Source organism: Netta rufina, assembly GCF_964035555.1.
Source record: "Netta rufina genome assembly, chromosome: 13".
Taxonomy (NCBI): domain Eukaryota; kingdom Metazoa; phylum Chordata; class Aves; order Anseriformes; family Anatidae; genus Netta; species Netta rufina.
Genome location: NC_140136.1, coordinates 16,289,604 through 16,433,782, shown reverse-complemented (window position 1 = coordinate 16,433,782; position 144,179 = coordinate 16,289,604). Strand labels below are relative to the sequence as shown.

The 144,179-nt window shown below is 38.5% G+C and overlaps 1 protein-coding gene across 1 annotated transcript; it reads right to left on the bottom strand.

The window, feature by feature from the left end:
* Positions 1-36,407: 36,407 nt before the first annotated feature.
* On the bottom strand, positions 36,408-113,825 carry TOX3 (TOX high mobility group box family member 3; the record flags this gene model as incomplete). The annotated part of the gene is made up of 7 exons (XM_084294402.1): positions 36,408-37,148; positions 39,377-39,457; positions 40,727-40,954; positions 42,263-42,532; positions 58,171-58,425; positions 62,374-62,439; positions 113,724-113,825. 7 exons carry the CDS (start codon positions 113,823-113,825, stop codon positions 36,408-36,410), a joined length of 1,743 nt encoding a protein of 580 aa, XP_084150528.1.
* Between the last annotated feature and the right edge of the window lie 30,354 nt (positions 113,826-144,179).

Genomic DNA, 144,179 nt, shown 5'->3' with positions numbered 1-144,179 from the left:
ATTTAAAATGAAACAATGTTCATGAACCTTAGATTATTTATATTTGCTAACATTTTAATTAACTTTGTTTTATTTATGTTACTTCTTTGCTGCTGGTGGTCATACATAGCTACTTAACTTGTGCAATCTAATTTATCATACTTCATATTACCCAGGAAATCAGACAATGCTGTTTTGGCTACTTTTGGTACAAGATACACATAAAAAGCAGAGCTAATGACTGATGGGAAAACCCCTCGAAGCTCACTCACAGGCAAAAACTCCAGCCTTGCTTTTTTAAATTACATCCATCTAGCCAAGATGCCAGCCATAACTCAAAGAAAACTCTCTGCTTACCCTGAAATGATTCCGTTTGACAATATGTCCTTGATTCGATATTGCGAGTGTTCTTTCTTAAAGTGATTTGGGAAGAAGAAAGTACTTCAAGGACTCCATGTTTATTATAGCTCAATAATGAGCAGATAATGGGCTGCATGGAAGTATTAAGGTCATAGTACAGCCTGAAAATTTCCTTTGCCTGGTTCAAGTGTATCAGAAGAAGAGAAACTGCTGAAGTTTTAAATCTCTGGATGAGTTTCAAATCCCTCCAACTTCCAGCTAGAAAGTGGGAAAACAAGCTTAACAGTGAAGCCCTTGCTGCTGCTTTATGATGAACTTCTTTATAACTTTCCATCACTCAAGCTCAGCTGAAGTCAAAGTAAGACTCAGCTGATTTCCACTGCCTTTGCCAGCACCTCCCCAGGCAGCAGAGGGGCAGCCCCACTCTGAGCAGCACAGGCTCTGCTCAGCTGTAACCCTGATGGCCTAGCAGAGGGCGGTTATACCAGAGTTTGCCTTAGGACAGAGGTTTATGTACAGCTGGTGATGTGGATAAGGCACAAAGGCATTCCCACACAGCTGCTTTTAAAACTCATGCTAAATTCTGCTATTAAACACTTGCTTCTCCTTACATGGATTCTCTTTGTCCCACACATCTGGGAGAAAATCTGTGTAATGTTGTCTTTGGTTTAAACACTAAACCAGGATTAACACCATCATTGTGTTTTGCATAATTAATTTTTATATATATAAATTTTATAACTAAAATGCAATAAGTATCTTTAATATCAATAAATATCTTTTAAAACAAATGTCTTTAAATTTAAATAAATAACAAATGTTCTACTGTAGTCCTCCCTCTAAGGCCAGAGTTGCCTTAGTAACTGCAAGTCAGAGGAACTAAAAAGAACCAACTATACAGGCCTTAGAGAGGAATGAAATACTAATAAAATTTTAATATTAAATAGAAAGCTTAAATTAAGTTTTATAAAGGATTTACACTCTGTGATCCTTATCTTTATTATGCTACAGCATCATATATTCTGAAAAATGAGGAAGCTCAGTATGTCCCATCTTCCACTGGTTACCACACCAGGACCCAATCCTGCAAAATTTCATTCCCCAAAGGGCTGAAGATTACTTGAAATCAGCAGAAGCAGTCCAATGCAGTGAGTGCTCTGCAAGAAGTCGCCGGTGTCTTCCCTAATGCAGCTTGGGGCAAAGCTGGGGTTTAGGATTCTGGTCTAGCCCTGTCCTATCTGAAACAAAATAAATTGACATGCAGGTCACTCTTTCCCTTCTGTTAGAGTAACAGAACAAAGTATAGGTTGTTTTGAAGTCTCTCCTTGGCACAGAGGAGTTGGACTTCGTGGACAATTCCCCAGAATCTCAGTTCCCCAGCTATAATGTAGCTGTCTAACTAACCATTTGCCTGAGATATGATACTGCTGCTTTAGAAAATTATTTATTTATTTTTACTCTGAGCCCCCAAAAAAGGATTACACCTTTTTAATAGATGTCTTAATTCCAAAAAAGTGCCCCCCTAATGGTGGCACTTTCCTACTTTACACATCCCAAACCAAAACTGTCTCCAACTTTATCTAGGACAACCTACATTTGTGTCCTTAAGTCATATATACCACACTGAACAGCAGTCCCACAAATGTCAAAAAAATATCCTTATTAATTGTTAACTGCCCCTTTTTCAAAACCTTATCAGTAATCCCATCTAAGAGCAGTTGAAACTCTTCAGTGAGATCACATGTTAATTTCTGATAATCATCACTAAAACTGTCTAATTATTCCAACTCATTATTCATTATGACTACTGAAACCTCCTTTATCAGCTGTTTTGACCTCTACAGTTTTATTATTCTTTAAATCATTTACAGCATGTCTCTTGCCATAGCTGAAATTGTAATTAACCTTAGCGATATCATCAAACATTTTATCAAGTTCTTCACCCAAAACTTTAGAAAAGGTCAAGAATAGTAGGCAGAACTAAAAATAGAGCTTGACCACATAAAATAACCTTAGTGGTAGACTGTATTCATTCAAGATACAGGACGTGATGGAAAATAATAAATAAATAAATAAGTTAAATTAAAGTTATATACAAATGAAAAAGTTACAATAATCATTCTTCCTTTAAAAATATATTGTCTTAGTTCCTGCATTAAAACAGTATTTTTAATTATGTCCAATTGAACTCAATAAAACAATTAACATTAACTCTCAGGGTAACTACATCTCCCAGCTTGACAAAGATCATACTTCAACCAACATGCTAGCAAAGCTTGGAGACTAAATAAATGTGTGGCATACCTTGTAAGGTCATCTCCCTGATGTTATCATCACTGACAAAGCAGTGAGCACTGCAGGAGCAGAGCAAGATGGCAAATGAACACACTTGTCTGATCACGCTTGTGCCCAATTTTCTTGATAGTCAAGAAACATCTCCTGGCAAAGCTTAGCAGAACTCTACACCATTCTATCCCCTCTTAACAAAAATGGAGGAGAAAAGCAATCTAGCCATGCAGAAATTAAGATAGGAAGTGCCAAGATAATGCAATTTTACTTTGTATATGCTGGAAAGGCTGGCAGAGCAGAAACAAAAGCCATCCGTGCGTGTTGTACCTGGGGAGATGCTGCAACTCTGATGCTCTTGTTTCTGCTTTGGAAACGGTGAGTTACAGAAATCTTGGGGCAGATTTCCCTCTATTCCAGCAATTTTACTCCTGTGCAAATGTCTTAGGAAGGGTAAAGGACCTATCAAAATCTTTTTTCACTCAAAAAAATGTTCTAAAGTTTATAATATCATATTCAAATGTCTCAGAACATGCTTGAAGACTAAGCAATTGATGATATCACTCAATCTAGTTACAATTTCAAACAAAAGCATTTTGTTTAGATTTGATTAGCTTGGGTTCTGTAGAATCAGTCTCCTACTAATCCAAATATGTAAAATTTTATTAGGAAAGGACAAAAAGAAAACATGATGTTATTCTGATCCATTTTTTCTGGTGGACAAAACCCCACAAGAATGATATACCACACCAAATTATAATGCCTCCTACTGATGTTAACAGAAGTCTCAAAGTGCAAAACTGGAACAAGGTGCTATGATTTTATTATTGTGATGTGTAAAATTTATTTCTGATTCAAGTATTTATCCACAATTTAGTTAGATTTTTCTTAATTACTTCACTTTTCCCCACTATCTTCATTAGTTCACATCAAGAAAACCTTAGGAAAAGAATTTGAGAAGACATCATACTATTTCTGCTGTGACACATTTAATATTGTTCCAGATTTGACAGTTTGAAAAAAAAAATTAAATCCACTATTACCAGCATAAATCTTTCCATTGTACCTTAAGTACAGGACTTGAGTAAGGATTTTAAAAGTTATATTTGAACTTCTATTGTGAGAGCTTCCTGTTTGGGAAAATAGAGAGATGAAGCAGTGCTCATGCTTGTGAACCCCTGAACATCTAGGGCTAAATCTTGCTCTGCAATAAGGCAAGCACTGCTTTTAAAGGTTCATCATCTCCCTGACTTCGGTGAGCATTTTCCCAGGCAGGGCCACATCTGGCTGCATTTGAGAAGGAAAGGGGAATAACTGCACCTAAGCTTGGTGCAATTGGGTCTCCTGCCCTTCCCCTTGGTGGCAACTGGTACAAATAATGACAAGGAGATGCTGATCATCTCAGTTGGTGGTATAACTTGCAGGTTCTTTCAGACCAGACCAGGTAGTTCCAGGGTGCAGTGCCCTTATTTGACATAGGGGAGCCACGTCTGGGTGTCTGGGACCTCTGCGAACATCCTCTTCACTTTCACAGCCCATACCTGTGGTGTTCCACAGATGGTGTGTATATCATCTTAATAACACACCAATTTAATCAGGTCTGCCACAGTACCTTGTCAATCATTTAATTGACTGTGGCTTATATCATGTGTATTTAATAGTTGTATGATTTATCCACTTAACCAAAAAAAGACAAATATTAATAAATATTAAACAGTAAACTCAAATAAGATAGTTTTATTCCTCTGGATTTTTTATTGTACAAAATAAAGCTCACAAGATACATTTGTAGAGGAAAAATATGTTCCTAATTATACCTTTCCAGTCTCTTACAAGGAAATTGAAGCATCATTGCTGATACAGCTAAAAAAGATCTCATTACATCTTTAGGACCAGGTCTTTTCCTAGTAGTAGGCGATCTTTTGATCTCCCCCTCTTTCTTCCAGGTTGGCTGCATACAGCATTTGTCCGAAAGGCTGCAACATGTCTCATGACATTTCATAAGCTTTATAAATTCCATTTTTCCCTTTAGCTGTTTCCTCTAGTAGTTTTAAATCAGTTTCTCTCTCCCACAGTGCAGAGGTCCTGACCTGACATGGACCTTTGACCGTCACAGCGCTAACACAAGAGCTCACTTATCAGATCCGAGTGCCTTGGAAACCCAAAGACAGCTGGCACTTACAGAGAACGGGAGGTTAGTAAAATGAATGATGTTGTACTGAAATGCACAAGGTAAATATTTTGATATGTTAGAAGAGCATATATACCCTTAAACCTCATCCATATGGACACCGCACACACATGGGGCTTGATCCAGAAAAGGAGCTGAAAAGTGGCTGATCCCCATCCAAAAAAGTTGGGTTTTTCCCTCCCACATTTCTATTTCCTATAATTGAGTTTCAAAATGAAAGGGAGGTTACTCTGCTCATCCTTAGGCATCCTGGAAAATTATTGGAAGTCAGAGATGTGTGACCTCTTTCAGACACCCTATGAGGGGGCAACCAGGTACAATTCTTAACTCAATTTTCCATCTAACACTTATAACAAACATCTGAAATAAAATATTTTGGGGATATCTGTAATAATATTTTGATATTAAATGGTTAGCATAGGTAGATGTTATTTTACCAACAATATCAATTTGATCATTTTCAGGAAAATTAGCCTTCTTTTTTTTTGCCTAGAAAAAGATCTTCAGTAATTTGGGATTTACTGAAGGTCTTACAAAAAGAAAGAATACAGAGCATGAATGATGTTTCCTTCAGAAATTCACTCAGCTTTCACCACTGGTGAAAAATATAGAATATCTATGGAACAACCCCTATTTAAATTGTAGCCCTGTATGGGTTCAAGGTTGCTATTGCTGCCATGTTCTTTTGCTAAAATGTTTTTTTGACTATCCAAAGGAAACTCCTGAATAATTATGTGATCTATGCTATCAGAAATAGAATAGGGAGAATTCACTGCCTCCAAAATTAGACCACTCTCAGGAAACATCTGGAATGACAAAAGATAATTAATTTGGAGTTTAATGGAGTAAGTTTAAAGGCATAAGTTAGGTAATCAGCCTTCTTTACTGCATTAGTTTCACTTGATATTTCATGTTCCTGACTTCCTTCACCATCTCTAGGTCTATGCTGAGCCCAAGACAAAAAATCACCAGTTCAGGTTTGGATTTAGAGCAGAGGAAGTAAAACTGTTGTCCCACTCTGCACAGCCTCATCCCAGCACAGATATACCAAAAAAACAGAATACCCATTATCAAGATGGAAAAGGGACCTCGGGCATAAGAGTCGCATTCCTTTTCATGTTCTTTGGGATTCCTCATATATATATATATATATATATATATATATATATATACACATATATCTGAAGAGTGACACAGCTATCTGGATAACAAGCAAACTACTTCCTAAAAGCTGTGAAACAGCTATAGCTAAGGTTTCCAAACTCATTTTTGTAATTGTGAGCAGAACAGAGACCACCAAATCTCACCCAGTAATTCACAGTTTGCATCTATACTTGGAGATATGCTGTGATTTAAAGACATTAAAGAATGGACAGATTACTGCATCTTGTTAATCATTTCTGCTCTTTAATTATCCTTATTATATCCTGCTGAGATGTGGCATCTCAGCTGGGTTTAAATTCCACTCACTCCAAGAAGGAAAATTAGCCTCTTAAGAGTAATATGCAATGGCTCTCCCTGCTAATGTTTTTGTGGACAGATTCAAAAACATCTGTTGGGAAAGAAAAAAATAAACCCTTGGCCTTATGTGTCTGCCCTTATAACTGGACCAGGTGACCACTTCAGGGATCTTTCCACTATAAACTTGTGTCATGCTTCATTTTAAATTTTGGTGTTCAGCTGTTGCTGGATGTCTTGGTTTGGTTTGCTGGTTGTGTGAGCCTTATAGTGTCAGGTCTCTGCTGATATACTGACACCTATATTACGTTTTAAACTTTCAAAAATCATACAGTTACAGCATTCCTTACCTTAGTGTACTCTTACCAAAAACACTCCTCACTTTCATGAACAGCCCTAGCAGTATCAATGGGAGAGTTTCCACAAGATTATGCAAACTGGTTCTTTGCTCTTAAACCCTGATTATTCTAATGAAAACTAACTTAGCAGATATTAAAAGTAGTACTATAAACATGTTAATAGGAATATTAGTATTACTAACACTAATAAAAACAATGTTTTCTCCACCAAAAGGAAATAACTGCCTGCCATTTACAACAAGTTGTGTATGTACTTGTATATATTCCTTTTCTCTAAGCACGGAAAAAAAAAAATAATCAGGCCCTGATGTTAATAGCTAATGCCCTGGCTTTACTAAAGACACTGTTAGTTTTGCAATGGGCTTCAGCAAAAAATAATCACAATTCCAGTCCAGTCCTTACACGTCCATTCTGATTTTCCTTCTTGCTTTTGTAATTAAGCATGTTATAGCTTGTTCAATACTGTTGATATTATTTTACTAAGCAATCTTTCAGTAGCACTATTCTAGAGAAACGGACTACACTTGATTTAGAATATATTTATGCTCCCATAATTTAAGAGAGCTTCTCTTTTCCTCCCTTGTTCCATCTTCAAGTTTGACTTTGATTGGAATGGGATTGCCAGTAGTGTTGGATAGTTTACAAGCTGTCCCCAAAATCCTGAATGATGTGTTTCTTGCTGAGTCTATGCCCCACAGGATCTGCCAAGCAGCCATCACACTAATCCAGTATTGAACTAGTCAAGCATGTGGGAGTTTGAGCTGTCAAGAACTGTAAGAATCATACGTAAAAACCTCCACTTTTTTCCTTTTCTTGCCCAGTTCATATATGTAACTACATTTATCAATATGTTATGTGTTCATCTCGCCTATTTTGATTTCTTGCTTTGAAGAAGCTGCTATAATCAATCTAAACCAATCTAAACAATTCAGTGTCTCATATGTTCACTTCAGAAAGAGCTTCTGTGAAGAAACAGTTTTCAAAATTCAAACAAAACATGAATGCAGGGGTAGATTTGCCTAGTTCCAGTTACCTAAGTGGTTATAGACTTTCCCTGAATCCTGAACAGTTCTTCAGAATAACCATCTGAGCATCTTTTCTCCCCCTTATCAGCAAACATTTCCAATGTGGTCTCCGAAATCAGTAGATAGTTTGAAAATAAATCTATGCAAAACATTGGCAATCACAGATTTCACCCATACTTAAAGACAGAGGGGAAGAAACAGGCTCATCCATCATAGTGGGATTTCTTGGCTGAGAGCAGCACTCCTGTTCAGGCTCACACCCATACTGAATGTATGAAACAGCATGATTTGCTTTAAATACAGGGTTTAGTTTGGCTTCAAGGGTATGATATACATTCTGAGCACCTCTTCAGAAATGCCTTGACACAGATTTGTTCCTAGTTTACACAGCTTAATTGACCTTATGTTTCCAAGTACTTCAAGAAGGAAGAAAAAACTAAAAAATTTGATTCAGTCTGGGGATCCACTGTTGCAAACAACTCAAAAAAGAGTGAGGAAAACAGATGAAGAAAGCAAGCACTCCTCAGAGTTACATGACCTCATGAATGGAAAAGATCCCAGCTTGAGTTCTCTGTAGCAGAGTGGGCGATATCTATTTCAAGAAAATGTTTTTATCATTTATTATGTCATAAGCAAAAGAGTAAAATAAACTGTTTATTATCATGTATAAAATGCTTTTGACCAGTCAACTGAAAAACTAATTTCATTTTCTCATTACACTGCCTCAGGCATCTTTTAACGTCAATTTTTATTACAGACAAAGAAGGAAAATTAAAATGATCCGTTACAGTGGAAGAAAAAACAAATGTTTCAGAATTTTAAGATGACTAATAAGCACTGAACCTGCTAATCATTCTTGGTAATTACTATTAATTTTGCAAGAAACAGAAGATAGGTCCTAGGGATCTGTATTTTTGTGTCCCAGAAGGAATTCTCCTGAGTGGAAGCATTAAGGTTTCTAAGAAAACTTGGAACAGTAAAACCATGAGTCTCTGCAGAGACTTCTGGGTCTCATTGCTCTGAAATAGGAAAGTTAGTTATAGAGATGCTCCCTAAAGGAGAATTAGAGGCATTTTTCTTGCTTCTAGGTGGAATTGATTGTTCTCCTCTGGGTACGATTAAACCAACTTCACCAGTACAGTCATATGTCTTAACATCTTTTATATGTCTAAAGTGCATCAGATTGCAACAGCTTTATGGACTTACACTTGTGGGCATTCTCTTGTTTTGTTTGGTATGGGGGGGGGGGGGGGGGGGGGCTGTCACTCAGAGCCCCCCCACCCCTCCCCCTCCCCCAGGTCATCTCAGCACTTTTGCTCCATAAAGGAATCATGCTAGAGCTGTGCCAGGCTGGAAGCGTGCCCCATGGTGATCCCAAAAAATTTAAAAAAAATCTTAAATGGGCCAGTAACTCATTGTGTAGTACAGCATTTCACCAAGTGTAAAGTTCTTCTGGAGATGTGGCCAGGAATTCAATAAGCTATCAAAGGCAGCAAGGCTGAAACAGTTGATGTAAGGTTAAGTATTTACTATTTTGTGGTATTTTTTTCCTATGCCTTGAAAAATTCTAAGAGAGCTATCAAGCTCATCACCATTTGCCTGGCAGAACCTGTAGCAAAATACTTAGTCATTTGGGTTCCTGCAAGACTTTCCAAGTACTCCAGCTGCTGGGGGATCAGCAGGAGGGACAAATTTAATGGATCTAACATCCGCTATCTGCACAATGGTAGCAAAGGCAAAGGGCTCCTTTGCATGAGTTTCTGCCATAAACTACACCAAAGCAGCATGTTCCAATGAGTCAACAGTACAGTGAAAAGTTTCATAGGGAAAGAATTTCATGTAATTTGTGCAACACTTCTGTAGGCATGTCCAATCCTTTTCCCAGGTTACTCACAGGTGTACAAAATCAGACTCTTCATTTTCCTGGGACAGCTTTAGGAGCCATCTTGTTTTCTTCCCTTCTTTCTTCTCTTCCTTTCCCATCATTTTCCTTCTCTTCACAGAACACCCTGGACTTGAACGTGGAGGACAGGTTTCAAATGATGACAAAACACTTCATTAAATGACCATTGCTGTCTTCCACAGGAAAGACTCCAGGGAAGTATATTTATAAATAAATGAAGTTTCAATTCAACTACATACTGAAAAATCACCTAAAGATAATGGAGTTAGTGATGAACAAAGGGCAAAAGTGGAAGTGTCCGCTATGATTGCGGTCAGCTTGGTCATTTTCTGGAGCCAAACTATAGGGAATTGATCCTTTCCTATCCACAAAAGTCAAGTTAAAGCCCTTTAAACTCTGCTAACATGTTAATTCTGAGGTCAAGTTTACTTTCTGTACATCCTCCAGTACAGCCCTGCCTGGGAACCATGTGAGATAGATTGCTACAGTCAGCTAGTTCAGGCCTGATTCTCACATATTGTGCTTTGGGGGAGTTGCTCTAATTTCTTCAGTAATTAGGCCAGTTGATATCAGTTCAGAATATAGCTTGTACATGCCTGTTTCCCGTGATATATGCTGTGTCAGACACAAGACAAAAATTTACACATTTAGATGTGAGCCCTAGACAGGTGTTTGTCTCATGTCCCAAAAATTGTTTAAATATTTCAGGCAGGTGCTTGAATGATTGCCATTAAAAGCTAACTTACCATTTATCTCCTTTCTAAATGACATGTTGATTTAGTACTGCATGCACATTAGTGACATGACTGAGCCTGTCTTAATTATTCTTTTATTTAAGTTTACAAATTATCATTAGTTGTTTCTCTGTCAGGTTAACACAGATTGTGGCAAGTATCCTTCAGTTTAAAGTTCTGGATTTTATCAAGCAAAAACAATGTTATTATTGAGTTGCTGAATCTTAACATAATTCCTCTTAAAAAGAAACAGCAGCAAACAATTAATACATAGGTATGATGAGCAACGCTTGCTCTTAATAAGCTCCCAGAAACCTACCACCAGCTAATAGCATGCAAAGCAGTTTGCTTGGTTCTGTAAAACAATCCACATTTTCATGGCATAAAAGTAATAGAATATTGGATTAAGGATGCAAGGGGTGCTAGAATAATATTTGCAGAAAGCAGGAAAGACAGTTAGAAGAAAGTTAAAACAGAATGCAATCATTATACTGAAGTAAATACAGTATTTTGAGAATACCTTTATTATTCTTGTGAATATTCTCAGGGGCATAACAAGGCTTTATATCACAGATAATTAAATGCAGTCTCTTTACTATTATATCTGTTGTATTCCAGAGAGCAGTAGGTTATAGGGCAATAGACTGAAATTAGATTTTAGCAGAACATGTGTCCTGACCTTTCTTTAAAGCAGATCTATTTACTTTATAATGCAGTTCATCTTGTAGGAACTGATGTACTCATAGCCAATGTAAAGGTTAAAACATATGTGACTCTTAAACCTCCTTGCTTCTAACTCTAACACAATTCTTTGTTTATATTGTGCAAAGAGATATTTTAAATAGCTAGTATTGAAAATAATCTTCTTTGTGGCAATGTTAATTTCAGCTATCCTAACGTTTATACATGCAGCAGAGCAAATGCATTTCTAAATTGCAAATCTAATGGGCCTGATCTTCTCAGCGTAAATCAGAATAGCTCCAGTGAATCAAACACTGAAGCCAATGAAATTTCACTGATTTATATCTAGGTACCTAACTCAGAGCTTAAATGGATTAAAGCCAGATTTACATGATTGTAAGTGATAAGATCTTGGCCTCACGTATTTTGATACATTATGGGCCAGATTGGGAAACCCTTATGTCAGTGGCACAACTTGCATGACTAAGTGCTCACTGATGTGACTGTGGGCTGCACAATCTGGCTCTGTATTACACAGATGTAAACAAGTAACCAAGAGAAAGTTATTAAGTGGCTTTGATGATCTCATAAATAAACACGTCATGACACTTAAGTAGCTTTAATAGTATCAGAAGCACAAGAAATATGTACAGCCTTATATTACAGATGCCCTGTGCTGTGGTCTTTAAACATAATGGATGAGAGATGGTTCAACTATATCACGCCATGATTCTAGATAACATTTGATTTGCAGAGAAAAAAAGTCACATAAAATAGGACAATGATGCACTATGCAATGCAAATAGGAGGTTTTGCACATTCCTTACTGCTCTTACCATTGTTGTCTATTGATCACCAAGATCTTTTTCCCTTGCCCCATGATCTGTTTTCCTCCTCCTTTCCCCCTTGTTTTTATTTTCTCTTCCTTTGTGTATTCTGTTTTTCTAGCAAGACCTTCACATTTAAAGCACTATGTTTTTTTTCCCACCAGGTAAATTTGTGCATTAATACCACTTGTAATTTAATGCTAATGCACATAATAGACATTTTGTATGTGCATGCATACACATTTCAGATGCTAATATAGGTATATGTATTAATAAGTGGAGATTCTATGTACATCACATAGGCTAATTTGCAAGGAAATCATAAATTTGTGTTGACAGCATCCAAACTCTCAAGGCAGTTCCTACGTAGCCCATCTCCTGAAACACATGTCCACTTATACAGATAGATACAGACATGTACCAGCAGAGCAACACATCATGGAATGACATGGTAAAGGACCTGGATGAACAAATTCTCGTAACATCTCAGATGGCAAGAGATTATTGAATTAGCTCATTGACAATACCTAGCTGTAGTAAAAGAGTTTCCCATAAAGTTGAAGTAATCTGAACAAACAAAATACAAGGATACAAGTGTAAAATCTATTGTCTATCTATATAACACCAAGTTCTGCCTTAATCTTCTTAAGAAATATAGATATGATTTTATGCCTTAGAGAGATTTTTTTTTTATTATTTTCCACATGTTAGTTACTTTTATAATCCCTGCTTTTGTCATTCCTTGCATTTGACATGTGGAATTCACATGAATTACAAATTCCAGTCTTATAAACCACAGTAAAAAGTGCAATAAGTAGTAAAAAAACCAATAAATAAATAAATAAAGAGATTTCAAGGGAAAAAAAACTGGGCCAATAGCTCTGTTCAGCCATGATATGATAAATATTGATTCACCTGGCTGTTAGGCCTTTCTACAGGATTATCCCGAGCCTGTTTTTATTACTGTGCACACAAGCAGGTAGCAAGCAGCAGGTTGAACACAGGGACAGCCTGGGCTCCCAGGGCAGGGGTTGCAGCTGGGGCAGCAGCACAATCAGGGGCCCTATGAGCCTGCTCCCTGCAGCTCTGCTGGGCTTTGACACTGGAGGCTTAAGACCAGAAAATTCTTCTAGAAGATGCAAGCTCAAATACACAGACCCTGCAATCATACCATTGGCTAGCATCGAGTCATCTCTGTCAGGGTATAGAGATAAAAGAAGGGCAAGGGGAAGGTGCTGGACAGAATTCCTCAGTGGACTTTTTCCTCTGAGCACCAGGGAGCACAAAAGGTCATTCTAAGGGTTCTCAGCTGCATGGGCAATGGGGGAGAGCAAGCACCTCAGTGCCTGTGGTACCCCCTCTGTCCTGCACCCAGCCTTCCCCTGTTCTCTGGCTTCCCAAGTGAAGGAGTGCATCTTGCTAACAGCACTCAAAGAATAAAAAAGAAACCCTTATATATTTTGATATAGCAGCACTTGTTACCAGCAACAGCACCATGAAAAAACAAAAGAGGTTTCAATGGCTAATAAATACAGCTGCATCCTGACCACTATCACAGCTGCTCCAGAACTGGGAGTTTGGAGGGCCGCAGTCACTAACACTACTCATAGGAACAGGAGGAGCTGAAGAAGGGGCCTCACAGCAATGCAGCAGTATAGGGGGACCTCTGCAGCATCGTCTGGGGGTGCCTGGAGACTTCAGGGCCCCGAGCATAACCATAAACCTTTCTCCTGCTATGGGTATCAAAACAGTAAAGAGAAGCTTTCCTTTATCTTCAAAGCATAGCCCTCCTGTGAGAGGGATGGTTTGTCTTACAGCGCACAAACTGCTTGGAAATGAGGGAGCTGGTACAATGGCTGCTACACACAGTCCTCTTACAAAGCAGGAGGGAGCTGAGAGGCTGCAGCAGCCCATGCAGCATGCTCAGCACCTCGAAGTGCTCCCTGCAACTCCAACACGCACACAGCTCCCTGGGCATAGGCACTTGCAGCCCTGGCAAGAGCACCTTGCCCCTTCTTCTCTCTGTTTCTTCACCTTTGTGACATTTCCTTCAAGTTTCTAAACTCACATTCCTGCTCCTCTCTTAGATGAGCACATGCAAGGGCACCAGTATGCACAGAGGGTTGAGGGAAACGGCGAATCACGAAAAAGAGCAATTAATGTGAAAATGTTACATGCAGTACTTTTTTTTTTTTTTAAGCACATTACATGAATTCAGTGTCTTATAGGGATTATTTTTTTCCCCTCAAACAAGAGACCAAGCTATCTCTCATAACTAAAATAAAAGTAAACTATGAAACAGCACAGGCTTGGTGACCACCCTCGGTAATGCAATTTAAAGCCCCACAAAAATATACTTACACTGGCATAAATCTCAAAGCCTGAGGAACAATTACTGCCAGAATAATAAGGGATATCAACACTGATTTTAACATGAACAAAATGGCTTTTTCAGTGTTCTTAGAGGAAAAGTAGAAATATTATGGGAAAGGCCTTACATAATAACCTTTTTGTAAAGCTTGGATGGCAAGATGATTCTGTAAGACACTGAAGTCACATGTCATTAATCAGAAATGACAGTCTTTATTCATGTATATTTGACTGAAACTGCATAATTTTAGCCTCCAATAGCCCTGGATAAATGACCCTAAGTATAGTACTTTTTCAAATTGACAATGATTGATGATGGAGAAGAAATTATGAACACAGAAGAAGTAAACATGAAAAATAGACAAACCCTTTAGTATCAAACAGATTTCTTGTTTTCACTTCTCCAACTCCTTCCATCTCATTTTTTATCTCTATAACCTTGCTCATCATGTTTTAATCATTTTTATGCTACTGCATTTTTTACATTTTGCCTGCGGTGCCCCCACACTAAATCCAGAGCTTGCTGAAAGATTCATTCAGATAAATGGAATTGATTTCATATTTTCCCGTTCATGAAAAGAGTCTTTAAAGTTGGAAACTCTTTATGCAGAACAAAACTAAGGAAACTGATTACTTCTAGGAAGCATTTATCTACATCTCTTGACAAAACTGCATAGCACGTCCTCACGTGAGCAGCATTACTTACATGACACATGGTGAACCAGCCGCACTGCTCTATAGAAGCAGTCCTACAGCTTTCAAGTCCCTTTTATAAACACAAGCCACCTGGCTGACCATGGGATAAATAATGTTCTTAAGTGATTAAAACCCCACCCTATTGATTGTTTTACAAACCAGTATGTGCTTGCACTAATTGATGAAACAGTGAAGAGAAACCAGCACCTAATTAAATTTGTTGGGATTTAACAAGTCCTCCTCCACAGCAATACCTACTGCTGGAATTAATGACTGCAGCAGTTGGGTTTTAAAAAGAAAATAAAAGAAAATAAAAAGCAAACCCTGCCTTGGCACCAGCTGATGGTCTGTGCATGGGCAGAATGTGGGTTGGAGCCTCAAATACTGTTCATTGTATGCCTTCCTCAAGGTGTCTGCTTGTACATGAGCTTGAATTTATGGCAGGATATCAGAACGGGGGGAAGCACACAGTGGTAGAGGGTTCAGCTCCCTGCTGGCAGGGCTGGATCCCTTGCTGTGACCCACTGGGATGGGGCCAGTGGTGAGACATAGGCAGGCAGGGAGCTGCCCCACACACAGTCCCTCTACTCCAGCAACCCACTGTCTGTCCAGGCGAGGCTTCCCATTTCATCTGGGATCGTGTGGTGCAGCCTACAGAACAAGTTTTATACCACAAGCAAAGCAATCAAGCAAGAGGAAAGCCAGTAGCTCGCAAAATGTACAAATGTTTGGGCTTATTTCATAATATATCTCCGTATAAAAAGCTTTAAGATCTGAAGATGAAATCAGAAATAGGTGGCAGCCCATTTTTCTATTCAGATTGAAGACTGGCTGAGCCCACAAAGCCCCACAGCCCTGATCCCTGGTTTGTCAGCAAGGCCCATGGCCTTCATGTTCATCCCCTGTACTCCAAAGCTTTGAACTGACTCTGTGAGAACAGAATTCTGCATCCCGTCACTAAGGGCACACAAGTGAACATAGCCTGTACAAAATAAAAGACTTTTATTGGCACTTTCCTCTGTCATAAGAGCGACTCTCATATTGGATTAATAAGGCTAATATTGCCCCTGTGTTACCACTTTATGAAAATTTGCTAATGGGATTTAGACTTGCTTAATGGAAATTTCCTGGTTCTTCCAAACACCCATGCTGCTGCTCGCCATCCAAAAGCTGACCTGTGCCGCCACAGTGGGAACCGGCAGCAAGTGGTTGATGCCAGGAGAGGCCAAGTTGGCTTTTCTCACACAGTGCATCATGTAACATCATCCCACATCAAGTTACACCACATTAGGGCTCCATGCAGCATAGTAGGAGGCGACATCCAAAGGAATAAGCTCAAAGAAGCCCACCACTTCACTAAGGTGCTTGTGCAGCAGAAGTGGGTGCTGCCACAACCAATAATCCTGGTCTGCCGAGCCCTGCACCCTGATTTGGGAAGGGACAGCATGGACCCAGCACCAGTCTCCAAAACAAGGTGGCCAGAATACACTGCAAACACTTTCCCAGCAGTCCTGGGCACGGGGACTGGAGGGAGCACCATGGGCACATGCCCTGTCACGGTCTGGCTGGCAATTCTCATATTTCAAAATAATAATTTAATAGCATCAACAGAAGTTATTCCCTGCTGTTTGCTTTGAATAAATTCTGCCTGTTGGGTTGGTGCTTTACCAGACATGTAGTTTTAAGTTTAGCTTGTCCCATTTGTTTTCACTTGCACCGACAAGGCATAGCGATGGTCTGGACTTCTGCAGGAAGGCACGGCAACTGTTGATTTGCAAGTGGGAAGATGCTGGAGGCATTTACAGAGAGCCCCAGGGAGCACTTCTAGGCTAGGAGAACAATCACTATAGATAGGCTGACCAAGTCAATGGCTTTGCTATAGATCCATTAAGAGCACCAGTTCTCACTTCTTACAACAATTGTAGAAGGGCCATCTGACTAGTCCAGAAAGCAATAAAGCTCCATTCTTCCTCACTTACAGCTGTCACAATTTTCTGCTGGGCCATGAAGACAACAAGGAGGAAAGCTGGAAAAGTCTCGGTCATAATTCTGCATTCCCTGGCACATTTCTCAGCTGCGGAATTATGCAACAGAGGAATCTGTCCTCGGGTGTCTGCTTTTCTCCTGCCATAAGTCATGGCTTGTAACGTTGCATTCAATACCCAACGAAACAAAAAGAGCCCCTCTCTGTAGGAGGCATTTGGGTCAACTTTAACAGTGTGAAGGGCTCCATGCAGGGAGCAGTGTGCTGTGCTCCAGGAAGCGATGAATGCCAGTGTTTATCCAGCAGGAATCTGGAGCATCTGAAGTTCTCTTTTGTGTTTTGTTTTGTTTTTTTCCTCCTTTACTATCTTTTCATCCAAGTGAAAGGCTTATGGGGAAGAGCCACTACACAGTTTAAAAACAGATTAGTGAGCAGATGTTCTTCTAAACCAAGTACCCACCATGATTTTTGTTTATTATTACACCATGTTTACACCACGAAGCTGTGATGAGAGTGTGCACACTTGTGCTGCTCATCAGGGCCATCCTGCTGCAGGGTCTAGTGCAGAAAACCCAACCTTGGCAACACAGCCACGATGCCATTAAAAGGTAGTCGCTGGATCAAGCTGTTCTACCTTCACAGCAAGCTCCTGGTGCCCCAGCTGAGAGTCACTAGCACTACAGAGTCATATATTTCACTACTGTCACTAAGAAGTGTGGTTTCCATCACACAAGGGCCAGATTACTGTTACATAAGCCTTACTATGTACTGCAGCCTTGACTGGACTGGACAGACTTTTCTAGGCACTGGGAACAACCTCCCAGCACATGGTCCTCTGATGCTGACCGATGTCCAGCTGTGGGTCATTAGAACTCATTTCCAAGCTTATAGTCCTTACCAGTTTACTCTATGACTTCTTTTCACTCCTCAGGTGGGTCCTATATCATATAACACCTGAGAAACGTGTATACCCTGATTTTAGCCAAATGCAGGTGGATTGGCTTATGTCAGTAATTAGTCAATCCTCAGCACAAAAGGCATAAGCAAAGTGAATTGATGTTAATAAAATATTAAAACAAGGACTCCCAAACAGTCTACATGTATTGATCATACAAGGAAAACCACAGAAATGAGCAGAACCCCAGCCCCTGAGCCAGCTTCCACCCTGGCAATCCAGGGCCATGGAGCTCCTCATTCTCATTCACACAAAGGTTACCGAGGCATCACTCTGGCAACATAAAGATACCTCAAAGGGGATATAAATATTCAAACCTCAAGGTCCATTTATATAGCTAGAAAGAGGTAAAACAGCCTCAGGGTAAATGAGAATTAAGATAATAGATTTTAAGGCCAGAAGGGATCACTGTGATTATCTAGTCTGATCATAGTTTTACTCAATAATTCATTTATCAAGCTGATGCCTTCTCTTCACAGGAGTGCATCTCTGTGCCACAGGTATTTACTGCACAGTGAGCCCAAAGAATACTTTGCAATGCATATGTCAAGGCTACACAAGTAGTGAAGCAGTTTTGTGGTATTCAGGTGTCCTGTTTTAAGTTCTGGGTTCCTTGGGTTTGGAATGGGTCACAACAGGTTGGGAACCCTCAGGCTCATAGCTTTGCTTCAGCATTTCAGATGGGGTGCAGCAGCACAGACAGTGGTGAGGAGAGTTATTCTGGAAAAGAAAAGAAAAAAAAAAAAAAAAAAAAAAAAAGAGTTGTTAAGAGGAAACTTCTGGTTAAGACAAATGCCAGAAACCACAGATCATACTTATATTAATCCCATGTCCCATCATAGTCATGGTCATTGGCGGAAAGAAACGCTTCTGAGAAACAGCTTTGGCAAAAATGAGGAGGTGGGAAGACTTCAGACTTCAGCTCTAAGGGGGATGCAATAGTCTCAGCCTGAAACATGGAAAATGCAACCACTGACCTCTGGGCTCATCTCCTATCCTCCTAGGGACAGAAGTTCATATGCACTGTGCTTGAGCAAACTCTTTGTGCTCTAGATGACCTACTTGCAAAAAAAAAAAAAAAAAAAAAAAAAGGAGGGGGGTCAAAAGTAGGCCCTTGCAGAAAAACAGATGCTGAAAGTGAGCTGAACAATCTTGGGTAATTAAATTGTAATAAAAAAAATCGCTTCATTCATTAACTATGGTAATTGACCAAAAAAAACAGTACGACACCTGCTATTTTCATTATAACTGCCCCAAAATAATTCAGGGTGCAATCTCTATGTGGAACAGGTCATTTAGGTTTAACATGGCTTCAGATTATCATATTAAACAGCTCATAAATGTCCTCACCTTTTATTTCCAATGACTGATTCCAACAGAGTTTGACCAAAGAAGAATACTTAGCTCAGGATTTATAACAAAGTGTTTCACCATGTTACTAGAAGATTCATCTCCTTTTGTATTTGTTTCTTTGCTTCCAATTCCTTTAGGTCCTATTTAGTATGAAATGCAGTCTTTATAGATCTCTCAAAGTTTCATGGATTTTTCTTCCTATTTTCTTTTTTTACTATTTAAATGTGATAACATACAATCCTATTGTCATTTTTATGTATTATTTGTGTTGTGTCAATGTATGGAAATGTGTTCCCTGCAAAGTACAGTCAGACAGATGTACTGGAGGTGAAAAAAAAAAAAAAAAGAAAAAAAAAAAAGACTTTATTTTTCAGTAGAGCTTTCTTTCTTGTTCCTTTTTTTTTTTTTTTCCTTTTATTTATTTACATCTTGCACAATAAAGATTTATTGTCTAACTGCACAGATGTCAATACTGGGCTGATTCCATGTCTCACTCAAACAAGGTTCTTACTACAATAATGTACTTACCAAGATTACAACCACTGTGGAAATCGGTTGCAAGCATCCAACAAAACATATTTCTCCCAGTTTTAATTTAAGTAGTGGAAAGCAAAAAGGAAAAGAAAGAAGATGAATTCATATAAAGTAACAACTTCAGTTTGTTTTTGTCCTGTCAAAACTACCCCAAAGCTTTTAACTCATGTCTAGAGAATTTTAGCCAAGCTTCTTCTTGGCTGTGTGTTGTAAGGGCTCTGCTTATTTTCAGTTTCAGCTGTACAACTTGTACAGCACATTGAATGATTTAACCAAGCAGATTTAGAGTTCAGTAGACAGTGTTCTTTGTTAGATTTTAGTCACATACCAAATTCAATAGACTCTCTGCTGCAGGCGTACGTCAAAATGCCAGGAAGGCATGAGACATTGTTGAATATGTTGGAGTTTATTGTTTAGAAAAAAATTAAACTTGGTCTCTCATTCAATCTTTAATTAAATAGTCATACTCTAAAGCTCAAGGGACAAAGGAGAAGAGAGAATAAAGACAGTTGTTCTGTAAAACACAACAGATATTTCTTTATAGCTGTATTGAACAAGTCAGTATATGTCATCCTCTCTGAAAATAAATATAAGTATGTTGGGTAAATGTGTTCCAAGCAATAAATTACCATCACTACTGCTAGCTATTACCTACATAAGATCATTAACGAACAGACAGCTTTTCTGCATAAATAGAGCTGTGTTTGTTTCCTAATAAGAACTGCCATCATATTCTCAGCTGGTGAGTTTTGGAAAACAAGTCTTAGATCTCTGTGCAAAGACCTCACACAAAAACTGAACAGCCATATGTGATAGCTAGCTAAAAAACAAGTCATTTCACTGCTCCCTGTCTGCACATTTGTCCTTAAATATGAACACAGAGCAGACTGCACGTTAGATCCTGGGCATCAGGCGTCAGGCTTGCATTGCCTAAGACCGAAGAACAGCCAGCAGTCTGCCAAGCCCCTGATTTCAAGGAACCCATTCAAAGGCCACTGTTAGTGGTCTGACCACAAATCCGCCCAAATTGATTCAGAGTGGGAATGCTTGAGAAGTGCTCAAAGTGTGGAGAACCACACCACAGAAACCCAGGAGCCATTAATTATGTCAGCCCCACCATGCTGCAAGTATTTGCCTTCCCCGGGGTTGTGGTGGGAAGCATCCAGAAGATTTCTTCTTTAATTTCCGTATATCATTTAAGGGAGTTTTCGTTTCATATATCCATCACATACCCATCCACGGGATGTGGTTCTTACAACTGTATGCCATGTATATGACAATATACATGTCCAGACAATAAAGCATGCCATTAACCTACATTAAATAAAAATAAAAATAAAAATAAAAATAAAAATAAAAATAAAAATAAAAATAAAAATAAAAATAAAAATAAAAATAAAAATAAAAATAAAAATAAAAAAGCTTTGGCTGCTTTCTGTCTTTGATTGTATGATCATCAAAATATCATCAACTGAAAAAATAAGTCTTTTACCCTAGTAATTGTTAAAGAATGTGTGACAGAAGTCCTTTATTCCCGCTAATGTAATGAGAATGGGAAACGGTACAAATTCTAACCCATTTAATTATAATGTTTAAATTGTAAGCTTGTTTTCCTCCTTGCAAGCTTATTCACAGTAACTTGCAACAAATCCATCGGCAGCACATTAAACTTGTTTTCTTAATATTCATATTCCTAATTATCTATTTAATGTGGATAGCAGAAGTCAATTATTCCTGTTCTTGGAATAATTGACTCCAAATATTTTAAAATACAACTAAAATTTTACAGGGTTATGACCAAAATTGTCTTACTCTGATGTGTGAAGGTCACTAAAATCATCCAATTTGAGGTGACTAGCTGCTGGTCAGTGCTTGGCAACTGGACTTATTGTTCAGAAGAGACTAATGTAATTCAGATGAGTACATTTTCACATCTTCTTCAACTCCCATTTTCACAGATTTTGCCTATAGAATTTGTTCATGTTGTGGTTTCAGCAGCATGTTGTTATTGCTATGTCTCCTGACTGCACTTCTGATTTTGTTTAAGGTTAAACAACTACTTAGGAATGCCATCCAGAGATCTGTCCTGAGGCAGGATAGTTACGAGTGGCAGGGAGTGTGGAAGGATATGGGCAGGCATACAGAGCTGTGGGCACCTTCAGTGCTTTGAAAATTCACCCCTGAACAACCGCAAAAAAAAAAAAAACTAAAAAAAAAAAAAAAAAAAAAAAAAAACTGTTAGAATGCTTGAAAAAGGTGTATCATCAACCTGGCAATACCAGAGAGACACTGCAATGTGCCAGGGACTGGCCTATGCCTATCGAGCTGCAATCGATGGCACTATAACCCTAGTGACAGACCCTGCACGTACTACAAGTCCTGTGATAGGCCCAATGGCCACTCCAACCCCTACCATGGACCCTGCGGTCACTCCAGTCCCTGTGACGGTCCCAGTGGCTGTTCCGACCACTGTAACGGTCCCAGTGGTCATTCCAACCCCTGTGACAGGCCCTGTGCCTGTTCCAACTCCTGTATTGGGCCCTGTGGCTATTCCAACCCCCTGTGACAGGCCCTGCGGCTATTACAACCCCTGTATTGGGCCCTGTGGCTGTTCCAAACCCTGTGTTGGGCTCTACAGCTGTTCCGACCCCTGTGACGGTCCCAGTGGCTGTTCCAACCCCTGTGACAGGCCCTGTGCCTGTTCCAAACTCTGTGACAGGCCCTGAGGCTGTTACAACCCCTGTATTGGGCCCTGTAGCTGTTCTATGCCATGATGGGCCCTGCAGCTGTTCCAACCCCTGTGACAGGCCCTACAGCTGTTCCAACCTCTGTGACATACTCAATGGTCATTCCAACCCCTGTGACAGGGCCTGTGGCTGTTGCAACCCCTGTGAGAGGCCCAGTAGCCCTTCCAACCCGTGACAGGCCCTGTGGCTGTTCTAACCCCTTTGTTGGGCACTTTGGCTCTGCCAACACCTGTGTCTGGCCCTGTGTCTGTTCCAACCCCGTGACAGGACCTGTGGCTGTTGCAACCCCAGTGACAGGCCCTGCAGCTGGGTCAGGGAAACAGACTGTAGCAGTGCAAGCTGTCTCTGTAACCAAGACGAAACAACGGATGAGAAAGTCAGGTTGTTTAGAATGCAGAGGAACTCCTACTCAGATGGGGGAGGAAGATGATGACATGATAGCTACTCCACAGTGGCTGGGCCATCGTACAAACAGGAAGATGAAGAGGAAGATATCATAAAAGTATCAATAACTACCCAAGGCCTAGCCCTGCGTGAGCTACGAGATACGCAAAAGGATTTTGGTCATTGTCATTTCAATTGTTGTGCTTCAGTTCATTTAAATTTTGCAGTGGTTTTAAATTGAGTCCTCCAAACTTCAGGTCTACAAATAGTCATGGTAAAGGTTTACCTGGCCCATTCTCCAGTGTCCAAAACAGGCTGCGACAGCGTGGGAAGCAGAAGACAATCACAACATGACATTTTACCAGATTGCCTTCCAGAACGCAACAAATCTCTTCTAGAGGCTTCCCAAGCCAGAAATTTCATCTTTGTATTGAATGAGGAAACAATTATTTTCCTTGAGAAGTCTGACCAGTACACCCTTTGAACCCACATACACTTCCAGCATCGTGCAGGAGGAGTCCAGCAGTTTAAGAACATATTCTGCAAAGCACAATGGGATGGCAGTCAGAGGTGCTTTACAGACAAGTAGTGCAGGATTTGACCTTGCTCATAAATATGTCATTACAGGTCTTCAGTTGAGAGTACAAGTAGCTATTTGGAAGTTTTCTTCTCTTTCTTGCCTTTTTTTTTTTTTTTTTTTTTTTGAGCAGAAGTTAACTTTTTTTTTTAGTTCAACAGGCTTGAGGCAAATTCTGCCAACTTCCATCTTCAAACTACAATGGCCAATAATCACTTACAATAATCACTTACAACCCAGGTGCCAGGGAGGTGTGCAAGAACCTTTTTAAATGTAAAGTAACACGATTCTGTGACGAATAGAAGGCAAATCATTCTCAATCTAAAAGCAGTTGGAAAATTCATGATGTGTACTCATTAAAAGTGCCTTCAAGATACCAAGATAGGCTCTCTCTATAAATGCAAGTTGAATAAAAATGGTAAGCAGCAGCTATGATGTACAAAACACTTCAATGAACACAGTTGTTTTTGTTTCATGCTGCTGGTGGTTTTAGTTTTTTGTTTTGTTTTGTTTTTAAGCAAACCTGTATTGCTTTAGAGAGCTGAATGTGGACTAAAAGTAAGAACAGGAGTAGGGAAAGCTGAATGCCACAGCAATGTGAAGAGGCACAGGAAGGGCTCTACAGCACTAGGTGTGCTGGGGCAATGTCACCAGGAGGAAGAGAGGGGTTCACTGGACAAAAACATAGCAAGATTGATTTGGCTTTGTGACCAAATACCGGGACAGTGTCCTTTTTGTAATGAATAGCTGCTTAACTGCCTCAGAACATGAGGCACCACGCATACCAAGATGTGAATCAAACCATGCTTCTGGAGGAAACAATGTTGAGACATCAGCTCTTTCAGCACCAACCACATCCCCACATTTTCTCCATGTCCAACATTGCTAACTACCATCCAGGCAGGGCTGCAAGGCTAAGCAGAGCTGCAAAGGTGCAGGGCTGCAGTGCTGCACGCAGTGGGTGCAGAGCAGGGCAGGAGCACCCAAGCCCTCCTAACACATCCCCAGACAGCATCAGGCTCCCAGCCAGAGGAGCCTGAGCCTTACTGAGGCACAGCTCCAAGTTAGGGTAATTCTTCTATTTCATAAAGATAGCAGAGCCCCTCTGTCAGGATTTGGTCCGGTAGCACCAGAGCCACCAAGGGCTTTACACTGAATATCAGGAGGTGAGGGCTAAAATGCCACTGGTGCTAAACTATAAGACAGAAATGCTCTATGTGACACCATAACGAGTTAATGAATCTTTATTCACTTGCTGTTTAACTCCCAGAGGAATCATCTATCAATGTTTCACATTAGCAGAACTGCTTCAAGGACTGAGTTCCTCTCCATACCTGACCAGCAAATCTCACTCCCAGCTATACCTGCCCAAGCTGCAGGGGATTCACCATTCACCCTCTGCTTTTCCCCACATGAAACCCAGGAGGGCATTTTTAAAGAAACAGGTGGAGTTATCAGCACATAAACACCCCAAACTCTAATTAATCACCAAGAATAACAGCAACCTGGTTCAGCTGTTCATGAAGTCACCTGTTTAATCTGCTGCTTCAGTTTTAACAAAAAAATAAAAAATAAAAAAATTTAAAAAATCAACAAACTTGCCTTCACACTTCACTTTCATGGAGCAAAATCTTTAGCAGTATCAAAAACCTAAATAAAACATAAATCCTTTGGGAATTCTCATTATTTCTGTTCCCAAGGCCTGAAGGAAGATGTGATGGATTATGAGCAGTTACAGGCTTCTCTACTGTTCCCAAATCTTAATTATCTTTCCTGTTCAGGAACATACTTTATAAGCAGCTTAACTTTAAGCACGTACTTAAGAATCATTGAATCCAAGAAGCAGAAGGTATGGTCAGGATGCAGGACACCAGAAATGGTCTCTTAGTGAGCTACAGACAGCATTCACTTCTCTCCAGGTTGAAAAAGCACCTGAGGCCACTCGTGCCCGTGAAATATTTAGATAACTTAGATGAGGTGTGGGCTTTTATTAATGTCTGCAGTTTTTCTTCAATAAAGTCTATGAAATTCAAGCAGACTTGTACTCATAAACTCGTGTCAAATCAATATCAATAGGCCTGAACATATGCTTTTGCACTGTACAAAAAGGGCTCAGATGTAATTACGCCAGCCTGCAGAGGTTAGCGTCCCATCCTCAACCCCAATCCCCACTTCCGTCACAAAATCAGCCAGCAGAACGTGCCTGTTAGCTACACCCTTCTTCTCACTGATCCAAATACACCACCAGGGAAGTTGGCTGTGATCTGTTGCCTTTTTCTAGACATTTCCAATCAATTACACTCAGTAGCTGCCTTTTTCCACATTTGTTTCCCTTTATTTTTTCAGTAACATCCAAAGGCCCCAGGACAGATCTGTGCCACACCACAGGACACACCATCTCCAGAAAAGACTGCCCATGACCCAAAGACACTGCAATTCAAACAGCTAACAATCTGCAACAGAAATAGAAAAAACATCAACCAGCCCACGTTTTCAAGAATGCAGGATTCCAGGCTAAACAGCACACCTCTCCTGTCCCTTCCTTCTCCTCCCAAGGCTTTTAATCCTGCAGAAGACAAAAAATATTTTTTTGCATGTGCATTGAACTAGTCCTTTCCAATAAATTCATAGATCTGGATCCTCCAGTGGACGTGTCTGAAGGCAAAAAACAGCCAGCCACCACCTGGTTTTCTGCTTGCCCAAGGATGCTGCCATGCAGCTTACATGCTTTGTGGTGCTTTGCTGCCTTGGGTTGGGCTCACAGCCACAGCCAGCTCCCCTCCTCAAATGACGGTCCCCAGAGGCTGCAAACACTGCAAGCAGCAGCTCAACACACAGCGTTCCAACTCAGGACAGCTCTTCTTTTTTTTTTCCTTTTTTCTTCTTTTCCCTATGTTACCCTGCTCACATGACACTTCCAAGCAGATGGACAGGAACCTTTAAATGAGCTCCCAAGCTGAAGTGCTCAGTGGAGACCTGCAAAGCAGGTGCAGCTCCCAGCTCCTTCCTACTTTTACACACCTGACTCAGCCAGCAGCCAACATGCCACCAGGACTGACCCAGAGCAAGGCCAGCATGCAGCCTACCCTCCCTGTTTCACAGGTGAGGGTTGTTTGTGTCTCAGGGACTTCCTGGGATGATCTTGAAAATCACTTTGCCATCCACATTGCCTGGTTGGGACCGTCTGCTTGCTGAGAACAGGCATCAGAGACTGATGATATGGCCTCAAGTCTGCATAAAGAATGAGAGCACTGAACCAACAGGAATAACCACAAAGTAACATTTGCCCCCAAGAACGTAGCTTGGATAGTGCCTACATGTGCGTTGCACCCTGCAGGGACTCCTTGAGTCTGTCATGTTTATTCTGAGTTTTATGAGCACCAAACACAATTCTGGAGGAATTCTTGCTGCACATAAAAGCTCATAATTTTGAGAGCAAAAGGAAAGTTTGGGTTTCTGGTATTTTCAAGGAACCTGAAAGCTACTTCTCTATATGGTTTCTTGGCTTATTCAACTTTTATTTGCCTGAGTGCTCAGCTGAGATGCTGCCATGTGAAATGCTTCTGGTTTGCTAAACCAGACGATGCTGCCACAGCGTGCTACCCTTATATTTCCTTGGCTACTGAACCCTAGCTGGTGATTTGTGTAATTAAAGCCAGGCATGCCCCTACAAATGCTTATTTGCAGTCTCTGCTCTGGGTAGGGCAGGAACTGTTCCTTGTTAGGGTCCCTTAAGGGTGCAATCTATCCCAGAAAATATACTGTACATAGTCTATCCCAAGACATGTAGAGGAGGCAATACACACTTGGTTCTTTCTCCTGGGCTCACTCCCGTGCTGTGCCCTCACCAGCAGGGGTAAGGGCTGGTGTCGTCCCCTCCCCATGATGCCCTCGAGCCCCATGCAGGCAGTGCCCAGAGCAACCCCTGTCATGGGAAGGCTGGACCAAGGGCTGTGTAACTTCCAAGAGGTGACCTTCCTCTGCTGCCTGGGTCTGTGTTATCGCAGCCCATCTGTTTGTGCTGTCCTCTTGTGCTCCTGGCTCCCCTGGAATGGCCCTGGAGAGCTAGGAGCTACTGCTGGAGATAAAGCAGATAAGGCCAGCAGTCTTGCCAAGTGGGATGGAAAGGACTTGAAATCCACCTTTACTACAGATATATGTTAGATGAAACTCACGTTCAGTTAGAACACTGCATGCATCTTGCATTTTTTACAAAAGAGGCACCTCATATTGTTAACAACTGTTACCAAGGATAATTGCACTGTAATTCTATAAAATAAAATGTAATATAGTACTTGCACTTTCCAATTACACAATAGAAATTGTGAATAATTAAACAAAAACCTCAGGCTTTTTTATGGCTCGTTCTAACACTGAGTTTGCATTCACTGTATAAGCACCATCTGTAGGAAATGTAAGGCACAGCTATGTAAAACTGTATCACCAACTTTCCAGTGAGCACCCAGTTAAAGTTATTGGTTGCATCTTCCTCTAGACTACCTTCATTCAACAACTTACCCTTTTCTATTCAAGGTCCTGCTTCTTTGCATTCATGCTTACTCACCTGAAGGACTTCTGCTCGCTGCACAATGCTCCGTGCAGATACCTCGTGTCTGTGACCCTGCTTCCACGGGGTCTTCCCTTGGCTCCATTCTGTGCCTGCCCCACCATGCTCTGCCCGCACCCTCAGTGCACAGTTACAATAGTGCACCTGAGGTAGGTACAGGGTGATAGTTTCCAAATTCTTGCAGTGCTTTTGAGGTGTTTCAGCAGAAGGCTGCTCGCAGTGAATACCAAAGCAGGGTCTTTTCCCTCTGCAGAGGCCCCATCTTAAGTATAAAGTGCAAACAATGAAAATGAAAAGCAATAAAAAAAGAGATCCGGGCTTTCAATGCTTCTTAGGGTCAAGCACTAAAACCTCTTTTGACAGCTACACTTGTTCTCCTCAAGAGAATTTGACCTCGAGTAAGGCATTGAACAAAGTGCATATTTTGTCTACACAGGATGAATATGTTGTTCTAAAGCAACAAACAAACCTCAGATAAAACATACAGATAATGTCAGGAAATAAAAAAGACCCTCCCAGAAGTGAAACCCCCATTGTAAGTGATGCAAACTTAAAAAAAAAAAGAAAAAGTATTTCTGATTTCATTGACTTTGTGTTGTATGGCAGAAGGTTAATCAAACTAAAGTGTTACATTTCTCCTCTGTTATTGATTAACCAAAGTCAAATAACATTATCATTTTTCTTAATGCATTTAAATCATGACTGGTCTCCCAGATGCTCTGCACAGTCACTTTGCAGATTTCAGTGGAAGTTGTTTACATGCTGAAGCACTGAGCGTGGATAGAAACACTTTGCTGTGATAGCAACACATACCCAACAGTTTTCATTTTCTCAATTCAGAAGGAAAATTGCTGTCCCTCCCTCTCCTTAGAATTATCTCTCTTTGTAAAAGACTCATTCCAACATCATTGGAGAAAATAATAAGCCTGCTTGTGATAGCTGCATTTCTGTGCCCATCTTCAGCTAAGCCCTGACCCAAAGTCCCCTCAAATCACCGGGATTATTTCTCCTGACTTCATGACCTCTTATTTATCCCCAAGGTTGCTACAAAGCTGGTTCTAATTTTTAATAGGATATTAAAAATTGCTCAGTGGAGTCACTTATGCAGAGAATTTGGCCTAATAGCATAGAAGTGAAATCCTGTCCCACTGAAGTGACTGCAGCCATGCCACCAACTGTGACAGGGCCAAGGAGATAGAGTAGTCCAAGACTGGCTGCTCTTTCTCCCTTTGGAATTGTCAGGGGAAAAATCTTGCTTTGGTTTTTAACACTAAACAGAGGCGAGTTGAGAATGGAGCCTGTGCTGATGGGGCTGCACTCACCACCTGCAGCATCTCACAGCCATCCAGTGGACGCTGCTCCTGGCACAGGTTCCCAGAGGGTATCTGTGAGTGCAGCTGGACTGCCAGAGATGCACAATCATGGATCAATTAATTTTTGCTGATCAGCAGCTTTGAAAATGGAATGAATTTATCTGAACAAATTCAGCCTGGATTTAAAGCCAAGTACAGCTTCAGCAGACTTAAACAGAACTGAACATGATTTTGACTAGATTTTCACTACTATTTTTGTTCAAAGACGTTTAATTTGTCCAAAGCTGCTAGCAAGCCCTGTCTGTTTTCTGCAGTGAAGGATAAGGATTTTATTTGCATTAGGATAAAACAAAACAAAACAAAAAAGCGCACACACACACACACACACACACACACACACACACACAAAAAAAAAACAAAAAAAAAAAAAAAAAAAAACACCAAACAAACAACAACAAAAAAAAAAACCTGCTGATTCCTTATAGAAGCACAAGTATCTGTAAATTGACGCTCAGAATTACATGGATTTCACCTGAAGCTCAAGAGCTTCCTTAATACACTATCTGCTGTAAAAGGCCCAAACACTTAGATTTATCTGCCACAACACTGTAAAGGAGAAAGCTATGTTTATAAAATTATATTTGTCATCATCTATATTCTGCCAATGCCTCAGTGTGCTAAGTAGTAACCAAATCCTACAGTAGCCCTTGCTACAAAGCACCTAGAAAATTACCCCCAAGATCCCTAAATGTATGCCTAATTTTTACATGTGTTATGTACATATCTGGACATCTCTCCATTTAAACACCTATCACATTTGGGCTGCCTATTATTCATTTTCTCGTGACTATGAGGAACAGGAGGGACAAGAAGGGGTGAGGAAGAGGAGAAGCTCTTCAGGAGGAGATTCCACCACTGGCTGCTCCTGTGATTAGCAGAGCAGAGAGGAATGTGGCAAGGGACAATAAGAGAGACGAGGCTGGGGGGATACAATTTGGTAGTAGCCACAGTGCAGCTCCACAGATGTTTGGTCCCATATCACTGAAGTCAATAGCACAATACTTGTTAGTAATGGAACACACATTTAGGCCTGGAACACATCCATGGATTGCTTGCATATCCAACTTACATATGCACACATACATATGGTGCAGCAGTGAGAATCACCTGGTCAACAGCTGATGAGGCAGAATTTTCAAAAGGAACCTCTGATTTTCAGATGCTGAATATTTAGTATTCCCAGAAATCGGGAGTAAGAAAGAAATTAAGCAATGTTACTTATCAATTTTAAATATCCATGTTGTGTGGTCATCATGATGCATAGAACAGCAATTCCAAAATTAAGTACCTATAACCACCAGTAAGAGAAGTACAACACATGGGATTTATTATTTATTTGCTTTGTGTTAATGCAATGTGTACGTTTGTTATCAGTACACTCTGGGATCTAGCATTAAAAATAAACCAGTCTCAAGTAACTATACCCTTTAGGTTTCACAAATATTGCCAATAGGTATAATGCTGCTTTGTTTGCCTGCATTTACTTCTCTGTTTTGTAAATACAAATATTTGGTCAAGGCATCTGCTTAGTCAAGAACTGTGACTGCTGATCCAGGTGCACATTTTCAGACCTGTGCACAGTAGAAACACATCTAAACGACTGAGTATGCAAATTACCAATCAGGTGGTTAATTCTTTACACATCTATGATGATGTGCAGTCAGTGAACCAGCACAAAGGTTAGATACCTGTACTTGAAAATCAGGCCTGTGGTTTGTTCAGAGTAGAATTTAATAAACGGCAATGCAGAAAATGTAAGTTTGGTTATGTTAGTTTTAGGTTGTCATTACTGCTGTTTGGAATTGCTTGGAAAACAAATACAACATTTTTGCAATTAGACCCCTGATCTATGAAAGCACTTGAGCAACTGTACAACTGTAAGCATACGAGTAGTCACTTTAATGAAATTACTACTTATATACATGAATTATCCACTCATTTTAAGTGATTTGCTGGATCAAAGCCTTTCTTTTTCAATTAGAGCAGCAGAGTTAAAGTAATGTAACATATCCAGTTTGGAGAAAATAACAGACCAAAGGTATCTGTATCAATATAGATATTCCAGAAGGGAAGGAGAATATATGAGACCTGTATTAAGCACCCATATAACTACTCTACATCAAATACTATTATCAGTTCAACTTTTTTTCCCTAAAAGATTAAACTGCATTTCGTTTCAAACCTTGTAACAAAACTCCGCACTACTTCAGTTTGTGTAGAAGCTGAAGAAGTTAACACTGCAGGAACTTGGATAAAACCATGATTTAAAATACCACTTCTACTTTTTAACAGTGGTAAACAGAGTACATTATAAATCTCCAGCGTAGCCTATTGAAGTGTCAGAACAGCTCATTCAAAGTCATACATTCTCTTCTGAAAGATTTTAGTATTATAATCGAAAATTCTCTCCCTCAGATGCACCTGAGAAGCATTAGTTTCTTGGTGACTTTAAGAACCAAATCCTTTAATACAAACCTAGCTTTTCCCACAGGCACTTGAAAATATTTAGCATTTTTTCAGTTGAATGCAATTTTCATAATAAAGTAGCTCACTTGGCTACCTGACACCACAGACAAAGACACCAAGCAAGCAGCTACTGCCAACTTCGGCAGAGCGCAATCTCCCCCCAGTCACATACGTAGGTCAGCTTTTAAACCTCCAATTGCTGCAACAATTCAAGCAATTTATGTGTACAAGTGCCCATGTCCTTTATCCCAAAACATCCAAACACAGCTCTTGCGCACCGGATGTCTTTCAATCAACCTTAATGGCAGGTACAACAGATCTTACATTTTTGTAGCATTTAAATTCTACTTCAATGGCCAGTTCTAGGACACCAAAAAAGCCCTTTGCTACTCTAAAGCTGATTTGGATGCCTCATTTTATTTTCTGTGTTTTAGGGGATGGTAATCAGAATTGGCTTAACATAATGTCTATTCTGCCCTGAAATAGATTCCTCCACATAAACACACAGTCCTTCCTGAGCTGCACAGGCTCATCTTTAATGATGCTATCCTTTTAGTGAACTGTTCATTTAAATTTCCCTGGCAAACCTCTTAGAAAAGTATGGGAATGAGGTATCCTTTTTTTTTCTGTGCCAGAATACCCAGTCCGCCCTATCAAATCAGAAACGTTTGTATCTCACTGCATCTCCAACAGTTTTAAGGACATTGTTTTAGGATTCTGGTACTTTTTTTAAATCAAACGGCACAATGATCCTGTTTTACTTCCATCCACTTAGCCTATTAATGCAGGCTAATACTGCATGTTCTCATGGCAGCAAAAACTAAAGTGTACCCAGAGACTACAGTGATAGATTACATGTACATGCTGTGTCATATCCAATTAACTCAAATTGACTGTGTACTGCATTATGCTGTTAGTGCATGGAAGATCAATAAATATGGAGAAAATCCAACAAGGCTCTCTCCATTCCCATCCAATTCTAGTAGGTCTGAGACAGATCATGCTCCTATGATGTGTATGCTGCTGCTGAAGAGGGCAGGTGGTGCATAGACACCATTCAAACTTGGCCTATTCAATCTAAACTCCTCTAACTCTCCATTCATGCATAGCAAAACACCATCTGGTCCTATTTTGCCTCCAGCAATCACAGCTGACCAAAAACGATAATAACAGCTGTTGCAAAACAAAAGCCAAACAAAGGGGGGAGGGAAAGGTTAGAATGAAGTCCAGTGCTGCAAAATACTCCATGAAGTGAGAAATGGAAAAGGAGCCATTCAAACGTCCAATCCCCATTGAAAAGAGTCAGTGCAAGACTTCTGGTTAAACTTGAGATATTTAATCCATCTGTCCTGCAAACCACAATGGTCAGGTGATAATATAAAATTGAGATTATGTTGCATAGTGGTATTTAAAGCCTTTGTTCTCCAAGTTAGAAACTAATGACCCTGTGTCAGCTAAAAATTAAACCTCCTTATGTTCTTTCATCATGTGTCAACCTGGGTTAATGTGAAAGTAGAATGTGGTTAACCGGGGTGATAAAGCATCTGAAACCTTGGGAAAAGAAGGGAGCAGTTAAGTACTTGTAAATGATATGAAGGAAAACGTTCTCTAAAATGTGTATGACACTGAAATCATATGGATACTGCATTTTCCCTGTATAAATTGCATATTAAGTGATTTAAATTAACAGTTTTATTTATGACCTCTGATAGCAAAGTTATTCACTTAGACGTAGAGAATATGAACACCAACTTGCACAGTTTGAAACACAAGATGTTCTGCAATATGCTATTGTGGGTAATATAAAATATAATTTTGTAGCAAGGAGGGGGATGCTGCAGTTTTTCATGATTCAGATTTCGATATATAAAATGTAGTCCTGCTCGATGATTAATTTTTTTTTAGCTGGAGTAATTAAAACTATTTTTCCTGGAATTGACCATCAGTAGTTCAGCAGCTCTTAATCAAACGTGATAAAACTCAGGATTTATTAAATCATTAAATGAGTGTAATAACACCTGCTTCTCGCTGCAAATAGTTGAAAACAGACTTCAGTTGTAATTAACTCTTATCATTAGTGACATTTTTCCAACGATACTTCATAGGTCTTCAAAATGACAATTACAGAACTAATACACAATTACTGTCACATGCAGTTTAGCAATTATTTCTGAAGACAGTTGTCTAAAGGTTTCAAAAAGACTATAAAATGGTTCCTTTTGTTATGTAACATTGCTTAAAACTGACACACAAAACCATCCCTCACAGCCAGCCTCTGCTGTGCCATTTCTAATGCACGCAGGCTTCCTCGCTCCTGGAATAAACACCCTCCACCCCAGACATGATTAGATATCATACTAAGGCTATTATGAGCATGGGTAGCTGTCAACTAACACCTATTATGAAAAGCTTCAATTTATACACGTTTTTTTCTGCTCCAAGAAATCTATACATTTCTAATTAGAATCTCTCGCTGTTCAATATTTGTACATAATAAACAGTACCTGAGGATTATGAAATATTGAAAGCTGAATTCATTATTAATAAACTCACACTGTATAGTACCTCCACCCACGAGTCTGGCTGCAACTTTTGGGGAATCTATATTCCATTATTTTTTGGTTGTGGCCCGAGCATGGTAGCCATGGACACGGCCTGAAACAGGATTAGGATTCTGCTCAGGTTTGACACTTGCTGTTTTTAATTTTCATTTTATCATAAGCAGTTTAAGATTGTTGCCAGTGGTAATTTGCAATTTTTATCAAGACCTCTTCATTATAGCTTCTGACAGGACAGATGCTGTAATTAATCATGCAAGACAACTGGGGATAGTGGTCAGACTGCACCCACAGCACAGCTATTGCAGGCAAAGAAGAAAAAGGATTTCTCCCCTCTGTCAAGAGTAAAAATGTACAAACAGCACTAACATCTTGACAACATGCTGGATGCAAATGTTACCAAATCTTTCCCATGAAATATCTCCCTCTCCATCACTTCCTACCTCCACAATAAAATACAAATCAGATAGCCTGGACCAGCCAGAGCCAGGGGTTCAGAGGCAGGAGGCCCAGGGCAATGGCTACGTTTGCAACTGAAAAGCAATTTGAAGAAAACCACAATTTGTGTTTATTTTCATCTGTGACCACCACAGCTCAAACAGGTTCCCTATCCTGTTCCTGCTGACATATGTAGCACAGGGCAGGATGACTGCTTTATAACTCCACCACCCATTTTCTCTCTCTGAAGTCACAGAAACCTCAAAGAAGTTGTGTGGGACTCTTCAGCCTTGTGCATTTATGGACACAGGAGCTGATTGCAACCCTGATCCAGATCAGTACCCATCTACACACAGTGGCTGAGAAAATAAAAATCCAAAAAGTTAACTAAAGTTTCTAAGAATGTGTTTTTATAAGGAAATATTGATGGTTTTATTTTTTCTATCAAAGACTTGTGGCCCATCAGTTTTACTGAAATGTGTTTATTCTATAGCAAGATAAAAGCATTTATTTTAGATAAGCAAAATACAAACAACTTAATTGCTGCTATCGTAACTCATAAAAAAGTATAAAACAGCATAAAAACACAATAAGCAATGTAGCAATTAATAATTCATGTTACCAGTGTTTACATTAAAGCCTCATTTATGAAAACTTTACAACACATGATATGAAAACTTACAACTTTTAAAGAAAATATTTACATTGATTATTCAGCTGTGGAGTTTCTTTTAAATATTCTACCGGTTTTACAGCATATTAAAAACTCTTGCATTTTTCATCTTAGCTTTTTGTAATAACAGTTTTATTTAAGTGCATTTCCCTTTTAAAAATACAGTGTATTAAATCTGAAACTCATCACTTCGACACAGAATATAATATTCACATTTGTTCTGTAATTGGAATTAACGTAATAGGGTAACTGTCAATATATATTTTTTGTTACAAACTATGGTACGTTTATTTGGAGAAATGTAGTGAAAGGATGGATCAAACATTTAAGTTCAGTTACTTGCATTTGTTTTTCTGAAGATATTTAGGACAGAAAATTAAGAGCTTTGGCAAAAAATCTGTGATTTACTCTATTTCTTTTCATGACAAAAAATGCCATCACCTAACTCATGTCATACAAGTATGATTGTATGAAAACCAATCATCATCATTTTACAGGTAGTTACAACTGTGCTTTAAGGGCTTCATGAGTTCGTACTGCCTTGAAGTGCATTATTCACTTTTAGAGAAAGAAGGGTTGTATCATATAACTCTGAAAGGCCATTTTGCAGTCATAAGGTCCAGGTATGTATCAGGCCATTTGATTCACATATTGTAGGTAAAGCTTAAATAAATTAAAAAGGCATCACATGAAAAAGAGCACAGCTTTTTTTTTTTTTTTTTTAAACAAAATGATTTATAGTCAGCTAAAAGATGATACACAGCTACATTGTAGTTCTTTATTGCCTATCTAATAGACACTTTAGAGGATCATTTGATCTGTTATGCATCCCTGCATAACTACCATCAACAATTTACAGTTTTCAGCCAAACGTGGTTTACCCCTACCCCCTCCATCAACACAAAGCGATGCTGCAAGATCATTTATCTTCAGAAAATACTGACCTGTGATAATACTTGAGTCTGTGTCTGGGATTGTATTTGTGACTGGTGCTGCTGAGGTGCTGGCTGAGGGCTCCCAATGGCAGGGATTGGAGATGTGATCTGAGAGGCTACTGGAGAGTGCTGCTGAGGAGAAGGCTGTGACTGGTGTTGCATATGCTGCATTTGCTGCTGCTGCATTTGCTGAAGCTGTATGTGCTGAAGCTGCTGTTGCATTTGCTGTTGATTAATTTGCTGCTGAAGATGCTGCTGCTGCTGCTGCAAATGTTGTTGCATGTGGTGCTGGAAATGCTGCTGTTGCATTTGTTGTTGTATTTGCTGATGCATTTGATGCTGATGTAGCTGCTGTTGCTGCATCTGCTGCATCTGTTGCTGCTGGAGCTGCTGTATCTGGTGCTGCTGGCTTTGCATTGAGGGACTTACTTGAGATGAAGATGGTGTTGCCACCATATTTGTTCCCATAGAGCTTATCAATGGAGCTGCAATGTTTGTTGGCATGTTTGGTGCAATGGTAACAGATGCTACAATCTGATTCATTGGCAGTCTCATGGTTAGAGGTTTTGGAGCAATTGCTCTGGGAAGGGACTGTTGAAGACTTTGAGGAGATGCCGATACTGTTGCATGTTGAGAGAGGGAAGTATTCAGAATAAGGGAGGAAGACAAATTTGTGGATGCCAACGTTTGCTGGACAGAACGAATTGTCTGGGCCTCAGCAGACTCTGCAGCAGCCTGTGTTTGGAAAAGGAATTCAAAAACTTGTATTGGTAAAAACAGACATCATCCCCTATAAAACTTAAAAAAATTATCAAAATCCCCTCCTGCTCTCTCTTCCTTCAATGTACGTAATTCAGTGGGAAGGGGGAAGACTTTGCCCTCGAGAGTTTATCCAATTATTGTAATGGTTCATTTAGGAAACACAGTTCAGAACATCCTCTGAGTTGCCCACTTTATTCACCCATTACAAGCTTTTACCACCTTGTTTCTTGCTTGTCCTCTTTCAATACTTAAATCTATCTGCTTGCACTTAAGGTATTCAGAAAGGTACAGATCCTGGCTCAGTATGACCTGATCAGTTTAAGTTATCCTGCCTTTTTAAAGAGAAAACTTTGTTTCTGTTTACAGAAAGTAAACAGTTACAGGGAAAGAAAAGCTACAGCTACTCAGGGAGACTTTCATCTTCAGTTTTCTATCAGGAAGCATTAATCAGCAGTCTGAGAAAGGCCACTGATCCACTGATCCATTACATCACACCTTCGTCTGTCTCTGTACACAGTACCTCCAGTTCTTACCTGAATGCCAATTCTTTATTGGACAAAAACAAACAAACAAACAAAAAAAACCATGCATGTACACCCTGGTTCAACACTAGAAATTCACAGTAGATCTTTGGGCTGAAAGAGCCCAACACTCTCTATATGCTTAAAAACAACAACAACAAAACAACGCTGTTCTTTGGGAGACAAATCCAAACAGAAGCATACCCCTATGCACCAATTATCATGGTATAAGAACAGTGTACAAACACCCAACTTCTCAAAATACTGCTTACAGACTAAAGCTCCAACAAGTAGGATTCATCTTGCACAGTTTTATACATCTGCATTGTACACAGCATGTAACCTAGTTGCCTAGAATCCCTTTAAAGACAATGGAGAGAAAAACTCTCTTCCAGTACAATTAATTGATCTATTTTAGACATTTACCTTAGAATGTGTCAAAACTTGCCTCAGAAATGCCTGTACTATCCCTACTCTCAACAAGAACCTTCAGTAGCAAAGCTATAGCAAGGATGTCATAAGTAAGGACAGATGAATTCTGGACTTTCCACCCTATCTTCCTATCTTCTTGCAAGTCACTCAGCAACCCAGGTTTCACAGATTTAAGGAGAAAATACGATTTCGGATGTTTTTTAAAAGCGACTTTAGGACTGACAAGATAAATTCCCTTAAAGGTATTTAGAATTCCAGCTGCCATTTCACTTAGCATTGCATTATTAAAAACTTTGTGGATATTATCTAAGTCCTAGAGACAACAGAAAAACACAGCTATGTATGCCTAATTTCTGTTGTTGTATTTCTAAGCATTAATTAAAATACACAGAAACTTTCTATACAATTTACTAATGCTCTGCAGTTGTGTATTCAAATAAGTATTCTTCATTCTCAGGAGGTGGATCTCATCAGTTTAGTTTATTGCTTTCTAGTGATCAAGGATATTTTTGTAGTTGATCTTTACAAAGTATTACATGAGAAATAGCCATCTTGATTTCCATACATATATCAGATGGACATAAACATACTTCTATTTACAATACTCAGAAGCAACAGATATACAATCAACCTAGTGCTGGCAGCTAAAAAGGTAAATTGTCAAATAAGACAACAGAGCTTTGTTTTCTTCACATGAGTTTTATATTAACTAGGGATCCGCTGCAATATTTAGTGTGGCTCACTGCCAGCTAGTCCATTTGTAAGTACTCTCCAAATTCAGAGCCACAAGACTTATTATTTTTCCCCCTCACCTGCAAGAAATACTTAAGCTTTGTCATACAGTAACTGCTCTCCAAGTCCATGCCAAACAAGTTTGTCTTTGGAGAAGTAGCACTTGAGGAAAGGAAAAAAAACTTCTGTGAATACCCTGTAAATCTTAATGTCAAAAGGTCGCTGTATTTTTCATGACTAAATTTTACTTCTATTGTGAAGTGCATTATTTTGCTTCCAAAGATAATGGATGATGTACATTTGCAAACTTATTGTTTGGTAATCATTATTGTGCCATTAGAGAGATTAAATTTCTGTTGCAGGGTTCAAGCAGCAGCACAATGAGTTTCAGAACCGTATTACAGAAATCCTAGGATTCTACTTTTGTTCTGCATAACAGCACACCCCTGCCTCCATATTTAAAACAAGATTGCCAAAAGCTAACTTGCATTATATTGAAGACATTATTAGGCTTACCTTGGAAACAAGGCTTGCTCTATAGGCTGCGAGTGCCTTTAGGTATTCTTTTTTGGCAGCTTCAGTTTTTCTTTTATAAACCTATTAAAAGAGACCACAATTTCACCAACTTCAGTTATTAAGAAATTTTTGCCAGAATGTTCCCAGAATCACTTGCAAAGAAACAAACAGCTCAGATTAAAAAACAGAAAATGCTCCATGGGAAGAAAAAGCCCATGTAATATTAAATATTTTTGCAGGTGGCCACAGACTTCCAGGTCTATTTGCTGGACTTTCACCACAATTTATGTCAATTTATCATGAAGGAAAAAACCTGCTCAAGCAGCCGACTGTTTGACAAGACCAGCTATGCACACTTCACCTCCCTAGGAAATGATATTTTACTGACACTGAGTGTTTCAGATGCTGAAAAGTATCTGCAGTAGTATAAAGTAGAAAAAAAAAGGGGGCACCTAAGCAGTAATTTTGTTTGAAAAGTATTCAAACTGCACTTTAAAAAATCATACATTTAGAAAACGTGGTTCACAGAGTTTTGACAATTCAGTTTCCCCAAAGTCAGTATTAGAGAATCCCACAGAGCTTAAGAAAAACAGTTAAGCAAAAATTGAATAAATCTATATCTCTGATCATCAGAAAATTTAAAGTTCATCCTTAAATCATGATCATCATCTGTTAAATGATCATCATCTGTCAGACTATTAAGTATGACTAGGAGCTGCATATCAACAGGCAAAGAGCCCCAAAGGATTTTTTTTCCAATCCATGTGTAGGAGTTATATGTGTATAGTAAGAAGAATAACCCTCAAGGAAGAACAAAACTCATCATTCTGTACCAAGTTTGAGTTGGAGATAACATTTCACACACGACATTGTAATGAGGCACAGAGGATTGGCTTCAAAGGTTTGAAATCAACACGCTTTGTAACAAATTCATAAGGCAGATCAAAGGAAAAGGTAAATGTGCTGTACCTTCCCCTTTCCTATTCTAACGTCTGATTAATAGGAAACAAGAGCTTTGAAATAGGAATCATCAAAAGATTGTCTTAACAGGACTCCAGGACAGTATCACCTGAGCTTTTTACAAACTGCCTTTTAAAATTTAAAGACAAATGCATCCATTCGATATTACCTACTGGCTCTTATAACAAAATGCTTTTTAGATGCCAGATCTTCAGCAGGTTCAAAAAAATCAATGCAGCTCTATAGAGTAAGAGGTCTACATCAGCAAGCAGTCTTTCCCTCAGAGCAGAGGTAGGAGGATTCTTTACAAGGATTACTATATTACTTCTTGTAAGACATCCCTGCACCTGTTTTTTTTTTTTGTTTTTTTTTTTTTTTGTTTGTTTTTACCTGTTTTTGTTCTTCTCCTAAACTGTCCCACATTGATGCCACTATTTTTGAAACCTCTCCAAACGTAGCATTCGGGTTCTGCCCTTTAATTGCAGCTTGCGTATCTCTGAAGAAAAGGGCATATGCTGACACTGGCTTTTGTGGCTCGTTGGGATCTTTCTTTTTCTTCTTCTTTGGAGTCTTGGGCTTCTTGCCAGAATCTGGGGCAGCTCTTTTTTCTCCAGTAGCCTGAGAAACAGCAGTAACAATAACAGTCTATATATGCATGAAATATAAGAATACTGAAAAATTATTGATGGTCTGGCTTAATAGTATATGGATAAAACTACTGTGTAGGCAACGTTTTGGAGAATCCTGTTGTGCAAGCCTTTCTCCTACCAAATAGCATTACTCTCAGTTATTCTCATCAGATGTACTGGAACTAAATGCCTAAAGAGCTACCACCTATCGTAAGCATGGCTCAGAATCAATTGTACAAGCTTGACCTGAAAAAGTACACCCTGACATCCTGAATTTCTATTAAAAAAAAAAAAAAAAAAAATCTATAGTGTGTTTTGAATAGGCGATCTATGTTTTTCCAATAAGATGCAATTCCTGCAGCACAGACTCAAAAGACAAGAGCTTGGAGGCATTTCCTGGCTTCCAGACCTATGGCTGCCAGCTTTGACACAGGTCAAGGGTTAAAAAAACCTTACCCTTGAGGCAAGAAGCAGCAGCAGCAGCTTTGCACTTTCTCTCCACCTGCAGCGAACACGCCCTGCGCCCACCACCTACCCCCAGCAGGGGGGTCCCCCACACCTAACACCTCCTCCTGCCCACACAGGACCTGGAGTAGCCCACACAGAACACAGGAACCTGGAGTAGCACCCCAAGGATGGGGGTACCTCCAGTCCTCGTTGCACCTCATGTCCCATACCCAATTCTGGTGAATGACTTATGGCAGCAAATGGATAATGTGGCTCTAAATATACCTCTCACAGTCCTTTTACTTTGATATTTTCAGGATCCTGTACAATATTCTTTCCATTAACTTAATGAGAAAACCTATCACAGAACAGTCTAAGTTAACCATTTAAATATACTGCTATAATAAGATTTTTGCTCTATTTTGTTGATATTTTTTTTCCATTTCTAATAAGTTAAACTGTAAATTAACTACACTTTCAGATAGAAGAAAGCTTATTTTATTTCCTTCTGAACACTCCATATTTTAAATGACTCCAGTGAACATGACAATATGACAAAACTGTCCAAAGCTGATGAGCAAAGAGATTCACCAGATCTATAAATCTAAAATGGATTATTAATGTATTCAGCTGAAAATAGATAGATAAGCATATTCCGACCTCTGCTATCTTGGAGGTGTCATGGAAACTTCCTAAGAAGCTAAACAGCAAATGGGTCACATATCCCACAATACAGTAAAGTGTGTGTTTTATATGACCACACTGCAGCAGGGATGACATCGCCACATTCATGAAAACACAGAATACAGACATGTAAAGCTTACTCACTACAAAGCAGAGAATAACTTACTCTATTTGATTCATCTGCATCTTCTTCATTTATAGAGCTGGATGGGGAAGGAGTGGCTGATTTACTTGCAGGAGGGGAGGGAGAAGTGTGTGGCAAGTTAGTGCCTCCTAAATTTAGCCCCAGCTGTGCGCTTAGCTGAGACTGGTTAATGGTGGTAAGCTGAGAGGGAGGCATAATTCCTGAATGAGCAGCATCAGTCATGTGGACAATGGATCTCATAATCAAAGAATGGTCTTGGCGGTACTGAGAAACTTGTGTGTGACTCTGATCCTGAAAGAGATTGAAACAGTAGTCATTAACAGTGACCATTATAGCATTAGCAAGTAAAGTTATTTTTACAGGCTCACACAACTGAAACTGTCTGCTTGTGTTTTTTTTTTTTTTTTTTTTTAACAAATTATATATATTTTTAATAAATGAAACACAGCAACAGTTACCACACTTGCTTCAGACTTTGCTTCTCCCCCAGTCATTTTTTGGGGGTAATAAAAATTGTATTTCCCCATTTTTAAACAGTTTTTCTCTTGATGCCATGTGAAATACCCACATAAACAACTGGCTGACTGATGACACAGGGAAAACATTGCAACTGAGTAGACAAACTGCTGTCAAATGCAGAAAGCAAACAAAACAGAGAGGGAGTGTGGAGAGAAAAGCATCTTCCTATACTGACATTCAATTATTCATAGCTGTTACCAGTAACAGCAGTAGGTATAAAACAACCCTGTTTAAAATAACTTTTAAATCCCCTTCAGACAAAGAACATCGCCCTGCCACATCTTGAGTGCAGACACAGCAGCACTCTAGAAGACTGTTCAAGTAATCCTAATCACTCCTAAAAATCCTTTTTTTGCCAACAACATACAAAATGATACGTTTTTATCTTTAATCCAACAATCAAACACATGTGGAAGTAGCAAGCTATGCACCAATCACCAGTTTATTTTTCTTGTACTTCATGTCTTGGAAACTCAAGTGCTTGCATGTTTTTGTCTCTACTGTTTTTTGAGGGCAAAAACTAAGTTGCCTTCTTCATCTACACAACACTTATCACAGTTGTAAATAAAAGGAAGTCAGACCCCAAAGGTAAAAGTCAACTGGAATCTGACTATGAACAACTCAGTTTTGTTATTTTTTTAACCATACACAGACCAATACACAATAAGGGAACATTTAAATAGAAGATTTTAAAACCAATTAGTAAGTGAAGAAAAATAGCTCACAAATTGATTTAGCAACTTGATCAATCTATAGCCATTGTTCAAACAGACACAACCATGACAAGTACACTAGATTTTGAAAACTCCCTCATTATTAATAACCCACGTTATTAATAACCTAATTAGTAGCAGGTACAGTGATCTTTAATGAAATGCCACTAAGCAAAACTGCAATGCTTGAGAGCCCAGCATAGAGCCCACCTGACTTCCACAGCAGATTTCGACTTTTCCAGTGCTCTCTTATTAAGTTTGTATAAGCTCAGATAGGTGTTCAAAAATCTGCATCAACACTGAGGTTTATCCCAAGTGACTTTGCTCTTACTCTTTCCCAGTGGAGGCAGTGGGCTCTGTTCTTCTGGAAACCTCTTATCTGGGACAAGTGCAGTAGTGCAAAGAAGCAATGCACTTCTTAAAGAAGAAGCTTCCCCTTGCCTCATCCATCTTATGTATAAGTGCTGCAGCACACCACTTCCTTATAGCAATAACTTATTAATTCTGAATTTGGCATGCCTGTGTCTTTCTGCTGAAACCCAGATATAGAAAAGAAAGACTTTGTAGCATAAAAGCACGCGTATTGTGTTGCACCTGGACCCAGTATAGATGAAGTTAACTCCACATGCTCATGATCCAGGTCCTATCTACTAGGTCTCATCTTCATTTTCTCCCTACTTGCCAAGCCATTGCCCCTCGGTTCATCATCCATACTGGACCATGCTGCTTTTCCTACCTCTTGGGGTCTTTTAATATTTTCAGTAAAGGAGCATAGTTCCTTAGAGATGAATGCATGTGCCACAAGTGAAGCACTGATACAGAAAGATCAAAACATCAGACTTACTGACTGAAATACCCATTTGCTTCAGGGCACCTTTCTGTGAAAATTTACGACCGTTAACTAGAGGGTCATTTTGATTCAGAATTGTATTGGCAGCGGCATCTGGAAGTCGTATGAAGTCTTTTTAAAAGGATATCACTTTCTGCATATTACTCCATTCTTTTCTAGTTTACAGACATTGCTTTATTGCATTAAGAAGAAAAAATGTGTTGTTAAAGCAAAGGTGGATATCTTCAGAATTACCTTCTCTCATAAAAAGCAACTTTCTTCATTATATTGCAGGCAGTACTTTCGTAGGGCTGTTCTATGGCCTAAAAGGCTAGCCTTTGCTCTCTCTCTATTGTTACACAAAACAGGCCTTTTGGGCCTTTACACCAAGGCAACGAAATATGATGACATGGGTTACAAACGATTTACTCTAAGTCTTGTCATTTCAGTTGCATGTACGATTTTATTGAGACTAAATTCTCTTGACTTGCATTGACCCAGAATCTAATTTTATACAAAAGCCCATGAATTCTTAACTGTCACTTCTTCTGAGACTACTTCTGAGGCTATTTGATGCTTCTGTGTTTTTTCATCAACTTATTTAATTCCTGTTTTTCTCTTCTATACCTCTTCCCAATTTTTAATCTTTAAAAACTTCACTAGAAGCTAAAATTAGGAACAACATCATCTTGTAATTGGCTCTCCAGCACCAAGCAGGTAAGACTTACTATATAAAAGAAGATATTTCATAACATTTCCAATCATTTCTCATTACATCCTATGTGCATATGATAACCAGGAATTCATCTGTTTTCTGCCCTTAGAATTAAAGTTATGTGACTAATTAATAAAAAAAAAATGGAATGGGAATCTCATTTTTATTTTGCGGTTTGGTGTTGTGGGCCTCAATAGTCTCTGGTATCTGCAGAGGAGCTTTCAGACAAGGAAGCATAAGCCATTGTTTATGGCTATACAGTGGTTTGGTATGTAGCAAGAAAGCAGGGTGGTCAATAGTAACAACGAGGTTCGCAGCATTTGTATATAAATTCTGAGTAAACAAAATCTATCTAAGGAGGAGTATATACTCAAGAAAGCAAGTTTTCCATCAGTTATCTCACCTCTTATTTTTTTCCCATATTTTATGAAGACCAGTATTGAAACAAAAGGATCAGCATTTCATTATGCATGAAATGTTAAACAAAGAAATGTTTAACAACAACAAAAAACATCTTATATCAAGAGAATGCATGGAAGTACTATTACAGTAAAACATCCACAAGACACCCTAATTATATTACTACATAAAAATTGAAAAGGCAAAGCTTGTGCATTTAAAATAATCCACTGAGAATACTGTGAAAATTTTAGAGAGTAACACATGCTCATTTCTTATATAAACTTAACTAGAAGTAGAAGCAGTGTGTAAGCATTATGAATTTCACAGAATTTCACAGAATTTCTAGGTTGGAAGAGACCTCAAGATCATCGAGTCCAACCTCTGACCTAACGCTAGCAGTCCCCACTAAACCATATCCCTAAGCTCTACATCTAAACGTCTTTTGAAGACTTCCAGGGATGGTGACTCCACCACTTCCCTGGGCAGCCTGTTCCAATGCCTCACAACCCTTTCAGTAAAGAAGTTCTTCCTAACATCTAACCTAAAACTCCCCTGGCTCAACTTAAGCCCATTCCCCCTCGTCCTGTCACCAGGCACGTGGGAGAACAGACCAACCCCCACCTTGCTACAGCCTCCCTTGAGGTACCTATAGAGAGCAATAAGGTCGCCCCTGAGCCTCCTCTTCTACAGGCTGAACAAGCCCAGCTCCCTCAGCCGCTCCTCGTAGGACTTGTTCTCCAGGCCCCTCACCAGCTTCGTCGCCCTTCTCTGCACCCGCTCAAGCACCTCGATGTCCTTCTTGTAGCGAGGGGCCCAAAACTGAACACAGTACTCGAGGTGCGGCCTCACCAGAGCTGAGTACAGGGGGACGATCACCTCCCTAGCCCTGCTGGTCACACTGTTCCTGATACAAGCCAGGATGCTGTTGGCCTTCTTGGCCACCTGAGCACACTGCTGGCTCATATTCAGCCGACTATCCACCATCACTCCCAGGTCCTTCTCTGCCTGGCAGCTCTCCAACCATTCCTCTCCTAGCCTGTAGCTCTGCTTGGGGTTATTGCGCCCCAGCTGCAGGACCCGGCACTTGGCCTTGTTGAACTTCATGCAGTTGACCTCAGCCCATCGGTGCAGCCTATCCAGATCCTCCTGCAGAGCTTTCCTACCCTCAAGCAGATCGACACACGCACATAACTTGGTGTCATCTGCAAACTTACTGAGGGTGCACTCAATGCCCTCGTCCAGATCATCAATGAAGATATTAAAGAGAACTGGCCCCAGCACCGAGCCCTGGGGGATGCCACTAGTGACTGGCCTCCAACTGGACTTGGCTCCATTCACCACGACTCTTTGGGCCCGGCTATCCAGCCAGTTTCTAACCCAACGAAGCGTGCGCCAGTCCAAGCCAAGAGCAGCCAGTTTCTTGAGGAGAATGCTGTGGGAGACGGTGTCAAAAGCCTTGCTGAAGTCAAGGTAGACCACATCCGCAGCCTTTCCCTCATCCACCCAGCGCATCACTTTGTCATAGAAGGAGATCAGGTTCGTCAGGCAGGATCTGCCTTTCATAAACCCATGCTGACTGGGCCTGATCGCCTGCTTGCCCTGCAAGTGCTGCGTGATGACTCTCAGGAGGATCTGCTCCATGAGCTTCCCTGGCACTGAGGTCAAACTGACAGGCCTGTAGTTTCCCGGGTCTGCCCTCTGGCCCTTCTTGTAGATGGGCGTCACATTTGCTAGCCGCCAGTCAACTGGGACCTCCCCCGATCGCCAGGACTGCTTATGAACATCATAAGCATTCAGGATTTTCATCACATAATGCAGAAATGACAGATTAGTTCTGAAAAAAAAAATAATAATAATCATGGACTCCTCAAGTGAACAGAAGGAAGTGTTGAGTGAACCTGATATGCTGTACTGTTTTGGACTGAAGTTATGCAAAACTTTACTCAGTTTAACAATCAAAAAAGGACTTAATGGATGAAATGGAAAACCAAAGAGAAATGACTTGTGTGATTCCCCTACAGACTGAAGTGACTATCTCAGGTCTCTATCATAATCCTACATAGCACTGCAAAAAAATATGGTTTAGATAAATTTATTAAATAAAAGCAAAATATGGTCCAAAACTGAAAATTAATGGTCCCTCTGAAAATTAATTGGCTTTCTGTCATCACTCCTGAATAGCTCCAATAGCACCCATTATGAAGAGTTTTATCATTTGATGTGTTGAAGACATCAAAGGCATCGTGAGGTTACCTATCCAACAAATTATCCTACTTTCAACTATTCTAATCTATTTAGAGTCACGTCAAAGAAGTCCTATTTAGTCATATTTAGAAGTCATGCCAAAGGACATCTCACAGCATATGCAAAATATGTAGATTATTTTAGTTTGATCTGCAGAAGTATTAGGTTCTCAAAATTTGATAAAAATCAATTCCTCTACAGCCAAGAAAGCAAACAGAGTAATGAGACTTTAAATTAAGGTGTGAACTCTAGTACTTTAATTTATACAGTGTATACAGTTAAAGGTGTTTTTCAATAAATTCTGTACCTCATCCAGCCAAAGTGAAGCATACCCCTGAGAATAAAGGGAAAAACTATGGTAATAAAGGATAGTTACTTGTTCTGATACCAAGTCATTAGGCATCCAGTAGATAATAGAGCCACTAACAGAGCTAGTATTTATTTTGATAGATAAATGGTACAGAGGTCCAGCCATGACTTCTAGAGATGACATAATTTCCACTTTTCCTGCATTTTGAGAATTGTTTGCAGATAATTTCTACACCAACAAAATTTTGAACTCCACAAACATTCAACAGGATATATGAAATATAACTAGGAAAATGTTTTTTAGACCACTTTGTGTAATAATGGTGTCTCAATTAAAATCAATGTCTACAATATTCAATCGTGCAAATAGGCAACACCTCCACCAAGATGTAGGGCTGCGATTTGACCCTATACTAGATGAGCCAGGTTTTTAAGAAAAGTGGTCAAGTCTGTGGTAAATCTGCCAGTAAAAATAACTACACAAAAGCTAACATTTATGTTCATGCTCACTGTGCCCTGGTTTTGGAAGTTGACTTAAAACATTATATATTCTTTTGCCTTAGGAATTTGTCACTGTCAATGTAACATAAGCTGATGTAATGCTTTGAAGTATTCGAGTTGAAGCAAATGCACTTCAATGTACAGAGTGGAATCCTCAGTTGTGCTTGTCTGTAAATTACTCCCTTTAGTTTTGGGCAAGTCAGCATATCTCCAGAAGAAATCCTCAATACTCTTTTTCTCCACGAGCAAAATAGAGATAAAAGAATCCATTAATCTAAATTTTTACAAGATTGGAATTCACTGCCAGTCAAAACAAATCAAACTAACAGGATGCTTTTCTCTGTCAGAGATTAAATCCTTACTTAATAGAGTATAAAACAGTTGCACTTGGTAATGCCACCACTGCAGAAGTGTCCTTCCTCTCCCCCCTTCAGATACTGTGATCAGTGATGATTTGTCAAACTACAGTTATCAGGAGATCCACTACAAGCAGCAGCTTCTTTTTTTCTAGCAATGAGAACACTACTAGGTTTTCCTTTGTGTCTCTGTAGTAAAGTAAACCTTACCTAATTTAATTCCCAAATAAAGGCTACAACAACACACAGTACATGTCAGAGAAAAAAAAATGATATCTGCAGATGGATTTGAAAGATTGGTTGGTGACAGGAGGCTTACGCACATTCTGCTGCTTGAAAGACATGAAGAGCATGCAATCTCCTGGTCTGTGCGCTCCCCCAGTCCCAATACATCAGAAATTACTGTGTTCTGTACACACAGAAAGAGCACATAACCCAGAGAAGGGGCACGAAAGAGAAAAAAAAATAATAACATTTGGGCCCACTGAATCATTCCTCAAAACTGAGCATCTCCTTTTTTTCTGCGAGTCTCAGATGTCTGTAGAAATTCCTCTGTCTAGAAATAAATTTTTCCTATATGATTTTCTTCTATAGCTACCACCTCCAAGCTAATTTACCATGTTTTCTTTGAATCTTTCTCATCTGCTGTCCCTTGATTTTCTTCCCCCCCCTCCCCCCTCCCCCCCCACTTGTTTTTCTTTCAGGTCAGTGACCTCTCCTGTGGCTGGTGTTTGTTCTACCCCTGGGCACTGCAGAACTTCTTTCTCAGCAGACAGCCTGACCCGTGGTGTCGGGTGGTTACAATGCTGAGAGACCACCAAAAGACAAGTTAAAATGATTCCTTCTATGGAATGATGTTCAGGGAGCAGGCAGGAGGAGCACACCTATGCCAGGTGGTGCAGCACCACCTCAGAGATGCAGCTGGAGCCAAGAGATGGAGCCAAGCAGCCTGGGCGCCTGCCACACCGACATGGCCCTGAGCCCCAGCTCTGGCTCCCCCTGCCCTGCTGCTCTGTGCCCCCACCAGTACCAGCTTGTTCACAACAGCCTCAAGTATCTCTAACGTTACCTGCATTACCTGGTGAGGAATCACTAAACGCTCACAGCTGGGCAAAATCACACAACCAAAGCAAGCGATAAAAAACTTTCCTCATAATGCTCATAATGCTTAAGCAGGTCACCCAGCCAGCCTGGCACAGAGCTCTTGCGGTTTGGGAGACTTGTTCTCACCCATCTACTTTCCTGTCGAACCACATCTGTCTGAAAATGACCTGAAATGTTCCTCTTACAGTCCCCAAAGTGGGCTGAAGGGGACCAATTCTTCTTGGTTGTGTCAGCTGCATGTTGAGCCTTTCTGTTCTGAAAGGGCCTCTGCTCTTGCAGATGGCTGACACTCGGGCTTGCTATAGCCCTGAATCCACCCACAGCGGCCACCACTGACTGATGCTTTAGCATCACCTCATTCACAACTTACTCATAGTTCAAGTTTTACACCACTTTGCAGACACTTTTAAAAGCAGGTACCCTGCTGCTTCCCCCATATCCCCTCCCCCCCAGCTGCCTACCATTCTTTAAGCCATTCTGAATCACACTCCTTTTGGACATGGGATCCAACAGCATGATCACAAGGCGCATGTGACTCAGATCACAGATCTGGGCTCTGATCTGATCAGTCTGTTGGCACGAGGAGCTTCTATCCAAATTAGCAGTACAAGCTTAGGTCTGCTGTATGCAAACAGTGAAGGCACATTGCAAACAAACACTGGAGAGTTGAAATGAAGTCCTGCAATGTCAGATAAGTGCTGTAGCAGTTTTGTTACAACCCCTGCAACTCCAGGTGCTTCAGCTACCAAATCAAAGGCAGACTTCAAAGGTCCTTATTATGCAGAAAGCATCATCGGGAGAGACTGCAAGGAAGCATGACAACCAACAAACATTACCAAAGCATTACCAAAGGTAACATAAATTGTGCGAGAAATGTGGGGTGGGGAGGGGGGCAGGGAGGGACAAATGACACACTCAGGTGTTGGGTGACATTTGTTTAACACTGCTGCAAGTGCTGGTACTGATGTGTTGTGCTTTTGTCTTTGGGATTTTTTTTTTCTTCTGTTTGTTGTTTGTTTTTTTTTAAGCAAATCATAAAAGTAGGTCTCATTATTTTCCATATTATCAGAACCAAGCTTTTTTTTTTCTTTTCTTTTTTTTTTTCCTTTTTTTTTTTTTTTCCAGCTACCTGGCAACACAGAATACAACCTAAAACTCTACAAAGACTCCATATTTCTTTATGGCTTGAGAACTGGAGGTGAAAGCTGAGGATTGGGTAAGCCGTCCATGAGAAAACGTGGCTGGTAACAATAGAGAACAGGAGGAATTGCAAAGGCAGTTTTCAACTGACCCAAGAATGAAGGCAGCTGGACCCAATGCAGCCTTTGTCCAGGTACAACACATGCAGCAGAGCAGCACCAGCACCTGCCTCATCTGGTTGACTTCAGGAAGCAGCAGGTCAGGGTTTGCTCACACCTGACTTGAAACACGGGAGGCAGAAGAGTTCAAAGCCATGGCCCAGGCTTAAAACACAGCTGTTGCCCACAGTCAGGTATGTCCACACTCCTTCTGAGCTCACTTCTTAGGCATATCGCCAGTTCCTGACAGCTTCCTAGTGGATGCAGCACTTTCCATGCCTTCATTTGGCACCTCCCAGTATCTTGTTGAGTTAATGGATCCTGATGTAGGTATTATGAATATCACGCAGGCATAGTCTTTTTTCCCCAGACTCTTCTGCCAATATTTGTGTATTTTTCTATTTCCACGTGGAAGTCCCTCTTAGCTGGGTAGGTTAATAACCTGCTTCCATTACTTTTCCCCCCAGCATCCGTAGCACCTGCTATTCAGACAGGTATCTTTGGGAATGGCTGCCGCTGTTTCCTACGGACAGGTCCTTTCTCGTGGTTACTCGGACAGGAAATAGTTTACACAGACCAACAGACGACGAATAAAGATTCGGTTAAGGATTTTGTTCTGCTTTGAATTACCAACTTTTGAAAAGAACGCGAGAATCCGTTTCCTTCTCCAACCATAGCAGCTCATTAACAGATGGCCTATTGTCTCCGTATCGATGAGATAGGAGGAAAGAGCACGTCTCACAGAAAAGTGACTATATTATCTACTCTAAGCATTACAATGTCACCAAGGACACAAGAATCTACACACTATTAAAAACTCTATTATTCAATATATCATTAGGCTGTGCTGTCTTCATATCCCATGGAAGTTGTAGCAGTTTCTGTACAGAAACAACTGCTGCCTACGGCCTCCGGGGCTGCAGCCCATTGTCCACCTCCCCCGGGGCCCTGTGAAGTGGGCATACATGCTCTCTGAACAGTGACTAAAAATGCACAGCTATGTCATTAGACGCAAAATATTTAACCACATACAAATTTTAATAAATAAATAAATAAATAAATAAATAAAAATCTCTGTAAAGACTTGAAAGCTCATCAGTGATGCCCATAGCCCAGATCTGCAGGCAGAAGACAGAGGGACACACTTCCTGCCTGGTAACAGGCACCGGAGTTACAAAATCCCAAATGAGCCCAAACAACCTAATTTCATGAAGCATGAGCCACCATTTGAAAGATTCTGTATATGACCAAATGTCACCTATCTGAGCCAAGAGAACATCATTTAATTTATGACTACCTAGTCTTGAGATTATTTTTTCCTGGTACCACAAATTATTAAACAGCCACAAAGTCCAATGCAAACCAGATTTATGATGTTAATCTGGAATTTAAGTTCAGTAGCCCACTTTTCTCAAAGGACAAACACAGATGAGAAAACTGAAGATAATTCCTAGTAAGAATAGCTGCTATTCCTATAAATGAATAATTTTAACCTCCCAGAATCAGTTGTATGTTTTGGATTAGGGATGACAATAAACACGTTCATAACAATAACAAGCGCTTGTTTTAAAAGACTGTTCCAGGCCTTAAACACATTAATGACCCATGAAACAACTGCTTCATCTGCAACACATTAAACAATGTTGTTATAATGTTGTATTAATTGAAAACCAACTGCATTCTCTCTAAATATAAGATTACAGACTGGATATTAGAAGAGAGATTTACAAACTAGTTTATTTGTAATAGGAAAATTAAACATATAAATTAAAGCCATGAAGGTGAGTAGTGAAATAATTATCTGGAAAGCAATTTTTAATCTTCTGTTAATCTGTTCCTTGAAAAGTTAAATTAATAATCTGGGAATAAACTCTGTAAGATTTTGACCTTTACATAAAAGGTACCACTATTTTGAAACATTAATAATATTTCTGTTTTATGCAGCCTTTAATAAGCTGAAATTTGCAACTTGGATCTTTAAAGCCACATCATTGTGCTGTTTACTTAAAAAGTCTTCTTGAAATAAAAGCAATACCCACCATCATGCCTTTAGTTTGAGCACAGCGCCACTCTTAAGTAGTAATGTAATTAAAGATGAGCTTATTCCACTATGAATTAGCCTTATCTGTGCAGAATCCTGAATGCCCTGAAAGCATTGCAACAATTATAAAATATAAACAGGCTCAAATCTTCATCAAATAGGAAACACATTTTCTACAGCAGCATAAGGAATATAGGGAGCAATACATGTAAAATTATCAGTCTGTTTTTGTAACATCTGTACTTTTTTGAATAAAAGAGAAAAATCTGACTGAAAAGAGACAATTATTTTACTGTCTTTTTTTTTACTGTTTCTTAGATACCAGAAAGAGAATTTTGAAATTCATCAAAGCTAACCTTCTGTTATGTACAACAGGCTAAGCTGAAAAGAATGTTAACAAGTTCAATTTTCATTCAATCAGCACTACTGCTCTCTGAAATGTTTCATTGCAGGAAAGAAATAAAAATAATCTATATGGTAATTATGAGGATGAATCCCCCAGTAACTTTCAGCTACATGAAAGGTCAGTTCTATTCAAGATATTTTATCAGTCCCCTGCACATACTCCTGTCCTGTCATTTTAAATCTGAACAGCATTTTATTTTCCCATTTACAGCTACCTGCAGAATTAAGTACTTAAGCCAAATAAGAAAAAAAAAAAAAAAAAAAAAAAAAAATGTTGAATGCTGGCAAAGGCTATAATAGCATGGAGATAAATCGTTCAGCTGCTCTCTCTCAAGCCTCTGGGGCTGCAGATTTTTCTTCTCCTGGTGCACTGTGGGTATTCAAAACTTGTTCAACATGATTTCATTTCATTTCAGGCACTGCCTGAGAAAACTAAATTACAGAATCAATCATACAGAAGGTCAGAGTGAGACTTCATTACAAGTATTGCATGCTTGCATGAATATCTTTCATTTATGACTGACCCAATATGTCACAATAGCTGTCTAGTAAAAATAATCCACTTTCTGAAATTGATGTACTACTGATGTCAATGCTACTCAGCAGGCTGGGCAGATTATAGAGAGGTGTTAAAAAAAAAAAGGAACCCTCAGGAGCACAAGTTGTAGTTATATAGAATTGCCACAGTTTGCAGATTAAAATAATTTTTCTATGGTCAGCTCAACAGAAAACAGAGCATTAATATAAAATACTGGGGGTTGATTTTTAATGAGGATATTCCTGTTGATTTCTATTTACTTATATTCAAGCATTTACAAGAATATTATTTGCATCATTTAAATCCGTATGTTCTTTGGAGTCAAACGTACATCAGCACTTCACTTTTCAGCGATTTTTTTTGAATATAAGGATTTTTTTGTATGTTATTAAAATATGAAAACGAATCTACCTTCCTCCATTTTCCACCTTTCTTTTTCTTGCCGTTGTCTGTTTTTAAACGTAAAAAAAATGATGTTAAGTAAGATAAATGTGTTGTGTTTGTTGCCAATAATAATGAAGTTAATCAGCATTGTGACAAATTGACACTCCTTCCACAGTATAATTCAGCATGCCTGGATCCAGCTTCTCTGTGTCCAGAACTGCCTTATTCTTAACAGTATGAGCAATTGTTAATTCATCAATACAAGCTTTTAATAATTGCTAGGACACATTTTTATGCAGTGAATAAATATCTTCCTTGCACTGTGAATGAATTTTTCAATATAACAATGCACAAAGAATATGTTAAAAAAGAATTATATTTTTTTTTTGTCTGTCTTCCTGTGGGAAATATGTGAGATACTTGCAGAAGTATTATGAAGTAGCTAGCCAACTCCATACCCTAAGGGAGACATAGGAAAACCTTGACATAACCTATTTTTAACCATGCCTCTGGTGATTCTGCATTCAAGTTTATAGGTGAACATGTCAGGTAGTACATAGCAAAAAGCCAAAGACACACAGTATTAATCATAATTCTGTCCGAGCCCATTTTATTTTTTCAACATTTGTGATTTAAAATCTCATGACATTTCTTCAAGGTGAAATTCTTCTACTGGACTTTTCAACAGGGTAGGACTACATTTATCTAAATTAAATATGGCTTACAGTAAAGCTCTCTAATGCTTCACAAGATAACCAATAAACTCAATGCAGTTCATATTAAAAAAAAAAAAAAATAAGTTTGTATTCAGCTAAAGAAGCTTTAGTGATTAGCAATACATTATTAATACAGTCTTTAAATAAGACTATCCTAGTATCGCTGGATAAGAACATTGTTCTATAAGTGTATACGAACATCATAATTATTTTACAGCCTCATCTTTAGTTCTTTCTGATATAGTAAATTCAATTGACCATGAAATGAAATTTCATAGTCAAAATGCCTCCTTTACATTTTTTTTATTGCTGCAATAAAGTTTTTATAGCTCCAAGGCAAGGTAATTCATGAAATGTCTAATTTAAAGATGAATTCTAATATTATTAATAAATATTTACCAGTCTAATAAAGTGCACATTTTTCACCTAAAATATGTACTGTTTTCATTTTCTATTTTTAAAATACAGATTAATGGCTGGAAAATTTGAGAACTAAGGAGCATTATATGAGTTCAGGGGAAACCTATGCATGGACCCTCTGTTAGTATTTTTAAAGTTCCTGATGTCACCCAGCATTTATGAGCAGAGGAGAAAAAGATCACTGACTAAAATGCAGTGGTAGGGGTCACTCCATCTCACAGTACAAAACAAATCTAGCAGTTGTCAGGAAGTGTCTGACACATGAACCTCCCCGCGTGGCTCCTCTGTATCAAATCCCCCCATTCCTCATCAATTCTCTTTGACAAAACTGCTCACAAGTCCCAAACCCACAGCTTTGAATTGGCAGTCACCCTCGAAAATATCATTGGATTATTGGGATATGAAGGCTGGAGCTTCTCTACATCTTCCCTTTGACCGCTATGGGAAGAAATTCTTACCATTGCAGTTAATGTAAACCTTGATTTAATGGAAGAATGGCATTCAGTGAAAATATGCAAAATGACAAGGCAACTCAAGGTCAGGTTACAAACCACTTGGTAACACTGGGGGGACTCTCTCATGTAACACAAGACTGATCCAGCTTATGGTATTTATTACATATTTCTGAACAAGTTCCTTTGCATTCAGCACACATGCACTCCACTGCTTTAGTTTTCAGGCAATACATTCCCGACTCTAAAGTTTTATTATTTTTTTTCTGTGTTTGGCACTCAGTACGTCACCCAACATGGCCAGGGCATACAAAAGCCCATGCATAATGAGATCTGAAAAGAAGTATCATATCCTTCAAGGCTTGTTTCAGGCAGTCCCTGCTTTGTGCCTGTGGAATTACTGAACTCTGTACCTCCTAAAGAGTGAGCAGTTTGTGTTTATTTCTGTATTAGGGCTAGCTACTCTGCATTACCTCAAAGGAAATATTAAACATTGCGATGGAGCCAGAAGCCTGGAAAAATCCTGAGAAATTTGCCGTGTGTTGATTTGTAATTCTTTAATTAATTGTCACTCGCCAGAATAATAAAAAGGAAGAAAAAAAAAAAAAGTACATGAAATTATAATAACATAGTGGGCTTTATTATAGTCCAGCAGTAAATTTGTATTTTCATTTCAACAAGTTTAGCAAAAGGTCTATGAAACAGAATAACTTAACTGTTGAAGCTAAACATCCACCCTGGCTTTAATATGCAATACAGAAACTAATTCTAATGGCAACCATTGAGTTTAAAATGCTAAGTATGATAAACTGACTCACAGCTATGTCTCATGCCTGGGAGTAGGAATGTTACTGCACGAACCTTAGAGAAACTCACAAAAGAAGACTCTCCAAAGGTGGGGAGACCCTCCAAAGCTGAAAGGGTAATGCACCAAGAAAGTGGAAACTGCCCCCATATACTCTCCCACCACAATTGCAGCCACACAGTGTGAACAGATTCTGGAGATGACTTAATACAGCCTTGGTTTTTAGTGCTCTAATTGCCAGGAACTATCACTGAAATTGGCCTAGTAGCCCCATCCCTCATCTCTTCCCCACAGTCAGATCATTCCTCCCCTTTCTGGGGGGCTCCAAAATGTCGCAGGAACACAGAAGTGAGGCCACAGTCTCGGGTCAACAGGAGCACTGGACAAGTCTTTTTATGGCCCTGTATTTCTGAGTATATGTCCAGTTAATTAATCCCCACCACTCTGTTAGTAGTTAAAAAATAATAATAATTATAAAGATCTAGCCCATGAAGTATAAAGAAAACAGAAATATATATGTATACTACTGCTGGTATAAGGTGTCTGGATCCCTTTCTGAACTACTTTCAATAATGTGCTTTCAGAATATCCTGCAGGCCGTCAAGTGTGGGTCCTATACGTGAAATGTGGTCAAACAATTCCTTCTAAATGCCATAGTTCACCCTGGCCAACACCATGGTGCTTCAACTCATGCTGCCCATTATCAACTGTACAACAATTTCTTGAAATCTAACACCAGTCAGGATTCACGTGATGCCAATGACATGGGCTTCCAACTCTGTTCCCAAAATTAAAATTCTATGTTTATAAAGCCTGACTGCTTTTTTACAAGAGATCTGTTTACACACAGTATAGCATTGCACTGTACATTAACAACCATGTTTATCTTCCTGAATCCACCAATATTAAACCCTTAAACATTTGCCAACTGCCTTAGGGAACTAAATAATAACATATCATTGTTCGCTGTGCAACACTGACAACATGTGTCATCACTCAAACAGAATATGGCTGCACATAATGCAGAACATTGGCAAATGCTTGGTCGGACCATAACACCAAGAAATGGCACACATCTTTGGAGAAGTCAATTAAAACTGATACACGACACAAATCTACGTTACTATGCTTTGACAAACGATATTTTGCAACCAAAACACAAAAAGAACTGCACCTACCATATGCAATCCATTGTTGTGGATGATGCCATCTTGCTCCACAAGATTTCGGGATATCGTAATAGAGGGAAGATCCAAACTCTGTGGGGGAAACTGAGGCGTAAATTCATTTCCTTGTGCAGGCAGCTGGTCGCCAAGGCCCTGAAAGGGCAGCAGTATATCTGCCATCCCTAGTGCAGGGTCTGATTCCGGTGGGGGCGTAATGGGTGGGATTTCAAACTCCTCATCCCCAAGGCTCGGTGTGTGGAACGTCTGCTAAAAAAGGACAGGACAACATGCACCATGTTAGGGCACACTGTTCTCCAAAGTCATCTTTGGACCTGCCATCCAAATCTTGCTTTGTTCTCAAATGCAAACTCTATATATTAATAAATAAAAAAAAAAGTTTCATATACTAAAGGAGTTTGTATACTGATACATACTGATTAAAGATTTAAGTCTCATTATCATATGGCTTTAATGGAGTATCAGTATTAACAGTTTTTTAATGCGTACTTAATTAGCAACATCTGTCTTTGTTGTTAGTCTGAATATCAGCTACATTGGATTTGGCTGTATAACAAATTACCACTTTATTGATATGTTAGTAAAATAGCACAAACAGCTTATATTACTCTCATGCTTCATAAAATACTAACAATTTTGTAGCACACACACAACATTAATTCAGCACTGACCATTTCACATCTTTTGTTTCCATTTTATCCACTAATAAACATGAAATACTATAATTCTGGTCTTTATTTCTTTTCTTTTCCATCCCCAAAGTACAATGCATCCTTCTATATAGGCGTTATAATTTGGAGAAGAGAAATGTACAAAGGAGTGTGGGTGATTACAGCAGCTTCCAGTGCTTTTTAAAGCCAGCCAGCTTTGTTTGAACAGTAGGTTTGTTACGAACTAAACACCTGTTAAGATGCCTTGAGCAAAACGTTTACTGCCAGTTATCTTCAGGGTCTGTGCGTGTTTGTACGTGTGCATGTGTCTGTCAGAGATCTTTATTCAAGTAGAGTCTGTATCTGGCTTCAACACTGCCGATATTTATTTGGGAAACAAATGAGCTGTGCTGATTCAAATTTCTTGTGAGTCAAATTAACTTTCATATATTATTTCGGCTCCACTGCTACTTAATAATAGAAATCCAGTGCTTGAAATTAGGCCATTTTAAATGTACCCAAATCAGGACAGTCTTGATCAAGTCAGGCAGTTGGCAATCCCAAAATAGGCACTCTGTCTTGTTCTGGACATGCAACACTGCTCTGGGATTTGTTTGTTTGCATTAGTTCAGGATCCTAGTTGAGAGCAGGGGAAATTGTTTTATGTATTATTTACATTATTTGAAAGAGTGACTTAATGCCAGTTAATTTAAAAATGATATGTTCAGTGAAAGATCTCATTAACTGCTGCAAATTGTCATCCTTCAAACTGTTAATGATGATACAAATTAATAACCGCTTGAGAAAAGATGGAAACTGAAACACAAGTAAAACCTTTGCTTGCATATAGAACCTGTCAGCTGTCATTATTGGTCTCACACCAGAAATGATGAGGTCCCAGACTGCTGCAGTCTGCACTACTGTCAGTCTGCCGAGACACGAGGTGCAATACTGTAACTTAATTCTGGACCTGAAAGCTGGGCCAGTGACAGGGAGCCATTTGACTTCCCCTCTGCTATATCACAAAAGGTGTAAATTTTGATTCCTGTGTATCCCTTAGTTCACAAACACAAAGGATGGATTGGCCACGAGAAGTGGTTGGCTAATGAACATAACCCTATGGCTGCATTTGCAGTTATTTTGGCACTAATGTGGTCTAGTAACAGATGCAACTGTAATTTGTGACTCATTTGCTACCCCATTACTGCTTAATGAAATCTAACATATCACATTAACAATACGGATAAACACTCATTCTTGATATGTGGCATTTGGCTGTTTTCATTACCACTGTAATTAACACTTGAAATATTATTTCAATAAATATTTAAGGTGCTTTAAAATGGGTCGTGGTAATCATGACATAGAGACAGAAAACATAAAGCAAATGTGTGGCTTCTTAGCCTGAATGTGCTCTAGGATTACTCTCTTAAGGCATTATTTACAGGAACAAAATGGGCTTCTAGCTCAGCAGTGATCATGCCCAAAATCCTAGCAGGAAAGCTACATTCGTGTTAATGTAAAAACACTATAATTAAATACATTGTAATGCAGTAATTGCAAAGTTAGGTTCATGCTTTAATGCAAGCAGTAACACTTAATGATATTTCTATTCCTTGTTCAAGCAAAGGGGGTCAGTGAAATCAGTATATCAGTGCGCTTCAACCTCTCTTTACTTGTGTTTATAAGATAGTAGTAATTAAAAGAATTGGATCTTCTTTCCTCATCTAACAATAAATCTAGGGCATCTGTATAAATATATAACACAGTTGCACGATAATACAATATTTTATTTAGAGAAGGCCCACTCATCTTAATAGTCATGGCTTACTACAAATGGAAGAGCAAATTGATGTATAACATAACATTTTTTAAATGTAGATTTAATTCTTACAATATAACTTTTCCAAGTGTGTATATATCTTTTTTAAAAACATATCAAGGGCCTAAGAACGAAGATGAAATAGATGTAATCTAAGAAAAAAGAAAGCCCCTTAGTGAAGTAGTCTTAAATCCAAATCACTGAGCTATTCAGCCTGCAGAAATGGTCTGAATAGTATGCAATTTGGGATTGCAGAAAGGTGCTGTTATGACCAAGAGATGGTCTAACATTTGTGGGATTTATCTTACCAATCATATATATTTTTTTTAAGTTATTAACTTTTCAAATATTTATATCTTACATGTTTAAAAAAAAAAAAAAAACAAAAAAAACTGTGTGCACAGTTAAATGCCATCTGTACTGAAATGTTCAAAACATTTGTTCCTTTTGATAAAAATGCAAATCTGGAGAACTGTTGTATCAACATATAACAGCCAATGTCTGACACGGTGAATTATCACAGCTGGAATTAAATTGTCTCTGAACAGCTGCTGGCAGCAGAGCTTTCATCAATGTTTGATTCAAATGTAGGAAAGAAATTCTACAGAAAGAAACATCATGTTGTCATTACAGATGGGGTTTGTGTTCATTATCACAAATAACACTGGAGCTAGTGCCAAACAATATTCCCTTATCTAAGCAGTCTTGCTGGGTAAAAAGAGATGGTGACCATTGTATAAATGATTCATAAAATATGACTCCTAATTCTAACCTTCGTATTTATTGTTACACCTTTCTACTTATTTTCTCCAAGATCATTTTTTTAAAAGTGCATAAGAATACCTCTGGCTGAATCACCGCTTACAATATGTAAAGTCAAAGCTGCCCAGGTTTTAACCTTTTCTTATGTCTGGAAGATCATTTATGGCATACACCTGATATAAATATTGAGTTCTTTTTCTTTATATTGCCACACACACTGCTAGGCAGTGCATCATGCATTTTCCATCCTTCCCACTCCCTTTGGAATAAAAGCTGTTGATTTTTAGTGACAAGCAAAAGGTGTTTCTAACTGGAGCTGGGGTCAATATTAGCATGTTGATAGTCTATTAACTGGCTGGAAGGAGGCACCACTGTAACAACAAATACACAGACTGCAGCTGCCGTACCTTTATCCTGTTTCCCTTTGAAAAGCCAGTGCTCAAATCCATCACCTCTGCAGCCCAGCCAGCCTCCACCAGCCCAACGCCCAGGTTTGCTCTTAATCCTGATCAGACATTTCCCTCACCCAGCACACTTTAGGCAACAAAGTTGGCTTTGCTTTTCTAACTTATATGAGCATTAAGAACCCAAATCAAAATATTTGTATCTATAATAGAAATTAGCACATTAGCTGCTATTGACTAGTACTAAGCTTGTTTTGAAAATGTACACCTACTGTGCCTTTGTTTCCTTCTGTTTATGACTTTTTTTTCATACGTAAAGCAGATTTGTTTCTATTGACATGCTATGTAAGTAACAGCCTTATGGACAGCTAAATTGACTAGTAATGGAGAGCTGTCAGGTTATTTTCTTTCTCATTAAAGTCTTTATTTTGTGCTCCATAAAACACACAGAAATTCAGCACTTCACTCTTCATCCATTCCAAGTCTGTTAAATTATCAAAGCAAACAGCAGAATATGAGCATAGATAAAAAAAAAAAAAAAAAAAAGAAAAACATCTACCTCATTTGCAGCAAGAAATGCATTATTTGCCTCTGCCATGTTCATGTAGTTGTTATTGTTTCCAAACTGAAAGAAAAATAAATATTCAGATTTTAATGCATGCCACAATAAACTTTTCTTTACCCCATCATCAGCATAGAAAAGTTTAAGAAAAGCAAAATAGATAAGATGTGATTTTGCAGGTGTTCTTTGAAGTTAGAACATTATTATTTAACATTATTATTATTATATCTTCTGCATCCCCAGGTCTGTACGTGGACGATCTCCAAGCATACCTTTTCAACTTTCTGTGTCACAAAGCCATCCCACAGGCCTAGGGATGTCTGGAAATTAAGTGCCCATTACAAATAGACTATTTCCCAGAAAAGGCATTTCAAATCTGCTACACTTCTCCTGACACACATAATTATATTTCTGCAGATGATCTTGATCTTGGGGACAGCTGTAGCTAGAAGTAGCTTTTGTATTACTGTTCCAAGCAGAGCTGGCTTAAAAGAGATGAAGGTAAGAAGGAGAAGAAAGAGCATCTGCAGCATTGCTTTTAAAATCCCATTCTTTCCATAAAATTAAAAAGCCAAACAATCCCCCTTTGTCTATCCTTCATTCCAGTTGAGCTCCCACCCCCACTGATCTTTAAGGCCAGAAGACTTTGCTGAGGATTTTTCACATCAGAGGAATGGCATCACATGGAGACTCCAAGATCTACCCGGGCTGGGTGACCGCTTGCTCCTGCTGGGGTACAACTCCTCTCCCAAATGAGTGATCAGAAAGGATCCTCACAGATGCCATTAAGTCATTTCCTCCAAACGCCCAAGTATGAACATTTGTGGATGTGGATAAGTACTTTTTCTTCTACAGACTGAGCACAGAAAGGAAGAGATTATCAGCATTTGGTTAATTGGTAGTTAGCGTGCCTTATTCCCTTAAATGGCACTTCCAAAGGCAAGCAGGTGCCTCAAGTCCTTGCTTCAAGGAACAGACACCATGCATGTCATGCAGCTACCATATAAGACACTAAATTAAATTTTTTGCATTTTCAAATTTCTAGTGTCAGGCACATTGCAAGAGCATCAAATGAGAACAAAGTGCTGCTGCTACAGTGCCCTACCGTGTTTTACTGCTGCTGAACCACACTAAGCATTCTTCCCTAAGCTCTCATTTTTTACTTCTGTAAAGCAAACTTTTTCGGAGGTTTTTATCTTGCCAGCCCTTGCCAGAGAAAACAATACCAATCACAAAAAATCACAACTCCCCCCACCCAAACCAAACAAAGGACAACAACGAAGTACAACAGCAAAGAGTACCAGCAGCAGCAGAAGCTCTGCAACAAGTACTTGATGATTGGTAACCATACACTTGCAGAGATTGTTTTTCTTTCCAAGCAAGAAACCCTGTTGTGCTCCCAGAGCAGGTGAACCCGTCCTGAAAGGAAAACCACTTTGCTCCAGCTCAATTTGCTCTTGTAGTGCTTGATGCCTGACTGTTTTTAGCAGGGAAATGTTTCAGACCGTGACTCTCTCCAGTTCCTGCAGCATCCTGGAGCAGTGGGGGGCCAGAGAGTGATCCTTTCAAGAGAGGTTCTTTCCCTGAAAACTCCAAAATCCATTTCACAAAATAAGACTAAAAGCCAAATGAATGAAAAAAGAGAAGTTGAGGAAACTGTAATGACAGAGGATGAAAAAAGGAACGTGGACACAAAGAACTGGAGCCTCACGTCCCTTGCGAATATACTGTCTTTGAGTCCTGATCAACAAAACCAAAGAGATCAAGTTCTATCAAATTCCATACTTAATATATGCTTAAAATGCTGATTCTTTCAACCTGTATCACGCATTAAAGCAACAGAGGCCTTAAAATGATAAGTAGGCTGCCTCATAATTATTTAAACTGTTATCCTCAGCTACTGAAATAATGTCATCCACCTTTAAAAGCCCAGATGTCACCCATTTTGGGGAGAATTAAAAAAAAAAAAAAAAAGAAATTGCATATTGAAGTTACTGTCTTGGCATGGAAGGATGCGTGTGTGTGGATTTGGGGCACAAAGATATACTACGTCAGCTCAACACAGAGGTTGACAGGATAGATTTTTTCATGTCAGACAGTGGCAAACTAAGAAGGCACATCAATGGTTCCAGTAGAGCTGTTCTTTCTACAGTAACAAGAAATATATATTATTTTTTTCAAATAATACCCAAATGCAAAGGCATAACCTGCACTAGCTCTAATACTGGATAAATAAATTGGAACAAACCCAATCCTATTTTCATGAGCTTAGAGTCTTAGGGACTCCAGAACCTCAAAATGGGAATGCAGCTGATTTTTATTTATTTTTTATTTTTTACCTCAGAGGGTAAACTTCTATAATGTTTTGATCTACATGTGTTCCTCACATCACAACTGCTGCTGGTTTGAATGCCAACCATTTTTAACTTATGACAGCATACTTTTCCATTTTATTAAGGCTGTGGAGGCAAATTATATAATGAGGAATGTCATAGCTAGAAGTTGCAACTATATGCCCTTAAATTCACTCTGTTATTGGAGTACAATATTTAGGACTCTATTGTATATGACTCAGGCACTGATGTCAGAGCCTGGCACATTTAAGCTTTTGTTAGTGTGGGTCCCAACTAATATCGCTGAAATTTATTTTTTCTCTCTGAACTAGAAATCCATTTAAGGCACACAACAATTATCAGTGAGTATTGCTAAGATTAAACTTCCTTATTATCTAATGGTACCTATAACAACAAAAGAAAATAAAATGGTTATTATCTTAAGGACCTAAACAATTCAAAAAACAAATTAAGCTTAGAGTGAAATAAGAACTGGGTTAGAAATCCTCTTCTGAACAGTTAGTCTGCGAATGTAATTACTGAAGAAACTACAGCTAATCAGCTGTGAATTGTATCCATTAATTAGTATTTGCCCTGGAGAAATGAGAAAAATCAGTAACAATGTTAACACTGCAATGCACTGATGAGTACTGAAACACAGGGCCCTCAGCATTTAGTCAAGCAGGTGGCTCCAATGGTCCAAGTAATTTAAAAAGCTCTCACCTGAAGTGCGGAGCTGGAATTACAAAGCACCCCTTGCATATCTTTGTATCTATATAAGGCTATAATTAATGGCTTTTAATTTAGAAACACTTTGTGATCAGCTGGGAACAGTTATAAATCATTCTAAATAGAACAAAGGGTTCTTGTCTATTTTAGTAAAATAATTTGGGAAAGATGTTTTCTGTGAAATGACTCTTGTTACAATCAACACTTTTCTCCATTTATTTTCTGAAGGATCACTTGCCCAGACCCCTCATAAACATGACGGAGCATTCCGACACTTGACAGCGGACATCCAAATTAAAGGCTAGATCCCCCAATTAGGTCTGCCCAGGTACAGTCCTGTGGGGTTCCATCTCTTGTGTTTCCTTGGGACAGAACAAGATTAAGATGCAGTACGTAGTCCAGCTATCTTTTAATTTCATGCTGGCTTTGTGATGTTTTGCAAATGAGTTAGTTAAATGAGTTATGAGCAAGGTTTTGCATAAACTTTTGTATCTAAAGATCCTAGAGCACCCCAGGTCTGTAACTACAAAAGCAGACTTTTTTTTTTTCCGTCTTCCTCTGGCAACATATACCATCAACCCATTTATACAAAAGTAGCTTTGGCCTTTCAAGTAATATCTGCAACATCAACAAAAATGAGGCGCTAAGAAACTACTCGTTTCCTTTGTTTCTAGGAATTCAACAGACTCCATCTTAAGTTTCAATAAACATACTAAACCTGAGTACCATAACTTTCTGCTGCAGCAAATCAATGCGAACCATACACACATGCTGATTGCACAAAATAGACTGCAAACAAATGAATACTCTTCTGAACTTGTTCTGATATACAGCTTTTGCTGTTCATGAAAATTGTTGCACTAAAAGTATGACAGTTCAGTCCTATACTCTTTGAAAGGCCCTTGAACTGTCTCTGCTGAAATCTGTAAGCACTAACAAGAAGGCTGTTATGAGAGACCAAGTGTTTGCTTACTAACACCTTGTATAAATAATGTCAAGAAAGCTGATTGATTCTAAAATCACTTGTTGAAGCTCTTCTGTTAGCTTTGACTACCCAAACCAAAGTCCAACATCTAGACCTCTTTTGTAGGAAGGGTCTGTATTTGTAATGCCAAAAGAGAATTCATGCCCTCTATTCTATCACATGCCCAAATGAAGACCAAAACAACTTCTGGCCAAGCTTTAAAAAGCACATCACTGCCCCACTTCAGCAAACTGCACATTTTCTTTGGCCAAACATAGGCCAGACATTATGACTTCCTGTTTGTGAATCAAGGAATTAAGCATGTTTAATCAAAGTTGAATGCTACTTGGGTTTCCAAGCTACCCTCTGTAGCTACTAGAACATAAAAATTGTTTGGTTATGAAAGCTCTGAGACTAATGAATTCACATGAATCAAGGAACCAATGTTTTAAGAAAGAAACCTGATGGTGGGCTTCATTAAAAAAAAGCCTTGGCAGCTGGAGATACAGATCAGGAACTCAGACTCTGTGGACATTTAATGACTGCCAAAAAATATCTTCAGACAAATCCCAAAAGGTTAAATAGGAGCTACTATCTGAGTTCTTGTCCTTTTGCAACTTTGATGAGTCAAAAGCCACAGCAAGAAATAGGCAACAGAAGTTTACATCACAAAGCCACAATAAACAGAAGTATAAAGACTAAAGCTAATAACTAATTCTGAAGATGTTATGGACACACAGAATAACATTATGAACCTATAAAAGTTAATGGGAATTTTGCCACTAATTTTAATGGAGGGATTATTTTACTTGCAATATTTAATCAGTATTGTTTATTTAAGCTTTGTACATTTCTGCCTTTAAGTCAACCCAATTGTGATGCTACTCTAATTTGAAAAACATTAGAGCCCCGCTACTCATTACCAAAACAAGGCAAATAGAGAAATACCTATGGAACTTAAAACATACAGGAGCCCAGAGCATCTCAATGGAACAAACAAGAATTTTTATAGAACTGCTATTTTATGCTTCACATTAAAATTAGATTCATTGGGCAACTACAAAACATTCTCTAAATAACTCCTTTCATAATAATGCTAGTTATTTTAATAATGCAATCAAAAAGAAACCATTGGATGGGTTATTGTTCCAGCACAGAATAAGAGCAAAACCATAGAATGTGAATAAATGTTCCAAATGAACAAAAGAAAAAAAATCAACCAAAATATTTACAGAACACACAAATGAAACACATTTTGTCTTCTCAGAACATACCAGGAGATTTATAAAATATTGAGATTAAATTCCTTACTCAATATTGAGATTGTAATTCCTTACTCAAAGATTACAAATCATAAATCTGAGAATAAGTAAAAGATTCATTATAAATGATTACAGATTTCCCCTCCTCCCCCTGTAGTTTTTGGGTTTGTTATTTTGTTTTGTTTTTTAAATAAAGCCTTATCCCAACCCTTACTTCAAAACAGAACTCGGACCTGGCTACCATGACTCTAAGAATCCTTACATAATTATTAGTTAATGTTTAGTCAAAACAAATATTTTAAAGTTTCTCAGGATAGTATCTTCCAACAAAAATTTTCAGTGGCTTGATGTTCAACTCCTGCTTGAAGAACTAGTGCTAAATTAGTTATGTCACAGCACTACATATTCACTTGGATATGTATTTTAGATAGTTGCACACCTGAATTCTATCATTTTTAATGTCAATTTATTGCTTAAGGAAAACAGGAGCCTCAACTGATCACATTTCCAGCAGTTCTGCAATAATATTAAGAGACATATTTTTTGTTTTTTAAATACAGCCATTAATACGAATCATTCTTTTATGGTGTGAACATATAAAATATATAGAATAATATCTACTTGCACAAATATATATTATGGCAAGAATCTCAGTTCTATCTTCAGATTTGGTAAATTAATTCCTCAGAGGTTACACTATCCTTATGAGTGAAAAGAAAGATAACGATCCCAAAAGATGTAATTACAGACCAAAACTAAATTACTTTGCAGGTCTAAGTACTGTATCTTAATAATTTCACCAGAGAACATCCTCACCGCATTTGGGCAGATTTGATTTTGCTGCCTGACCAATAATTACAGCTCTGGCAAATACAATGCCTGATAAGGACATCAATTAAGAATGAGCATTGTGTTATTTAAAAAAAAAAAAAAAATCATCATGTTCACAGCCCGTCTGATTGAATGAAATGCCAAATTAAATTAATGGAGATTGCTAAGTCTAGCTGACTGGTGGGGAACCATGCAGAAAGTGGGACAGCATAGACAATAAACTGTCTGTAATTAAAAGATGAGAAGCTGGACTAATGCTACTTCAGCCTGATTACTCCAAACAAAACAATATACACTAAAATTATTCTGGCAACAGAAGTAGATGGAGTGGGAGGAAGCTTTTTTTTTTTTTTTTTTTTTGGGGGGAGGGGGAAGGGGTTAAATCATCAGCTATCAGCATCTACAAACAAGTGTTTCATCAGATGCATTACATTAAATACTGGTTTTTGTCCTCAGGAAACACAATTTATTTTCTTAGTGAAAGTAAAAATAACATTTCTATTCTGGATAGATTTCCAGTTAATCTCTGTAAAGGCTTTACTTTTAACTGTGATGTGTTCATAGCAGGAGCAGAGTGTTCTTTTTTGGAAGAGCAAGTCCTTCGCGACAGTTTCAATACTTCAGAAACAGTAGGTGGCATTCATATTATTTTATAAAATACAAGTACTCTATTTTATTTTTGCTACTAGTAACTATAAGGCTGGTTCACAAATGTAACATCACTAAATCTACTAGGGATTTATACTCATAAATGAATGAAGCATCTCTTAAAACATGAAATTTAAAACCTTGTAAATAGATGAGAACTAATTTTACCTCAGAAGGGATACAAAACGGTATACTCAATTTTGATGCTACATAGCTATGCTTAGAAATATCTGAACTTCTCTGGCACAACTCTAATGTTTTTGAACACCACTTTCTGCCAATTACAAAATGTATTATTTACCACAGACAACAAGTAGCTACTGGAGTTGTAGGCATTGGAGGTTGTGCTGATTCACTGAGTTGAAAAGAGACGGCCAGTTTGACCAGATGCAGGCAAAAGGCCTTGCATTTGGGTCAGCGTTTGACCAAATGCCTAAGTAGATGAGGTACCACAACTACATTAAAGAACAAGTCACTAGGTGTGTGTGCATAGGGTATTTATATATGCACAGACACAATACATAAAAGCTACACTTTCAGATGAATATCATGATGTAGTGGGCCACTTGTTAATATGCCACATTCATACTTGAGCCTTTGCACTCATATTCTTACAGCAAAATTATGATCAGTGATTACTGTAAAATGGCACAATAAAAATCAGCTTACTACATTCTGCTTATTTCCAGACTTTTTCAGAAGATTTCCAGAAGTACCTTCTGGAAGTAGGCTCAATTCCTGCTACATTCTGCTATAAATTTTCTAGGAAAGATCCTAGTGCATGTGTGAAAAACTACCTGGGAAGTGCTAGGTTTAGTGACTTCACCCACCAGAACTTACTACACTACAGATATTTCTATTATTTTCCAACTCCTAAAGATTCCCTAAAACACCACATCAGATTCCTAACCTTTAATCAACTGCTTAATACTTACGAGGAAACGCAGGTCCCACTGAAAACAAAAGGAGTTCCTACAGTGTTTCTAGAAGCTTCGTTTGCTTACGAACACATTGCTGATGAGCAACCAACAACAAACAGGAACACAAAATATTAGAATGAATATTTTTAGTACCCAGTTTTGAAATCACATCTCCAATGTTGAATTTTGGGCAAATGAATAATCTCATTAGTGGTTCGTTAATTATTGAATCTCTATATAAGTGTTTGTACCATCATATATTTGACAGTCTTTTGATATTTAATTCTTAAAAACCTTTAATTCAGGCAACCATTCAAATTTGATTTGAGTCTTAAACACCTGCCACACTAATTTTCATATATGTGTGTTTTTACACATAAACATATGAATGTATGTATACACACACTTGTACTGTTTGCTTACCACCAGAAAAAAAATATATATATTTAAAAAAAAATCAGTGGGATGAAATACTTGAGCAAGATCCTAAAGAAAACAGACATTTATATTTTATTCATATATCCTCAAATCTCCATCACACACACTGTTTGCAAATATTACAGATTTAAAAGTTTTAGGAAAGCAATTAGAATGAAAATATTTGAAATTACTTTAAAAGCTTTCAGCCAACAAATAAAAACTTCAACAATAACAATAAAAAGCACTGACTTAATCTCTCTAATTCCAGCCAAACTCTTTAATATGAATTCCTTCAGTGAATTCCATGGCCAAAAGCAGTAACTGAATGATATTTTGCCAAGTGTGATACTGTGCAATCTTAGGAACAGTAATGAAAGGAATATTTAATGGTCTCATGTTAGACATTTTCAGATCTCTTAAGAAGGATACAGTCTATAAAAGTTTTTATATGCAAGAAATAACTTTGTATGAATATACACGATATTATTATTCTGTTGACTGACAGTCAGGGTAATTCAATTTATTCCAGACTCTTAATGCTACTTATTCCATATTTAAATGCATAAATATTAAAAGGTGGTCTAAAGTGCAGTACTGGCCCTAATATTCATACAAGATTAAGGTGTTATAAAATTAGTTTGAATCTTGACATTTCTCTCCAAGACAAACATACCAAATGCTTTGCTGTCACATGTTCAGAGCTCCAATTTACCATGTTAGCAAGTTGCAGACAAGGATGTATTTTCCATTCCACCCACCTTGGTTCAAAGAAAGTAAAACTGAGAATTATACGTGGATTCTGGGTATCTCTCTGTATCCACCTACATATATTCAGACTATTTTTCCTCTGTAGAAGGCTAATAAAAATATCAAGTTTAGACCAATCCACTAATTTCCATGAAAAAAAAAAGAGCTCCACAAGATCTACAGATGTTACTTCAAAGAGTTCTGATGTGCAATCACTATCACCGTACCCTGTTGTTGCCTGAAGGTTAAAAATACAAGAGACCGAATGTTAAGATAACTACAACCATTAACAAAGGCAAGGAGAGGCAAATGTAATTTTAAGTATTTGCTAAAAACTATATTATTTTTTTTCTTTGCTTTTTAACCTAGAGTTGTTTGTGGTGGTAAGCTATGAAATTATTTTCATGATCGCATACATGTTGCTGAATTAAACCAGATCAGATGCAAATACCATGGAAGGAATATATTGCTAAAATGCAAAAAGAACTTACTTATAGAGATATGTCTCTTGCTTCTACATATATATGTGTATTTTTTGTTTAATTTTTACTACTTTGTAGCAATTTCGATTTCAAATGAAAAAGGTCTCATCAAACATGCAGTTTCAAAGCATCTATTCAATGTATGTATTTTATGAGTTACAATTATCTAAACAGCTCACATTATACATAAGATCTCATTTCTGATAACATCAGAGGCTAGAAGGAAGATGAATTACATTTTTTTCCACAACTGCTCTAAAGAACCACAGCAAGATTAAAGCATAATTGCTCCCTTTCCACGGCCCTGTGAGACAGTTGAAATGTCTCTATATTCCATGACATTTACCAAACGGGAGGAGATCAACAGCCTCTCAGAATGGCCTCAAACGTGGACAAAATAGCTTGCCAGGAAGACCCAAATGAAATCTGTGAACCAAATTTTGGGACTTTCCCGCCAGACTACCTTCCCACATGCCCCAAGACTGCAATAGCAGCACTGGTGCTGGCTCCTGGTTCATGGATAGAGGCCCATACCTTGCGTCCTTCTAAGGGACAGGAGCCCGCTGGCACACTGGGGACTGAAGGGAGAGCAGCCACATCCTCCTCCTGTCCCAAAACACAACATTAAGGGTCCTTCTTTAACTCCCCCCAGCAGGGATATGAAAACATGCTACACCAGAGTCCCTTTCTCTACCCAACAGCTTGAGTTTAACTGCTGTAAGGAATACTTTTATAGGGGGAGAGGGGATGGAGAATTCACAAATACAAAACTGGTTTTGCCATATGAACATTTCTGTTTCACCTTCTTCTTTCAGGCATTGAGTTCATACAGCCAATGTGTTAATCATGTCTACCCCCATATTTATTTCATATAAGCTGTCTAAGCATTTAATCTAAGCATTTCTTAACATAATGACAACATTTTATTCTTAGAATCCTAAGAAATAGTTTAATATCACTATATTCAAGATTACTGTAACATTTTCTCACACGAAATTTAAAGTGATGTGATTATACTGCAATTGGGCTATAAGTAGCTTTTCTTTGAATCTTATATCAAATTTCACTCACTCCAGCAAAAATCATAAATTCCATTCTAGACTGTGATTCAGCTCTACTACACTAGCAAATTATATCAGGTTTTAAATATAAAATTGATAGAGAAAGGGTGAAGCAGATGCAGACATTTTATAATAATCATAATGGAGGATTATTCAAGACACTTTCAGGATAAAGTCAGTACATGCATGAATTCATAAGTATCTCAACTTGCAGCCATGTTGATACCCCTGGTTCAAGCATTTTTTTCTGAGACTAAACACTTTCCACTTTAGAAAATATAACTAAAATCAAACAGCACACATACACACAAAAAGCATTTTAAAGAGTATTAATTCTACTCATTATATGCAAGGCTGTACAAAGCAATACCATCTATTGCAAAGACAGCCTGAAAAATGCAACATTGCTCTCACTCTCTGAATGAGAACTGGAGAAAAGCCACCCAGAAATACACCAGTGGTTCCAACCAATTGTTCCAGTGGTTGTTACCCTCAGCCAAGATGGGGTTGGTGGCAGCAAGGGAATTTTACACTTGGTTTCTTTGTCCCTTCATAAGCTTCCTAAGGGAGATTTCTCACTTGATTATTTATTACTGATTTCCAAAGCATTCTTTACATGACAAATGTTTTCTAAGCTCTGAAAAAGTGATGATCCCTGTTTTGTAGGCCTCATAAATTAAGAATCATCTCACAAGCAGATACAGGAAAAAGAAGAAGAAACAACAGCAAAAAAAAGTATATATAATAAAATAATAATAAGTACATAAAGCCTGTTCCGTTTACCAGGCAGACCTGGGAAACACCAGGTTGTCATCTCTCGTGAAGCTCTGCTCGGTGATAACTCGGCTGCTTGCAGTACCCAGGCCAAGCTGTGTTAAAACTAGGGGGAGTGTCACCCCTCTAAGCTGCAGTATGTAATAACAGTGCCGCTCTATGTGGAACAAACAGGAAAGCACAGATGAGGCCCAGGGATTTCCTGTGATAATCTCATAAGAGAAAGCATGAAGTGGCTGTACAAGAAACTGAATGCCAGTCAAAAGATTCAGGAATTTTGCTGAGGTAAAGAGGTTTTCCAGTTTTGCAAAAATTATGTGTCGATATAGTATCAATATAGGTGCATGTTTGAAACAGGAATATAACATCACTTGCTCCTGTTTCTTCATCTTACATCAACCTTAAACCTGGTAGATCTCTCCACTGCTTTTAGTTGGGGCTGGATTACAAATCCCACAGCAGGGAGGCCTCTGGAGAGTCTTCAGCAACAACTAACTTTATTTAAACATGCAAGATTGAATTGGATGCAATGCTCTGCAATAACAGTAGAGGAGAATTAAATTTAAGAGTGGAATAATCCCTCATGCTAGCTTGTATTCTTAATTTATGCCACTGAGACTAATCAGGCTTAATTTATCTATCTTTAGCTTCCCACTGTTCCATTCCATCCTAAAGGCAATGTTTTGGGCAGCACAAACTTATTTTGTAGGTGAGTAACCTACTTTAATTGCATTTTCATCCACTACTAAAAGTCTAGCATTTTCTTCACTTAATTGGGTCACTATTTCTTCTTATAAGTGGGCACAGAAATTACTTCTGATATTGATTGCAGCCCCTGAGGTTCTGCTGAGAGATGAGGACACACGAAGGGTACACTGCGAACTCCATTTATGACTTGTGAAAAGATTCCAGTTTCCCTCAAAGCCTCCACTTCCGGTAATAATAAACAAACAACCAAACCAACGAAAAGAACATGAAAATTCCTAACATTGAAATATTAACAGTATATATTATACAGGTCAATGCCAGTTAGGAAAATTCAGGTGATTCTGTTTATAATCTTATCTAAAATGCATCCTGACTGATGGCCTCACCCGCACAGGCTGGGAGTGTGCTGCACCACACAAAAGCTAGGCCTTGCGAGTTTTCAGGTGATACTCAGCTCCAGTGTTTCAGAATGCTAACCACTAATTAGCATTAAAGAGCATATTAAGTAGCACACCAGGCATCTGAGTAATGTAATTTGGCCTCATAATTCTCAGATGCCAGAGAAAAAACATTGGTTGCTATATAAGACCAAAAATGGTAATAAAAGCTCTCTTGAACAGTCAAGTGCTTCTCTTAATGTCTTGATATAAGTAAATCTGAACTTCGATACATGTACATTTTTGAGTTTCTTTTCTTGAAGTATAAGAGACACCAGATCACAGTGGCATTTCCTCTGCAGAGTTGTTCCACAGCTCACAACTCATGCTCTGAAAATATTCTAGTTTAGCGGACTGAGACATTTCAGTGTCTTATGCTATTCACACTAAAGATGTGAAAAAAGTTGAATATTTCTTAGTTGAATTTAAAATCATCAGATTTAATTTTAGTATGAATTCAAACTGTATCTACAAAATTAGCTGAAATCTTGCCATGAGATTTATATGAACCTGCCTTGTCTGAATGTTGAAGTTATGACAAATATTCCTAGGAATACCTGTTAAATACATGTCAGGTCAAATAACTGGAGGTCAAATGGGAGAACTCCCAAGCTTATACTCACGTAGCACTCCTCGCTGTTCCTCATTACCTGATGGTGATCTGAACTCTACAGAAACATTTGTTATGGTGTCTCCAAGACAGTATCTTCTTCACATTCTGATGAGAACAGAAAAATACCTTGGGCCATAACAGCATGCTTCTGGCAGACAGTAGTCTGCTACAACTAGCTAAAAAAGACCAGGAGTTCTCTCACATTTCTCTTCCATTTTGATCCCACTTTCAATTGCCCAGACATCAGAAAATTTTGTAAAGGAAAAGGAGACTTGCTCTGAGTGCACTCCTGGAAAAGTCCTACATACAACTTTTTTCTTTTTTTTTTTCCCCATGGCAAAAACTGTCTCATTACCTTATTATATTTTGCCTCATATAATAACTTTAACCCCCACCCCCTTTTTTTTTTTTTTTTTTTTTTTGCCAGTCAGATTATGTTTCCCTGATATCAAACTCTTACCTTGCATAAGAGTTGAGAACTACTATTCCAACGTCCAGTTCTGGTGAGCAAGTGAAATAATGCTAAACAATGCAAGGGAGCATGAAACATAAACACTGCTTAATGAGTTCACAGTAAGAACAAATCACAGTAAATCCACAAAGGTTGGTTGCTTCCTTGTCTGCAAAATGGGAGATTTTGCACTACCCAGTTTTTGTTGTTATTTGTTTGTTTGGTTTTGACCTGACTTGAAAGACACTGTACAGCATCAGTATGAATGCAAAGGAAAAGGCAGAAGCAGAGGAATAGAATATGATGCTCTGGTAGTTCTCTCACCACTACAAGAAGAAAACACCAACCAAGCAACACCTATCTGGTCACAGTGAAAAACGAGTATTATTATAAATAATTATTTTCTCTTATTTTGTACAAGCATCTACAATCATTTCTGGTAATATCATTGTCCAGTGATCTTAAAACTTAAAACACCACCACCACACACACACACACACAAAATGTCTTATAAAATAATTAAAAAAAACCAACATCCTCAAGCTAATTGCTTTGCCTGATCTGTCCTGGAATCATCAGTACAGTTCCCCAGTAAGACATTTCCTTTGCTGATCAAAACAAGATTTCTCAGTGGTTCTTCCAGAATTTGTTAAGAATAACATAAAATATATACATATTTTTAATGGGAGAACTGAGTTGTGAAATATTATATATATATATATATATATATATACATATATACACATATAGCCTGCTTTTGAGAGGAATGTTACAGCACTGCTATAAGATGCTGTACAAGTGCTGAAAGCAGACAAAGGTTGGAAGAGAGGTACAGTGAGACAATGGTTATCAAAACAGGTTAATAAAAATTAGCTTAGCAGGAAGATAAGAAAAGAAACTTGAAAATAGTAAGAACAAAGGAATGAAAAACTTTGAGGAAATTAATTCACAGCAAAGGACAGTTCAGCATTCAAAATTAAAAGAAAAACAGCAGTTCGTGATATGTTGTAAAAGAAATGATTTTGAAAGCATTTAGAAGCAATTCAAAGCATTCATACACTTTCATATGAATGTTGTGGGTTTTTTTTATAATTTGAAAGAATGTACAGCTTGTAACAGTGAATAGAAACCTAAACTAATCTGCTAATTCCAGACAACTAGAACTTGTAAAGAAAAATGTGTTTTTCTTTCATCTCCAGTACATATATCTTATTTATACATATACCCGTACATACATTATATATTTTCACCTCCTCGCAACCTTGGAACCTTGTGCTCAAGCACAGAGAAAATTCTGGGTAGCATATCCATGATAGTCCTTCACACATCTCTCTCTGCTGACCTGTCCTTACTAATACTGAACCCAGGCCAGGTAGGTTACAAGGGAGACCGGAACGTCTTTCAGTGCTATAATCTCACTTTCATCCAATCACATATACAAACTATTGGTTATAAGAAACACCTCCACTTCTATGCTGTGTACCCCTGGGATATTTGACAAGAGCAGGCTCTCTCCATTCGATATAAATTAACCCTCATTTTTTGTGTTGTGCAACATTATGGTGAAGTTTTTGTTTGTTTGTTTTTAAGCAAACAGAAATTTGTGTAAGGGTTATCTAGGAAACCAAGGAACAGTAGGAAAACAAGAGCTCTGTAGTGGTACTTTACCAGGGAGAAAAATGGTGAAAGGTTATTTGCCAGCATGAATTGGGCTTTTCGATTTGATTCAGATAGTGGTGGTTGTGCACTATATTCCAGTAAGTGGAATATCATCTGTATCTAACTAGCTACTATAAGAAAAATAAAAGGGCTATCAATTTTCATGTTGACATATAAATATTTTCCCTTCTGGGAAAAGGATAAGTTTCTGCCATGTTGTAATATTTAACTATGCATGTGTGAAAGGGGGATGAGGAGTGAGTGTGCATGTATTGATTACATTCCTTACAGACGTATACACTAAATGCTTCATAAAAAGAATGCTAAATTGAAAGCCTGTCTCTGTTATACGGCAAGTCTTACACTCCCTATATAAACCCTGCAGCATTCTCAAATGCTAATTCTCTTTCTGCTGTGTTCACTCTTCTTATGTTTTGCTCCATAAATACAGATTTGGGGAAGTCAGGCCCCTTTCTGCTCCCTTCCTCCTCTCTGAAGCAAGACTCATGTTGCTGGCTCCATAACCTGTCTTCTTCAGAGATATAGAATGGTATTCAGTTTGTGAATCTCACAATACTTCAGCCTCATTAATGGATACTTTTATTATCAGGATCTTAAAAACCGGCATTTTCACACACCCCTCTCACACCAGAAGTTCCCAAGTCATCTAAACAACCTTCAACATTTAAACTCAGCATCAACAACAGTGAATGAGATTTACAACCTATCTCCAGCTTCCAAAAACTGGTTATATGTGAGGTTTGATTTCAGCTATCAGCAGCAATGACGACCAAACTAAAGGACATTCCAGTGACTACAATGTCAGCGCTGGAACCTGCTACCATGTTGTTAAGTGACCCCAGGTTCCAAGAGGTTCGTATCTTGCATCATGCTTCAAACCTCCTGTGCATTTTCTGTTCTTTCTGTAATTCATAAACCCTTGCTTATGCCATTACAACTTTTGCTGAGGTCACACTGCAAAATGAAACACTAAACGCATTGGGATTTGGGGGTAAATGCGATTTAACATACAGCATGAATAAAGAGCTGAGGAACGAACTCCTTAGCTTAGGCGAGCTATAAAGACAAACCTTTTGTATCATGAAACCACATATTTACTTACCGATGCAAATGGTCAAATTTTCAGTAACCAACTTGCTGACTACATGGAGGTTTTTTGAAAAAGTCAGATTCTATACAGAAGCTGAATTATGAGAAAACTTGCCTTGAAGGGAGATGCTGGACACTTACAAAACTTACTCACTCATTAAAATATATCAGATATTCTATACACAATTCACTCCTACTAAGGAATAAAATGCATATGGCCTAATGGAAGCAGCAATGATTAAAATTTATGTAACAAGTAGATAAATTATCCTTTGCTATCATGCACTACCAAGAAGCTTATGGAACAGAAGCAGGATTAGTTCAGGACAAGGAAAATTATACACGTAAGAGTTAAAGCTTAAGAAAAGAGATCTGGCTTATATCAAGTTGACGCTTCAGATAAGAGACTGCATTATAACAGGTTATAGTTGCAAAAATAATTTTGATTGGCATATCATTTATACTAACTACTGCTTGGAACCCATCCAGAATATGCAGCGTACTAGAAACTGTTAGGAAATATATCTGTGTATTGTTCAATATTTACAGTGTGCTTTATTTTGTAAATATAAGACCTGGCCAAAGGAAAAAAAAAAAAAAAGTAAAAAAGTTGAGTATTAAAATAGTTCTGTTTAAAAAGAATCCCCTTTTCCCTATAAAAAGAAGTATTTCACTAACAGCAGTTGATAATTCTGTTCAAAAATGTTCACGGTGAAGCTAAATAAACTTTCAACGGAAAAAATTTGATTGCTTTGTTCAGCTGCTCAAACAGATTTCTATCTCTGCTTATTTGCATATTTCTGAATATTCTCTTTCAGGCCCACACCATTTTTGCTAGCAAAATCAATTTTCTGTTGGACAAAAAGTGAGATTTGGTCTAATGATTTTAAGCTTTTAAATAAACATGAACCAAATGGTGTAAAGAGCTCCCTTTTAAGAAAAGATCTTTGCAGTTTGGAAAGAAAAGCATTCTTCACATTCACAGATATCAATTGACAGCAACACATTTTAACATGAAGAGAGAAAAAAAATATACAAGGGCAAAACAAAAAGAGCCACAACCTAATTGTGTAGCTACAACACAGATTGATGCTAAGGTTAATTTTTAAGAAACATTGTGTACCTACATGTACGTCCATGTGCAAAGCATAATAAATATAAAGCTATGATATGAAAGTGCTATTATTGATTTTCTAAGAGTAGTCATGTTTACAAAATTTTCTTCTGCACCTGAAGAGAAGTATTGTTCTAAAACTCTGCAGAATCCTTAACAAACACCAACCAAATGCAGGTTGCTTTTTTTTTTTTTTTTTTTAGGTCTGCTCAGCTCTGCTAATAGTTATTGTTTGCACAACTGTAACTAAGTACATTACCAACTAGTTGTTCAATCTATATAAATTTAAGAAACACACATTGCCAAGGAGTGACTCATATATCAGTCTATTATATGCTACAGAGCTGACTGTATTAAACAAATCACTTTCCCTACAGCTGAAGAATAGAAGCTATATACAGAGCAGAGGTTATTGTCTAATTTAAATCTTGGCTCACTTCCCAGAGCTGTACAAGATTCCAATTTGTGGAAATGTTACTCTCTGCTACTGCCAGAAAGGCTACAGAAAATGGTATTGGGTGCCTTCCAGAAATATGTCTGCAAAATGCCAATCAACAAGTCACTAAAGATTAACAGTATGACTGTACCAAATTAATTTAAATTATAGAAACATATGGCTAGGATGTTTGCACTGCACTTAACACAACACCTGCTTCACAAACAGCTAAATTTCCTTCCACAGTATAAAATAATACATGTCAAACACCTTAAATCTGATTCCTATAAATGGGAAAAATCAGTTAATAAACATTAACCAGAGGTTACCACTATTAGCTCAAAGCCACCATTCTGTAATGGCTAGGTCCCTTATTTATTTTAAGTTTTAACATCAAACCACATCAACTTGTCTTTTCCCATCATAGTAAAAGTAATTGGCAACAACAGAACTGAAGGAAAAAAAAGATGACAGAAACAACCATCATTATATTCCACTTAAGCAATCCAGAACAGTGTGTTGATTTTGCTAAAATGTGCTTCTCTTCCTTTAACAGTCATTCAAATACAGTGTTACTGTGTCATAGTGTATCACAGTAAAAGTTGACATTCTTATGCAAAAGCCACTCCTGAAAGGCACAACAAGCTTATGAAGAGGTTAAAAATTACACACCAGAAGCCAAATATTTTATATTTCCTTGATGATGTTTCCCATTATTTCTACAAAACTCTTTTAATATATGTGATCGTGTCATCAAATTAAAAAAGGAAAAAAGTCAGTGACAGTCTTAGAAATATTTACACGTTACTGTACGCCATATTTCAGCTGAAGAGGAAGGGAGCTGCTTTATGTTTCTCTCCACTGCTTTTCTATTATTGCCTAGCTAATGGAAATACATCAAACAAATGTTCTACAAGAGCAATAAATATTAAAGTTGACCTATCCATCTGGAAGAAATGAGAACAATACTGCTCACTTTTAGCCCAAATATGACACTGATAAATGAAGCTGTGAGATTCCATCACACTTTCAGCAACCTGGGCTAAGCGCCCACCACGTGATTCTTGTACCAGCAATTTTCTCCATTCATCTTCATTAGGCAGTCACTTGACCTGCCTCCTAACATCCCTGTCAAATTTGAACCTTCAGGGGGCTGGTTGTACTTTCTAACAATGTACTCTAAAAGCTCCGTTCCCTTTTGGAAAAAAGGCTCAGATGAACATGAAAGAGTATGAGAGCCATTTTTTTTCTGGAGAGAGAACCATCAGATGTTAGTCATGATTTAAAAAAAGAAATCACAGGACTGTACATGCGACAGTATGCACAGTAGTGTTCTTAGAAGTCCAAAACCAATGCACAGCCTAGAAGAAACCACAAACAGGCAAAAGCAAATCACCCTTTTGGCCATCGAAAGACAATTACACATTCAAATGAGACTGTACATAACCTCTTGCCACAAATGAAACACCCTCCATTTCCTCACTCAATCACTGTTTGAAGCAAGCTGGAACAAGCAGCCATAGCATTCTTAACCTACCATAATAAGAGCATTTCATCACATTAGCAGTTTTACATTACATTCCCATTATTTTCTTTTTCAACAGTACAATAATAGCAGCACTGATTTGATTATTCTGTAATAGTGAAAATGAATACCAATTCAATATGAATTTGCCAGTATAATAAAAAGCTCCTAACAGGATTCTTAGAGACCTCCTAGAAAGACTGTTTATAACTTTATGATCACTTAGGGAAATCAGAAAGGCTGAAGGCACCAAAAAGCATTAAGCTTTTGACATTAAAACCATCTCAAGCATTCATGCAGTTGCAATACCTTAGTTAGGGTAGATCTACAATGCTTATCTGACAAACATCTGATGTATTAACTATGTTTTTCTATAGCACACAAGCCTCTTATCTTTCTTTTTTAAAGAAGTCTTTAGAATTATAAATAGTGCAGACTGTCATGGTAATGTAGCAATTAAAATACACCCACATAGATTCCTTTTAGGCATTAAGTTCTTCAACCCTTTTTCATGTTGATCAGGTCTTACATGAGTGGTTCCATACAGCTGCTAAGCACACCAGGGACTTACTCATCCAGGAAAACATCACTGAATACAAGTAAAGACTGCAGAGTCAAACAGAAAACATGAAAGTATGATAGATAGAGGTAAGATGGATTTCACTGTGATCACCAGAAAATGAACAGAGATGACTTCTATGCAAACCAAACAGTCCTTTCATGAATGGATATTTCCGTTATGCTAGACTGGATTTATTGCACTAAAATTTTTACTTTTCTGTTTAAATGCATTCAGATTGCAACTGACTTCAAGGGAAAACAAAGAACACATCTTATTTTCTGTCATTACTTTACAGATCTCTGCAATATCAAAGACTGTGCTGAAATACTGAGTACGTTTCTGAAAGCATGGCCAAGAAAATTTATTAACACGACGTAAAATTTAAGATCAAGATCTGGTATAGATGAATAATTTCTTGACTACAGCAACTGTTACAGGTAGTAAGGAAGTATTAACTAATAACATGGTGCGCTTTCCTGCACAACACAATAAATGCTGGTCTATGAGCTTAAATGTTGATCCAATTCTCTTTGTAATCATATAATTATATGTTCTCACATCTGCATTAAAGCAGTCACATAACAATCACTGGCAACATTTTCATCAGGCTTTTACAAGACAATGAACGATTCACAAGAACGCCATCCGTGGCAGTAGGTTTCACCTGAGCCAATCCAGCATCTTGCTGTAGTAGTATTATCTGCATTGGTATCTGAGCCTTTCTGGAAGTGAACAAAATGGGTTCTCTCTTACTTGCTTGTCTGAGATGCTGAAGATTTCAGGCCCTCTGCACTGATTCCAAGTTCAAAGTGTGTCATGTTTTCTTCACTGCTGACAACACAGGCCTTGGCCATTTTCTTCATACAAAGGGATTCTTCTCAAGAATGAATGAATGTCTCTGCGATGACAGAGAGAATAAAAAACCTCACAAGTGGTTTTCAGGTGTGGGTCAGTCTACAGCTGCAGCAGTTTATTCTCAACATAAAGCATCCTCTAAAGATCAGCTTTTGGATCCAGTGGTTCTCGAAATAGGCCACATGTCCATCATCTACCACTTCAGTTTGTCTGAGCTGACTTCTGCCATAAGATTAATACCTAAGTTAATAATGAAACAAACTGCCCTAAACTGAATTTCCAGATACAATATGACAAAGACTTTTTAGTGTTATACAAAATTCAGTTTGTGAATGAAACCTGATTCCAACAAGATTAAAACAAGAGTTTTGCCAAGGTCTAAAGTGAGAAAACACTACACAATGAAAAAGAGAGGCCTGAGGCAGTTTTCAAGGAGCCTGGGGGGGGGGGGGGGGGGGTGTTAAGGTATTAAAGATCTCAGCACAGCTCCGGAGATGATCCCATGCATAGCAAGAGATGTAACGTTACAGGTCTAAGAAGGTATGTCAGGGAAACCACCCTCAGGTTTCAGGAGACCTGACTAAGGGGGAAGAAAAAAAAAAAGTAATTTCCCCTGCTTCCAAGAAGCCATATTAGAGAAAGAATATCTCTATAGCCCTATATGCTACAGCTAAGAGGAAAAAGACAAGCAAACAATAGATATTCCAAGAAGTGGCGTCACACAAGAAGAGATGCAGATTTTCACCTCAGCTAGCTGATGTTTGCTGTGAAATGTTTCATCAAAAGTGATGATGATGTGTTACGATAATGTCAGCTTTACCACCACCATTATCTGTCATGCCAGGACTATTCTATAGCTCTTGATGATATAAGTTCTTCACTTCTTCAAGACTGAGCAACTCCAAAGCAACCAGAAAAAGTATTTGCTAAGCACCTTTAAAAAACAAACAACCAACACAACAACAAAAAACTCTACATGGATTGAATTAGGCTATGCATACATCAGTGCAATATCCTATTTGGAATTAGCCTTCCTCTGAGCAGAAACCTCAGTGAGCAGTTGTACACAGACAGAAGATGACATCTTAAATTTCATTAACTTTTCTTCTACATTACTTTCTTAACTTTATTCAGAATGCTCTTTCAAATGCAGTTCAGTCATGAACTCTATCATTTATAGTGCAGCATTGTTTGTGTCAAATCTCTGCAGCAGGGTTATCACCATAGGTTAATGGATTTGTGTTCTGAGAAGCCATGATTAGAATAGGTTTACCAACAGTGACCTGTGTTCTGCATTATACAGTGAAAAACATCTAGCAGCATGATTATTATCAACCATCAAAAGAGATAGTGAGAGCTGTGTGTACAGACAGCACTAAACTCAAATGTTTTTATTACTCTATATAGGTATTGTGCAGTGGTTAAATTTGACATGTACAAATTGCTGAAGTGAAGACTTGCAAAATAACAGTATCTATCTCGATGCTAATGGCTTAGCTTAGAAAATGATGTGCAAGATTCCAAGCACAGCATGAATATGTATTTAAAATATTCGTGGCACTTTAATGGACATTTTCATTAGCAGAGCTTATAACAATGGGAAAAATCTGAAATTTAATGCAGCGTCTGAAGATATTACAATAACTTCAGAAAATCTGAAGAGAAGTATTTTTACCATAGGAAAATATATTAAAAATTAAGACCCTTGTTCTTCCCTCTTGATGCACTTATTTCAATAGAAATTCAAACATATAAATATAGAGGAGCATGTTTTCATTGCAACGCCTTTTTTTGTCCTTTTTGGAATACTTTTTAAGCACTGTACAATACAAAGTAGTAGAAAATATAAGCTATCACAGCTTTTCTCTTCTCTCCCCCCCCCACTTTGTGACACACCAGGTGATATTACAGGAAAAAAATAAAAAGAAATACATTTATAATTTAAATTGAATATACTAGTGCTATATTAGCAGGGCATCAAAAAATACTGATCAGGAGTACATTTAATAGTAACTATAACATTAAAAAGAATAAGTAGTACATGCAAGGTATAAGGCTGACTAATTACCCAGTGAACAATAACACTTGCTGTCAGAGTAGACTGCACATACAATGCAGGCTTGGACTTTCAAACCATTATGCATGCACAGCTACAGCCTTCCCTTGTTCAAAATTGGACTTTTACACACCAACTCTTTTACCAAATCCAATGACACTGAATTGTGACACTGAACCCATTCAGTTATGAAATCTGCATCAATAGAAGAGCCTGCAAGGAAAGACTCAATGCCTAGGTTCAAAATTTACACACGTCACAACATCATGCTTAACAACTCACTGACTTCTTTGAGAGCTTTACTAGCAGAAGTGTACACCTCCAGTTCCTGCAGAAGGAGGAATTCTTTCCAAGTTACATTCAGTATGCTTGGAACAACTTTAGCTATGGAGGAAAAGGACTTCTCCTGACCTTCAAGCAGTCTGCATCAGCCTCGTTTACAGGTATCATTTAGATAAGCCCAGATTTTGTTAGACAAGTGCAGATTTTGACAAGTGTTTGTCCACTATTTCAGCCACTTCCACGGGAGCAGTGCTGTAACCTCAAGAGGAGCAATGACTGCATCAGACACAGATGATGCAGCTTCTGTCTTCTGTGCAGCCGTGTTACAAGTAGGATACTACAGTTCAAGTTCTTTTCCTCACCCCAATAATCAGCCTTGAATTGCCAATCCAGTTAGTTATGTCAAATTTATATAACAGTTATGCAAATTTTAAAACTGAAATAAAATAAATCTGCTTTCCTTTAGAGGCAGTAATATATTTGCATCTGACCCCAATGTCCTCAGGATTTCATTCAGCACCTCTTTCCCATTTGGTGTAGTAGCTTTATCTGCTGTTGTTGTTACAGCTTGTTTAAACTGTTCTCAGACAATTTTTGTAGCTAATACCTACTACACTGTCTGTATTACTTCTGACATAATTTGCTGTGCTAGGAGTTGCTGATGACCACTTCTAGGAGACATTGTTTTCAGTAGTACTTGTAACAACATTTCTTTTCAGAGGCAGCTGATCAAAAGGTGCTGCAAAAGGTCCTTTTCCTGTTGCCCCCTCAATATTCTCTCACGTGAAATTTGACTGGTGTCTCACCAGCTTTGAAATGAAACATCCATTTATGACTTGCCAGGATCAGAACTGCTGGAAGTATCTTCTTTCAGATTTGCTGATGTGAACCTCTGTTATAACAAAATGATGATCTCTGGAATAATAGCAATGATGGCAAAATAATAACCTCTGTGAAATATTTAAAGACAGAGCTTTTAGATAACTGCCTTAACTGCTGCTGTTACCGCAGTTAGACAAACTGCCCTAAAGGCTGTCTTTTCTAAGCCTTCAAGTTGTCACACCATTGGGAAACATGCTGAACATCACTTGCTAGATATGATAGGACAAGTCGGCCTCTTACACTCAAATAAACTCTTTCTGAAGTCTCTTTCAAAGAATGTTAAACTCAGTTCTGTAGGGAAGATGGTAAGCACTCTCTACAGAAGAGCACCTTCATACAATGAATGACAATAATTAAAAATAAATAAATAAATCATGAGCAGTGAAGAATTCTGGCAGCTGCTGAAATGAAGCACAAGCCTCACCATGTTTTTGCTACCCACTTATCCACAGGCTGGTGAGGCCTGTGATGTTATTGCCTATGAAACATGGATTCTTTATGTTCAAAAACCCCAGCACTACAAATGAACTGTCTTGGAAAAGAAAACCAAAACCAGTAATTGGAATGATAAGAAAATGATTGAATTTTGTGTGATGCAGAACACGTATTTCAGTACTTTTCAGGAAAATATTTTATTTATTTATTTATTTTTAAAGAGAGAGCTTTGTGTATTTTAAAATATACATAAGAAAACACATGAGCAAAAACATAGATTTCCAAAGGGTCTTTCATTACTTAGGTAAATAACTGGTAGCTCAGATATCTTTTTATTTTGAAATAAATTAATTTGCATCTTAGTGGATGGTAAGGTCTGTTCTTGAAAGTAGAAGAAAAAAGAAAATGAAAAGCACTGAGACAATGCCCAGTTCAAGTAAAAGCACATTACTAAAAGTACAAATACCCTATGGACAACAAACAAACAAAAACCTGCTAACTTGTATCTGTGTATGCTCTGTGCAGGAGCTTTGGTTGAACTCATAGCTGAAAGCCAAATCTTCATTTTGAGCTTTTTTTTGAACAATGGTATGTGTCATTTAAGTTGAGATCAAATCTGAAATTGTCTATCCCTGAGCAATAACCAACAGGAACATATTCCTGTTGGAACATATTCCTGAATTCTTTATTTTTCTGGCACAAGAAGTTATCTTCACATCTGCTAGTTGATTTGGAAACACTACTCTGGGAAGACAGACTCTGTCACTTATTTCGTTAGCTTAATTCCCCAAAGAGTTAGGGAGGCCTCAGTCACACAAATGGGATATCCCAGGAAAACCCGACCTGTGCCAAAGGGGTGGAGGGGAATTGTTTTTGATGCCACAGTGCAATCCCATGTGCCAAGAGAACTGAAACCAGCCTGGGAGGCTTACCGATTCCAGTCCAATGCAGCTTTTCAACTTCTTTCCTGGGAGCCACTGATGCGCATGGAACATTCCCATGGGAGTTACCTACGGGCTTCTGCATCTTGCTAGGAAACACTTACTAGGAAAGGAAGGATGGCAGAGGAGTTGGAAGTAGATAATCTTTAAGGTTCCTTCCAACCCAACCCATTCTATGGCATTACAGCCAAGATAAAACACATGCAAGACAATTCCGCAAGTTCAGTCTGTGTGACCTTGGTTAAGTTACTTAACATTAGAGCTCTTAGTTCTGAGCATCTAATGAGATGTAAAAAGCATGTTGCCCCACAGGGAATAGATTTTTAGGTAACACAGGAGTATAAACAAGAAAATTTAAAGGATTGTTGCTCCAAAAGCAGGAAAACCTAAGGATAAAGGCTACATCAGGCATCAAAATTTAATCAGGCCATATGCTAATATCCAGTTGAGTATTAAATTAGGGAGGAAAAAAAAAAAAAAAAAGGCAATAATATTCATCCTGCCTCAATTTAGAGAAAATTGATGGTTAGAAACAAATTCTCTGTATTTGCTTCTACCTCCTCCTAGAGTTTGTTAAGCAACCAAAAATAACAGCAGAAGTCCAGACACAGCCTGAGATAATACATAGTGGTCTTACTTTGGAGATATCCTGGCATTTGTTAACTCTGTAAGTGTAACAGTGCCAAATTAAAAACATTTGGTCCCCATTTATTGGCTGAGGGCTAGATCACCAAAGGACTGTGCTTTGAATCTTGCCTGCACATAGCTTTTAGGCATTCGAGTCAAGAGCAGAGGCTGCAGCCCTGAACGAAGCCAGGATTCAGAATCTTAAAGTTTATCTTTGATCTAGGTCTTATCAACCTATGGTCTTCTCTTTTCCAGGCTCTCTGCAAAATTTTGGTATTGTTGGCTACCTGCAGAAACAAGGGAAATTTTTTCTGTGTATTTAACACTTCTGAGAAAAGCTCAGGTTCATACGGGCTTTAGGGAAACGAACACCGAAGCAGGCATTTTTAAACCTCATACTTCAGGATTTAGACATTTTCTGTCTAGACCTTAGACCTATGCACCAGGCTATAGGCTTCTAAACTATTTAGGTTTTGAAATGACAGAAATATTACTTGTTGAATTAGTTCTTGGTCCTGCAGAACCACATAATGAAACAACCACTCCTAAGAAGTGACTGATGGATTTTATTCTGGTAACTCAGCTAGCTGAGTCAAATAATTTAAAGACTTATTTTTTCCTAGCACAAGAATGACTGTACAATGCAGAATATTAGTGTTACGAAGCTATTTCAGCTGTACACATACTATTCTTGTGCAACTCAATACCTCCCCCTACATATGAACATAACTACACTGAGCAGCAACTGCTGCTCTCTATGGCAGCACTGAAACAAGACTTAAGACCAATGTTCTTTAAATATTTGCTTAATTATACTGCACAGAGAGGCAGTGTTCCCCCCCGCCCCCCTTTGGTGATTTAAAATATAAGTGGTAGTTCCTCTGCATTTTGAGTTAATGAATGTTATGAACGGTTTATAAAGCTGAAGAACGGCTGCTCCCTCAGAGCCAACAAACAATCGATGCTAATACTGGCGTGAGATCACAGTCAATGTCTGGAGCCATTCCTTCACATAGGTAAAGATTCAGAAGCCACTTCACTACCATTTAATTGGGTTTCATTATGGTGTGAAGTTGTTTTTATTTTAATCTAGGGAGTACATAAAGGTGCATTTCCTCTGCATTGCCCTGAGTGGAGAACACATAAGAAAAGTCATGAATTTTCAATGTGAGATAATCTTTGTATCTTAAACTATGACATTTGCATTACATACTCCATTTATTTATATTACACACAACAGAAGTAGCAGACATCTCATTGAACCTGAAGCCAGCACTGACATGCAGCCTTCTCGTAGATGAAGGCCAATGCTTTCCAGAGCTAGAAGCTTTTGCTTCACTCCTGTGAGCTAGATAAGGTGACACTGAAACTTCCAAAAGGTTGCTGAGGACAGAGGAAGGAAATGTAGAAACTGCTGTGCTGGAAAATTGCACTGCAACAGAATAAATCATAGGAGAGCCACAGGAGTTGCATTTTTCTCCTTTCCATTTTTGCTAAGAGAATGTGACAGAGGTTGGCCCAGGAGACTGACTCCAGATTGCCACATAAACTGTAGGCACTAATATCTAAGACTTTTATCAACAAGCTTCCTGGCACCACGTACTATTCGCCCACCTAAAAAAAGAATACTTAATAGGTAAAAACAGCTTCCTCGCTTTATAGAGGTGAGAAGTTTGCATTTTGTTTCTCCTCTAAAGCTCAAATGCATTTGTTTTGACACAATCTTTGCAACAGTATTTGGAACTACCGCTCAATGCAGAATTATTTACATTGCTCTAAATCACTGGCTTACAATGCTTGTTTTCTTACTGATCTAGCTTCACTACAAAAGGAACATCACACAAAGAATTCTTCCCTGGAAAAAGAGAATTGAGAAATACAAAGGATGTTACCTTTGCAAAAATACAGCAGATACTAGATTATAATTAGGTTTCTGTTCCAAGTATTTCAATACATGCTGTTAACCTCAGACAACTGTGCATGAACCTTTTAATTAGCATGTTATCTTTGGTGCAATTAATATCTTGTACCTCATATGTTATCTTCAAATTAAAACTTTTACTGCGTGAGCCATATTAATTAATCAATGCAGCTCTAAGAGGGAACAGACATCATTCAAGAGAAAGTCAGTGTTTTTAGAATGTCGCAGCCACTGACATTTTAGAGCAGTTATTTAGCTTCCTTCAAATAATAAATGTTACCTTCAGCTTACACTGTCCTTGCACAAAATAAATAAATAAATAAATAAATAAATATTACAAACATGCTTTTTGCATCTAAAACAATTCTTCCTTGCCCTACACAAAAATATCAAAGTACATCAGTAAAGAAAAAAATAGTGAAAGAGCAAATGTATAGGTATTTTTTAAAATCCTTAATAATTCCCTCGATACACTCAAGAATATTCTTCTATGAGGGCCTGTAGCAAAGTTCACAAGCAGTAGCACCAGCTAAAGGTAAGAAGTGATCTGACTGCTTTACCCTGAAGATATCAGTACAGATGATGATCGTTTATAAGCCACTGTGCCAACTTGATTTGCTGTGATGGATGAATAAATTTGTTACCTAATAGCTTGTCACAACACTTGATATGAGAAGTTAAAAGAGAAAATAATTTCAAAAGATGTGTCCTTATTAAATACTTTAAAAAACACAAATATATACAATTGTACTATTACTCAGAATAATTAACAATAATAAAATATTAAGAGTAATAAATGTAATAAAAAAGAATAATTAAAATTAAAGAAGAATTAAATAATAAAAGAAGAATAAAAGAATTAATAAAAGTAAATACAAAACAGCATAATGCAGACACATTATGTAGTCTGCATCAACAAATAAAACTATCCACTTAATGATAAATTTTCCATGCTTAAACTAGGAACTGCTTTATGTCTGTTTATAAGCAAAGGACTCCTTAATCTATATTACACCAAAGAAAATTAGTCTATTTCCAAGACAACACAGAAACAGAAATCAGTTGCAAAACACTGGATTTTCTTGAATTGCTTCAGAGAAAATGAGAAGTATGACCTAGAAATATTTAACAGATGAGATGAAGATTTTCTTTGAACTGCAGTACGTCATAATCTGAGTTTCATTCCAATTACTTGATTCTACACAGCCCTAAATCCAAAAATGTAGGGTACTTGGGCAGATACCTACCTAGATAGCTTTGTTATCTACATGTAAATAATATCACACTGTAGAGTAGACTTATTCTAGTGATTTTACTTTGCAATTCTTCTTTTCAGCAAAATTAGTCAGTTTTTATTAACCCAGTATACATTAAGATCTATGTATATATTTTTACATGTACCAAAAGAGATCCTGAAACCCCACAGAAACAGACATTCTGAGTTAAAACACCTGTGATCCTAAAGAAAAGAATTAGCTCCTGCTTTGAACATCTCTTTCTACTACAGTCATGAATGGGAACAAAATCATCAGTAGTGTCACAGCATGACTCATTAATATAAACTGTAATTATACAGGAGAGTAGTCAAACATGCTGATACACATTATATATTCATATCTACTTCATATCTAAAAATACATATTATGAGCTGTCATAATATGCACGTATGGATAGAAACGTCTGCAGTAGTGCCTTAGACAGGTCTCCCAGAGCCCTCCACAGACAGCAATGAATTAAGGTTGAGCATTACCAAGAGGTCCCTATATATTATCTCTATTTTCATAGAAAAAAAATCAGCAAGGGACAGGCACAATAAACGACTTGCCCAAGGTCATACAGAAGTGTAATAACCAAAATGGGATTGGAACCCAAACACCCTGACTTTTATTTTAACAAATACAAAGTGTTTCTTCTGTTAGAATAAAGGACAGAAACAGAACATCTATTATTTTAAGAATATCTATTATTTTAAGAGAATACTCTTGCTAACTTGAAATAATCAGGTTATATTAGTTTATTTCAAAAAAAATCTAGAACTATTTTAGAACTGTAGGATGAAAGAAGGTTGAGGCTACTAATAAAGTCAATCCACCACCAAAGTGATAAAGAGTGAAATGGATTTGAATCACATTCAGAGCAATGTGAATCAGTGCATTTTTTTTAATTAAGGATATAATTGCCTAAGCATTAGCACCAAAATAAATATCTTCTACACTGCTTAGCAAAAAGTAGACAGCTTTCATGAGATATTCATGATAAAATGCAGACATATTCTGATACTAATTTTAAGTTAACTACAATCATAATCTAAACACATTTTCTTTTTAAAAATAAACAAAGATCATTTTCTTAATATAAGAAGCCCTGAGAAATACATTTCCTGCTGAAATGACTTGTTCCTTTCATAAGACAAGGAGAAGTGCATATCATATAGTCCTCGTTCTGCTTACAGTCTCCAGCAAAGCCAGAGCCCGAAGGTCACATCAGTGCTGAATCATACACAGGCTCAAACATACCACGTAGTCTACATGGATACTACTAATTTTGAAAGATTCTTAACCCTTAAAAATGGTAATAATGGCTTATTACATATTACTGCAGAAGCAAAATTACAGATTTTCAACTACTACTTCTCAAAGAAATCTGTTCTACATTGACATTGTCAGTAGGGAAGACTCAGATGGAAAAACAAGGCAGTGAAATCCACACAACTGAAAAAAAAAAATACTATGGTGTCTTTTGGCTTTCCAAAGAAAATGTGAAATATCCAAACCATTAAAGACCCCAAACCACCTCAATGTTTCTGATAAGTTCCCTGAGGGCATAGGACAACCTCAAGACTTACAAACTTGAACACTTGCCTTTAAGTCCTCCTGTCTTAACAAACAACTCTGAATCTTTTTACCAGGAGCAGTGAAGAAAGGGATAAGATACATACTGTTTGTCCTTATTCTGTGTTCAGTGACAAAATTACCATTTTTACATGTCTCAAGCTTTGAAAGCCCAAAGAATTTTATCACAAAATACAGAAGCTTCATCCAAACCACAACTATTCCAGAAGGTATGGCTTTTACTGACTCAACCATCATTTTTTCAATTCTTATCCTAGTGAAATTACTACATACAATCAACTAAAAGGTTAAAGGCCACTGCTGAACCACCACAGACCACTGCTGAAACTTGGATGAATAATGGATGTTATACAGTCTATTTGTAATTTTAGAAAAATTCTCTGGTTAATCTGCATGCATTACTTGGGTTGTCCTTTCCAAGGATAGGATGATTCTGATTAATTTACAAAACTTTAAAGCAAACATTTTTCATTTAATAAATTCATCTATTTTTATTAAACCTTTGGTATAAATGTAAATAAGTCCTTATGTAGATGAAAAGCACTAAACAATTAATTTAATGTTACTGAGCAAATGCCTTTTTTTTTATTGAAGACTGAATGAATATTGGCTTTGTTAGTAAAGGACATTGAATATTTAGGGTTTTAAAAGGATGTGGTTCATTTCTTTATACGGCAACAAATCTTCAGACAGTACTTCTGTCTAGCTGTAGAAAACTACAATTGATATCTTTTCCATATATACTTAACCTCCTACAGATTTATTTGATTCTCAATAATTACTATTCTCTGGTAAGAGGCATATGTTATTACAGCACACTGCACTCCCACAAGCTGTCCACTCAGTGTATTTTAATAAATCTCTGCCAAAGCTGTATAAATTTGATCCTGTTTAAATTTAATAAGGATCAGAATATATCAAAGCACAAATTCCCATGGGAGAAATAGATATTTTGCATAGTTATTGAGTGCCCTATTCATAAATACAATGTCTAAGACCTAGACCATCAACCTTGAATTAAAAAGAAAAAGAGATTAATGTGTGCAAAGCCAGCTACTTCTTAAATAACAAGTGAAATTAGTGTTTAATAAAACATTTTTCCCTATACTACTGTTGGAGATAGCAGCACTGCTATGGTTTCAATTCTGATTGGGAACATTGGTCTGGCATTCTGATATCTAACTACTGAATGTTACAAGTATACAAATACCTTTTCAGGTACCTTTTGTAATTGTTTAAAAATGAACCCACTCGAGGGCACATATCGCTAAACATGCCACCAACAGTTTCTCTAGGGTTACCCCTGATCCTTTGTAGTCAATGGGGCCACTGCCATTGTGCAACCAGAACTCACTTCAGACCACAGTTAGCATGAACATAGACTTGGCATCCATCTTCTTACTTCTGATGGCAGGGAAAGAAAGAAATTCTTCAATGCTCTATTAATTCTAGATAAATTCTGGTGAGCCTCCATAACACCCTACGAAATTGTATGTTCTACTAAGTAGATCATTTTCATGCTTACTGTGGCAAAATACCAGGAGACATGACTACACAAAAAGATGGTGATCTTGCCACGTTATACAGAATTTGGAGGACCACTAGGAATATGACATGTCTTCTAAATGCATATATACATTATACAATTATTTCTTCAGATTCCAATGTGTTTTTGTTGTTGTTGTTGTTTGCTTTAAAGAGACACTCTGCATGAGAAAAAAAAACAAACACACATTTCGAATGATGCACACAGAGACCATACTTGACAGCTGATACTTACAGAAGTGATTCATTAGTCTTCATTAAGAAGTCTGCATTCCTTATCTTTGGTTTCTGCTAGTAATTGTGTATAGAACTGTGCATACAACCTACCACTTTCAAAGTAGCTCCATTTTCTCCCATTTTTTTGATACTTAAATAATGATAGGTGTGGGGAAAAAAATCAGACTATATTTATCTTGAATTAAAATTCACATTTTCACAGTAAGAGCATATAAGTCAAAAGACAAGTCATTTTACATGAAGCAGAGATCTTTCCCAAGGGAAAAAAAATATGTGCTAAATCAATTTACCATTGTTTTACAAGTCAGCCACTGAGGATGAAATCACAGACTGCTGAAATTAATGTGAGTTTTGCCATTGACTTCAATGGGCCAAAGATGTCATTCTCAGTATTTTACTATACACGGAGGCCTGATGTCAGAATTAGTACAGCTTTACGAAGTACAATACAACGTAATTCAATTCATCACAGGGAAGCCGATCATGCCATCACTCAGTTGTGGCTCCCACCCACATCTATAAGACTCTTGCTTTATTTTCCCATCATCATCACATAGGTGTTTGACCTGAGAAAAACCTCAGGCATGTTCATCACCAATGTTCCTTTATCCATTATCAATATTATATTGTTACAGTTACAGTGCAGGAATAGAAAGGAAGTTAAAAATCCAAATTATATCAATGGAAGCATATGCAAACCACAGTCAACATGCCAGAATACTGCCAGCAAAATCACAGTATTTAAAACACAATTACTTGAATTAAGGTCACACTATACCATGGCATAAGTAGTCACCTTAGGTGGACACATGGCTAGCTCTTTTATGTGCCACCTGTACTACAGGGTTACAATCTGTCTTCATTTTTGTGAATTTTAGGAAATATTGAACATTGAGTGTTGGTTCCATTCATTTAAGAGATTCAGTGCTTAAGCACAAAGACCACTGAGGTAAGAGTGACTTAATTTCCTTGCTTTTATGGGTTTGTGTCTCTCAACTTTAATGTTATTTCAACAGTGCTTTGTGTTTATTATGGAAATATTCTGCTATATTTCCCTTTTCTCAGTTCATGAAATTTTCAATATAACAAGAAAAAAAAAAAAAAACAGTTCACATTCCTATTTTGAAAACCATATTGCCATTTTTATTCAGCCTGTATTTTAATATAGCATCAATATTTAACTACTTCATTAAATGAAGTGTGACTTTTATAGTGAAAATGTCAGTCTTTGCAGTTCATTAAATTCATTTAAAGCATAGCTGCTTGATTTTTTTTTCCTGAAGGAATAAAGGATTATTAACTGAAGGCATAAACTTAGCATTAGCATGTACTTTTTTTCTTCAAATTAACATTCAAGATTTGTAACAGTCTTTACAAATTTAAGGGATTGTTTGTATCCTTTTGCATTATCTTTATTTTTATAATAGATGTCATTTTTACAGCATATACAACTGTTTATCACAGTTGGATATGACCAGTAGGATGTCACAGAGGATATTAACATGTCATGTGCTATTATGAATCTGTAGAATTCTGCAAGTAGTATTAAAAATACATTATTTTGAACTGTGGCATCTGGAAAAATAAACCATATATGATGTAAAATGTAATAACTCTTGGAATCCAATGGGGTTTATGAGCACTGTTTTCTGTTTCATAAAACATTCTTTGATGAGTATCCTTTTTCAAGGAGGGTTTCTATTAACTAATACAAAAGAACACAAGGAAAGCTCCGTTTCCAGAAAGGTAGTGCCATGTTTCTGCCAGATGTAAGAAAACCTGATACATATAGGACTTCTGTAACTGAAGTCTATTATATCTGGAAATGCTCATTATTTCTGATTAAATGGATGTGACTAAAATACTTTAGTACGAATTAAGAAGCTGATTTGAAACATACTAAGAAATAAAAGTGGTAATAGTTTCTTTCCAACCTACTGCTCCTTTAAATGTTTGAAGTAGATTTCCATGACTTTGGTTTTGGAAGACAAATGACAATTTCTTTTCAGTTTTACTGTTTGGGTTCCCCCTCGCCCAAATAAAGCAACGTGGTTACACTCTTGCAATAAGGGACCTGAATCACTACCACCTCCTATTTACAGGCTGCACTAAATGGTCAACGCTTAGTTTATTACCACAGAGAGGGTGACGAGAGGCTGGGAAGGAGCGGGCCACAGACATTTTTCATTTTCAAGTGTTTCACTTTCATAACTGTAACATCTAGTTCTCTGAAAAATCAGATAAATTCCTAGTGTTGTAAACACAGAATCCAAAATACCCTAACATATGCAGTCATTTGTGGTACCACACCTCAGTAGCATTAGGTACCACAAAGATTTAATTTGGAATTAGGATGTGAAAAGGTATCAATTTATTCAGTCACTAATTTGAAAGGTCACCATACTCCCCATTCCTCTCACCCAAGGGCACTTAAGCCTCTATGCGACCAGAAACTGGCACCAAATTAGAGAAGAAGAATGCAGTAATTAGTGCTCATGTAAGTTCAAAGCTCCATTCAGAACACTTTCCTCCACAAATGTTGTGCACAACAAACAGTTTTATTTTCTAGAACTACTTTGCATCTCCAAATTTTTGCTAAACCACTGTGATTTATTCTTCTGTGTGTAAAAAGTAACAGAGTTTCCAGAAAATTTTGTTGCTTGAACTGCCTTGCTCTGGATGAAATTTTCTAAAGAGTACTATGAGAATAGAAATTGCATTACCACATGACTACAATTCTGAAAAAGAAGGAAGAAACTCTAAAACTTAATTACAGAAGCAACAGTCACATACAAACAGTTAACAGGTACCAGGGACATGCATTCCAGATTGGAGTTTGACAGATACAGGCTTTACACATTGTCATTTTCTACACTGTTACATCTGCCAGCTCAAACTGATGGGCTCCAACTAGCAATCCCTTAAACCAAGATGATGTGGAGCTAAACAAAAATCATTGCTTTTAGGATGTCACAAGTTAAGACACAACTACAAAGGCAGTGCTATCCAGCTGGCTGTATTAAATCCATATGCTTTAGACAGGTCATAATTATGGACTCACTCGCACCAATACATGCACAACCTGCAGAATGGGATTCCCATCCTCATTCTTTAACTTGGAAACCAACTCTTTTACCAACAGCGTTTGGATAGCTATCCAGAATGAGAAAACCAAGCACTGGTTTCACACTGCATGGACCTTTCAATTGAAGGCTGAAACACTGCCACTCTTCCAGATCTGTGTTTTCCTGCTACAGATCTGTTTTTTCCTAGTACAGGGAGGAGCAAGTTAATCTCAGCTACCTATTCACTTTGTGCAATCTTTGAGTCGTTCAGGTTGGAAAGGAAATAGGGAGATCTCCAATCCAACCTCTGCTCAGAGCACAGGCAGCATTGAATTCAGTCCCACTCCCTGAGCTTCTCCTCGCAGAGCAAGTGCTCCAGACACTGCCCATGTTGCTGGCCCTCCACGAACTTGCTCTGGACAGTTTATTCAGCCAACTAGCCACTAGAACCTGCCTGCGCTCCTCAACAGGTCTGCTCCCCAGCCAGTCAGACCCCAGCCCGTGTCAAACCAATATACCATGGAAGGGTTTTGATACATTAGGCTAAGGATAAACGTGCAAGCCTATGAGGGGTAATACCACCATTGAAAGACATTTCCTTGGGCATTTAATGTACTTGCGAAGCAGAGGACATAATTTTGGAGTACAAGCACCCTACATAATCAACAAAGAGAAGGGAAGCACTGACACAGGACCTTAGTGTTCTACGACCCTCAAGAGCTCTCACAGATCTCACAGGCCTTTTTTGTTTTGGTTTTGGTTTGTTTTTTAAGGTCTGCCTTACAAGAAAAATAAACAAATTATTTTTTCCTCCATAGAAAATACTTAATTCCCAATTTGACATGCGAGAGTAAGCAAATAAAATCATACTGTTATTATTAAGCAACAAAAGTAGGAAGAACCATTACTTTGGGTAATTGAGGCTTTGAAGAAAACTTTTACACCAGCTATAGCCACCTGCTTCTAAGCTTAACTCCAACAACAAACGAACAACACAATTCACACAAGTGACAAACCTGGAACCCTATTTTTACAAACTATACTTACTGACACTTTAATTGCACAAAATTATGTACCTGTCCCAAGACATATTAAGAAATAACAGCAATAAAACTTGAAAATAAGACTTTTACACCCAAACTGACTTATAACAGCAGATCATCAAAGTACATTTCAGAGTTCAGTAACTCCCAGGAAATCGTGCTGCAGCTGCAAATAATCAGCACCCTGAAAAACTAGGCTACTGGAAGACCAGCCAATCCTTAAAAACTCAGAGCTAGTGGATATGTGCTGCTGCTTAAATTGTTCTGGACTTCTTAAATTTCTCTCCAGAATTCTGGAGTCTGAGACCCAAAACCAGCTAAAAACAAATGTTTGTGTACAAAAAAAAAAAAAAAAAATTATCTACCGAATGCAGTGCTACAGATAAGAAGGTGTCAAGAGAACTATGATTTACCAGGCCTTTTACCTGTGTTGTAGACTATTGTACCAGACATTCAATCCACCTTTTTTCTAAACAATAACTAAACTAATCCCACCCCTGGTGAATTGTCAAGATACTTTTTGTAAACACTGAAGTTCAGCTCAACTTTACCTTTATTTAGTGCATCTTTTCAAAGAAAGTTACTGGAAGAAGTTCATTTTATATACTCCAACCAGGTGACCCTCTCAGGAAGTCATCAGATAATCTCAGTTTAAAATGAACAAATATGCCACCTACATTTTTCTATCATACAATGGGCCAGAAATGGAAATATGCCAAAAAAAAAAAAAAATCCTAAGAGTGATTAGAAGGACATATTAATAATCACAGAGGACAGAATAAATTTTCCTATATGGGTAAGAAATTATGTTGTTATTTTTGTACACTGTACTAAAAACAGATGCAAATGAACATTATAGGATAAAGCATATTTCATGGGAATGCTGCACTATGAAAAACTTCAGATTTGCTTGCAGAAAAATGATACAAAGGCTCTTCTTGAACTGAATTCCTTTTCAATTAACATACTTATTTAGTGAAATCAAACTAAGATAGAAGGACCCTTGCAATTTGCAACTCCAGCCAAAAACATGCATTTCATCACTACGGTTGCAAGCACAAATACTGTATAAAATGATATAAAGAGTCGTATAAAATGCATCATTTTCCTACCTAAATAGGATTATAAACTGGACTTTTCAAGGAAAGATCGAAAAAATGGAATTATGCTGCTCCTATGTACCTTTGATATTAACCACTGATCTATAATTTACCTCTAATCCTTTATTTACTCTATAGATATGATGAAAGTGGAATTACAGTAAAAACATCTGGTACTGTCAACAGTTTTGCTTCATTTTAAAAATGTAGAGGCTATGCTCTGCAATGGCAGAAACTACTGACTACATTAGGGAATCTGAGCCTTTGCCACACAAACCAGCCAGGTCAGGTTATGAGGAATTCAGTGTCCCAACTTGTGGGGTGGAAAGGAAGGAGCAGAGCTTCGAAGAACCCCTTGGTTGTACTAGCTGCTCTTGCAAGGCTGGAATATTTACAATGGTGATAGCAGATGGCACTTTTTATGCAGACAAGAAGCCATACCTTGGCTTCATTCACAGTCTAGAGGAAAACCACAGATACCAACTATGATCAGTCTCAGTTTTTATGCCCTCTAGAGAAGAGAAACAGACTTGTTCGTGAACACAACTGGATGCTAAGACAGGCTGCAAAATTTTGCCAGCATTCTGCATACCTATCTGAAGGGCTGCTTAGCCCCATTGTCCAAACGACAATGAAGTTCTCACTCAGACCCCTAAGACCAGATTATTTTTCAGAACCTTGGAAGTGCAGCAGTTACCAGAGCATGGAGGTAAGGAAGGAGATGATTATCTGACACATGCTTTGCAAACACTCCCACTGAGACAAATCATCCGATAACTTGATATCACGTTTGTACAGTCTGTCAAACTTTTAGATGCGAGTTTTCCATCACCTCTTCCAGATGCATAAAGGCCTTTTCCTCCCCTACACAGCATCCCTACCACCACCAAGGAAAAGCAGGCATTCCTCATGCAAGCAAGGAAAAAGCATTCCTCATGGAATAAACAAGTGGTTCCCCCATGCTCACAGATACTGGATAATTCCCCAGCCTAAATCTCAGAAATAACACTTTTCCACTGCCAAATTAGACTTCAGACAAGTATTATTTAGCTGTCATGCATTACTCCAAAATCTTTGCTGACTCTAACTATCACATCTATGGCTGCTTTGTCCAACTCAGAGGCACACTTCAGATCAGAGTGCATAACAAAACTTCTATATCATATGGTCAAGAACATAAGCAGGGAATCTAAAAGAACCACGTTGAACAAGGTTGAAAGTACAGACAACCTCAGGGTCCCTCTTTCTTTCAGCCAACCACACCACATAACATTTAGCATTAACTCAGAGCCTTAGAAGTACCTGCCATTCCTTTATCTATCCCCACTCGGATGGGAAGGCTGCTTCACCATCATACTCCAGAAGTGAAAGGTTTTTTTCCCCCTCATTCCCAGCCTAAGCTCACAGCCGGCATTTTTACAGGCATGCCTGTAATAACACTGTCTTCCCTCTCACTTTGCTATGTTACCAGTATTACTGTTAAAGCATTGATACTTTGGGTCTCTTATGTCTTCTTTTCTTAAGGAAAATCGATTCTCCAACTGTAAGGTATTTATTTAAAAAATAAATAAATAAATCTTTGCTGCCAGACCTGCAATTTTATGTGTCAGTTCTTTCACACTTCAGAGATGAAGATTATCTACACCTTCCCAACTTGAGGCAGCTGAATGTAGCTTCATTTTCAGTCGGTATCTAAGCTGGAGGAAAACATCATGATGATTCATTTGTTTAGTAAAAATGCAGACAAAACCAACTGGAGACCATTTTTATGCTTTCTAGTGAGGCAGATGCTTCTTCTGGTAAAGACGAGAGGCTGGATAAAGCTGGTGCTTTTTAGCAGCCAGAGGAACACTTACCAATGCTACAGCCCATCCACACATAACACATTATTAGAATTGCTTCTTTTGTTTTGTCAGCAGGTACAAAGAATTGACTTTATCCTTTTAGGAAATGAATGGTTCAGTGCCCAAGAAACTACCACTTCAAAACACATCCGCTAAGCTGAATTTTCTCCAGCAAGTTTATGAAGCTCAACTGAGAAGCAGAAACATCTCTCTTCTTCAAAGAGGGTATGTGCAAGAGCAGGACTGCACCCGCTTCTTTGAATCTATAGAAGGTTTTGGAAAGTAGGATGAGAAAGAAAATGTTGAGTATGTTTCAAATCAGTTCTTATATGAAGTTCAGTTTGCTTGTTTTTCTCATTGATTTTTATTTATTTATTTATTTAAGATAAACATAAATCATCTTCACAGGGAAAATTTCAGCAGCTGGGATCAATAAAGCAACTGCCCTCTTTCTAGCATTCATACTGAGATTCATCATCTAGAATCTTGTTATTTCTTCTTTCTACATTCAAAGATCCCAGGCAACTGGAGCATCAGAAAAAGGCTGCAGATAGGAGATAGATCCTTCACTTGGATACCATAAGGCAGTGGAAGGGGAAAGTAAGAGAAGAATCTCACTTTTTTAACCAAATGAGGACCAAAGATCAGTTCTCCAAAGCTTTTAGGAAATCTTTAAATGAAAGAGCATGCATTTCTTCCCTCTTCCCTGCCTAAATTAACAAACGGTTACTTCCTCTGGCACCAGAGAATGCAATGACTGCTTCCTACCATAGCAGTGTGGAATGAAGATTCATCTAAATAAGAATAAATTGAAAAGATGTAGTTAAAATGAAGCAGGATGGACAATTTTTCACTGTTAAAATTCTGTGCCAGGGCTATGCTGTGCATTGCTCGTACTCACTGCAGCTGCAAAGAATCAACCTGAGTTCATGATTCTGAAGGACCAGGACTGATTTTCCTCCATTGAAATTCTTCTGTCTTTTTTACTTTCACATTTATTTTAAAAGAAAAAGGTTACACCTGGGGGGCAGAGAGCAAGGTGTATGTTTGGTATCAGTTCCTTCCCATGCAGAGTATAAATGAAACTCAAAAGCCCTATAAATACTTGATATAGTCTAAAATTTTATAGAAAGCCATTATGTTCTTATGATTTCTAGACTTTATCCTTTCCTATGCATTTTAATTACTCTATTGATGTCATGAGATGTTAATGGAGTTTAATATCATTTTTGAGTCACAGAAACAGAGTGAGGCATAACAACATAATGTTCACCTGCAGTTAGTCATAATATGAATCAAGCTCTTTATCACCACTGTCTCTCACTTACTTCTTGTGATAGGATAACCTTAAAAAATTTTGTTTATAAGTAATTTTGCATAAGCATACAGTCAAACAACATGGTACACGATGCAGAGACGGCGATAGCAGAATTCAGTTAATTAGTGAAAGCAGAAGCAATGACAAGGAGACCCATGACCTCAACAGTAGACGCATGGCATGTATCCTGATGTATACATCCTGGACAGTAACAAAAAGCCTCTTCCCACCTTTTTTCTAGCAGTGGAAGATTGTTGCAACTGATTCAGACCAATACTTGTTGTCTATGTTTTAAAAATGTGTGGCTGTACAAGAGTCACATTTTCGATTCAATGTTTATTAGTTACATGTATGACAAGTAACAGCTGCCAAATTTTCTTTACAAAAACCAATACAAAGCTCACAAAACCTCTTTACTACATTATCAAGTAAAGAATCAGGATTATTTTCTGGTATGTAAACTCTCCACCAGACTATTAACAAAAGGGCAAATTCTCAGACCTTCCCTGAAAAAGCTGCTATTTACTAGAGATGAGAATACAGGAAGATAGGCAGCACACTTGCGTGATATGTTATCGCCAGTAATATATTTGTGCTGATAGAATTCAAAGCCAAGCCTCGCCATCCTTTCTCAAACATTTTCTAACAGAGAAGACAAAAAAAGGCTGCTATCCTACCACAAGTTATTTGCTGACTAAATTTAGAAAAAATAATTTGCTACTTAAAGTGGGTAAACTATGGCTGCAGATTGAGACAAAATATACTCAGGATCTTACAATACAAGATAATAGCTTTTTTTTTTTTTGGTGTTTTTTTGTTGTTGTTGTTGTTGTTTTGTTTTTGCCTTTTTTTTAAGCAGAATTACAGGTAAAAAGAGCAGTATTCATCACTAAACTGTACACTGGGCATAACACAAATCTGTATATGCAAAATTCTGAAGCACTATTGTTTTGTCTACTCAAGCATGCATTTAATGAACAGAACTGATGTTTTCCTTTCATTGAGCTATGTTTAGCCCTAGATTACACTGCCTACCTTTCACTGCATGTCAGCTGTTGTGGGTGGCTCCAATGACTTGAGCCAGCCAGTCCAAGCCAAAGCAGGCAGCAGAGCCAAGGGGGCACAAGAAAGCAGCCCCAGGAATGTGCTGACTGAGCAAGCTCCAGGGATGCTCTCACAGAAAAGGCACCCACAAAGCTGATCCCACAAAGGCCAAATCTCTGAAACAAGTCGTCATCTCATGACATGACTAGTGGGAGAGCATGGGGTACTATCACACTTCATGGAAGCCACTGATGCGCACATTTGACTCAAACATTTTTAAAAGACCAAAGTATGAAAACCATCCAAAACTGAGCACAGAGAAAGTATGTCCATATGGCTTGTCAAATCCTTGAAACAACAATTACCTATTTTCAACAAGCCATACTATACCTGTGCACATTACAGCAGCAGCATCCAAGACCTCAGCACAAAGCATCTGATCAATACGTTTATTTTAAAAATATATATATATATCTTGCACTTGTAAATTATTTGGCAGAACAGAATAAAATGAAGCAACTTGTATCGATTTATCATTTGAAATACAGTTACTGGACACTTAGAAAATCGCAAACGCGAAGTCGTGCACACAAGCACATTGTTTGGTTCAACGATTACTTTTAGTACAAATGTTTTCACTTGTGCATCTAAATAAACTTCTCATGTTTGCACCTCATAATATGCTTAGCTTTATGGTACATTCAGTGTACAGCCTTGCAACCAACCTTATTTTTACCTATAGCTCCCCTGTGGAAAAAGTGCAGAAAAATCATTGTAAAATTCTATCTATTTTGCCTCATGTTTAGAGCTGCCCTCCTCCACCACCACCACCCCCTTTTTTTTTTTTTTTTTTTTTTTTTTTTAACTGTAAGGTTAGTGTATTTCTAACCATATCAAGAAAAACAATAGAAGAAAAAGAGCCCCATTGGGTTGTGGTGAGAAACCACAGCTATCAAAGTTTTTCACTTGAACAAATCAACAGTATGATATCCCCGTATTTACATGGCCACCTAATATAATCATTTCATCCACACATTTACTAAGAACCCACAAAAGTAACTGTAGTAACCTACTAAAGCAAACAGAATGACTATTTTCTTATGCCTAATCAAATTTTTATTTATTCAATAAAACAAATTGCTAAAAAAAAATACAGAGGATTGCTAACCCTTGATCAGTTTGATAAAAGTACAGCTTAAAAAAAATGCACTTCTGTGAATAACAATAATACTGAAATACAGTCCCCAAAACCATTCAAAATTCATCTATTTGTATAAGCCTAAAGACTATGAAGAGTAGTATAAAAAGCAGAACTGGAGATAAATATGATCTGCTCTGAAAATAAGCTACTCCACTATGCAGCAATTGATTTTTGCATGGTTTTAACACAATTTTTCATATCAAAATTAGACAGCTAATCAATACAGAGGTGTTTAAATATGTCCTGAACCTACAAACCCTTACATAATTCACTGACTAAATATAAGAGTTGCCCCATTGGGACAGAAAGGATGCTTCACACAGCTCAGGTTGTTTCCATGCATGGGTTCCTTGCAATAACAAAACAAAACAAACCTCAAGAAGCCAATAATAATTTACATATCTAACAAATTATTTCATTCTTTAATCCCTATCTGATTTCTCCAGTATTTCCTGCTTACAGAATTGTAGTGTAAATTATGTTGTTTTCAATGCTAAATGCAAAAAAGTTTCTCTTTCTGTTCAGAAAACGAAATGGGGAGATGTCACCTTGGCATCAGTTCTCAGAAGGCAATATCACAATGAAGATGTGGAAAAGATTTTTTCAGATTGAAAACTGCACCTTACTTTTATTGCTATAAATTTTGTGGAACTCAAGTCTACCGAATCACAGTAATAACTCCAACAAAGTTCAATGCTGAAGGACTCTTGAAAAATTAGAAGGTAATCATTCCAAAATCTGGGGGTTGATCTTTTACATACAGATGAAGGCAACTTACTTCAAGTGACCCAAATCATCTAAATGTAGTCTTCATCTTCCAGAAATCCTACCCTATTGGTAATTTTACATACTTGCAAGCTCTTATTAGGTTGTCCAGTTGATCTGAACTCATTACAATGCTAAATCTACAGAAAATTCAAATGCAAGTGTCTCTCTGAAAGCAATATTCCGCTTTAACTAATGATTTATTTCATCATCACCAATTGCATACTTCATAAAACCAAACAGGAAAGTGAGGAGATAGCTGTGCTTCTGCAGCTTTCACTCATCTCCAGTTTCTTTGCCTGTAATAAACAATGTCATGCCAAAAAAAAATTTAAAAAAAAAAATCTGAAGACAATCAGATCCCTTGCTTCAGAGGTTGCCAGTCCTAATCCTGGCCTTTCATCCAAATACCCTCTTCATTTTTACCTTCGCTATGTCACAACTCACTCCTCTGCTTAAGATTTAGTCTTACCTCTCACAAGCCTGTGGCCAGGAGCGATAATATATGGTCACAGTGACCCAGACAGTAAGAATGATTACAAGTTTACAATAGCAAAAATAAAGTGTTGAATTGCTAACAGTTTCCCCCATTAAATGCCAAGGGTTGGCCTGATCTAATGTCCATATAAGTAAATGAAAGATGTCCACATTGATTCGATCTCCAATGAGCATAAACAAAACCGAGAAACAAGTGGCAGAAAGAAAGAAAGAATAATTTCTATCCGAGGTTTTTATTTTTTAAATCAAGCTTAGAAGACATTAAGACATACTCTCAAGTGTCTGTTTTTGAGAATGACTTGCTTTAAAAATCTTGTTTTGTTTTGATAGCATATCCTCAAGTATAGATGACAATTTGGAGGCTTCTTCATCTTTCTAAAGATTTTTTTTTTCTTTTCCCTCTTGATATTTATACAGGGATTTTCAACAGAACACAGGCTGCTGGGCAAACTGGCCATGGAGGAGGAAATGGAGAACATCGATGTCAATAGCTGGCACATGAACTACACAAACAAACAACAAACTGAAAGAACTGTTTGTTTAAAACATTTCTCATTTTCAATAACAAACCAATATTTGCTACTTTCAGTAGAGCACCTTTTCAAACAGAACCGAGGCTGCAGCCATGGTCAGTCGTATCTACAGTACTCTGCTCAGAAAACTCAGCTATTTTTAATGTGATGAAAACAGTCCATATTTTCAGCCTGCTTGCCCATTAGCATGACACATCTGAAAAAGTTCATGAAAACAGCTATTCAGATACCCAAGGTGCATATTTCAGAAGCCACTCAGAAATGACAGCCTCCCCTTTTGTTTCTGCCAGTTCAGCAGTCCTGTAAACACTTATGGTTTTCAATATATTGTTTCAGGTACAAACAGAGAATGCACTCGAAACAGAATTTAGATCGGTTTGACAGGTGCTAACACGCAGTGGAGAAGATATGAAATAGTAATCTTGTTACTAAAATAAATAATGAAAAACGTGGCTGCAAGCATGATCTCATCAAAGTCTTCATCTTAACACAGCACAGTGGCAAAGACCAGAAGGCTCTTGTGTGACATTGTTATCTAAAGTCCTGATTAGATTTTCACCTCAGAGTTCTCAATTTTGGTAGCAATCATCGCAAAGATACTATGGTGACTGGCACTCTATAAATACATCATACAGACAGGTAACAGTATAGAAGACGGCTATCAGATAAGAGTTTGAAGCATTTGAGAATTCAACCCTGCCATTAGGTCTGTATAACAGTACTCAATTTTATGGCAGGAGAAATGTGATTACAGATAAAAAGGTAGGATTAGTGCTGTACAAATTCTTTTCCTCTTAAATTAGATTATCATCACTCAATAGCATTAGTTAGGTATTTTGGGAGTGTCGGAATTCGACAAATACATAGGCATGTATTAACCGTAAATTTAATAAAAGCCTGCAGCACAACCCAAAGGTCACAATTTGATGGGCCTCGCTTTGCTAGACACTGTACGAAACTGTGACAAATGAGTCACAGAGAACTTGGATTCTATGTGAGCTACTCTCACTTCAAGTATCTGCCAAAGAATGTAAGCTGTTATTTCCCCTGTTTCTATTTTAGATTTTATTACAAATTCATGATAATTCATTATAGGCTCAGGCTAGACGTGGTACCTCATACAATGCACGATGCTGGGTGCAGGCAGAGCTGTGGGAATGAGGCTGTGCTCATCCCAGAGGATTTGCTGAGTATTTTATTGCTCTAGAGCCAGAGGTGTGAGCAGCTGCCCCTGTCCCTGACATGCATGCTTCAGAATTGCTGTTGCTAAAAGTTATCATTATTTTAAGAATACCCACACTTATTTCCACACCTACCAAAAGTACAAATGCTTAGATTACCTCTAAGCATTAAGCTCAAACTCTTCCAACAGATTGCTATTGCTGTATATTAGTACAAGTATCTCCCTAATACAATTATAATCCATCGTAAAGAAAGCAGCTAAATTTTTTTTTTTAATCACCAGGATGAAATGGCTTCCCCTAAGTAAACTTCATACACATCCAATTTCTCCTCATGTCTTGATAACAAAAAGGTGCAATCAGGACCATATCTGCAGTATTAGAACAACGGACAAGTTGCACTGCACAATCCAATTTGTTTTTCCATTATACGATCTCATTCTAGACAATGTGGGTTCTTGCACGATCGCTGCCCTTGGCATACATGGGTTTCTTTTCAAAGCAAGCTCTTCAAGAGAGCTACGTCACAAAACCTGTGGGATGACTGCTCCTGTAAAACAGCATAACGCAAGCAGTGATGATGATACAAAGGGTAATTTGTGTTCTTGCAGATATAGTCATCGCATCATTACACTTCCTCTTGCAAGCACAGGGAATCACATATCCAACATTTTTAGTGCTGGAATGGACAGCCAAATATTTGGAGAGCTTTTTCCTCTGCCAGCAGTAGTTGCTTGTATAGTCCTGAGGTTCTGAGATACGAGAGGCAGGGGAGGGCAGTTCTGAGAAAGAAACAGGTCAGCACACTTGTCACGTGTGCCAGAAGATCAATGGGAAATAGCGAAGGTAAAATGGCATTTACTAAGCTGATACTCAAAACAACAGCAAGTTCCCAATCCCTTGGTTACACTGCCTCCAGCAAGAACCCTAACTGCGAGGGCCAGCCTTGCCAGGGTCAGACTGGAGGTACATGCATCAGCTTCCAGCTCACAGCCTGGTTTCATCAGAAGAAAAACCACCCCGTCTGCACCACAGCAGAGCCCAGATGTGAAGCAGCATATATGCAGAGCAGATGATGAGTGAGTGAGCAGTTTTCTGTCTTTACAGCATACATGCACCCATTGTCTCTCACCATCTGCTATATGAAAGAAAAACCTATGCATATATAGCCACTTTAAATTTGCGAGAAGAGTAATTCTCAATCCTTTGCATAACTCTAATCCATTTTTCCTACTAACACACACTAATAGGAATGGCTTATAGCCCAGTTTAGCATACTACTAAACTACTGCTATCTATGCTTTACCTCTGGAAGAACAAGATAACCTTCCGGAGCTTCCTTTGTAAAATGCAAAATATTTCAGCCAAAAACTTCAAGCTCTGACATTCACATATGTATGCTGGTGCCTAAATTAAGGTATGGATGTTTGAAATTTGTATCCTTCAAGGACAATCTGTGCAGAAGAGATAAACATTATAAAATGTAGACAGCTAAATAATGAAGTAAAGATTCTGGAATTTAATATAATGATAACTCAAGCACTGAGCTGTATGTGTTTAGGGTTTGGAGATTTCTTTTTCCTTTTGCAAATTGCATTATGAAAATGATGGTTACTCTAACAAAAAAGAAATGTGTTTGCTATGATGAATAGAAGTTCCCAAATATTTTTAGTACAAGACAAGTAATTTACTCAATAAGTGAAAAAGTTTGTTTAGGGAAAAAAAAAAAAAAAAAACAACACACCACTACTAAACTATAGCAAATGTCCAAAATTGCTTTCCATCAGCAGAACCATAGAAGGGCTCAAAACAGAAGCAGGATGTTTTACAACAGCTGCTCTCTTTCAACTTTTGTAATTTTTATAGCTACTTCTTGATGGTGGCTTTTTTTGTTGTTTGTTTTGTATACAGAGCAGCAGGCAGTTCTAGAAACAGGCAGACCGTGATCTCGCTCATGCAACTCTGAAACAGAGGTGGATCGCTGCTATCCCAAACCACCACCAGCCAGACACACGCGGGGTCAAGTTCTGTACTCTCACACCAGCTCTGAAAACTTATCAAGTATGGCCCTGATCCAGCAAAGCACTTAAGCACATGCTTTACTTTAAACATGTAAGTAATCCTATTAGAGCAAATGAGATTCAGCATAAACCACTGGGCTGAGTCTCAGAATACCTTGGTTGCAGCCCTGATTATGTCAGTGACCGACTGCGTAACCTTGGACAAATCGCTGTCTTTCTATTTCCTCTTTCGCACTTTCTGCATGTTTACGGCATTGCACACTATCTAGACAAAAATAATCCCAATCTGGAATCTTCTGGAAAATACTGTGCTGCAAATAATGTCAGGGATACTTCCTTCTGGCCCCTTTTCAACTGCTTACCACATGCTTGGAAGTAACGTTCCCCCCCAAAATCACAATGACATCCCCTACCCTTAGGTGTACTTATCCAGTACTGACAAGAGACCTCAAAATCATAACTTTGAGTTTAAGAACATGCGTTGGGGAGGGACCCCGGCTGCAGGATACCTGCACAAGGGCTCGGACAGGTCCCCACGTCCTGCGGTCACTGGGCCTGTTCCCATCCCAGCACTGTCGGAGGCCAGGCCTGGCCGGGGTGCCCAGGTGGGACTGCACCCTGCTGGGGGGCTGCAGCCCCTAAGGCACAAATGGGGCAGTCCTAGGAAAACCAGAAGGCAGCTGGAAGGCAGAATTGATCCATAGGGTGCAGGGCGGTGATATCAAAAGGCCTCACATTCAGTATTTTTAGACAATTGAATATAGCATGCAGTTTTCCAGAGGTAGACCATGTGCCATCAACTCTACGCCTTGATGATCCCAAGAACGTTTTCAGATAAACAATTGTGGTTTTGCATATGTACACAAACAGGCAACACATTTACTCGTGCCATCATGCTTCCTGCTGCCCGGCACTCGTCACAGGCGATGTCACTGTCACAAGAAGAATATGGATTCGGAGTGTAACGATGAGGCGGGTATGGATGAGCGGGCAGGATACTCAAATGAGTTTCAGAAAGACTTGAGGTGAAATACCGTCCCCAGTGAAATCAATAACAGTTCTCCCATTTACTTCAGTGGAGTAAATATTTCAGCTCTTTTTTCTGTGCCTTCTGGTCGTCTCAGTGCCGACCAGAGTAATCATTTATTTTTTCTTAGGAACATAGGAAAAGGAGAGAATGGATGGAAAGTGAGGGAGGGAAGAAAGCAGGGAGAGAGGGAAGATTATTTCAAAATAAATGTATTCTTCTTTTTGTGGATAAAAAAAAAAAAACAAGCCTAACAATAATTGCTACAGTTACAGATTATAAGCAATACAGAAGAAGAGGTTAGATCAATGTAGCTGAGAATCTTTCTAGGAACTCACTTGCAGATTCCCCTTCTGTCCTTGAAACACCTGTACACCACACTCTGGTTTCCTGACTGAGCACAGCAACAGCAACACAGCTTCGCCTGTGGCAGCCTGCTCAGGATCAGGCCTTCCACATGCAAAGACATCTATTATAAGCCACATACATTATGAGCTGTACTCTGTTAATTAAAATATTTTCTGCCACACACTGGAAGCCTGGCCTACAAGATACTTGCCAAAATTATGTTCAGGAGCACAGAAACTGAATTGCATTTTTGAATAGGTCAAAAGTTAGTTACTTCTGACTTCTGAATGTGCGCTCTGTTCTCATTGTATGAGGAAGGGAAATACAGTCAAAAGGTTATATCTAACTCTGTGCATTTGCTGCAAGTTAGTGGTCAAAATAAACTTCTGGTTTTGCAACCATTCACATTTTGGATGTAAAAAAAGAAAATCAGAAAGAACCTGTACAGCAAACTGTAACGGCTCCTGAAATAAATACATACCATGCATAACAATAAAGTTACCGAATAAGTGAAATTTACAGTAAGCATGCTGTTTGTCAGTAAGTGTTGTAAGTTTCCTAAATTAGTTGGCATATCAGACAACAGTGAATATTTACTGCGTGTTTTAGAGCTCTTGAAGTCCTTAGCAGCATTCAAAGTTAAGGTTGACATTTCATCTTTAATTCATGCTCCCGTGTCTTTCTATATTAACTACTAACAAAGCAGCATGCTAATAGCCTCCGCACAGAGCATGCGCAGGGCTCGGCTGTGCACACTCCACGGGAGCACGGCTCTGCATCTCTGCTGAGAGTAGATCTGTGCATTTTGGAAAGGGAGGCAGGCTCTAAGTCACTACTGACAAACTTGAACGTTGCAGCAGCTGAGACCAAGATGATCATAAAGATGATCGCAAATAACAACAGAGAAGGACACTCGTGACTTCTACTTGAAAACAATTTATCTGGGAGAAAGTTTTGTTCAGCTACTAAACCTCTTTACTTGAACCCACGTTATTTCTCTCTCTGAACATGATCTTTGCGTTTCAGCAAACTTTATCTAGGTATTTGGAAAGGATTCTTAAAAACAAACAAAACAAAACAAAACTGATTTTAACATAAGCTTAGACTTTGTGCAGCACCCTTCTGTTCCCCAGCATCTCACACAGTGCCTCACAAAAGGCCCCAGAGGTTGGACAAACATAGCACCAGGAAAAACACAGTGTGAAAGGGATCTTTATGTGCATGTGTGAGGGCCCAGTGCTAATAGCTCAATGTGCTATTGACACATCACAGTGCAAACAGCTAAGGCTTTTTCAAAATAGCATGAGTCACAGTGTCATTCTTAACTTCGCCTTTCCCAGATTTGGGTAATTTGTGGAACAAATCATCTCCATATTATTAAAACATATTTTCTGTAAATGAAGGTAGCCACCGGGGAATGCCTAGCGCCTGACTGTAACGTTTGCTCCATAAACTACACGCGCCGCAGAGAAGGTGTGAATAAACACAAGTGGGACTGCAACTTCTTCGACAGCCCTGGCGGAATTAAAGCGCTCGTTACCCTTGGGTGCTAGCAGCCGGTGCCCCTCCAGACATCCCACCCTCCGCTCCGCTGGGGTTAGGGGCTGGCCGGGGCAGAGATGGAGCTACCCGGAGGTGCGGAGCGGGGGCAGCCGCCCCCTTCGATCCCTGCCGGGGTCGCCCAAGCTCCGCCGGGGCTCTGCCGGACCCGGACGGCAGCCCGGGACAAGCCATGCAATGCCCGGCCCGGGAAGCCCCTGCCCGTGTCCCCCTGGCTGCGGCACCCCAAAGTTGCCGGCGGGCCGGGGCCGGGCTCCGCAGCCCAGCGGGGCGCCCGGGAGGGTCCCTGCCGCCCCCCGAGCCCTCCCCACCGCCGGGAGCCCCCAGAGCATCCCCGGCCCGGCGGGACACGGGCAATTAACGACCGCGGGCATAATCACCTTGTTGTAGCTGTAGTAACCCAAGCACTGGGCAAAGTCCAGGTTGGAGGGGTCTCCGGGAAGCGAGCTGCCCGCCGCAGCCGGGTAAAATCTTACATCCATGCCGGTGCTTTGGTCCCAGAAGTGCACTTGGAGAGAGCGCCGGGGGCTTTGATAGATCCACCTTCAGGTGCCTTCGCCGGCAGCGGGCACGGACGGGGGGCGGCAGGGGGCTGCGAGGGGGAGAGGCGGCGGCAAAGTGCAGGTAAACGGGGAGGAGGAGGAGGAGGAGGAAGAAGAGGAGAGGAGCGGGGAGCAGGGGTGGCGGGCGCGGAGCCCAGGTGGGTGCCCGTCCGCCGGGGCGGCCGGGAGGAGGGCTGCTGCTTTGGGAGAGCCCGGTGCCAAGCCACAGGCTTTGCCTCCGCATTCAGGAGCAGCTGCCGTACACAAAGGAGCCACGCGCCCAGCACCGACCGACGGCCGGCCGGACAGACACACAGCCAGCCAGCCACACGGACCTCCCCAGCGGCTCCAACCGGAGGGGAACGGGGAGGGGCGGGGGGAGAACAGAGGGAACGCGATGCGGGCTGGGGAAAGGAGGGGGAGAAAGAGGGGCAGCGCCCCCGGAGTTGGATGCAGCGGGGGCTGCGCGGGTGCGAAGTGCCGGAGGAGCCGGCTGGGCGCTGGCAGCGCTCCCCGGGAGGAGCGGCCGGGCCCCGCGCCCCTCCCCGCCCCGCCGCCGCCCCTCCCGCCGCCCGCCCGCTGCCGCCCCCCGCGGCCGGTGCCGGAGCCCGGAGCCCCGAGCCCCGGAGCCGCTGCCCATGGCCGTCCTGGCTGGGCGGTGAGGCGGAGATGTGCCCCGCTGCCGGCTCCCTGCCCTCCTTCGGGCTCTCCGTAAGGCGCCTTATCGATCGGTCCCGCTGCCCGGCGGGGCGGGGGGCGCGGAGGAGAGCTTTGTAGCGGGCTGCGGGCACCGTCCCGAAGGCGCCAAGTCGGTGGGTGCCCGTGCAAAACACGCACCGAGGAGCCACGTTTGTTTAGCCGCCGGGCTGCCCAGTCCCGGCATCTTGCGGCAGAACTTTTGAGAGAACCGCTAAGGCAGGAGGAAAGGCTGTTTGGCCTCGCACCCGTGCCCCGCAAACAAGGGGCGAGGGAGAAAAAGGATGGAAGCGCCCTTGAGTCAAGGCTTCAAAAGTTCTGTGCTGGGGAGAGACCTGTCCTTTGGGCCCAGGGCTGTGTCCCAACCTTGACTGTCTCTGGTTTACTCCAAAACACCAACGACAACAGAACTATACCAGGTTTAGCTGAATAACACCAGCAAGACCTCCGAAGGCTGTTTGCCCACATTTCTGCTGTGGCAACAGGGGCCAGGGGTCAGGGACCAACGCTGCAGTCCCACCTCTGCCCAAAACCTGCCCCAGGGGCTTAACACCCTGCACTGCCCTGCCCCGCGAGAGTTTGCACTGGGTAGATAGATGGGGGAGCACACTCCAAGTCAACAATCACAACGTGTGGAGAAAGGGAACATCTTCCCAACTCCGTTCCTAGAAGTCTTGCAGATTTTTGTGGCACAAATATTGTGGCAGGTTCCTGCTGGCACAGGAGGCGCCAGATCGCAGAATCAGTAATGCCTTTGTTCAGGGTGTTGGTACCCAAGTGTCGTAGTTTGAAGCCAGGAAAGATCTCTGAAGTGACATTTTGCTCTAAGAGCAGAATTAAACATAGCGTGGATGTACATCTGTATTTACATGGAGTATTTATAATCTAGCTTTCTAGAAAAATGTGTATGAACTGGTAAATGCCTAAGTAGAAAAGAAAGCAGGCATATTCAGCCAGATACTTAATCCAATTTCATATTCATTCACTGTCAACCATTTCTAACCAAAGGGGAAAACTGCAGAAATCGACTCTGTTGCTAGAAGGGGAACAGTTGAGGAGCACACACTTCAGAGCGTTCTTGCAGGCACATCCCATACCTACGGCAAAAATTATTTATACTTCTTAGAGAAAGAAATTGTTCAGAAATAAAGACAGCCCAGCACTGAATCCATATCAGAACACAACTTTGCTTTCCTCCAACAGCAGTGGCAGAAAAGTGGTAATGTACAGGCACAGCAAACTCCTTTTGACATTCCAGCTGAGGTTAATAAAGTAATACTTGCTTTGTTTTATTCATTGGGTGGCAAACATTTCTGAAATCAAGTGTACAAGTTAGAATAAGCAGATTCTCAGGTACAGGAAGAAATTATTGGCACTGAGTCCTGATGTGCTCCGCTACATAAATACAGGCATTTCCAGACTGCCTTGCTCTGGTTCTCTACTCTTTTAATGCAATCTGAAAGCACGCTCCCTTAGAATTCAGATGGAAATTGAGCAAGGAACAAACAGCAAATGGTTGCAAGTTTAGGACTTGATCCCGTTGTCTTACTGAAAGGAGGTCCTGAAGGGCTGCAGCCCTACACAGCCTATGGCTCCTGGGCTACTCATAACCTCCAAAGCACTCAGGCTGCTGCAGGACTCCAGGTGTGGCTGGTGAGGGGTGCTTTGGGTGCCCCCCAAGGTGCTACCCAGTCTGAACAGCTTAGCTCCTCTCTCCCATCCCATGCCCCTGACACGAAGGCAGAAAAAGGAGCACACAGGGCAGCAGGCGACCTTCAGGTTATAAGGCTTCATTCAGGAGCTAAGCAGATGATGGTAAAGGATGAATCGAAGTATTGCAGTGCAATATGCTGTTCCCAGCACAGTTTCTTCAGAAACTAAAAGAACAAGCACAGGAGGAAAAGCCCAAAATATTCCATCTTGTCCTCGCTGGAGCAGGGAGTTCATATAAAATTGAAATGAAGAAAAGATGTATTTATTTGCTTTTTTTTTTTTTTTTTTAATTCCAGCATGGTATCTCCAAAATATTACTCGGTGAAGGGCTTTGAAATACTGGCTATTTTTACAATTATGAAACTAAAATGTAAAAATTTAGTGATTTTTCCAACTAAAAAAAAAATTCCTTCTCCTGACCATAATTGAGATCTCTGCCAAGTGCCAAAATTCAGTCTTTCGCAAAAGTAATAAGACTGCAGTGAAATTAAAGAGTGATTTGAAAAGGAACAGAAGTGAAACTGGGATATATGTGCTAATTTGTTTTTTTCTTTTTAAACAAAATATTGTGTTCGATGTGATAATGCACCAGAGGGAATTTTACAATCTAAAAAATCAGGCAAGCGTGTTTGCTTTTCTTGAAACCTCTTCAACATAGTTTATTAAATCAGTAAACTTGAGTAATCTCTGCTACACTTTAAATCCATATACATGACGTCAAATCTGGTTGTTAATAACAATGTATTTATCTCAGGAGTACATTAAAGATGGAATAGGAGCCAAAGAATGTATATCTTTCTGTACATATCACTTGAAAGGAATCCAACAATTTCTTCTCTCAAGCTATTCACTTGCAGATCTTTCAATAAAACTATGGCTTTGGAATTCTACTTTTGTTTTTTCTTTCAGGGCAGTTGGAAGAATGAAGTATTTTCAACTTTAAGTATTCCCTTCTTTTCTGTTGATTTAATAAAAGTAAGCACCTACCTACTATACATGCAGTATTCCAATAGTTTCCTTGGTAGCCTTGATTTTGAAGAAACTTTTTGAAAAGCTCTGTTCCATAAAGATTTGAATGTATGCCTACTAATGCCAACAATTATGATTCAGACAGTAACACACAAACTGTGACTTTGTTCCATCTTCAGCTATACTCTCTTCTGAGTCATCATCACAATTCAATTTTAAAAGCCATTAAGAACACTCAAGCTGCTTTTCTGATGTAAGAGCAGAAATTGTATTGGAGTGAATCAGTCATATACAAACTTGAAAATGTGCATGCACAAATTCTCACTGCTGCCCAGAAACCTTTCAACTTGCATAGGTAAATACCAACATTTCAGGTCTTGCTGATTTCCATACAGGCCTGGCATGTCCTTTTCTAAGGACCAGGACATAGGAAGGGAATGTGTTCAATGGTTATGGTTGAATTGCTTTATCCAGTGATCTTCAGCTATTACCCTTAAAACCTCTGCAAACTACTTTGCAAACCCTGTGTCAGGCTCCCAGGATGTAATACAGATACAGCACCACAGACTCAGTAATATTTTCTTTCTTTTTACTACAGAGAAGCCAAAAGCACTGGGATGAGATTTACTCCTCCAAACAGCAGAGCTGGGAAGTAACCCTAGAGAGAAGAGCAGACACACCAGCACCCTTACATCCAAACATTCAGATAGCCCCTGAAGTGTGCCACGAGTACTAGTATAGCAGCAACCAGTAGTAGTAACGCTGGCAGACACAGACAACAAACATGAGAGGGGACAGAAAAATGAGGAATAAGGGGAGAGGTGGTGGGATGAACAAAGGTTAGACTGAGATCCTTCAGTCAGAGGAATCAACACAAATAAAGCACCACCACTCATTTTCAGGGTGCAGGCTCCACATCTGATGGCTCCTCGGAGAACTGGGAGGAACAAGATGAGGTGGGAGAGCACAGCATCCTTAATGTTACCTCCTAAGGAACACTGCCTTGGTTCCTTCCCACCAGAGCAGCTGTGGAGAATGAAAGGGCACGAAACAAAAAGAATGGAACACAGAAGGAGAAAGAGATAGAGCAGCAAGCAGGTCTGGTTTAGAAAAGAATCTAAAGCCTCCTACAATCAATAGGAAGTCCCTTTAATTGATTGCAATGGGCTTTGAATTAGACCTATATTCTACTTATCAAGTACAGCTGCTGAGAATCAATAATATTTTGACTTGCCCCTCAAACAACAACTACAATGGTAACTTTTGGCTAAGAAATAGTGCAATGCATTTTAATTCATTAGAGTTTATCCCACTGATATACCCTTCTCCTCAGATTGTAGGGTCAGCTACTGTTTACAAGTGATCATGCAGGCATGAATGTCCTACATAAATGAGGCAATAAAGGAAAAACTGTTGTTGTTAGCATTAATTCAGATCAAATATTCATTGATATCTACATTTCTCAGCAAGTATCTCCAGCAGAGATCAATAAATACTTATTAGTCACTGACCATGTTTCCTGCAGTAAAGGAAAGAATGTCAGCCAGCAGATGGGAGCAGCCAAGTAATCTGGGAAGCTGGAGTTTCATACTTGTCTGCCAGCTGATCGTTTACCTTCTCTTTGTCTCAGTTGCCACAGCTAGAAAACTATAGATCAAAGAATAATAACAAAGAAAAATCTATTTTTATAGTCATTCCTTAAAAATACAAATTATTATTTAACAATACAAACATGGAGTGCTGCAGGAAAAAAAAAAAAAATCAAAATGAAAGTTCTTGGTTTGTGAAAATTTGATTTCTTTTGGGCCCAAGTCAAGAAACACAGGACTTTATGAAAAAGGGAAAAACAAAATGATTAAGCTTTTCAGACATCTACATGTACCTGATTTGATATTTCTGTGCATTACTGAAGTCTCATTTTACCTTAAGTATTTTACCACCTCAACTCATATCTAACAAATTTAACCTTATTCTAACAGAAAAATAAGTATTTAAATTTATTAGCCATTTACAGAGCAAGGACAACCACTAATGCTGCTGAAGTGCAAAAGCAAAAAGGCTTCTGTCGCTTTAAAGAAAGTATTCCTCAACCCTCCAAAATAACCTGTGTGTAATGGATAATATAGGATTACTTTTTGGCAGCATGAATATCCTGTTGCTATTGACTGCAGAGCTACAGTATCCTGACATACTAGTATACAGCTATTGTGAGATAAAGACCACGTTGAAAAACAAACTGATTGCAGTACTGAAAACAGAAAAGGAACTGTCCAGTAATATAAAAATTAAGACTACAATGGCAGAAACAGTGTAATTTCTAGAATAAGCATTAAAAAATAAAAGCTTTAACTGAAACTAAGAGAATGCTGCAAAATATTTCTTTCTTTTTGGGATACCACTTTTAAGCAAAATGGAAAAAAATGGTTAGAGATGGTTCTGTATGTATGTTTTTCATTTGTATCACCTGTTGATATCAAGCTGTTGGTATGTGTCTCTCTTTTTTTTTTTTTTTTTGTGTGTGTGTGTGTTGTTTTTTTATTAGTATTATTATTTTGTTGTGTTTTTTTTTTTTTTGGAGGGGAGGGAGGGTGGTTTGGTTTCTTTTTTCCCCTCTGGCCAACTTCACATTCATATACTTTTTGAATTTAAACTAAAAGATTTATTAAAAGAGGGGAAAAAAAGCTTCTGGCATCCACTTTATAAAGGGAATATACGAGTACAACATCAACAGAAAAATATAGATGCTCATCAAAAGCAACTCAAATTCTTCTTTGAATTTCTGCATTAATCTAAAGGAATTTGTCAGACAGAAACTTTCATTTGACAGTAGAACCAAATCTAATTACTGAAAGAATTATTTTAATGAAACTTATCTGAAAAGTCTTGGTGAGATACTGTGAACAGTATTTCCCAATGACAAAGGTTACATTTAATCCTTGTCTCTGCACCAGATTTGCTCATACATATTTTTCAGTTTTAATTTCATCCAATGTTCTATTAGGTAATTAGTTGAAAAATACAGCATATGACCCAAAATATATTTTCAGGTGTACACATTTCATTATAAAGCAACTAAACAAGGATGCTGGAGTGCCTGGAACAACTGAGAAAACAGCTTTTGGTGTTTTTGTGGGTTTGATGCAAAAATACTATAACTCCCATACAGTAGCACCCAAAAGAGGGCAAACTTACCCTTAAGATCCTGCATGGACCCTGGGGAGATGTGAGAAGCTTGTGCCCTGGTTGTCTCCTGGAAGCAGGTGCATATACTCTCAGTGACCACATTTCGCATCTTTTGCTGATAGGTGGGGAAGAGTTGGGCTTTTGGTCATCACTTGGAAGCCACTGAAGGACTCGATGAGACACTGCTCAGATTCAGCATAAAAGGCGAGGTCATTCCTTAAAAATAAAAGTCATTATGTTAAAAGGCAAGTAGGGAGTGCTGCAGATAAAAACAAGGTGCTGTGAGATGCTGAGCCCCAACATTGTTAGGAAAGAGAGGGATGACATGTCTCATGGACTTTTTTTAGGCAGGAATGGCCATTTGCTATCATCTCGTTCTCCCCATAATTATTTCCTGCCCCAATAATATATAATTATTTCCTTCCTGTGTTGTAGGAAGAAGTAACAAATGTAAGGCTGCTGATCTCATGTCCCTTTCTAATGTGACACTGCCTTATCATGATATTCACGTCACCTTTCACCAGCACACGTAATTAGTAATTACGTGTAATTAGTGACCAGTGCTAGAGAACATGTGAAGATATACAAACATTTACCTACATTTGATAGGACTGCAGACATACAGCTTTCCTGGCATGGATCAGATCCATACAATAACTGGAACTAGTCTTTCAAAGGACTTGTAAGTTGTCCTCCAGGTCTCCTAATTAATGTATTGTTCTGAGAGTGCATTAGTAACTCCAGTATTTACAGCAGCATGATTCTAGCTGAGAATTAGAAAATAAAACATTTTTGTAAGTACTTGTACAATAGAGTTTGGGACTTAATGATAGACACATACATAAATTCATCAGATTAAAAATTAACAGATTCCTACAAGTATGATCTAGGGACCGCACCATCACCTCCAAAAAGAACTGCTATGCTTTTATTCAGGAGACTTAAGCTCAGTTTACAGAGCTGAACTCCCTTTTTTGATGCTTCCATGGATGAGGTTTTCAGCAGTCAAAGACTGAAAAACAGATTTCATCCAGTTCTTTAGACTATTTCCCCAAGCTCATAAATGCTGTGTACCAACCTGATTCTTAAAGAATCAGCCCTCATTGCCATGAATGAATAATATTTAATAAAAGATCTGATCACAAAACCAAATCTACAAAGGAGTACTAAAATAACACTCCAACTTGGTGCTGAATACAATGTTCTTTAATATAAGTCCATTTCAACTCCATTTATTCCAGGGTTCTACAGCAGTCGAAATAATCAATGCGGAATTTTCCATGTGATTTACACATTGCTTTTTAAAATGAATTGACTGAAACAAAAAATGTTTATTTCTGCTGCCTTGCTTGTTTTCTAAAACATATTCTCTTTCTTCTAAAGTGAGAGAACGACCTCTGCTTCAGGAACAATTTTCTGAGACAGAGTGTTTATCAAATGGCTTCTCTGCTTTCATGAAAACAATTTATTTTCACTGAACTCTTCAAGATAAGCATCTAAGTCAGGAAGAATGTACAATGACATTTATAATTACATTCAAAAAACAAATATTTTGCTCAAAGAAAGGTTTGGGATTTTTATCTGTTTTTAGAGATACAAAATATTTTTCTTCCTTCAACGTACCTTTTAAAGACATTTTCTCCCTGAAATTACAAAGTGTATTTTCATATGCATGGAAAGAGAAACCTGGGACAGTAATCTTCTCATAGAAAGGCTACAGTATGCATCCTAAACAATGAAAGCTCTAGCATAATCCTTACAACCAAATTGCCTTCCCTGCCCCACTCTTAGGAAATAATCTGCAGACAAATGACAGGGAGAGCAGGGGGATTCGTGACCTTGCAGAGCCTCCTCCAAACTCCCCCCCCCAGCCCCCCCCAACGCCCAATCTTGCAAAATGGACAAAACAATTGTCCTGTGGAGTGGCACGTCCACCTCTCCAGCTTTCCTCCCACATTTTTCCCTTCCTCAGGGGGAGTTTCTTAAGCCCCAGAGCTCTGTGCAGAGCCTATGGACATTGGGCACAGTGTCCCCCCTTCTCTGGGGAAACAGATCTTGCTAAAAAAGCTCCCTCTGTTTCTCTTGTGGATTCAGCCCTGGTCCCATTTTCAACTACCACCAACAAAAGCTCAGTCATGCCAGACAATTACTGCTTCCTGCTATATTCTCAACTGCCACTGAAATCAAGGTAGTCCATAATCTATCTCATCTTTCAGGACAAAGCAGCACGAGTTTATCTCTACAGGGCCTGTATTTTCTAATGCCAAATCAGTAACTACCTATGCAAAAGCTGCCCGTGAATATATTTAGGGTTTCTGTTTGGGAAACGTAGCTCTTACTGGATTAAAAAGACATATTACTTTCACACCAGTAGAATGCCCTTTAATTTGTGGGAATTCATTTTAGAATTAAAAATTTAAGGTCTGGTTTATTCCTTGTCAGTCAAACATCGCAGCTTTTCATTATTCCGTTTTTCAGTGCACAGAGTTAGTTCTCATCATAAAGATTCTCTGATAAAGTTCTCCTCTGGAGACGTACTCTTTTTGTAGGCTCAGCTAGTGAAGAAATATCATTCATTTGTAATACTCATCAAAGAGAAGTGGAAAAAAATCAAAAGCGGCTGAAAAGAGATTGTGTTTCACTAATATACACCAAGGCTTTATTTAAAATATACAATGTTAAATTTGATCAAATATCAACCCACTATTCAGAGTGAAATAATCTCTTTTAATTTGCATGTATCTGTGTGTGCCAAAGAGAAGCGTGTTTGCTTTCAAGCAGGTGCACATCCTGCTATGACTAAATCTCTAACTCATCAAATTGCTTTACCAGTGTGGGACATGCCCTTTTTTCTGGAACAGCTTCAAGCATTTTCCCCAGCATTTCAGCCACCTGTTTACTGAGTTCATACTCCAAAGGAGATGCATGCAATTAGAAACAAGGAAATGAAAATAAATGACCTTGTTTGTTATAAATAACAAAGAGACTCAGCAAAATTAATGCAGTGAAGCCTGACCTTCTGACCTGAAAGAAAGAATCACCTCATTCCTTTGTAGCAGGCTCACAATGCGCCAGCACCAGGCATTGTTATGCAGCTTTGCCTCTTTTGATGGATTTTAAAGGAGTATATTCTAAATATTAAATGTTTTACAAGTTAGATTAGGAAATTTGCATTAAAAAGCATGTTGAAACAAAGTCAAGAGTGCGATGATAAAGATTATCACTGCTTTATTTAAAGAGCACAGGTAAGTCATGTGTGTGTTAGTTCACTATATTACAGCTTTTCCACTGGAAAAAAAAATGGAATTCCAGGTACTAAAGAGACATGGAAAATGTCTTCTTCGGTGTTCAGTGAAGTGGTCAGGAAAAAAAAGCATTTAATTACCCAATTCCAAGACAAGGAAGCATTTTTCCTTTGTAAAACCTTTGTGCTATGATGATCTGACTTGAGAAAAAAGTAATGTACTTCCACAACTACTACAGGAAAAAAAAAAAAAATCATTATCCTTTGATTAGGCAAGCAGAAATACCTTCTTTCGTACAAAGTCTACTGAATAACATTTCTATGGGCTACATTTTCACTTTTGAATGATTCATGTCATTGTGGAACAGTGTCCAGCTGTAATGGAGGGCAAGGTGTTAGAAATTTGTTTCACTGCTTGTCTTTGGAGGTAATGAGAACATACAGTTGTTTTTGTGGCAGTCCTCGCAAAAAGAACAGTGTGTAATTATAGTGCTGGTTCCCATCTTGTCACTCTCTAAAACAAGTCTGTTATTAATGATGCAACTCAGAACCGTTGCAGAAATGAAAGGATAACGCATTTGCATCTCACTGAAAGCAGTGCCCACAACAGGTATTGTTTGACAAGGATTTTTCCAAAACTTGTTTGCCTTTTTTTTTTCCCCCCTTTTCTCACTTACCATGACATCCATCCAGCTGCTGACGCACGCTGCAAGACCCTTCATGCCAATTAGGACCTCAGCTCTACAAATGTCCCTTCTGCTCCCAGCGAAGTGCGTGGGGCAGGGGGCTGAGGAGGGCAGCTCCACCTGCAGTACCCACAGGGCAGCACCGAGGGCTGCTGGTGTCATGGGACAGCACAGGGAAGGCAGGCAAAAATGTCAGAGAGGTACAGTGAGGTCAGTCTCTTCCACCAGGCCAGCAATGGGAGCATGTTAATGTGGACTCCGTGCTGCAAGGATGGAGCAGCTCATTTCCTCCCAGCCATTCCCCTGGACTACACAGGAGAGGCTCCGTATGCCATGGAGCAACTCCACACCTGTACTGATTCAGCAGCTCGCCTGTTCCCATACTTTTACAGTAAAAGGTTGACCTAAATGAATAATTTCCAGCAGAAAAATAGTTGATGAACACTGCCTCACTTTGTGCTCACGAAGCGTCATGAACAGCTTGTGTTTTTTTTTAAATGTATGGATTATTAAAACTAAATGGCCCACATGGCTGAAGGTAGGGATATGCACAAACGTTTGATTGCATCAGAGCACTTACAAGTATGGTCTCCTCAATAAACCTGGATCTGCCCCCATGGATCGAAACCAGACCACTCACATTTCTAAACCCTGACCTGTGAGGCCCTGCGTGGCAAACCAGGAGGAGGAAGAGAACCTGCACACCAACCCTGAGAGCTGGTGAAAGCCAGGAGAAATTCTGGTTTGTGGAGCCTGGAGCCCCCACCTCATGGGCTAGCACATGTGGGCCTGCAAGTGGAGCAGGGCTGTGGCTCTGTCCCAGCCACCAGCACACGTGCACAAGGATGGTGAGAGCAAAGCTGGGGATCCATTAACGTGACTCGTGCTGAAGGTATGAGACCTTGTTGACCTATAGATTGTGAATATTCATATGACTGTCTATCGTGAAAAGCCTAGATTGGGTTCCTTTTGTTGGCTTTTAATGACTTCAGTAGTCACCTCCTCTTTGTGAGGGATAAGTGGAAATGATTGACTTCTGCGAAGTCTCACATTTAGCCATTCAGAATAAACTCTAGATGAATATTCTCCAACAAGCAGCTTTAAATTTACGTGTTTAGTATCTGTCCTCAAACTTACTCATTGAAGCATTTGTGGAAGTTGAGCTTAAAAAGCATTTCATTCCTGGCAGAACAAATTCAGAGCTCTTAACAGAAGTCTATTAGCTCCCCCACATTTGCTTTATTACAACCTCAATATATGATGATTTAAACGAGTAAAAGAATATTGTAAATACTATATTGTTATGTATTTGTTCAAGACAAAGCTCCACGATACCTGCAAACTGCCTGAAAGATCAGTGAGTAGAAGCGTTAGAAAAAGCAGAATGGAGCATTTTCTTTTTTTTTTTTTTAGTTTGTATTTAAACAATTACCAGAAAACTGATACTGCACTAATTAATAATTCATTAAGACCATAGCAACTACAAGAAGCTGCAGAGCATTCTGGACTGAAACTCTGCCTCCAGCCACCTCCATTTGAAACCCAACATTCACCTCCCTACAGCATGCTGCCAACAGAAAGCCAAGCTGCCCTTACAGGGACATCCCGTGGCTAAATGCACACAGATACTCTGCCACACTGCCTGCCACATGCAAGGCTGTGCATCTGCTCAGCCAGGCTTAGGTAGGCTTTGCTGAACCCACACCGCAGTGGTTCAGTCTCCCAGAGTCTTATAAAAACTATCCAGTCTATCACAGGCTAAGGAGAGTGATTTGAGTGTCCCTGATACCAGCAGCACAGGAAAAAAAGCGATTTCCATTATTTTCAAGCCACATAGATCCCAAAGGCTAAACCCAATAACTTCAGTGCCACCTTGATATTATTTACAGACAGAAGAATAACAATGTTAGTCCAACTAAATAAAGTTTCCACACTAGTGGAAAACTTGCATGGGCTATTTAGAGATGGCAGGCAGTAGAAGAGAGCAAAGCCATTTTCCATGTTACACATAAGCAGTGTGATCTGGCTCAGCAGCTCTACCCCTTTTTGCACTGGGCTATGCTCTCGCCTGTGCTTTAGAACCAGGCTTCACCCAATACAACAGTACATGCATTTTTTTTCTTCTGCAAGCTTCCCAGATTTGTGCTGCCTTCTTCAGCTGATCACCCTTATTTTAGACAAATTACTCCCATCCTACACCCGCAGACAAGCACACTGCAGATTGTGCAAGCACCAAAACCATGTTAAATGTGCAGTTCAGACATGCAAGCTGGTTGTGCAAGCACAGCTCTTGCTCTGCACCACTTACTTGAATGTCCTTGCATTACATCGGTGAGACACACCTCATTGCTCGGAAGAGTGGTCTGGCTTTTCTGTAACAGTAAACTGAATATTAAGGCAGGCAAAGAACACAGCAGTATTACATCCAAGAATCAATGCTAGTCATGATCAGCATGCATACATGGAGATATGCAAATAAAAACAGCATTCCAAATGGTTGGAAATGATTAGCGTCCAAAATGAGTGATATTATAAACTTGGTTTAAAAAGCAGCAATTTTCAGGAGCATTAGTTTGCATGAATTAGATGCATAAATGCCTTTCAAATTTGTCTGAAGTCAGGTCCCCCAGGAAAAACATTGCGTACTATTACCACTTCTTTGCTTCAACTACACACAGGAAAGGTAGCATCCTGCACTGGAGCAGGAGAGCACATACGTGTTTCACAAACATACAGGAGGCACATGTTGACCAAGAAAATAGTTCTGGAGAACAGAGTTCCTACATAGAAACCGGGGCTCAGCCGATTTCTGCCCTTGCAATTAAGCATTAAAGGTGCTATACTAACAAAGTTACCACCACTAGTATTAGGGAAATGCTAAGAATTAACAAATTTCCTTCTTTTCTCTGGTTCCCATCAAAGCAGAGGGTAAGCAATACCACGAACAGTTCAAGAGGACAAAGACAGTGTCAGGGCCAGTGTCCCCTGGCTCAGCACGACGGCCCTTACCAGCCACAGCCACTGCCGAGCACACAATGATTTTTGCATTGAAACGCTAAACCAGCCATGCTGTGGCCTGAACAACCACAACTCTAACTCACTCCTTCATTAAATGCTTTGCCATTCCTTGAGAAGGAGAGGTTTTACAGAAAATCACATTGTAGTGTATTCTATCGGTAAACAATATCTTATATATATTAAACTGGTTTATAGTAGTCATCTGTTCTTTTCAAGATGTGACAGGACTTTGAATTATTTGCTCTATCAGCTACTGCTATAGTAAATTCCCCAGTTATGCTGTGCATGGCAAACTTGCGGAAACACCCTTGACAATGAAGCGAGCAGAGAACTCATACATGACGGAATCCACTAAGCAGACTATTTTTTGGGGACAGTTGGGCCTCAACAAACAATCCTTTCTTCTCGTTCTATAGAGGAGCTGCACTGGGGCCTACTTTGGCCATTAGTCTCAGGAAAGCCTTTGTTGAACATATAGCTGCTTCTCACATTGAAAGAATAAATCACATTCTTATTCTGGGTATGTCTTCGCTGCATTCACTGATGTGAATGTTGTTCCATGGCTGAAAAACTGGGTAAACAGCTTGCCCTGTACTGGCTCTGTGCTGCTGTGGCTACATTACTGGCTGAGCAACCTAATTTAAAGCCAGCTTGGATGTGCTTGTACAAGCGGCAGCCCCTGGGATAGCACTGTACTGTAGGCAGCATACCCCTTTTTTTCAGGAATATTTAGTTCTTCAGGCTGGATTCCCAGGATTTGAACCAATTTGGGGCCCACTTTGCCTGAGAAGCAAGAGGAGGGAGAACCCTATCTTTTCTTTGAGTTTAGTGGAGCAGAACCCAGACCACGCATGCTTCAGGAATGGCTTTGAGTCTATGTTTTTCATTTTGTTTTGTTTTCTAGGGTTATGCACATTTATTTCATTTTTCAGGCAAACATACTAGAAGCACAGGTCCTGAGTACTGGATGCCCCTCCCTCTAACATTTAAAACCAACAGTAATCATCGCTCCAAACTACATCAATGTAAAACAATTCAATATTAATTCATCTTTACAACAACACGCCACTCTCCACTCTTCAGTTTGTTTTGTAATTTGCTATTAACTTACATTTTTGCCCATCTTCATATCCTCAAGGACAAGAAAAATGGAAGATGCAGGTTTCAGCAGACCGTAGGGACCTCTGCTGACAGCTTCTATGCCAACGTTCATCTTTGGATGAACAGAAGTGGTCTTCCACAATACCTGAGCTTCAGTTATTCAAAAGCAAGATTTCTAATAAACTGAATCTGATGATCCATTGTCAGTGTGGTGGATAGGCTCCCATTGCCAGGCAAGATGCTATTGCTTCATCTGAGCTTCTGATCATCTCCTGAGTGTAACAACAAATACCACACATATCAGTCTGTGGCAAATACAGACAGAATTCTCCATTTTGTCATTTAAACAGGAGTTTGTCTGTTGCTCTTATATGATTAACATATGTCTCCCTTTTTATTTCAAATGTCAGTCAGTACTTTTCCAGTAAGGACTGTGCTACCAAAGAGAACAACAGCTGAAGCAAAGTGTTAAACAGGGCGGCTCTCAGGAAGCACCCCTCTCTGAAGTGCTTGCACATTTTTCCTCAGAGGTACAACAGGCAAATTCCTGCGTTGTGTTTTAGTGGGTGTGTGCATTTGTGTACTTGTATGCACAGACGTGTGACTTCAAATTTAAAAAGAACAAATAAATAATCTGATGACCCAGACATCACGTAATCCCTTTTGCTATAAATGTTTTCAAGCAGGGTAGATAGTAGATGCAAAAAGCCATTTTTACTCCCTCTTTCCACGCAACATGTTTGTGTGGCTAGTGAATTTGTGGCAGGAAAATGTCCAAAATCCAGAATTATGACCACCTTTAATTTAAAATCCCTATCCCAAAGTTGTTCTCCCTTCTTTTACTAATTCTTAAAATAGAGCTGTACTGCAAATACATATATACATGCATAATTTTTTACAAAGATAACAGCTCACTGGAACTGCAAATGTTAAAAGTCATTATATTTAAAATGTAGGTACCTTAAACCTTTAAAGTATTGCTTTAATTATTTCTTCCTCTTGCTGTCATTAGTGAATTATTTTATATCTGTACTTGTTCCCTGTTTGTGTAAGAAATTCCAAATAAATATTTTTGACAGACATTTCTTAGTTCACACTCCCTTGTTCTTGCATCTCAGAAGAGTTCAAGTAGCCTAGTAGCATTTATTCTGCCAGTTCCTTTCAGAATTATCTTTGGCTCAATGAGATGACCTCTTAATTTACAGACCTACTTTCTCTAACTTCAACAAACAACAAAGGTCTCTCTGCCCTTGCATCATACTAGTACCAGTTTTGAACCTTGGCTGTTTGTACGATTTATTATTTTTATATTTTAACAACTAGAATAGGAGACTGGTCTCTTCAGTATTATCACAATACTGTCATTTCTCACTGATAACAAACTACAAAAGAGGTGAAGCCTCTTTATTTGCATTTCATGATTTGCCCTGATTCTACATTATTTGTTTTTATTGTTGTTGAAAATTATTCAGCCTTACATCTGCCAGTTGGTTTGCCTGGTCTCCAAAAACATATTTTATACTTTCTTTACTTAATTGTGAGGTCATGGTCTTTTCTGTCCTCTAAAGTACTGTTCAGTGTGTCTTCTTTCAGCTTCTGAAAATTACTCATAAAAAAAAAAAAAAAAGTAATTGTACATATCTTTGTGTTCTTTCTTAGGGAAGATTAACATATATTGACTATATGGAAAACTGTACGGGATCATAGGATATAAATCAGTAAACAGTTTATACAATCCAAAATTGCCTGTACAGAAATTCCATATGTCTGATTTTTTTTTTATTTTTTTTACAATGGAAGAATATGGGCTAGATTATGTATGGCACAATGAATGCAATGAACACAACACTATGAGCACTAACAAAGCACTGGGTGATCTTGTTTGGCAGAATCTTTCTCCTTTTGGACTGCTTGACTTGTTAAATTTGTCATTAAGTATTCCACTTAGAAGCAATGAGGATGTGTCCTCTCCCTCAATACACCTCTGCACCAGCCGTAACTCAGTCCCATTTTTGTGCCCTTCTCTCTACAGCAAACTAGGAAAAAGAACATAGTGCACAAGGATAATGGAAACTGCTTCGTCCAAAACTGAGGAGGCATAACTATGCTCTTGTAACCACAGACTATATGAAACACGTCATGACTTAAAATCTGCCAAGAATTAGAAGACTTCAACTATATTTCAAGTCATCAGGCATTTCCAGCAAGCCACTGTTTCCCATGACATGCTCAGCATCTTCACGTCTCCCCCTGCATGTTTTAACTTCTCCCAGAAATCTGAGTTGATCTTTTAATGTCCTGGATTTTGTCAGTATTCAGAAACTACAATAACTCCTTATTTTTTTTCTGTTTCTGTGTCTCCTTTATTTGTATTATCCTTATCTTCATTGAGAAAACTGAGTCAAAATGTTTAACATCTGAAATACATTTCTGTAAGTTACCTTTATTATGTTTGAAACTCTGCTGCTTTCTCCGTTGACCTTGTTTCTTTTTGTATTCAGAAAATCTTTTATCCTACCCCTTTGCACAGACTTATTTTGTACCTTTTTGCTTACACCCTTCACTTTGTTCTCTAATCTTTCAATCTTCCCAACCAGCTTTATTTTACAGATGATTGATACATGCACTTCAACAGTCTCAACTGCTCTTTTATTTATCCCAAATAAATATCTTTGGTATACCAGGTATAATTCTCCAGCTACAAAACTTTGTATTTGAATACTCCAATTTTATTTTCCCATATATACCTTGCCATGATCCTCTTGCTTTATATAGTTTCTTTCTTCATGCAATTTTTAATTATAAATCTAACTTGCTTGTAACACCTTATATCAATATATTTTCACATTCTTACATCTCTTGTCATGCTATATTTATTATGCACATCTATGATGAGGATTGTTTCCTTTTTAGTGTATCCTTTTAAATTGCGTAAAGAAGCAATATTACAGTGTTCAATTTGTGATTTGGGCTACACACCCAGACTGAATTAAAGCCAGATGGAATGGCAATTCAGGTATGTTGTGTGTTTAAAGTTCTCTGTGTGAAAGAAAAAGAAATCTATAATGTTACCCTCAGGATTTCAGGCAGTGATATTCCAAGTCTGAAAGAGAGGGAATAAGGAAACTGAAAAAGGATACACACCACTGACCAATCAATTGAAAAGTACGATAAATGGAAAACAGAAACCTCCCTAGATTTGCCTTGTGGGCTGATAGCAGTGGCTCTGTATAAAAAGAGAGAGCACTTAAGATCCACTTTCTACTTGAGGCATATAAATTAGTTTTTCTGAAGACATAACCCACTGTAGCTAATTCCAAGGTAGTACAAAAACAAACAAACAAACAAAAAAAACACTGCTCCCCAAGAGGAAGGCTGAATGATGCCCCATCTTCATGTCTTCTCACTCGGGCAAAGTCTGTTATTGGGAAACTCATAAGTGACTGAGATGCACCAGCCTTTATTGCAATACTGAACCTCACTGAGGACAATTGCAACCTTTATAAATAACTTTTTGGTTAGTCCTCTGCTTTCTGCTCCTATCTGTGTGAAAGAAACCTACCCATAGGCTTTTGGTCTTCTAACTTGGATTTCTCTTCTGCTGCTCTGCTTCAGGTGTAAACCAGCCGTTCTCCTAAGCAAATGGCTCAAGCAGCCTGTGTGGATCCTAGAAATCTCCTCAAGTCAAGCCTATCATCATGTCTCCTGCCTCTGCAGGCAGCCTGGACCACCCCATGCTCACTGGCAGCATCCTCCATCCAGACCAACGTGCGCATTTAACCTCAGCACATCTTCTCTCAAATACTAATCATGTGATTATTTTCAGCAGGATCCCTTGCACAATGAAGATCACAGGAGGCTTTGCAGACTCAGTCCTAAAGGACTCTCCTCTACAACGCTTTTCTCAAACAAGTTGAATTTATTTTGCAAACCCACAACTCGCTTTTTTAGTACAGGGACACTTCAGTCCATAAAAGTAAATAGGCAAATATTAAGTGAGGTGACTCAAACATTTACGCAAGCAAAACCACTCTTATTTTGTCAGAAAACAAAGTTCACTGTTGGCAGAGTTTTATAATCCATCACACTTCACTTTGTTTTTCCACTTCTTTTTCACAACCCAAACTTGAAAGGCAAGGTAACCTTGGTGACTGCTGAGGTCCCACGCAGCTGCTCAAAACTGTCCCACAGCCCTCAGGACTTCATTTGGTCAGGACATATGGAAGCCAACTCCTCAGCACCTCAGCAGGTACTGGTGGCAACAGAAAGCAAGGCACGTTGCATGTTGGGCACATGCTTGGAATAAAGAGAAGGTCAAACAAAGCCCAGCCTTTTTTTTTTTTTTCCTCTAGGTAGATCACACACAAATGATACTACTCTTTTTCTTATATGACCCCTATATATTTAAAAATATAAAAAAGAGAGCCTGCAGTAATTTTGCTTACATTACAGACATTGAAAAGTCCTACCTCCATAGCTGAGTCACACCATTATTTTTTCACTATTTAGGTCAATTGCTACCAGGTTTCTCAGCAGCTGGAAAGAGACAATGGAAAATTAAATTCTAATGAACTGGACTAGCATCTTCCCTTAAAATAATACAAGAATTATAAAGGAACTATACAAAAACTACTTAATTTTAATGAAAGATATAAGTCAATAAATCTAGTTTTACTGAAAAGCTTAGCTGTTTTAGGTTGTGACTCTTGCTCTTTTTGTGCACAATTTAAGCGATAGAACCTGATAGAGAAGGCACTGAATGGAGACTAGAAGCAGATAGCTCTATTCCAAAATGAGGCACGTAAAGGTTGTACAAACGTTTAGTGGATAGTGCCCTAATTTATTACAGAATGGGATTCATATACTTACACAGTAAAAAGCTCGGATTAGGCACACAACATAATTTCCATTATGTTAATGTTGCTTTAAAATATATTGCACGGAGTGCTGCAACAATCAAATTATCAATTATAATGTCTACTCAGAGTAGAAAAGTGTTGCAAACAGAGGGCTGATTACTGCTTCAGTACTTCCAATCTGCATACTCATTGTTTAGTACAGGGAAAACAAATTATCTTGTGTTGGCCCTAGTTCAAATTTAATTAAATGAGTGCAAAGCAATTATAATAAAGTACAATAGTATAGTAATGAAAGGAAAATAACTCATTAACCTATTAATCTTTATTTATGTTCCTCTCAAATAAGTATGTAATTTCTTTATCACTGCATCCCATAAGAAATAGCAGGCTCTCACTGCTCATGGCCCGCTTTAGTGGGGCTTATTTTGCTAAAGATCATTGTATGACTTCACTGTTACTATTTATATAGATTTTATTTAATGTGTCTGATTTTTCTCCTCTCTCTTACACAGTATATTTTAAAACCCTTTCCCACATATCTGTGATGTAGATTGTAAACCTGTTCACACCCCTCTTTTCTTTTAACACTTGTCAGTTCTGAAAGGTAAACCTCTCTAGGAGCATTGGTATGCTTCTGTCATTGCGTAAGGGAGGGAGCGCTCCCAGAACATCTGCTATAAAAGACAGTCTTACATTAAGACATAAGATGAAAGCATATTATTTTTAAGAGGACCTGACACAGCTATTGCTTTATGATCTTTATGGGTTTAACAACATACCCCATATTTTCAAATGTGCTTTTCTAGTTCCTCATTCCAAGTTTTATCTAGGTTGCTGGCTTGTTGTCTTATTCTGGAAAATCTTAAATTTGAGGAAAAACAATACTTTTAAACTATTAGTCAAATATTGCAATATGGTGTATTTTAACCAGGACTGCAGTAAGCTAGCTATTGTTATTACCTTATCTCTCCAAACCTGGTTTTGTTTTCATTGACATCTTACATTCTCGTGTGTACATTTAATGTCACACACCAGTGCTTAGCTTATTGCAGCCAGCCAGGGTTGACTCTGTCCTTTCACTAAGCTGAGCCATGCAAAAGAAAAACAACAACAAAAACACCAACCAAAGCTAAGCACTAAGGAAGCAGCAAGATTATGAGCAAAAGCATGCTTCAAAAATCGTCAACAAATGTGCCTTTTTTTTTTTTTTTTTTTTTTATAAGGGTGAGGAAACTATTAACATAACCACTACAATTTTCTCTACTAAATAAGATGAAGTCAAGGTGATACTGTACCACAAGCAGTAATCTAATGCTTTCCTGGTGAGCAGGCAAAATTGTTAACTGCTATGTAAACCATAAGAAAATTAAATTAGAAGAACTACAGTTTTAAAATATAACCTCCACTTCCGCACATACAAATGTAATTACTGGCACTTACAGAAGACCAGAGGTACCTGTGTAAAACATGATGAACAAATCTACTGTACTGAATACACACAAAGGGTGAATGAGGGCTCCTTTTGAAAACAGGAGAATAAAACCTTCACAAAAGAGTTTGCAAAGTCAGATGTCCTGAGGCTTTTTCCTTTCCACACACAGACCCTGTGCAGGCAGGGTCCAATCTTCCTGCCTTATAAGATTCTAGCAGAATGGCTTCCAAAAAGTTATTAACAGATTCTCTGAGAGGATTGTAGAGGTGCAAATTTACAGCTCAGATGGCTGAGAAACATACAAGTTCACCATATCTTTCTTCTTCACACATAGCAAAAAACTTCTGCCTTGTAGAGTATATTTCTGGTTTCACAATCTGCTGCTGAGAACTCTGTTAGCAAGAAATGGAACTCTTTAATCTTAATGACACTTAATGAATCACTCTATTCTTTGCACATTTTTAACACTCAGTTCTTTATTTCACACTTATTGCTCAATTCTTGCTTTTATATTATGGCAGTACTGGTACTGTTTTAATACAGCTCTGTGCAGAGCTGTGCGTGGATCTATTGTATCGTGCGGCACAAATGACATTGTTCGTCGTGACATTGCTGCTGACCTGTTGGAAGGAGCGATCAAGAAGTGCAAAGCCATCACCAATAGGTGGCACATTTGCATTTTGCAGAGAATAGTGTCACAGTTCTTTTTGTTTGTTTGTTTTTGTTTGTTTGTTTGCTTTTACAATGATTCATGTTTTAATTACAGTATTTCAACATGTGAAGTAACTAAATAATTAAAAAGAGGGAGAAAGCAAAAAATAAATAACTAAATAAATGTGCCATGCGCAATCATCAGAATCTCATGCGAACTGTCATCTTATTCAGTCCAGAGTTAAATACTTGTCATCGAGCTAAATTAATGTTTATCCTCTGTGTAGAGCAACCACTAGAGGGGAGTTTGACACTCGTGTTGCAAGTTCATAACTAGATGCTATACTGCAGGGAAATGTATAAGAACAGAAATCCACAGAAATTTAAAAAGACTATCATGCCAAACCCACAAATTCTCACCATCTTTCCAGATTACTGAGTGAGATGATTTCTGACTTAATAATAAATCCTGCTGCCAGTTGAGCTGACTTCATCCAGTTTCCTGATACATAAAGTGGAAAAATGAAGCTGCAGTGAGCTGAAGAAGAGAACGTGAAGCATGCTCAATAATGAAGACAAATACAAACTAAAATTGCCTGAGATTGGACTAGACTTCACAGTCACTGGACTTCTGCAAGCTATGGGACACTTAACAGAGAAAGAATCTTTCTCCTGCCTGCAAATCACTGGCCTAACATGGTATTCTGTGCAAATATGCAACTTGAAAATATATAACAACGTCTGCTATCTGCACCTAAAATGTAAACCTAACCGTCCTTGATATTTCCTCCTGTGTGTGTCTCAGTTTTATTTAAAGTGAATTCCCATTGTACCATGCACTGCAGAGAGTGACAAGGTCAGATTTTCAAAAAGCACCAGTCTCCCTGCACAGTGGGTACAACACACACCACGGGTGAAGCTTTCCTTTAATGCAGACAGACACAGCTTCACTCAAGTCAGCTTACACCTGCAAAAGATTTGGCCACATCTGTGTAAATCAAACAAACCCTGCCTGAACATCAGACTTGTTGTAGAATTCTTGGCTGCAGTGGGAATTAGGACACAACTCCCCAAGTACTTGGGCACAGGGAGGTACAACCAACGCATGATGACCTCTCAGGTTTTGTTCTCCTACACCTACTGTTTAAGCCAGAAGGAAAACTTCAAGACTAACTGATTCATCCGATTAATCATATACAATCTCATAGCTCAAGGTTTTGCATCACAGCATATGTTCATTTCATAAATTAAAAAAAATAATAACAAAAAGAATAAGAAAATAAAGTCTGCAACTTTATTGAAATTGTACTTTGTATGACTGGATATTTTTAGGTCCAGGCATACATCTGTCACAAGCAGGATATATATTTGTGTGTGTGTGTATACACAGACATTATTTTTTTCATAACTGGGTCTCAGATGTACTTCTACTGATCTTCAGAATAATGGAACCGTACAGATTCAAAATAATAAAAAGAATAATGTATCTTCTAGAAGAAAGAAGTGAGTACAGTGCACATTGCTTGTCACAAAGAATGTATTTAATCTATTCTCTTATTTATAGCATCAAAATGTTTTTGACAGAAATAAGGATAGTAAAAAGTCAATAAACATGAGACAGACAAGAAACAAAACTACTCAATTTAAATCAAACAGTATTTAAAGGGACACTGATCACGTAAGAATATATAAAATATATATTTACAAGTTAAAACTGTCACAACATTCCTGTTGTGTGCCATAACATACTGTTCACCTAATTTACTCTAACACCTACCAGGGAAAATCAGGAGTTATTCCACTGACAACAATGGAATTTTTCTGGCATACTATTGATGAAAGTAGAGAATTTGACCCTGTATCCGAAAACCTTCCATTAAAGAAATAATTAGTGTACACAGGTGTTGTTTTTCCGTAGTAATTGATGTGGAAGCCTAACCAGTTCTAAAGGCTGGCCATTTGCTTGACAGACAGGAATTTATTTTCCTCAGTAATGAGCACAATTTCATATGGATGGGCTTTTTTTTTTTTTCCTCCACAAAATAAAAAGGCTATCTACTTTGCAGCATTCAATCTTTCTCATGCCAAAACCTCAAATGGCCCCAAAAGATCTTCTGCAACCCCACTGAGTTTATGCAGGTACTACAACCAGCCCTACTGCAAGGTGCTGCCTTGAGCACGAATTCTGGGGATTTGGCAGTATGCTACAGATGCCAACCTCTTGGAGTCTACTGCCCTTGGTGTTCATACCTGAAAGCAACCCACAAATATCCCAGGTCAGGCGCAAGAAACCAGAAGGCGAAACAACCATAGGGCATTTTTTCATGGTTATAACTGAATAATGAAAACATTTTGCACACCAGCTCTCCCTCACAGGTATGATGCACTTCAGGATGATGAGAGATGGAACATGATGCCTGGTGATGGATGGAGCAACCTTACAGAAGTGATCATGCTTTGGCCTGCAGCTCTTGCAGCAGAGGGATGAGTACTTCATAAGAATTATCATGTGTAGATTAACTCACAGTGTCAATATTGTCTACTATCAAATAAGATTTAAAGATCACAGTGTATTAATTGATCATGCAATGACTATGAGTCTGCAGTTCAACAATTACTCACAGAAGGCTTAAAACATTTCATGAAAATAGTTAAAGAGCCATGTCAATGCTTCCATAAATGTGCTGGCAACCCTTCAACTGGAATATTCTACAGGTTGTTTTCTGTTCAATACCCTGCATATTGAACAGGTTCAGATGTGTGATAATAGGATGGACATAGAGACCTAATCTTACAAAGACTGCTTAAGAATTTTCCAGCCTTGCAAAACAAGTAACTCTAGAGAAAAAAAAAAAAACTTAAAGTCACTATTTACAAAGTGTGATTCATCTGTTTAATGGTGACAGATAATTCAGTATGTAGTCCAGATGGTAGCACAGCTAACAAATCTAGCTTGGCTTTTTGATGTTATGGACAGGCTGTCTGACTGGCTCACACCAAGATAGATAGATAGATTGACAGACAGACAGACAATGACCTTCTCTTCTTGATATAGTTTTGCTGGTAATACACACTTCAGAATAAAACACCAAGGTATGCACAGACCTTAATAATCTATAGAACTAGCACAGGAGTGACCTGAAAACATACACAAGCTTTTATTTTAAGTTCACAAATTCATGTTTCCATTGTCCCTTTAGGAAAGAAAAGGGCAAGGCCAGAGCTTGAAAACCTATTCAATAATAGATCTTATGCTCTAAGCTAGAGAAGGACGATTCTGGGCCAGCACAGTGATTTGCCAACAGCTGGTACGTATACTTTGTAGTACTACAAGCTTTTGGCAAAGAAACTCAACTGACTCTGGATTCTATTCCCAGTGCTGCCTTTCCCCAACTTTTAACCCAGGGCAATTTACCTAACTTCTGTCTGTTCCTGGTTAGCCATCTGGTAAATAGATAACATAATTGCATCCTTCATAGACTCATTGTGAGGTGTAATTATTGAATGTCTTTAAGATAAGTCAAGGTTCTTGGTGAAGTCTTGTACAATCCATCAATAAATAATAATGGGGGGATGGAGAGGAGGGGAGCATAAAGCTGAATTGTTGCATAGAAGAAACGTTAGCCCAACTGAGACAGAGAAATACAGGAAAGCAATTAGTTGACATGATCTGGAAAGCAAGGGGGTGAAATCACTCAATTAACTGCACTAGAAAACATATAGAAGGAGAACAGGCTAAGTTGAAATGACAAAAAAGTAAACTTGGACAAATGGGAAAAGACAGACCTGGCAAAACAGAGTAAGTTATGTCTCACTGGAGAGGTGTTGAGGCTGGAGTGAGCCAGGAAGCTTAAAGTGACTGGAAGGAGAGCTCTGAGGTTTACAATTCACATTGCTTTCTGTTCCAGTTTGCTCATTTCTTTGCAGCATAGCTTACAGAGATCGTTCTAATGGATTGCACTGCCACAGGGCATGTGCCCTCTTCTATCTCGTCTCAAGTGGGTAGCACCTCAGGGAGTTGACAGCTTCTCCCGAATGTGTGGCATTTCTGGGACAGACATCTGCACAGACGTCTCCCTTACAGCCTTAGGGAAGCAGCACTGACTCCCTTCACCAGCCTGATCATTTGCAAATTGCATCACAGGAACTACTTTCACTTCCTAAGCATAATTGCCCTAAGTGATCCATTGATTGCTATCTGACACTTAGCTTCTCTGCTCTCATTTCCCAGATGTTTCTGGTTTTGTCATCGCTCTTATCCCCATTTTATCAGAGATGTGACAACACATGTTGAAAGGATGTGGCCATACTGAAAGAACTATATTAGATAAGTACAAATTAGAATCATGGTGTTTAAATAGGGTTGTCATTAATTTAATAATTTGCAAATGAAACACAATTAGCTTATTGTTTATTCAAGCTCTCATCAGAAAAGTTGCTTTGTATACTGAATAACTTCATTGCCAAGGCCATGCACTTTCGTTAGCGTGGCAGCAAACAAAGTCTTTTCCCCTCATATATTAACTTCCTTTTTTTATGTTATTATTATTTTATTTTTTAAATGGTTATTTGTTTAAAGAATGTTTTGTTCTGTAAGTTGTTGTTTGAATTGGAAATCTTTGGATAGAACTAGATCTATAAAACCACCAACCCTATTTCCTTCTTGTTTCAAATAGATTTAAATTATTTCCTCTTTCTTCTACAAATATGGTGAACATCCATTCGAGCACTCACTGGATTCAGTTCTCCAACCCTTGTTTACATTTAATATTGTAAAACAAAGGCACCAATGTGAACAGGATGAGTTAGTCTGCACAACAGGAACTCAAAGATTTAAAACAAACAAACAAAACTTTTTCTGTAATTAAGCCAAAACAGAGATCTAGCTCTCTGATTTTTAGTTTTATAAATCATCTTGTTTTTGATCTTCTCTGAAGCAGTACATTATGTAGGCTGAGTATCTTTATGTCAAGAAAATTGAGAGATGGGAAGAGAAAGTCCACAATATCCAGTGTTACACTAATATTTTACTATGGTATTCCTACTGTACTAAAAAGGTACAGTTTAATCTGAGAAAGAAAAAACAAACAAACAAAAATATTTTGTACTGATATGGGCAGGTTCTTTGCCTCCAACATACAAAGACAAGCTGTGGTTTTCAAGAACATTTTAACCAAATGGAAGAATATCCACCAAAAGAATACAGGTATACTAATAAAGACAAATGCCAGATATTAATCCAACACAAAAAAGAAAAGATGGTAGGGAAGAAGGACTTCACAGTGATTTTCCAGTCGTATTGCTGAGTCCATGATACACACCCCAAGATACAGCGAGCAGTTCAGAGATTTTGTTCCATGAAGTAAATTTTGAAAAATCATATGGCCTCATCACTTGGTAGAGAACAGTGAGACTTGCTCAATCTTGCTCTTAAGAATATGAGTGACTCATAAGAATTCCATGCCTTTTATCTCCAAAATATTAAATACAAACACTTTAGTTTACCTTCTGCCACTCCACTACTCATTTGCCTGCTATTGACAATGCAGGTGTGTCACTTCCAATAAAACTTTATTCCAGCATTCATGCTTTTCTTGGAAATGAAAGCAGGTGAATCCTTGATCTACAGAAGATAAATGTGATTTTGTTCTAGTCTGTCTGACCAGTCTGTCAATGACAGCCATTCATCTGCTGTGGAACAGTGAACAGTGCACCATGAATTTGCTAACATTGCATCTGCCAGTACATTTTTCTTTGATGGTAAGTGAGGCATAATAAACCTTGATCTTTTTTATATGCTGTTTTTTGTTTGGGAAGTATGATTCATTGGCTATTTACTACTACACATTGTTCCTCTACAGAATCACATTCTACACACTCCACAAATTTCTTTCTTGGATTCAATAGAAAAACACTATTTATTATTCTAAAAAATAATAATAATATAACAGCAAAATGTCCATGCCAAAATTTTAGGCCCTCGTTTTCAGTGCTGACATCTGCTGAGTGATGCATCAAAGAGAGAGGGCCTATTATCACCATAAGAACTCCAGAAAATTCTTTCTGAATTCCAGTAAATATCACCCTTTTCAACAGCTTATTCAAGATATATGAATGTGATGAAATTCTGTGTTCTGTGCAAGTAAAAATGTTTTCATTTTCATTCAGCAAATAGCAATCTGTATCCCACAAAGACATTAAGAAGAATATTTGTCTTTGCAGTGCTCCATGGAAGTTGTTAGAACACCTTTGTCAAAACTTTTCAGGCTAAAAGCTCTACATTGGCAATCATTTACACACACACACAGTTGATCATTTAGGGGCTGGAAAAGTATTCTTAGACCTTTCACTGCCTATGTGATAGTATTTTCCTAACAGTAAGTCTTGTTTTTCAGTAAGTCTACATCAAAAAGAGAGCATACTACTGAGCTGCTTTTTCATATAACATACTAATGACTCACATTCTCCTATCATGATCTTTCCAGAAGTACAAGTAAGGGAAGGAGAACACCAGTCAGTTCATGTCTTTCACCCAAAGTGGATGAAAAACTACTCACCACATCACAGATTTCTTTGTTTCCAGGTAACAGCCCCTTTACACAATATTTATTAGCTTTCCCCTATAGTTTGGGTAAGCATCCTCATATTTTAAGAAATAGAAGACAGGAGAAAGAGGAGAGAGTCCAAACTAACATAAATACAAATAAGCTTATGTGTGGGTGTAATTTGATTAAAGAACAGGTTTCAGCTTGTGCATACTGCTGTATCAGTATCACCTGAAGGTAATGGATTCACAATAACTGACACTTATTATGAGCCCAACCAGTATGTCATCTGTACACAGGTGAAATAACATTAATTAAATGAAATCACAACAGAAAATGGCAGTAATGCTCCTTGCTAAATATATTCTTTCTGTACATAAGAAGACAGTATGAAGATTACTCTGACTCTACTGCTTTTTCTGATGTCAAGATGCAAGTGAAAGGTTTTTAAATAACATGAGATAGGCTTCTTTCACTCCAACACTGAGATTCCTTTGAAAAATAAGTGGTTAGAAATTTCTGTACAAGGAAAAATTGCTTTTGTTTAAGATTATTATATTCCCCCTGTTTTTTCATCTCGACTGGTGGAAAATTCTTATCTATTATATAGAAGCACAGACTATTAGAAAGAAATAAAACAAGTAGGTACATGTCATTCTCAGTAATGTAATAAATAATTACTGGATATGGTACAAATTAATAATTTTTGTGTTTACTGTAGGAAACAAATTTTCAACACTGTTAGTAATTTCTTGCCCTCCAGTTCTGTTTTTTTCTATTCTTATGAGAAAATTTCTCTTCTAATGTAAACTCTCTAGAGGGAGACTGCAACTGTATTTACAAGTACATAAACAATCATATTCTCCAACACCATATTCTTAATTGATTTGAGTCAGAAAAAAGATTTGGAACAGTTTCATTCACAGGGTAGGTGCATTGTGGCACAACTTTCACTTATTTAAAGATAGAAATATAATTATCATTTAAACAATAACAAAAGTATTCCCCCATGAGCTCTGTTTGCTCATTTAATATTAAAATTCTTTCATGTATTCCCCATATTTCAGATTTCCTTTTTGTATATCAAAAACCGATGAACTTTTTCCCCTCCTATAACTGTCCATCTTCAGAACAGCAATGAGAACAAGACAGAAAATCATCTCTAGAAACTTAAAAAGAAACCAAAACACTAACTGACTTATATTTCCAAATTATTGTAAATATTGTTATTTAGCTTTCAGTTTATGGCAGCCCCAAGGAAATCAAAGTCTGAATCAGTATTTGCTTGCAGAGTGACTTGTACAAACAACAGCTAAGTAATCCTTGCTCCAAAGACATCACACATAATCAAGTTATTAAAAATAGTAATACTGATCGTTACGGTCTGTCTGTAAGACTGCATTTAATCAGCAGATACCATATCGAGCAATCATAAATTGTTATATAATCTGCGCAAGGACACGAGATCAACACTTCTGATCTATAATTATGGGCTGACTTCACTGAAATACAGTACTTGAGAAAAGTGAATTCATAAAATGCCTTGGTATGAGCCTAACTCCTCCTCTGGGGGAATAAAGGCATAAATAGTATCTAGTGAAAGTAGTTAGCTAAAACAGCCTTTAAGTTTAACATGCACAAACCTGAACTATCTTACATTGTTACCAAGTTTTTGGAAAGGGCTAGACCTGTTTAGGATATTAACTGGAGCTCATGCACCTCCTAAATTCCAGCAAGTCTGCAGAGTTTTGCAATAATACAGTTATTAAGCCCCCCTGCAAAAATTAAACAAAGGGATATTTATTCTTAAAATAAGTATTTCTAAGTAACAAGAATTATGTGCAGACAATTCACACACAGATAAATTTATACAGCTTTTTGTTCATCTTAGCTGCCCAGCCAGCCGCAGTGTGTGAGCCGTAATAATGATACAGAAGTGTAAATTCCTTACTTGCTTGTGTAGCTCTAAGGTTTTGACTCATAGTTTCAACATGCAAAGATTTATAGTATTTTTTCTCCAACAAGTAATATTTCCTTAAACAGTATGTTCCCTTAATTTACTAGGCTTTTCACATGTACAGGTTCAACCACTAGCCATTCTCACTTCAATGATTAGCAGGACATATGTCATGGGTTGATGAAGCCTATTACCTGTGTTAGCAAAAGCATCCTGTAACACATTCAGCATCCAGTAGCT